The sequence below is a fragment of the Paramormyrops kingsleyae genome, chromosome 1, assembly GCF_048594095.1.
Source record: "Paramormyrops kingsleyae isolate MSU_618 chromosome 1, PKINGS_0.4, whole genome shotgun sequence".
In the NCBI taxonomy this organism is placed as follows: domain Eukaryota; kingdom Metazoa; phylum Chordata; class Actinopteri; order Osteoglossiformes; family Mormyridae; genus Paramormyrops; species Paramormyrops kingsleyae.
The window spans coordinates 35937597-36079226 of record NC_132797.1 but is presented as its reverse complement, the minus strand read 5'-3'; the positions used below and the strand labels follow the sequence as shown (position 1 = coordinate 36079226).

Here is a 141630-nt window from a genome sequence, read left to right as displayed (position 1 = left end):
TTTATGTAGTGTAACATAGTGTCTTAGAGTTAAACGGATATAAAATCTACACAACTAGGTTATCTGAAGACTAAATATTTATTAGAGGTTTTAAATATTGAAAGATATTAAATATTCTAAGAGTTCAACACACATACAAGCCGTAGCACATTCAGCTGTGACTTTCTTTGGTCATATTTCCTGTTCTTTACTCGCTGTTACTGATACCAAGTGATGATTTTATGACAGTGATTTACATATGTGCACTAAAGGTTGCATGCTTTTCCTGTTAAATAAAGACCATTTTGGAAAGTGGACGCTCAGTTTATTTTGCTTTTTTCTGTTTCTTGCGTCCCTGCCTCACATTATATCCTGTTGGTGCTGTGTGGATTCACTGACGACCTGTAAATGAAAGCAAAGCGGTTAGTTGGGTCTAAACCTGATGAGAGAGCAGGAGACAGAGAGACAATCAGGCAGAATAAATGGATAGCTGAATGCTTCAACAGAACAACGAACAAACCCACAGCCAGAGAATCAGCTTTTGAAAGGACCTGATGGTGCATGCCGTCCTCTGTTCCCCCGCCTTCATCCATCATGGCGTTGTCAGATCTAATAGCCTCTCTACAATCTACCTCAGATTAGGACTCAGAATAGAACAATAGAAGCCTTGTTTCCCCACAAGTCAGGCCTAAATGAGTTGAGAGAGTGCAGATAGCTGAAATGCCGGGTGCAGGCTGTCTGTTTACAGGCTCTAAGGAAGTATTCTGGGCACAAAACTGCTGATCTACCAAGTGGCACCGCCGAGAATAGCTCTGCAGTCATGGGCGCAGATTTTCTGGAGCACATGGGCGCTTCATTGAAGCAGACGTACATGTACTGTATCAGCTCTCCGGTAGGGTTAAGAACTCTTTAGAATTCACCGTGGGATTTGGTGTTACTCAAAAAGTCCACAAACGGTGGGGGAGTGGAACAGTAAGTACCGGAATAGGATGGGGTACACACGGGTTGAAGTTAACAGAACTTACACAACGACTCTACGGGCCCCCATCTTCTATCTGAAGCTAGCCTGAGTCAAAATAAACCAGCGAAGACCATAGTGAGTTTTACACAGTAGGCTACCACCATTATTTTCTCATGACTTTTTTTTTATCTCGCCAACTATCTGTACTGCTGCTGGTTTCCTACGTTGTGCACTGTGACATTTTCTGGAGCAGTTACCTCATCATTAACCCTTTTCTCTTTCTGCTGTACAGTTGGCTTAGAAGTGCCTGAGATAGTGGGTAATTTCCATGAAACATCACACTCTAAGTCTTTGCCTAAAAGTGATCCTTCTGGGTTTAACGATGTATTTTGAGCAGAAAGCTGCTGCCACATGTCTCCAAGCAGGATGAAAGTGAGAGTGCAGCAGTGTGGCGTCCAGACTGAGTAGAGGACTCACCTCGCCATCGCGGGTCTCGATGGTCTTTATCAGAACTGTTTTCTTGGAATGGAGCTCAGATGAGCGCTGCTCAGGACTGGTCTCTACAGGGACAGGTGTCCAAAAAGCAAAATATAAAGAAATGCAGAAATTACTATAGCTATTTAGCTTATAACATACTTGATGATCAAATGACTCCCAGCATAAAATAATGCCCGCATTTGCATGTCTGATTACTGTTTCATCATGACAGGACGGATTGCAAAACTCCCTTCCTCTCAGAATATATATGGTGTGTTCCTGTTTGTTGCAGTTAAACTCTCACCTAGATTTTTTTATTTTTTGCTTAGGTTTAACTATTCAATAAATAAATCCATGCAACCATATAAGTTAATTGAGGAGATGCAACATTTTTAATTATCCTAAACCAAACTTCAGTAAATTCCCCGTTTAGACAATTACGCCTAATGAGTTTATATTCTTTCTTGAACCATTAAACTATGAATGACTCAGGGAAGGACCCGGATGGATTAAACCTAACCGGGGTAAGTGGTGTGAGATGACAGTAAACCTTTGTTTTTGTTTTTTGCTGTTTAAAACGATTCATTCAGGCAACAGCTCAGCTTCCGTAATTAGGAGCTCAGCTGAAATCTGCAGACCTTGCGACTGACAGGACTGAGCGCCCCTGCTTTACGGAAGAAGCAGAAAGCCAATTAGGTAATAAGCTTTTAAATAGCGACCTCTGGTGGTGATATGATCCACACAGCAAAGAAAGATTTGACTTGATTAACGAAGGATGCACTGGGACACACGCAGAATTAAGGAGGCACCGCCAAACCTATTTGCTTGCCTAAGAGCCCGATTATGTGTATGGTAAATCTGCTTGATTAGATTTTTATATCATTAATGACCAAAATTGCATCCAAAATGTTTATAACCGATATTATCACTTATTGCTGCAACTATACTTTTTCATTTATTTTAAAGTGAAATATACTGTTCTGGGTGTTAAGTAACACTTTTCAGCAATTTGGAGGATACTGAGGCACATGGGAAAAGTGGCCGTAACGCTAGTGAACCCGTGCAATTCTAAAGTGTGTTGTGAAATTGTTAGTGGGCATGGCAATATTTCACAGGGCTGTGTACTGTAATCTCGTGCATTGGGTTTAGTGTCCACTCTGGATGGTTATGTCTGTGTCTTTCTAAAAGGCTTTCTTTCCTAAAGCTCCCTCACTGAATGAAATCGAATGTGAGATGGTGTATATATGCATGAGCAGCAGTAACACTTTTAGGATGAAGGTTCATTTCTGTAAGGGTTACATGGGCTCACCTCGGAAGCTCAGCGTGGAGTAGGCATGCATGGGGATAGCAATCCTGGAGATAACAGAAAAGCAAAGTGTGAAGCAACGTTACGATGGGCTGCCTCATCAACATACAGATGCGTCAAATGAATATAGGAAATAGCACATGTATCAGGTGGACAGGTAAAATAGTCATGTTTTTGCTATGATATTGAGGGCAATGTATTGGGGGCATCAGTAACTTGGGTTCAGCCCCCCCCCCCATTTCATATGTGGCAGTATAATTATTTGGCTTCTTTTCCCTCTAACCCCCCGTGAAGCTGCCCACGACCTGGCTGTGTCCGAATTCAGGGGCGGCATCCTTCTAAGGCTGCAGACTTGAATGCGTCACAGCGGTGTGACAAGGCTGTCCCATTTCGAAGGCTCCTTCAAATGCAGTCTAGTGATGCGTCCTTCTTTTGCCAAGTCATGAGGCTCCACCCGATGGGTCCTTCGCTGCCCAGCATACCCTAACACTCATTGCACAGAGGGTACGTGGGTGTGTCCCGGCTATGAGGTTGGAGCGGCGCTTCATGACTCAAGGGTAAGGGTGGGAACAGCTGGTGAGGCAAATAGGAAATTATCCGTAGGCCAGACCGTCCCACCTGACAATGCTTTCTGTTCGATTTTCGAAGAATGCAGCCTAAGAAGGGTTCGCCGTTATAGGCCGTGTCCTTTGAAGGATTGAGTCCCTGGAATTTGGACACTCATCCTAATCTCTGCACCCACAATTGTCCCTGATTTTTGCACCAGTGTGCAGAATGATTCATTTCCTCTTTCGTTATTCTCCATGTGTCAGCTTCGCTTTTGTTTTCACTTGTTATTGATATACTAACGCTGCCCCATCCATGTCACCACAAAAAAGGAAAAAAAAAACCATCCCTAATTAAACACCCATTCCTTCCTCCATCATCCATGTCATATGCTTCTGTACAGTATTGCATGTACATCCTCTAATAGGCAGCTTTTAAAGCAGCAGATTTGGTATGTTAGTGGCGTCCGTCCTCCTGTCTCACCTGCTCTCCTCTCCCTCCAGCAGCTTCCTGTAGGTGGCGATCTCCACATCCAGAGCCATCTTGACGTTAAGCAGGTCCTGGTACTCCCGCAGGTGCCTGGCCATCTCATCCTTCATGTTGGCGATCTCAGCCTCCAGCCTAGTGATCGTGTCCTGGTATCCGCCGGCCTCGCGGCCCATGCGGTCCTCCATCTCCCGCATCTGCCTCATCAGAGACTCATTCTGGTGGGGAGGAATCAGAGGCGGGAAGATTAGCGGACCGGGGATGGTGTGGGAAGGAGGGAAAGTAGCAACTAGTCGTTAAAAGTGAATGGGGGAGAGGGCAGACAGGAGAGGGCCAGGGTTAGGGTTTGGTGAGAGTGTGGAACCGGAGTGACTGGAGACTCATAGGAAACTTACGGTGCCCTTCAGAGAATCGATCTCACAGGTGTAGGACTGGATCTGGTGGCGGAACTCCATACTATCCTGTTTGGCCTGCCTCAGAGCGTCATTGTTCTTGCTGACGGCCTGGTTTAGATCCGAAACCTAAGGGGGGGGGGGGAGTGATTAATTGTTCCACTTGTGTGAGATGCAGATCCACTGTATTTGCATGCTTTCACTCTATCAATCATGCACACAGGCGAGAAACTTGTGTCGCATTGTTGCCGGTCACACATCTGCAGTGATAAGGCCCATTCCAAGCGAATACTAGCTCACGCTCTGACTTCACCACGTTTCTTTTGCACACTTTCTTTTTTGCGCGCAGCCATTTCCGTTCATCTCACACCTTGGACTTGTACCACTCCTCAGCTTCTGCGATGTTCTTGGCAGCGATGCCCTCATACTGGGCCCGGATGTCCCGGAGGGCTGCCGTCAGGTCTGGCTTGGACATGTCCATCTGGATCTGGACCTGCGTCTCCTGCATTTGGGCCTGCAGCTCACGAATTTCCTGCAGGGAGAGAGTTAGGTGTGAGCCTGCTGATTTCTACTTTCTACACACATCTTTTATTTATCAGGTTAGTGTCAGAGAAAAAGCGTCCCCCCCCCCTGAGGTGAGCACAGATGGAAGTGGGTTTATTCTATTTAAACTATCAGTGTAAGTGGAGCGTTCATCTACAGCAAGTAGAGCGTAACAGCGGCAAATGAGCATTTTGTCCATCATCCCACAACTCTGTGCTGCTCCCTCAGCATTTAATTATAGCCCTACATGTGTCTGGCGCTGTCTCACTGCTCCTTTAAACAGACAGTGAGCAAACAGCAAAAAAGAAAATAAATTGAAGCCTCGAGAAGTGTGAGAGACGAAAGGGATCTCGCCCTCATGCTTATTTTCTAACTAGGCTATTTGTGTGTGTATTTGTGTCTGTGTACTCCCAGATTGACAATGTTGGCAGAACCATGTAAACCAACATCATGTTCATTGAATTTTCTAACACATTCAGTTCAATAGAATCTGTGTACACCTTAAACATTTGGTACAACATTGACCTGTATCAACTGCAGAAGTTCTCAGATGATACGGAATTTGTGGGTGTATTACCTTCAGTAACAAGGTAATCAAATGGGCTGCTTCCATTTGTGTGTGTTTGTATGTATATTTATGCTCAAATTCATAACAGCACTGCTGTTTCACACCCCCACCATTATGGGGTTTAATTCCTGCCTCTACATAGCATAAGGATTTCCTCTCACAATCCAGAGCCATGCAATTCGGTCAGCTGGCTTCTCTGAATAAATGGATTGAAGATGGATATTTGGATTGATGGATGGATTTTCTTTAGACTGACAGGTAGATTGGCAGTTCAGAAAACATCTTAAGGAGCATATATAGGACAGACAGGGATCTAACCTCTTCATGGATCTTCTTGAGGAAGGTGATCTCCTCCTGCAGAGTCTCAATGCGCCTCTCCAGGTCCAGCCTGGCCAGTGTGGCGGCATCTACATCCTACCAGAGGTGAATGTGTAAGATTATCTTGATTATTAGAGCCCTGAATGCATTTTCTTTGTGTTATGTTTATTATAGTATAAGAACATGGAGAAATCACTAACTGAGGTGCTTGATAGTGTAAATGGTATTTATATAGATTCTATTATATTCTTATAGTTAAAAATCCTTATTGTGCCAACATCTTGGACCTTACCGCTCTAAAGGCAACTAGATTACTCTCTGCCTCCTCTTTCAGATGAATCTCCTCCTGCAACCTTCAGATCATTGGGAAGAAAATAAAGGCAGCTTCAGTCGATAAATATGACGTTTATGATTCCAGTCTGAACAAATCTGCATCGCATTCGGCTGTCCAGCGCTGCTCCTGTGTGCTGGTAAGGAGAACGTGGTTAGCATGGATAGCAGCATTACTTTCTCACCCCACCAGTCACACTCTGCCACTGGTGAATTGGAGTGATACTGTGGAGCCGTGTATCTCTCACCAGCACCCAAGAACCGATCAGGTGTCTACAGTCAGGAGGCGTTTATTCAGCAGACGGATCAGATTCCCTGACCATCTGGCCCATATTTCTCTATAGTGCAGTCATGCTAATTATAACCCCTGGTCACAGTGGACAGTATAAAGGTGTCTTCCTCTATACCTCGACTCTGGTCACCTTTGTGTGGCACCAGCTATCATCTGCTTCAGTGCGGGTCGAAGCCCATGTGGACTAGGTGAGCTTCACCGCCGGCGCCTACGGGGGCTCAGAAGATGCCTAGGTAATCGCCCATCTTGCCTGTGCCAAGATATACCACTGATCTGCTTTATATTACTCATGTTTTTAAATCTATCTCTTATAACAACAATAGTGTATGGAGCTTTTGCAATGAAACAGCCTGCAAATCTACTTCCCAGAAACACATCAGCATTTATAATCATTATATTCTGTCACTATAAAGTCTTCTGTTTCCCTTTCTTTGGTAGAGAATAAGAGAGCAAGGCAGAGAGAGTAAGATAAGCAATGCTGTTATTCCTCATCCTCACTTCGATTCACTTCAGCCGCTTCCTTTTATAGACTTCCACTATGGCCACTCAAGCGCAAACATTTTCCAGAGCCTGAAGAAGGAAGTATCTGGGGTTTGGGCCAGAGATGCAGCCAACTCCCAAATAGGAAGTGAGCCCTGAGTGCTGTCATGGTGATGATGATCAGTTGTGCAGCCATGGGTTTTTCATTGAAGTGGTAACAGCCTGATTTTAGAAACACATGAGGGTCAACACAGCTTTGGGAATATGCCCTTGAGTCATTGCTGTGTTAGTTTAGTTGGGACCTTGTTCAGGTGTGGAACATTTTGTCAAAGTTCACTGGTTTTGTGTTGCTTTGAGCTTTGTCATATGCAAGTACATTTTGGGGATGGTGTAGCTCTGTGGATTGGGACTTTGTGCCTATGATCAGAAGGTTGCTGGTTGAAATCAGAGAGTCATATCAGAAATCAGAGAGTGATGTCACCCTTGGGCCCTTAATTCCTATTGCTCCAGGGGCATTGGATGCTGGTCTATCCCCCAATCCTTCTTTCACGTGTATAAGTGTCTGTGTGCCTCTTGGAGGGCAAGATGAGATTGGGACAAACTACCGAATTTCCCCAGGAATTGTGCTATTCTATTAGGTAGTAGAGGAGAGAAACTACTGTGCTGCCAGACCTGAAAACTTCAAAAACACATCTAGTGATGCCATTAACTGAGGGACAAATGACATCCACAGTAAAATACCTGACATATAAGGTGAAGCACCATAGGGAACAGATACAGTATACTGCAATGTCCCCTGACACCTGCACATAAACACACGTACTGCACATACAGCATTAAAGACTTGCACATAAAGGCACGTACTACACATATAGCAATAATCACCTGCACATAAATGCATGTACTGCACATCCAGCAATAATCACCTGCACATCAATACACATACTGCACATACAGCGATAATCACCTGCACATAAATGCACATACTGTACTGCACATACAGTGATAAACAAAGGCACATGTGCAACTGTTACGCTCACAGGCAAGGTCATAGGGAGTATTTTTAGACAGAAAGAAAACCATAGCGGCGAATGATCATAGAAGATACAACGAAAATAGCTTTTTGCCATGGGAGCTGGTAATGGGTCATGCTGCATGAACAGTTGTAGCCAACAATAAGAGAGGTTTTGTTTCTCCCTACATTTATCATTCAAAGATCTACATACATTTATCTCTGAATGATGACTGACTGTATCCAGTTTTGTCTGCTTTACCACTGTCCATTGAATACATTTTGTAATTATTAAGCATTAAGCCTAAGTTTGTCTTTAATTATTCCTGAAAAAAAATCTAAAATCATAAAAAGTTTTGTGAGTAGTCCTGCATTAAACCTTGAGTATAATGAAATTAAGACACTTACCTACACTTCCTTTTCTTAGCTCATCACTTCCCTTTCTTCACCCTACATTCAGAAAGTTTAAGTAGGATCGTGGTGCTGTAGGCTACTTGGCCTCATTCACCATCTCATATTTAGTTTATATAACACCCTGCTCTGTGAGTGTATTACTCGTACATTGACCAACAATCTCAAATACACAGCAGCGCAGGATACTGTGAGAGCCCCAGGATGCTCTCACATACATGCAAGGGTCATGGCTGGTTTATGGTACAGCAGGAATGCATATCAGGTTATAATGGGATCTCACATTATGGCTCTGGAGCCTCTCACTGATATACTCTTGGTTTTGCAAAAGGTGACATGACTTTTGACAGTTGATGCTCATTGTCTTCTTCCACTTTTGAGTGTATCTTTCCTCCCACCTCTAGTGCACCCTCACTCCTGCTCCTCACCTGAGTTTGATTTTTTGAAGGTCATCTGCCAGGTTGTCCCTTTCCACTTCCACACGGGATCTCTGATTGGTCAGAGCCTCAATCTGCCTGCGCAACTCCCGCATCTCCTCCTCGTATATGTCGGCGATGCGTGTGGGCTCGCGGCTGCGCAGCCGATCGATCTCCACGACCAGGGCCTGGTTCTGCTGCTCCAGAAAGCGCACCTTCTCGATGTAGTTAGCAAAGCGGTCATTCAGGTGCTGGAGTTCAGCTTTCTCATTGGTGCGAGTAGCGAGGAAATCCTGGTTCATGGCGTCGGCGAGACTGAAGTCCAGGGTCTCCCCCAGACCGGCATAGCGTGAGGAAGGCAGCCCGAAGCTGGAAGAGGAGCGATAGCTGGAGTAGATGGGCGAGGAGGTCTTGCTCATCTCGTAGACACGGGATGACATATGGGAGGCACTGGAGGAGCCACGGCCGGGGAAGACGCTGCGCACTACGGATGGAGACATGCCGGAGCCGAAAGTGCGGCGGTAGGAGGAAGACGACTGAGAGGCGGAGGAATAGGATTTGCTCATGGTGGCGGCTTGCTGGCTGGTGGTCTAAGCTGGATGAATTGAGGAGGGTAACAGAGTGAGGAGCTGTAGCTCCAGCTCTGGCTATTTGTAGCAATCTCCCCTTCCTCCCTCCCCTTCAGGCTTCCTTAATCTCTTTGCTGACCTCCCCCTGCTTCAGTTCTCACCCACCCTGTTCCCTGTATCCCCACAGTCAGCTGTCATAGTCATGCTGGTTCATAACAGTCAAGAACTTACGGCTGCATGCCTGCCCCATCCATCATGAGGAACAGGATAAAGTTTGGCCTGGGAAATATATGAGGACAGTGAAGCAGGTCCAGTGACTTCATTGATGGTATTGGATATAGTGTATTGTATCAGTCAATGCATTCGCTTGTATTTGAGAAAGAGAGTCTGCTAAACTTTTCTTGAGAAAGTTGAAGGCCAACGACATTATAGTGTTATAAATGCTCTACTAGCCATCAAGAAAGCAGAGGATGGGAGAGGCACTGTGCTGTAAGGCATGGCTCACTGGTTAGGAAAAACTATATGTCTACATGAAATATATTACACAGACAGACACACAGACAGACAGACACACACACACACACAGACAGAGGTTTGTAATTATATATTTGTGGGGACTTTCCATTATTTTCTGTGGGGAAAACTCTAATCCCAACAAGACAATCTTAACCCCTACCCAGCCCTAACCTTAACCATAAGTAGCCAAACAAAATATGAGACTTTTGGCCTTTTTAGGTTTTTGATTGCATTCACGGGTCTTTGTTGGGACCTGAAAAATTGTCCCCACAATATTAAAATAGCTGTTTTTTTGAGGACATTTGGTCCCCACAATGTAATATAACCCTAATCAACACACACACACACACACACACACACACAAAATGCATTGCAGATGTAATTTGGCAAACGTAAGGTCTAATGTGTCTTGAAATAATACTTTCCCATTTTGTAAAACCTTGAAATTATATGAACAGATGAAAATAAATCAGACATACCGGCAGCTCAAATGAAATCAATGAAATCGAGATGAACAAACCAAGCTGCAGACAAAAAGCCACCTTTCTGTCACGTTTCTGGATACTGATCTGACATCACGGTATTGCAATGTGAGCATGAGGTGCCTGTAGGCCTGGGACCTGCTGTCATCCTTGCAACATCTACACAGCATTCCTCTCCATGGGGAGGTTTGAGTAACCTTCCTTAAAAAGGAAAGGTATCAGCAGAGGATAGCTGTGTGCACCCTGAAGCAGCGCGGTGCCCACGGAGGAGCGCGCATTAAGCTGTCCCGCCAGGATAAACAGAGAGCTGCTGATGATTATGTCATTCCAACCCGGGTATTACGCGGCATTTAAACAAACAGGAGAGGGGCTCCATAAATGAGACCTCTAGGCTTGTTAGGGGGCTACGAATCGCTGAAGGTCCAAGAATTTTAGGAATGACCGGTAACTATAGCTGAACTAAAGCAACCTCGTGACCTTAACCAGGATAAGCAATTATCCATCCATCCATCCATTTTCCAACTGTTCATTCAGAATCAATGTACATGAAGAAGGAAAAAAATACATAGAACTTGAGAAAAACTATAAATTGTTTGGAAGCCAAACACCATTAAAATAATGTATGACAATGAGAATGCATTTTAAGAAATGAATGTTTGTAACTTACAGGCTGTTGGGACTTTTTAGAATGACGATGCAACAAAAATCTACAGTAATCCACAGAATGGTTGTGTTACATCAGTGCTGCATTGTAATGGGATTGTTCTTCTATTTCGGGTCCTTTTCCCGGTAACCGTGTCCTGCTATCCAGTCCTCTGCACTGCTTTCCATGCACCTTGGGGCTCCTGGAGCCCCTCATCCAGCCAGGGGCCCCTGGAGCCCCTCATCCAGCCAGGGGCCCCTGGTTTCTCTTCTCAGATGCATTGATTGATAGAGATCAGTTTGGCAAAAAATTATATTAAGGTACATTTAGACATATTTTTGCAAACTTCACTGCTGCCTCCCTTCAACGTCCTCCAAGGTCTTCAGCTGTTGAACCATTTTAAAATATGTCATGCACCTTCAATGCAGCAACAGTCTAAGTAACTTTTTAACAGCTTGTATAACACACTTATACTCTGGTTAGTTTACTTCACATGGTCACAAATGGGTTACTGAAGTTCCCGCAACAGTATTCAGGAAGGCTGAAAAAAATATCAAACAATAAATGTGTAAGGCATAGACTTCAATAGATAGACTCTAAAGAAAGTTTTACCATTCACAGCTGCTGGTGTTACAGCTATATATAGACTTATAGACTAAAAACTGTCAGCACTTTGACTCTCTGGGACTTCTCAGGGAGAGACAGGGACTGACAAGGGATGTAAACACCGCCACCATCAGCAGCAGCCAAACCTTTTCCTTTCATTCTTTCTCATTCTCATCATCATCTTCCAGCCATGCCTTTTGTCACTATATAAGGCAGAGGGACAGAGATGGGAGTTCTGGTCACGCCATGGGTTCTGTGAAGGAAAGCAGATAAAAGCAGATTCTAATGAATGAGAGTGACTCTCATTTGCTTTGAGCAACAGGGCTCGAAGTAAAGCCTGTTTAGGAATTTCCTAGAGAAACCATGCTCTGCATGTTTAGCGTCTCACTGTTGTTTTGATCTAGAATTCAGATATTTAAACGTCATGAACTGCTAACATGAAAGCCTAGAAATGATTTGTGTTAGTTACAAAGTGATGTAATGATATCAAAAATCCCACAAACTATAAGTGTGCATATATAACTATAAATAGTCATGCCTTCAAGATATATAACTTGAAATAAGTATTTATATGACATAAAAAATAATAGGGCTGAGATACAGCTCTCTGCTGGAGGAAGGCAGCATATGGCTCATTACTTGATGGATAGCTATCGTTTTTGTGTGGAATGGACTCCGTGAGCTGGCACAGTAATATCTGCTTATCTCCCTGAGCCACAGCTGCGGAACGACAGTGATATTCTCCTATAATATTGTTTTCCAATCCGGTCCTTGGAAACCCCCATACAGTCCATGTATTGGCTGGGAGGGAGCAAGAATGTGGCCTGTCTGACAGAGAGCTGAGAGGGAGCAAAAACATGGGCCATCTGTGGGTCCCTGAGGACTGAACTGAGAATCACAAGACAAGACAAAGACCAGGAAAAAGAAAATCACAGAGATACCTGTCAGTAGAAACTGCATGCTTGTGTCTCTCACTCAATCCCATGGGAACGATAATCATGCCCTGACTCTGAAGAGAGACTCCTAAACTCATGAAATTAAAGTTAAGAGGAGCTCTTTTTGGATTTCTTGAGCCAATAGCTGAGCCAACAGACATTAAACCAGGCTGGAACAAGGTCATCCCTTTGAGTACCCCAGCATGCATGGGACAGGGAGACAAAGGGCAAACAGCCAGGCCTGTTTAACTCTTCAGCTGCTGCTTTGCTGACATGCTAGGACAGCAGATATTAGGGACATACCTTGTACACCGCAATTAAAGCACACATCCTTCATTGATCTCTGGTCTACCTCTGATATTAGTGAAGCCCACACTGTTGGAGTGATATTGACCATGTTATGCCAAGACTGTACTGTAAAATATACTTCTAATGTAAAATGAGATCAAAGTCTGCCGTGGTGATGAACGATTTTCCCTAGAGACACCGAGTAAAGCACAGAAGCAGACTGGCTATGGGCTTTCATCCTCGTGCCTCATAAGCAGATGTGGCAGCCCCCTATAGACCCTGACAATACCACCGGTCCAAGACTGGCAGATGGAAAGAAAGCAAAGAAATTCAATAAATTTTATCCAGTCTCTGTCATTACAGAGAGGTGAGTGCTTCTGTATTTACATATAAGAGCACTTTTATGAAGACATCGATGATACAAGTAATATCTTTGCATTTTAAAGAATCGGCATAAAATTATTCTTGTTTTTAGGAGATCTCAGTGAGAGGAAATTTATGCAACTTCTAACTTAATCTTTAAGCAATCTTGTTGCCATCTGGTTTGTTCATAAACTAAATATGAACCTTTCACATTTTCAACAGAGTGGTCTTTATTATTGGCTTGAATTAAGTATTCAAATGTTTTTGCAGTAAATAAGTCTGAAGTAATTTATAGTGTGTGTCACAATACATAAATGCATATATTTCGAAAAGGTCTGATCTCTGGAAAGTGGCAAACCAACAGTGAACAGTATGATTATGTGTTTGGGTGTATTTGAAGCAAAAATAGAAGAACAGAATGTCTAAAGTAGACTTGGACTATGTTCAAAATTCAAATGTCATAAAATCATATGTATATTATTCTATAATGTAGTGTGTGTGTATACGTGTATGTGTGTGTACGCATGTGCGCGTGTACCCAGTCCCGTAAGCAGAGATCCAAAAATAAATCTGCGGGTTCCCTTGATAGACTTCTGGGGGGGTTCAGACCAGTTATTTTACCACGTGGCTATGTGCCTGTCCGTCCCCTGTGATGAAATGGCAATCCCGTCCGAGATGTACCCTCCTGCCAGCAATCCCGGCCATGACATCCATAGCCTCTAATGAACTATTTTTAGGATTTGTTGAACCACCTCTCCAGCAGGGGGCGGAGAGCAAGAAATTTGGTAGCATATAGAGCCAGTATACTCTCTGCCGTTTTCCCCCTTGTTTTAATCTGTCGGCTAGTTCCGATTTTCTCTTTCTTTTTACCGGTTCAGTGTATGGTTCGATGTGCTTTCACTTTAATGCACGTAAGTGAGATTATAATATCATATATACTGTCATTTTCACATAGGATCGTATCGGTGCTCTCCGATGTATTTGTAGATAAATCGGGTTGTATTTCTGTCTGATAGACGAAATTGTTTAACATGATTAATTTCCAAATAGTGAACATTTAAAGCATTTACGATATGTTTTCAGATGACGAGTCAGTCGCTATAGCTGTACATTATAGCTAGGCTGCTAAACAGTAATTTCAGCTTAATTCGTTTATAGATATTTCTGCTCGTAAACGATAGCTATTTACAAATCCCACTTTTAATTACATTTAAGTTTATAACCCATCTGGCTCCGCATGCCATCTTTTTACCCTCAACAGTCGACAATTATGAAGACCTCTAAAGAAACAATACAAAATGCAGCCAAAGAGTTTCTTCACTTCGTGAATCGCGGAGTTTCGCCTTTTCATGGTACAGTGACCTGAAGCTGATCGCCAGTCGTTGCCAGTCAAAGGCGCCTACGGGGAGTTGCAGTTCCTTGCGAGGACAGCAGGGATATTTTGATTTATATAAGTATACTAAACTGGACACGTACGATATGCATTACAGCTAAATGTGATTTCAGTTTCATCTTATAAATGTTAGAGGTAAATGTGTAGTTTGTCATGGCTTGCTTTATTTCTTGTGTCTATGCATGCTGGTCCTTCTGTAACGATCGTGTGTAGTTCCTCATGTGGACTTTGATCCTGAGGTCTAACTTGACAGATACAAGCCGATTAGAGAGCTGACAAGATGGGCAAAGTTGAACTTCTTCACTTAATCTAACATGACCTAGTACTGCTAAGGAGTTTTTCTAATCACCTGTCATAGTAAGGAAGATCTGCATTTCATTTCACTTCGTATTACCCGTGCTCTGCTCTGATGTGCAGTGGTGGAGGAGTGCCGCTCTCGGCTTCTGGGCGCGGGCTTCACGGAGCTGAAGGAGGCTGATCACTGGGATATCAAGCCAGCCAGCAAGGTCTGTCTTCCTGTAACTCTCCCCAGAGCTCAATTACTATTGGTTCCATTGCTCAGATCAGTGTGAGATGCTTTCTGCTTTCTGCCTATATGCAGTACTTTGTCACCAGAAACTTCTCCACTGTCATCGCCTTTGCTGTGGGTGGCCTGTACCAGCCTGGCAATGGGTTCACTATGATTGGAGCGCACACTGACAGCCCTTGTCTGAGGGTGAGGACAGGAATGGAAACTTTTAATGGTTGGAAATTAAGGATGTGAGAGAAAGTCGTAATTACTGTGGAGTGGAGGCGCATTCGTCCGTGTATGTGTCTGTGTGCAGGTGAAACCACGCTCCAAGAAGACACGGCAGGGCTGCCTGCAGGTTGGCGTGGAATGCTATGGTGGAGGCATCTGGAATACGTGGTTTGACCGGGACCTGACCATCGCTGGTCGTGTCATGGTCAAGGTATGGCTGAGGATTGCGGTCCTTATGGGGCGTGTGTGTTGTCTTGGTGGGATTCAGCATGCACTGCATTTTTCACCATCTGCTGTGCGTCTGTGTGCATGTTTTTGCGTATCGCCTTGTTTTTCATGCCAGAATGGGGAGCGCCTGGTCCATCGGCTGGTGCACGTGCCTCGCCCGCTTCTCAGGATCCCCCATCTGGCTATACACCTTCAAAGGGACATTAACGACTCCTTCGGCCCTAACAAGGAGAATCACTTGTGAGTAAAGCAGTGGAAGCAGATTAGGCAGGTTTTCATTGTACTCTTTTTTTTTTAAATTTTTTAATTTTTTAAATACTTTTGGGGAAAAACAAAATGGGTCAAACTCTAATTGCCCATTTTTTTGCCCAGGAGAGTATGTATTGTTTTATTTCTTTACGTATCAGAAGTTTATTTTTTTATATCAGTGCTCTAACTTTACTGCTGGCTGTGCAGTTCTGATCCATCCCTGTACTTCCCACTGTGTCAGAGTGCCCATCTTGGCCACTGCCGTGCAGGAGGAGCTGGAGACGGGCTCTGCATCCCCTGGAGACGCGTGCGGCGCCTCCAGCACGGTAAGCAGCGGTTTTGCAAACTGCCATCTAACTATAGCAAAAATCAACACGGGCTTGCCAACCATGCATCAACTGTGGAAGCCGTGTACAAGCCGGCTGTGAGGCGCCATTTGCTATCAGTCAGGGGTAAAAGTAAGCAGACTGCGATCCCCTACAGTCTTCCATTTCCTATTCCTGCCATTGTCTTTCTCCTCCTTTCCTGATGTCAGGCGGAGAAGCACCACCCTGCACTGATCCAGCTCCTGTGTACAGAGCTGGGCGTGCAGCCAGAATCTCTGCTGGACTTTGAGCTCTGCTTAGCTGATACCCAGCCAGCGGTGAGTCCCAAGACATCTGTTGTTTTTTTTTCTGATTTCTCTGGGGCTTAAAGTATAAAACAGCTTAACACCTGAGGCATTCGATAGAGTATGTTACTTACTGTCGTTTATTACGATATACCTCCTCATCTTGCAAAAATGTATGTTGAAGTAATATTGCATGAATGTAGTAAATGGGAAAATTATATTAAATGAGTTTGTTAATTTTGCTCGTCTGTATGTTTTGTGCAGGTCCTGGGTGGCCTATATGAGGAGTTTATCTTTTCTCCCCGTCTGGATAACCTGCACAGCTGCTACTGTGCCTTACAGGTGATGTGCTCCTCTCCCGTTAACACAATACCCGCAAAACACCTGCCATTCTGATTATGTAATGCTTTGCAAAAGAACAGCATGGAAACTTGTGCCCTTCTCAGCAATTTATGTTTCCTTTATCGGTCTGCTGCAGGCCTTGATAGAATCCTGCCTGGAGGATTCTTTGGCCAAGGATCCCAACATCCGCATGGTGACCCTCTTTGACAATGAAGAGGTTAGTTTTCTCCCTAGCAAATTCAGAGATCACATCGCATAGGAGGCTCACCTTCCATGCCATTGGGTTTTGGTTTTGTAGCCATTATGAGTAGGGTTGCAAAATTCTGAGAACTTTCCTTTAATTGCCATATATTCCCAATAAAGCCCATGGAAAGTTTCCAACTTGGAATACAGTGGTACCTCAGAACTCGAAATTAATCTGTTCAGAACTCTGGACCAAATCCTAAAAAGTTCGAATTCTGGTCGAATTTCCCCAATAAGAAATAATGGAAAACCAATTCATTTGTTCCCAGCCTCAAAAAATTACACCGAAATATGTTTTTTTTTTTTTTTGTTTTTTTTAAGCATTTAAACGCAAAATGAACTGGACAAAACAAGAAAAGCATATACTGTACTAAACACATCTAAGCACATTTATCAAAACGGTAATTTTTAAAGTAAGAAAATAAATGTATCCAAACAATGTGTCCTGCCCTGATCGTCCGTTCCTTCCGTGTGCCACGCCCCCTCGTTAACCCCCGTGTGGAATCCCCGTGTGATCAGTTGTTTCTGGTTGTTGTCATTAGTCCTCTGTATTTTGCCCGCGTTTCAGTTTGTTTCCCCAGTCCGGTCATTGTATTGTCCGTCTGCGTTTTGCCTGCCTTACCTGTAATTTAACCCCGTATTCCCCGATACCCTGACATCTGCGCCTTTGTCTCCGTTCCATCCCTGCTGGCCATGAAAATATTATTATAATTAAATGTATTAATGGTTTATTATTAATATTAAAATAATTAATAAGAAATCTTTATTTTTAAATGTATTTTATTATATAATAATAATTACTGTTACTGTCTATCATTGTCTAAATGTATTTTTACTGTCTAAATATATGTATTCAGCTAGTGTAAACATGCACGGTGCTATCACAGCAAATGCGAGGCTGAGACTGAAGCTTTACCCTTTGTTTCCGCTGAGAGACGTGCCGCGTGACTCATTTCCCCGCGCGTACAAGTTATCTTAGGTCGGCATTCACGGTTCGACTTCTGAGATTCAGATAGAGTTCTAGGTAAAATTTTTGGTTCGACTTTTAAGAAATTCGAGTTCTAATGAGTTTGAGAACTGAGGTACCACTGTATTTTTAAAATTTCCCAGCATAACTTCCCATGGAATGGGAAGCTCCTGGAAATTTACCACCCCTATGCAACCCTAGTTATGAGAGGCTCCTCTTCCATCCCTGTACCCCAATCCTGCTTCCCAAAGGTGGGCTCAGAGAGTGCCCAGGGAGCCATGTCCAACCTGACGGAGATGGTCCTGCGACGCCTGGCCTCGACACCCCAGAACCTCACTGCTTTCCAGGAGGCTGTTCCTCGCTCCTTCCTGATCAGCGCTGACATGGCCCATGCCCTCCACCCCAACTACCAGTCAGTCTCTCCTTCCGTTACTGGCTGATCAGTGACCCATTTGATTTTAACATCATTCTAAGGATCCATTTGTATATGTAGACTATCCAGTTCTTGTGAAAACTCAAAGCATTTTAGTTGGAGCTCCTTAAGTATCTGTGTACTGCTAACTGTTAGATTGAGAAAACTAAGACTGAAATAGGAAAAGACTATTTTGGCATCAGGCACCACAGTGGCTAAGAACATTAATTGTTTATTGGATTGTTCCAGTAAAATAAAACTGTAAACATGTTCATTCAGTTTAGTAAAATGTGAAATATATATTCTGATAGATTAGTTATTACAACTTTCATGGAAAAAACCTTATTGATTGTATCTGGGTTAATGTAAAATTTCTCTTTGGTTTTAGCTTGAGATGTACGGACTGTTTCATGTATATTTCCTTTTTTAACTCCAGAGAAAAACACGAGGATAATCACAGACCAGCCTTCCATAAGGTATTTCATGTTCTTTGGGAATATGGAATATAACGGGCGTTTTGGGGAACATGTTTGTATCAAAGGCCTTTTGTTACCTGCCCTCGTCTGTTTTTTTTTTTGCATGAGTTCTGTTTTTATATTTTGGATGGTATTGTCCAGACATGTAGCCTCAATGTCTGAATGCCTTCCCTCATCCCCAAGGGGCCTGTTATCAAGTTCAACAGTAATCAGCGCTATGCTACGACAGCAGTGACGGCCTCGATATTGAGAGAGATAGCTGCACGGGTTGCCATCCCCTTACAGGTAAAGCAGTGTTTGGGATCCTCCGGCTGTGGTGTGAGGTAACTTGGCAGAGGCATGTGTAACGACTCTTGGAATCATCCTCTGCGCTGCAGGATGTGCTGGTTAGGAATGACAGCCCATGTGGTACCACCATCGGGCCCATCCTGGCAGCCCGACTTGGGATGCCTGTTCTGGACCTGGGGTGTCCCCAACTGGCCATGCACTCCATCAGAGAGATGTGCTGTACATCCGGGGTGCTACAGACCACCCAACTCTTTAAGGTATTCTATCGCTACCACAGTCACATACCTGTGTAGTAGTAGGTCCTGGATCATCTTCTTGGCTCGTGACCATACCATCCCTCACCTCTGACGCCTTGTTTTCCTAGGGCTTCTTTGAGCTCTACCCCACAGTCCGGAGCATGGTGACGGTGGATTAGTGGATGCTGATCCTCCAGTCCATTTGTTTGACCTTGATGAGGTAGTCATGGAAACACCCTACACTCTGGAATTCTTTGCACTGCCCTCAGCCTCGTAACCCCCTCTCTGCCAGCCTTTCGCTCATGATTTATTGAAGCAGAGTAAAATTCTTCATCTTTTAAACTGATTTTATATCGATTAAAGAGAATGGAAATCTTTTTGCGCTGTGTGTTTTTTCAACAAAAAGATGAGCTGAAATTCAAGCTAATGGAGCAGGAGTAACCAAAGATAATCAGTCAAGAAACTATGGTGTACACTCACCTAAAGGATTATTAGGAACACCATACTAATACGGTGTTTGACCCCCTTTCGCCTTCAGAACTGCCTTAATTCTACGTGGCATTGATTCAACAAGGTGCTGAAAGCATTCTTTAGAAATGTTGGCCCATATTGATAGGATAGCATCTTGCAGTTGATGGAGATTTGTGGGATGCACATCCAGGGCACGAAGCTCCCGTTCCACCACATCCCAAAGATGCTCTATTGGGTTGAGATCTGGTGACTGTGGGGGCCATTTTAGTACAGTGAACTCATTGTCATGTTCAAGAAACCAATTTGAAATGATTCGAGCTTTGTGACATGGTGCATTATCCTGCTGGAAGTAGCCATCAGAGGATGGGTACATGGTGGTCATAAAGGGATGGACATGGTCAGAAACCATGCTCAGGTAGGCCGTGGCATTTAAACGATGCCCAAATGGCACTAAGGGGCCTAAAGTGTGCCAAGAAAACATCCCCCACACCATTACGCCACCACCACCAGCCTGCACAGTGGTAACAAGGCATGATGGATCCATGTTCTCATTCTGTTTACGCCAAATTCTGACTCATTCTGACCATTTGAATGTCTCAACAGAAATCGAGACTCATCAGACCAGGCAACATTTTTCCAGTCTTCAACTGTCCAATTTTGGTGAGCTCGTGCAAATTGTAGCCTCTTTTTCCTATTTGTAGTGGAGATGAGTGGTACCCGGTGGGGTCTTCTGCTGTTGTAGGCCATCCGCCTCAAGGTTGTGCGTGTTGTGGCTTCACAAATGCTTTGCTGCATACCTCGGTTGTAACGAGTGGTTATTTCAGGCAAAGTTGCTCTTCTATCAGCTTGAATCAGTCGGCCCATTCTCCTCTGACCCCTAGCATCAACAAGGCATTTTCGCCCACAGGACTGCCGCATACTGGATGTTTTTCCATTTGCACACCATTCTTTGTAAACCCTAGAAATGGTTGTGCGTGAAAATCCCAGTAACTGAGCAGATTGTGAAATACTCAGACCGGCCCGTCTGGCACCAACAACCATGCCACGCTCAAAATTGCTTAAATCACCTTTCTTTCCCATTCTGACATTCAGTTTGGAGTTCAGGAGATTGTCTTGACCAGGACCACACCCCTAAATGCATTGAAGCAACTGCCATGTGATTGGTTGATTAGATAATTGCATTAATGAGAAATTGAACAGGTGTTCCTAATAATCCTTTAGGTGAGTGTATACAGTCAGCGGCCCGGGCATGTTACTGTACCACATCGAGTACTGAAAGAATCATCTGAACACAGGATTCCCAACCAAGAAAATTTCACAGACAGGAAAAACAGCCCGAGGGTACTGGCAGATCAATCAGCAATTTCCTAATTTTTCCTAACTGTTTCCATTTTTTCCACATGAAATCAGAACCAGGGCCAGTCAGTCCTATTGGTGACTTAAGCGGCTCAAAGGGCCTCCTGACTGCCAACCAATATCACTTTGCCTCAGACGGGGGGGCCACCGGCGGTGATGCTCGCCCTAGGACGCTAGGCAAGGACCAAAACTGAACATGAAGGACAGAGCCAGCATCAATGGAAAATGGTGGGGCAATTGAAATGCAGAGAGGGGGCGGTCACTTGACCCCAAAAAAATTATGCTCACTGGGCAGAGCTTTTCAATTGATTAACCTGTGCATCAATAACACTGCAGGCACAAATACTAACAGAACATTAAACCCCAGGAAACACGTACCATCCACACACCACCACATGATAGTAACTCTCTGAACTTGATTTCAACAGACAACAAATTTTACCGACATAAAGAAAGTGAGCGTTTTAAGCAATCACCAGGTCATGTCACCCATACAACGCTCTGGAGAAGCCTCGTTTAATAAACATATGCAACTAAAATCCTTTTTCGGATGTTCACTTTGTTAAGAAGTAGAAAAACGAATCTAGCTACCTTTTTTGAAATACCGCGGGAAAGTTGCCAACTCCACCACACATAACGCAACGCTCGCGCCCACCCAGACAACTAATCAGGTGGTTTGAAAACGCAAGCTTGAACGTAATTCTGGTTTTAGCAAATTATGCTAGGCTGAATTATATAGTAGTATTTTGAAAATAAAAATTAAATGAAAATAAAAACCATATATAATTGAAGGAGCTGGGTATATATCAGTCTGGGGGGGTGGGGGTGTCTGCGGACCCTGGGTTGCATGGGAACCTCTAGTCTAGACAACTAATGAAATTAAGAAATAATTAATATTCTGAACGCGAATGAATCAGTAAGGTGAACCGAAATGCACCACATAATTCCAGTACTTTCTACTTCTAACTTACCGATATTTATTCTATCCCTGCGTCACTGTCCCTTTCAGTCGTTTGGCTGAATGAGTATCTATAAAAACATCAGTAATATCCAATTACTATTACATGAAGTCTGATGAATTACAGACTAAGAGTATTCAAATGTTACTCAAAATTTTATTCTGCATCTGGTTCTCTACGTCAGCTGTCTCATGTATTCCCTTCAATGTCTGAAATCTTGGCTGCAAGGTCTTGCCAAGCTACGACTGCAAAAGACCAATTGCGTGTTTTCCCCAGGTTCAATCACCTGTGTTATGCAAATATGGAGTTATCATCCCTCTGCCTACATGCTTCTGCCTCAGTGAGCGTTCCCATCGCAATCGCAGTACGATATCTGACCCTCCCCACTCCATTCATTATCGCTTTCCTGTGGTGGTGACGTCATTGCGGGTCTCCGCCGAATAGGGATCAGCTACGAAAAAAGATGGAAAGCGATGCTGCTGGAGATCCCTGCTGCTGATCCGCAGCGCCGTACCCTCGCTTCCTTGCATGTCACCTTTCCGCTCCCCCCAGTTCTCATCCACACACACTAGTGTAGCGGATTCTTGCAGATTTTTCCTTGCCAGCACCAAGCTCAAGTAGCCTCTGACACCTGTTTACTAATATTAATGTTTGGACCGGAGTGAAAATCGGCATCAATAAAGGTGTGTCCCGTGGCACCTATCCTACAACGGAGGTAACATGAAGCGATCGCGGATATGGAGTGCTCTGTGTTTAATGACCATTTGGTACCAGCTTGGGATGTCTAGCAGATACGGTAAGACTTAATATCTTAAATCGATGTGCTCTTTCCATTTGCGTCCACCATGCCTTCATTTCCGTAACAGTTGCCACCTCCCTTATTACCGTCGTGCGGCTTCAAACCGATGCGCCTCTTAAAAATAGTAATCTACCTGTTAAGGAAAATGTTTTCTCTATTTTCATATTGGCGACGAGGTTCACGTGGAGCGCACTTTGCTTTTTTACATGTAAAAACATTACACGCTCATTTGTGCGGCTAGAACCTCTGGGAACATCTCTAACGCGCCGAAATTCTCCTGTCGAAAACAATCCGTGCTTTAAAAGGTTCATGCGCATCAATTTTACAGTTTTGGTTACCGCAGTGAAAGTAACCTACACGTTTTCACTAATAAATTTACATGAATCCAGAATTAATCTATATGTTACACTTGATGTGAAAATACGTTTGCGTCATCGATGTGACAGAGCGAGCAGTTGGGTGTCGGGCACAGTCCGTCATCAGAGATAAGACACATTACAATGAAAATTACAATGGTTATTATTATTGTTATTATTATTAGTCGTCTTCTATTTCTTCTTCTTCTTAATATAATTATTATTATAATAAACAGTGCGCACAAATGGAATAAATCTGAAATCCACAGTAAATTAGACTGATTTTTAGCATTTCCTATGCGCAGTAAAAAGAGCGTAATGTCCGTATTCCAGCAGCGACCTTCGTACTGCTCAACAACACTTGCTTTGTGGATATTGCTACAAACTTCATTGTGGTCATATCATTATGGAATAACACCATGGGACGCGTGAGAAAAATAGTAGAGCATTCATTTTAGTCTGGAGTGAAGGCGGCTCTATCATGACAGTGGAGCACTTTCCTAATCTCTATGTTTATATGCTATTATTATGATTTATGATGTGCAACAATATTTTATGCGATTCCTCATTATGATAGAAGAAATTACGATGACTATCAATGAGAATAAAACTGCGATCATAAAACTACCTGGTGCCTTAGGCTGTAAAACCACATAAGGTTACATTGCTGTTTGTAGCCTTGTAAATGTTGACAGACCTGGAGGCCGACGACAGAGTCGCATCTTAGCTCAGTTTACACACTATAGGCACCTGTCACAGGTTTTAATGCTCAGCGCAAAGTTGCAAGGAAACTGTTTCTCTTCAGTACCATGGAGAGCACCAGCCAAGCTACCATTTTATTTGTTAATAATTAATTAAACTCTTAGATAATGCCATATTATTATGTAGCTGGATGTATGATCAAACAATTCAGGGTAACTGTTGTTACCAGGGATATAATTCTCTTTTGGAGCTTGATTTGATAAATTCGTGCTAATTTAACCGCTGCACCATCCTGCTGCTGGTTTTGCATGTGGAGAGTAACTTCCCTGGAGATGAGATGAGTCACGTCTCCCGAAATGAAAATCAGAATCCCGGATGTCACCCAGAGTCCCTCTGAGGAAGTGTAATTCTGTATTGCTTGTGTGTTGAATGACATCAGAGATAAAGAGAGTGAACTACTTAAAAGCAGAAAGTCCTCAAACTTGGGCTGAGGTGAGAGGAGGTGATGTGAGGTGAGTCAGTGCTTTGGAGAATGTAGCGAACCATCAGCGACACTCGAAAAAAACACTCAGCAGAAGGCAGAAGGAGCAGTACCTGTATATCGTCAGCACCTGCATATGGGGCACTGAACAATGTACTGAAGAATGAAAATGGACCTTTTACTGTAGGCATGTTACAGTATTTATTTACATAAAGATAGATGTTTATGGCACTTACAAATATTCTTCCGAAATACAACAACAACAAACAAATTTATTTTTGTATAGCGCATTATCACAACATTACATCGTCCCAAAGCGCTTTACAGCATCCCCACCCAAAGCCCCCAGTGAGTAAGCCATAGGCGACAGTGGCAAGGAAAAACTCCCTAGAAGGAAGAAACCTTGGGAGGGACCAGACTCAAAGGGGGAGCCCATCCTCCAGGGGCCGGCAGGGAGAGTCAAATACAGTAAAATTTGAGACACAAACGGGGAGCAGGGGGGAGATGACAAGCCGGTGCCAATGCTCCCACCAATCGCCAGGCAGCCAGAAGGCAGGGAGCGGGTCATACAAGGAAGATGACACAGGCAGAATGGCGAGCTGGATGCACGGACGTCATTGGTAGAGGCGACGTCACATGTAGCAGGGTGTGCTGGACATCTTGATAGATTGAGGGCTCCAGGCAGCTCCCCCCAGGAGAAGTAGGGGAAATAAAATATGCAATTAGTCAAAGTAGGGGAGACTATAGGCAGTGCTAACAGTTAGATGAGTGCAATATGAAGTGCAATGTGCAAGCTCCGGCAGATATGGCTAAATACGGTGCTCACAGAAAGTGCCCATCTGACCTCTCTGGCACACTGCTACTCATACACTTCCTTAATGAGTGATTGTCATTTCATTGTATTATTAATGTTTTGCCTGGCAACAATTATATTGAAGTTTTAGAAAATGCATGTGTGGGGCCCCTCCATTTGTGTTGCCCTTGTGTGTGTGGGGCCCCTCCATATGTGTGGCCCCTCCATGTGTGTGGCCCATGTGTGTGTGGGGCCCCTCCATGTGTGGCCCCTGTGTGCGTGGGGCCCCTCCATGTGTGCGGTCCATGTGTGTGGGGCCCCTCCGTTTGTGCTGCCTCTGTGTGTGTGGGGCCCCTCCAAGTGTGTGGCCCCTGTGTATGTGTGGCCCCTGTATCCGCATGCGTGCTCTAACACGCCAGTGTTCCTGCGTGTGAGTGGGTTTCATTGGTATTTGTGGACGCGCTGTTGCTCCCCCGCTCTCCAGGGTGAGGGCCTGACTCATCACAGACGCTCTCTTTCCACGTCACACCTATGCGAGTGTCTGAGATGACGACAATGGGTCTGGAGGTGTAGGGGTAGGTTGATGGCAGAGTAGTGTGGGCAGTCACCGAGTGCACTCTTACTTAGCACGAGGCTGTTAAAATACTGATGGGCTCTTTTAGCAATGGGTCATGGCTGGAACCTTCTGGAACAATAACTTGAATGTTTAGTCTTTTTTTATTGGTAAATCATTTTTGCCAATGAGAATAGCATGGGAGAACAGGTTAGCCATGATTGTTATCTGGAGAACGCATGGTATAAGTCTTATTTTGTTTTTAACGTTCAATAGAAAAGGAAATAGACAGAATCATTTCTTTTACTGTGTGTAAAATCTTGAGTATTCTGCGTGAAATATAAGAACTAAGTAACTGTGGATTGAATATTTTGGTGATGTTATTGTCGTTCCTCTCCCGACGAGGTGACGTGACACAGTCACCCTGGCAGAGAGGGGGGACCACATGGCCGTGTCAGAGTGCCACAGGCACCAGGAAGCTCCCTCGCAGCACACAGAGTCTGCCCTGTGATGTGATTCCAGCTGACAAGCACACTCCTGCGCTTCTGGCATCATTCCAGAAGGGGGCGATCTCCGGAGGGTGCCTCCCTCATGTCCCTGTTTTACAAACAGTGGTAGCCAGAATCCTTCTCAGCGTCACTGTCAAGGGAACACAGACACACAGGAAGTGTCATCCCTGATAGCTGTAGGTCTGTTTGAGCCGCAGCACTTTTTTGTAGTTATCGCTGTATTCAGCTATCGCTGTTTCAGTTATCGCTGTATTCAGTTATCGCTGTTGCCTGTGGTTTGACTCAATTCTGCTTCTGGTATTTATTGGTGCTTCTGGTCTCTATCTTTGTATTGAAATCCCCCAGTGATTTGAGTTCAGCGTCTACCGTGTAAGGCCGAGGAGAATTCACAAAAACACGGATCTGGGGGAGATGTCGTCCTCTTTATATTTGTTCTTTGTTTCGTCAACAATAAATGTGTACGGGCTGCCGTATTACTGTGGGATTTAGCAGCTAGCATATGCAGTAACCAGGGATTGCCAACCTGTCCCTTACGTGGACAATTCTGCCCATTGTAAGACTGTTCATTGTCAAATGCTGGCAAAATGTTTTGATTGAGAAAAAAAACAACTATGTAGGTTACATGTTTAAATACCATGTCTGTGGTAAAATGTGGTAAGATGTGATCAAAATGTTAGTGAGAATTCAGCATGGGGTTGAGCCCTGGTAGTAACACTGAACCATTACTGATTTACTTATTACACTTTATACAGCTCTGGAAAAAATTAAGAGACCCCAGCACAATTTTTTCTTTCAGTCATTTCTCAATTTATGGGTGTGCATTTGTGAATAATACATATTTTTTGCAAAGTGCAGCCTAGTTCTTCTCTGTTCTCTTCTCATTAATGAAGGGCTTTTTCCTTGCTTTATGGGACCTCAGTCCTGCTTCTAGGAGCCTGATACAAACTATCCTAGTAGTGCACCTCTCACCTGCACTTAATATTTCCCATTTGTTTTGATGTCATCCACCGATTCATGAGAAACGGTGAGATCTCTGGCATTTTAAAGTCCTTTCCGCCCTTTACCTGACTGGTTTGTGGTCATTCCCAGTGTCTCCTGCTTCACCTTGTTCTTGTGTCCTGCTGTCTTAGAAATTTTGAACCTGGAAGCAACCTGCTGCTCAGTGTAGCCTTCTGCCAGCAGAACCTTGATTAAACCAGGATTTACAAATGCAGATCGTTTCAAAAATATGGAGTGGTTTCTTAATTTTTGCCGGAGCTGTGTGTGTGTATATATATATATTTATTTAGATATATATATATGTATTGAGCTTCGGTTGATGTCTATGTCATTGCTACCATATTTGTATTCACTTTGGACAAAAAGCACCTGTGGAATCAGCACGGAGGAGTCGACGTAAATGGATGTGTAATAGGGCGAGCCCGTGACGGCCTGTTCCTTGGCTAGCAGCATGCGATAGTGCATGCGATAGCGCAGCATGCGATAGCGCAGCATGCACAAGGCAGCAGAGCAGCTTCCGGGGCTGTTAGCATGTGGTGGCTCTACATCTGTATCTTATTATATTGAAGTAAGTTGTTCAGAAGCTTGGCTGCTCAGCCGGAAGCTGCCCTCGCCTGTCAGGATGCGGTACAGAGTGCAGTGACAGGGGTGTCAAGAGTAATCAGACCCTCAACGGTTCTGTTTGTCTCTCTGTGTCCTTCTGTTCCAGGCTGTCTGTTTGAGAAGAGGCTGTGCTCCAGGGATCAGATCTGCTCCGACGGTAAGCATCGGGATGCCCATGCTGCAGGTTTGCAGCATGGCTCAGATTGAGCTGAGATGGACCTGCCCTTCAGTCTCTTTCTCACACATGGGTTTAGTGCTCTCTCTCTCCTTTAACTGTGCTCAGATCTTAGATATTCTGTCATGGTCATGTAATGTTTTTTTTTTTGTTTTTTTGACTTTGCATCACGAGTGTAGCTTCCTGTCTGTGTATCAGCAGACCACAGAAACACCAACACAACAGCCGGCCCGGACGAGGCGAGTCTGCGCTGAATTATTTATGAAATTCTGCTGCAGCTGCTCTGTGTCTTTCCCGCTTCCCTGGTTGGTGGAGCTCTTGTTCATCCAGATTTTACGAGATATCGGTCTGTCAGTTTCACTCACTTTTCGGCGTCACTCTTTGTGTGACAGCGGATATGGTGCTTAAAAGAATGAACTTTCTCAACACAGTCAACGAAAAAGTAAACTAAATGTGGAACTGAGCTAACAAATAGAATAACATAATGAAGAAAAACCTCCAAATAAATCACAAGTAATTAAGCAGGTCAAGCAGGGTGCGGAGAGAACCGGCATGAAATGTTGGCTGTTTCTGGTATAACGGATATCTACGATATTTATGATTGCATTTCATTTGGCTGTACGAGTGTCAACACAGAACTTCTTTCTGTGGAATATTGCTATGCCTTTGGCTCAATCACAGCTTTTTAGTCCGCCGTCTCCCCAGCAACAATGACATCATCACGTCCACAACAGTACGGTCGCCTCCCCCGCAGCCACTCGGCTCTTAGAGGAGATGAGTCACTGGCATACGCTCACACTTGGGTTTAGCGCTCTCAATCACGCACGCACATACCTTCAAACGGATTCCCATAGAGATCTTTTTTTAACTCACAAATACAAGTACAGATATACACAGCTACTTTTACTTAAACATGAAAACACTTTAGTTAAATACAGGAGCAGTAAACTGTCCGAGTGGCTGTCTATCTGAGTGATAACCGTTATTTTTCAGTTTATAAACACTATCTGTCATCGTAGCCTGACCTCTCAGCCCCCTCCTGGAGAAGCATCTACTCCCCTTTTGCTCCCCTTTTACTCCCCTTTCTCTCCATGGCAGCAGCAGTGACTCACCTCCCTGGTATATCTGTTTTTAGCCCTTGGCGTGGGTGCTGGAGTTGGGCACAATTTACGGGCACTGGAAGCTGAGGCCTGCGTGTGTCTGGTGACTCTGCTGGTCAGGGACTGGCGTGCCGTTCCGGCTGCTGCCGGCTGCGTGGCGTGGCGACCGCTAACCGGCTGGGCGTTCGCTCTCTTCCAGATGGGCTCTTCGGGAAGTGCCAGAGTCCCAGGCAGGAGCGTGTGCAGTACCAGCTATCGGTGCCTGTGCTGCAGAGGCTGCAGGAGGTGCTGAAGCGGCTGATGTTGCAGGGTGAGTGGGCTGTGGTGCCCGCCATGCCCTCCAGCAGCAACTCTCTGCCACGTGTCGGAGAGCCTATGATTAATGGTGAGGGACACCGACTGAGGCCTTCAGGATTTTAATGTGGATCAAGGTCTCCATATAATCCCTAAATGTAATGCAGTCAAACATATTAGGCACTATCAAAACTAAATGCAGACTCAACTTGGGTGCCCATTAAAAATTCAGGTTACAATTTCATTTTTATTGGCCATAAATAAGCCACAGATATGGTAAACAGGTAAACATACAAGCATGGGCAATGAAATAAAAAGGTGTGCTAATGTGTAACCAGTCTGTTGAACACGGATCGGGTGGGGACTGTCTGCATTTGCTGTGTGTGCCGACTGACACCTGTGTCTGCCAATGGCTGTGCAGGCCTCTCCTGGCAGGATGACATCACCCAGTATGTCATTACCAAGGAGCTGGACCGTGTTCCCCAAAGCCACAGTCCTGCGGGGCCCTGGGACTCCCCTCGGCCACAGTAAGAGCTTGCCGCCTACCCCCCCACCCCTATGGACTTTGAGGCACTCAGTTCCTCTTTTTTTTTTCAACATTCAGAGGCTCACAGCACCTGGAGAAATATTCAGCCAAGACAGGATATCCCAGCTCCAAAGCCCACCCCAGTGTGGAGCAGCTGAGTCCGGCCATGGTGCAGCGTTACCTTGACTACGTGATTGTACCGGACCCGGCCCAGTCTTCTCTCCGCATGCAGGCCCCCCTCATGGACCCCTATACGTACCGCCAGGTGAATGCCTGCATGCTTACAGGCAGACACACTCTGCCAGGAGAACAGGAACCAGGCCAGGTACAAGCTGATTCTTCTGTCTCGTTCCCATACCTCTGTCTGCTACTCTCGGTATGCTGCAGTACGGCTATCAGGAAGAAGAGGAGCGCTCCCTGAACTCCTTGGGGGGAGCTGGATACCCACATCAGCCCTCTCAGTCACGGAGGGATGGCCGCCGCCAAGGGGACAGGGACTGGCAGCAGCTCCAGGAACTGGTCACTTATTACCTCACATCCGCACCGCCCTCCTCCCGCCACCAGGTGGCACCATCATTCTATGATGACCTAGACTTACCGCTGGACTATGCAGAGGACTACATTTCGCAGGAGGAGGTAGTCAGTCGGCAACAGCACAAGAAGACCCCACCGGATTACAACATTAGCTTTCTGTCCAAGCAGGATGGTGAGCATGAGTCACATGACGGCAAATTACACTTCTTGCCACTCTTGGTCTTAAAGTGTGTGACTACCATTTTGGAAATGACCCATTCTTTAATTCAAGGGTCTTTCTCAATAGAAATACTTCTCCTAGTATTTCCCAACAAGTTTACTTACTGTTTGTGCGTCACCTTACCCCTGTCCATGCAGACAGGAATTTACAGAGAGTCGCAGCCCTGCTGGAGAGGCATGGGATTGACCCAAGGGACCTGACTTTGCAGCAGCTAAACAGTCTTTCTGCAGCCCTGCAGTTTCTGCAAGCTGAGACACCAGGTATCAACCCAAACAGTACAGTTCACCAGACATGGGTTGCCCCACATAGTCAAACCCACAGGGTTGAGTCTATGGAATTAAACCTTCACAAACCACAAAGCCAATACACCTGCACAGTCCCACACAGGCAAGGACCCTGATGCCATCAGTGACTAGGTGCAGTCCATCCCTCATCACATTCTATTGCAATGTCCTACTGCTAATTAAATGTATTATATATTATTATCTTGTGGCTCAGTGTAGAAGCAGTTATACATGTGAGCTAATATTAATTTTCCCTGTTTTTAGATAAATATAAGAATGGTGTGGACGCAAAGAAGAAGGTGAGTCCAGCAGCACTGCTGTAATTCTGTGCAATAGCTCTGGCTGTGTGAACTGTGTCAGGGTTCTGACTGTGGGAGTTCTGACTGTGAACTGTGTCGGAGTTCTGACTGCATGAACTGTGCGGAACTCTGACTTTGTGAACTGTGTCAGAGCTCTGACTATGAACTGCGTCAGAGCACTGACTGTGAACCGTGTGGGAGTTCTGACTGTGTGAACTGTCGGGGCTCTGACTGCATGACCTGTGCGGAGTGATCTGTATCAGAGTGTTGACTGTGTGAACTATGCATGAGCTCTGTGCACAACAACCAAATGTGTCCTCTCCATTTCACTATAGGTGATATTGTGACATATCAGGGGGCAGTTAATTCAGAGCCCAGGGAGCAGTGCTTGGGGCATTAGTTTGCTCAGGGTACCTCAGTGGTACTTTGCTGGTTGGGGATTCAAACCAGCAGTATTTTGATTTTAAGTGCCCTTCCTCAATCATTAGGCCTCCACTGCCCACTGTGTAGGAGTCCCGAATGTGTGAACTGTGTCAGAGCTCCTATTGTGTGAACTGTGCAGGAGCTCTAACTGTGTGAACTGTGTCAGAGTGCTGACTGTGTGAACTGTGTGGGAGTTCTGACTGTGTGAACTGTGTCAGAGTGCTGACTGTGTGAACTGTGTGAGAGTTCTGATTGTGTGAACTGTATAGGAGTGCTGACTGGGTAAACTGTCGGAGCTCTAACTGCATGAGCTCTGACTTTGTGAACTGTGTCGAAGTGCTTGGTGTGTGAACTGTGTGAGAGCTCTGGCTGTGTCCCCTATGTTTCACTGCACTTTCCCTCCTTTCCATTACACTATTACTGCGATCACTTACCGTGATCAACTGTAACAGTCCTGGTTCATAAAAGGGATCTTTTTAATTATGGCCAAATTAACCACTATCATACAGATGCACACACCCACACAGTATCAGCAATTTAGAAATACAAATTAGCGTAACTGCAGCTTGGTTGTGGGAGGTAACCTGTGCAGTACAGGGAGAACATGCAAACTCTACACGCACGATGCAGAAGTATCAGACAGAAAAAACACCTAACTATATATGAATAGCAGTCCCTCTTGGAATGCGGTCATAAAAGTGCTGAACTGTGTATAATGGGATATTAATAATGCTTTATTTGAGTAACTTTCAGTTACTACTGAAGAACAAGTCAGGAATTAATATAGTTACTGCTTGTAATACATGAACCTTCACGATTTATTAATGATGAATGAACATGGGATCAGTACTTAACAAACACTTAGTTACTGGTTAATTACTGCATTATGTAAAGGTATACTACAACATGATTTGTGCCCCCTCAAGTAAATTGTTACTAGGATATTGGGCCATTCTTCAAGAAGAATGTTTTTTTGAAAGATGAAGGAGGAGGAAATTTGCTTAGTACTCTGCATTCCAGAACTTATCCTTATGGTTCAGTGTCTAGATTTTGTGGTTGAGATTATCAAAGAAGGCATTTACTGTAACAGCATTCTGGATCCCTCACCATGTTTAACAGTTGGTGTTCTCCAAATATTAACCCATCAGAGCAGGTCTGGGGCTTACTGGTCTGGGTTTGGCGCTTACTGGTCTGGCTCTGGTGCTTACTGGTCTGGGTTTGGTGCTTACTGGTCTGGGTCTGGTACTTATTGGTCTGGGTTTGGTGCTTCTTACACTAGGTTATGTATCTTTAGTCATAGACACAAGTGGCTTCCCAATAGCAACTTCAGCTGTCTGTCCCTATTGGTGAACTTTGTGCCTCTGTTCCTTTTTGCTGATGCAGTTTATCCATGTTTCCCTTGACTCAGTATATCATTTTGATTTTTTTTTTTTCTGAATGAATGGTGCCCTGATAATTTGGGTACTGACTCCGTGGCCTCTTCAGATGCCTGTTAGCTGTCCCATGTTGTTTTGAAACCCTCGCATATCAAAATGCTGATTGTTAGACTGTTTATAGCTGACACATATGGCTAGCGGACATTCAACCTTTGCTGCTTCATTTATAGTAGTGGTTAATCTTTTTTATTTGTTTTATTTTTTAAATTTTGTCCACTCCTTTTATGTGGAAAATGCAATGAGATAATTGTTGTTCTACTTAATAACCAAACAGTGGCTATGTGCAGATGATTTTCACCTTAATTCATTCAGAAATGAAATGACATGTGCAGGTGATGTCTGTGTCTCTCCCCTACCTTGCAGATGGAGCTGACGGAGGCTGCCATGACACACAAGAGCGAACAGGCCCACAAACCTGCCTCTTCTCCAACCTTAGCCCCTGCACAGCCACCCACTACCAGCCCCATGTTCACTGTGACCACTGCTGCAGGAGTCAGCCCCACAGCACAGGGAGCCAATGATAAGACAGAGGCAATGGAAACAACCTCCAAGGGATCCACTGTGCGGCCTACAGCGGCATCTGGCCCACCAATCAGAGAAGAGTATGGCTACATTGTGACCAATCAGAAGTACGTGCCATGTCCCCATTCAGTCCTCCTTCCTGTCTTCAGTCCAGCCCATGTCTCTGTGCCGCATCTGAAGTTTGGCCAAAGTGAGGCCCTAAATGAAAATGTGAGATAAGGACAAAGGGCGAACCTACTGACGCCCCTGTGTCATTTCTCTGTTAGCAGTTTCAGGGCACAACCCGTGTGTGTGTGTGTTGTGGGGGGGGGGGGGGGGGGATATTAGCAATAACACTCCATGGCTGCCTGTTTCCCCACAGCCCCTTGAGTTTATTTGATGGCGTGCGTCTACTGGAGACCTTGGCTGAGAGAGTTCACCTCACCACCAGCACCTTCATCAACATCAGGTAGGATGACCCCGCATGTTCCCCAAAGCATGTCCTGACATAAACACAGATGGCCTGATGTTTGAGCTGCCTGTTGCACAATTCCTGTAATAAACCACATGGTAGAGAGTCCCTGAATCAAATCCAAGAGCTTGAAGGCATCTCAAACGGCCATGCCCCACCCCGCAGCGACCGACTTGGACTTCTGTGCGCGCAGACATGTTTGCGTATGGGTGTATGAGCTGGCTGTTCTGTCTGTGCCTCACAGCGTGGTCGGCCCTGCCCTGACGTTCCGGATTCGGCAGAACAGTCAGAACCTGAGTGCGGAGGACGTGGCTGAGAAAGCCGGTGAGTAGCGGCTCTGCTTTTCACGTGCGGATAGAATCCTGGAAACGTGTTAAAAGCAGAAAAATACAGAGCAAGTGAGTTTCTTCCTACTGATTGTCCAAACACAGATATAAGGAGGCTTAGTAGATCTGTGGAAATCAGCTGAATTATCTGTACTTTTTTGCTTTCTTTTTCCTCACGACCATGCTCTCCATCTCGATGTTAACATCTATCTATGTGTTTGCGCAGTCGGTCCATCATGTGATTGTTATACAGTTATACTGGTTTTTAAGGCACAGCTGAAGGTGGGTGGCCACGCTTAGAGTGTTTGGTTCACATATCCAAGGCTGGCACTTCCAGTCTGATTCCAGCATCACAGGGCCTCCTTCCCACGGCTCCTGTGGATTTTGTCTCTAGCTTTTCCGGAATGAATGGCTACATCACCATCCCCGTCAGAAAATAAATGGGACTGAAGCTTAAATTCAGTCTTTCTCTAGCTGCATGTTCATCTTTCATCTTTGACTGCATCCTCACAGTTATCATCTTTACCTTTAAATACAGTGACGTATCAAAGAACCAACTAATTATCTGGCTGATTCCTACTGAGAATATCTGTTGTTTTCTATCTGTAGTGTATTTCAGAGGCTGGACAGCATTAAACATCAATCCCTTTCCCCCAGTAGATTCTCCTTTTAATAGTAGTTGGATGATGGTTTGAGTCCATTCTTGTCAAACCCTATGCTATTTCTATCAGTTTCTATAGAGAATAACAAAGCAGCCAAAATGCAATTCTTATTTTCCATTTAAAAACATTGGTTATTCTAGTAATCCATGGGAATCCTAAAGTGCAAGCAATACGTACTATTATGTAGTTACATTTCTGCAATTAGGTTGAAATTTACTTGAAATTGTAAGCGAGTGATTACTATTAGATTGGGAAAAAAAACAGACTTTGTGATCTATACCGGTAACAGCCTTTGATTTCCACATCTATGGTCCAGGTAATGTAGTCATGACCTTACAGTTGTTTTAGTGATTGTATCTCTGCATGCAGTGTAGGCGATGTTCCTATAAATATAAATGTGAGCCGTGTCACCATGTATTGCTGCTCCCTCCACATCTCACCCTGTTCCACACTGAATAGCATGTGCTCAGACACTCGTAACGCGTCGTGTCCTATTATCTGCTCACAGTGGCGGAGAAGACGTTCCTGGAGTCTGAGACAGGCCTGAAGATCATCCAGACGGGTGTAGGGGAGGTAGGGAGTGCTTGCTTTCCGCTGATTCCCGGTGTGCTTTCGGGGAGAAAGGGGCATGTGGATCAGACACTGCGCTTCTTGCCAGGCTGGCTGTGGGTAGAGGCGAGTGCTGACAGAGGACCGCTCTCTCAGCTGTAAGCTGCGAGGAAGCCAGATGAATGCAGTGAGCTGCAAAGCTACTAAGAATTAGTCGATTCTGTCTTTTATTGAGAACAACAGGCTCCTTGTGCAATGGCTGCACTCCTTCACTCTTTTCACTAAACTCTCCTCCTTGCAGCCTGTATACACATATAGCCTTTAGCAGTATCACCTCCTCACTCCCTCTCCTTTTCCCCAGTGCGTCTCTCTCTGTGTCCCCCGGCATTATCTTTCCTGTCATTCTCTAACTCTCCCTCTTTTTGTTGCTCCCAGCTCCCTCTCTCTTTGGGCTTCCCTTTGTGCGCTCTTGCCTTCTCGCAGTTAGCGTGGCCCTTTCAGTGCAGAATAATGTCTTTTGTTGCATCCTGCTGCTCATATTTTTTAATGATCCCAGTTTGCTCGCCCGCCCGCTCACTCTCTCTCTCTCCCTCTCGCCGGCGGTTGGCTCTGCTCGCCATGCTGCTGGCTGTTTTCTGTGTGCGCCTCTCAGTCCGCAGCTCCTGCCCGTCTGTGCCTGGAGCTGCGGACCTGGCTGCACCTGCCTCTATTCAAGCCCCTTTATTATGGAGGATACCCCCCCCCTCCCCGCCCGCCCTCGCTTTTTCTTCCCCACAGATTCAGCTCATTTATTTACATTTTCTTGTTACCGTGGCCCCCTTTTCCGTGGCCCACGCTGAAAAGGAGCTGCCTGTCCACGGCCCCCCGCTGCGATCGACCTGCAATCTTGTTAATTGCAATACTGGCTCACAGCGCATTGCGGATAGTTTGGGCACCATTGTCATTCTGCATAAGTGAACACATACGCGTGAAGAAACACACACGCGCGCACACCCATGCCACACACACACACACACACGCCACACCCACACACGCTACACGGCACGGTCATTTCGTACAGCAGCAGAGGAATGGTGGAATATCAATGGGACAAAACAAAGATTGAAAGATGGACTCAATGTGACTGTGAGCTGCATGTTGCTGTTTTAATTCTCTATAATAAAAAAATGACTTTCTATTTAGTGTAATATCTGTATAACAGCATGAATGTGTTTTTCTAAGAATTCATGTTTCTAAGTGCCAGTTTCATACAATATATGCTGCTGTATTTCTGACTTCCTTTGCAGATTCTCTTCAGACTTGTGTTCTTGTATGGTCCTGTCCAGCTTTCTGTATTGTTGAACGCAAGGTCTGTCACTAACCTTCTGCTCAGCTATACTGTCTTGATCTTCTGTGTCAGAGCAGCTTTTGCATTGTTCTTGGAATCAGTATTTGGAAATCAGTTGTTACTGTATACTCATAAAAAGCAAAACAGATGTAAAGAAATAAATTACTTTCCCTCATCACATCCTTCCAGCAAGGCCGCATATATGATCTCAATCTGAAAACCTTAGGTGTTGTTGTATTGTTCCTGGTGCCGTTCAGGGGCCCTGAACTTTAATCTTGCGGTTCTGGTGTCTAATATGCAGCGACACCTGTCACAGCATCACAGGAGGCTGACCTTGTGAGGGCGTGTGGCCTCCCACCAGCAGGGGACAAATATATTAGAAACACAAGTAATTTGGCTTCTTGCACAAATGAAACAATGGCCATTTACTGATGGTGCATTGCTTTTCATCATTTGTCTCTGTCAACCTGGAATCTGTAAAATGATGGATCATTGGACCATTAATGATGCTGAGTTAACCAAACATGTCAAGGGAAAGCTTTCTTTATGGATAATGCAAGCTGTAATGTTAACTGAATCCTTTTTATCTGGTTAGATAGATGTTAATAGGTCAAAATGGTAACAGGATTGTGGGTATGATTCCCACCCCTGGCTTCCCATGTGTGGAATGAGCATGTTCTCCCAATATCTCTGTGGGTTTTGTAGTGTCCTCTTGTAGTCCAAAGCATGCAGGCAGATAAATTGGTGTCCCTAAAATTGCCCATAGTGTGTGTGAGTGTGTTTGTGTGAGTGTCAGTGTGTGTGAGTGTGTGTGTGTTTGTGTGAGTGTGTGTCAGTGTGTGTGTGTGTGAGTGTGTGTCAGTGTGAGTGTGTGACAGTGTGTGTGAGCGGGTTTACCTATCCTTATGGGGACATAATGTCCCCATAACGTGATAAATATCCGTTTTTTTTCCCTTATGGGGACCGGTTTCTTATTTTATAAAACTCGGTGACTGCTATGAAAAAACTAAAAATGCAAAAACTCTTGTATTTTGTTAGGTTACTTATGGTTATGGTTAGGGCAGGGTAGGGGTTAATTAAGGTTGTCATAGTTAGCGTTAGCATTTTTCCCATTGAAATGAATGAGCGGTCCCCATAAGGATATGTTTACCCTACATGTGTGTGTGAGTGTGTGTGTCAGTGTGTTTGTGTCAGTGTAAGTGTGTGTTAGTGTGTGTGTGTCAGTGTGTGAGTGTGTCAGTGTGTGTGTGAGTGTGTGTGTGAGTGTGTGTGTGCCCTGTGATGGACTGACATTCCATGCCAGGTGTCCCAGGCTTTGTGCCCTGTGATCCTTGTACTAAGTGGTTAATGGAAGATGATGGCTATGTAGGGCCATTTTGAATCAGAATCAGGTTTATTGGCCAAGTGTGTGTGTGTGTGTTACAGATCCACTAGATTTTACTTTATCAGAGTACATGCCTTTTTGTGATCTGACTGTACATATTTATTGGTACTGCGTAATTATAATAGTACACTTATAGTATACTGAGGAGGTGAAAATAAAGTGCGTCAGGCTGCCAATTTATATGTTATTCTGGTCAACTACAGCAGGCAAAAACTCTTAGTGCTACAGTGATGTATACATATACAATTTATATAAGTCTACTTGGTTCTATCTTCCAGTGTTCAGGAGTTCTTAACTTCTATGCAGAAATGCCAAGGTTGTTGGCATTGTGTTTTTAAAAAGCTGTTTTAAAATGGGATTTCTGTCTTTATATTGTTAGGATGAAAGTTTGGATTCTGACACAGAAGAAGGTTTTGTTTCTCTGTCAAAGAGGTGCTCTAGTTAGTGACTCATTCTCCAATAAATACTCAAGGACAACATTTCTCTTAAACTGAGTCAAAAATGGACTCCCCCCCCCTCTTCCCTCCCCATTTCCATCTCTCCCGCTCTTTTTGTGCCATAAACAGCCCATCCTGAACCATCTCCCCCACAGCACCCCCACCAATCACCATCAGCAGCATGTAGCGCCGTAGCCACGGCAACGCCTTTTGATGTGACAAGTGGCGTTGGTGGCTGAATGGGGTAGCGCTTTGCGAGCAAGCAGGGCCTCCAAATTAGCCGAGGGACCGTGGCACAGAGCGCTCTATCTCCTGCTCTTCTTTCCCAGCTGCTTTAGGTAACCCGCTTTTATCCGCTTGTTAGTAAAACTTAACATTTGGTTTTATGAGAGCGTCTTTTCTCCATTTATCTTTCGCATCATTCTTCTTTATCGTACATTAATCAGATCTGCAGAAAGTGCGCAGTTTAGCCGTTTGTCTTTTGGACGTGTGTCGTTTTAGGGGAAGCGCATGATATTAGGTTAGGGTGCTGGAAACGCACAGCCGGCGTTTCCTCGCGGCGTCTCCATCGCTTCCTACCCGGTGAGCGGCGCTGGTCCGCGAGGTGCGCGTGGGTGAGTCACATTCCTGTGCTTGTGAACCTCTGGATAAGTACACTTTTAATACTTAATACCAGCTTATTTTAAAAGTACATTTTGAATGTTTTTACTAGAGTGCGGTGCAGTGTAGCGTAGGCCGACCTGACAGATACTGGGGTGTCCAAACGCTTCCCCGCAGTTCGTACTTTATTTCCGTCTGGTTGTAGGTTATCTAGGTTAACGTTCGTCATTTAAAAAAAAAAAATCAAGTAAAATAAATTTCATTCTTCCAACTTTTGATCGATTTTCATCGCGGGGGTACCGATTATAATATATGATGAATATGATATTGCAATAAGAATGCATTTTCTCTTACTTAACTGGATTTTTTTTAGTAATGTTGAAATACTGAATACTTTGCCTTGTTTAAATACAACATTTCATATCACATCATAATGTTCAAGGCACTAAGACCGGAGCAATTTAATTCATACTTAATTTGTACAGAAACCTTACTCAAAATGTTTAATTTTCCTTAAATCCATGTAACACGTCGTCGCGCTTAACTGACGTGTCTGAATATTGAGGTTGACGCGCTAAAATCATCCCCGTTATGAGAAGAGAAAAAGGTAACGAAGTGAGGCGGAATGTTATTTTTTTGGACCCACCATCCTTTCGAAGCCTAGTGTGATACTGCTTACTGTGCGTGGACAAAAATATTGGAAATGTAATCATAAAGTAATTGCATTATAGCCATTTTAAATGTTAAACAGACGCTACTGTATCAATAATAATAATAATAATAATAATAATAATAATAATTATTATTATTATTATTATTATTATTATTATTATTATTATTATTATTGTTATCCATCCGTATTCCAAGCACTTATAGTCAGAGGGATCTGGAGTCTGTCTTAGGCAGCATACGACATAAGGTAGAAGTACACTCGGTATGGGTTGCGAGTTTATTGCAGGGCACACGCACGCACACACATTGCTAGCAATGTAGACACACCAGGTATTCTGACTACATGGGAGAAAACTAGAGAACATGGAAGAATGAGTGTTATTTACTGAACCACTGTGCTATAATGTAATAATAATAATAATAATATAATTTATCCAAATAAAATGGGAAATAAAACTAATATGTAGACATTTTAAAGTAGAATATTTTCAATTGCCATAATGCATATTATGATAAAATTTAGTAAAATATATTCTGAATGGAAGTGCCTTAGATATATGATATGATGATGAACTGATAGCAACCAACCAGTTATCACTGCTTGTACAGGACGAAATTATCCTAATTAGCCCTTATTGTCACTTTCATTCAGTCCATTGAAACTGACCAGTGTCAGGTGTGTATGAGAGCTACATGTCCTGCTTTGTGCCTCTTGTCTGGAAGGGAGAAGACTTACCTGTCAACTTAATGAAGCTAGTTTTTCAGTTCCAGCTAAAACAAAGAGCTAATACACTACTGAAAATAGCAGATGTTACACAGTTGTCACAAAAATATATTCTGCATTCATATTCTTGTCATTAGTTTCCCCTGAACTACTTACTGTTACATCTGCTGTGGTTGTTAGCTGTTGCTGTTGACCAAAATGTATGGAGCTTCTATTGTTTTGGGTTTAAAAATTTATATCCATCGTGACATCATGCATGTCAGACACAAAGGCTCTTAGGTCTGCGGAAGGACGTAGGTCGTCAGGTTGCGATCGTGGGTGATGGTGTGTAGTTCATGGATGTGGGGTCACTCTTGTGGATCTCTCTGTCAGTGACATACATATGCTATTAAAACAATATATAAATAATATATTGAAGCCACAGTGCAGTAGTACTCAAATTTGTTTGGTAATATCACAAATAAAGTTATACGTAAAAAATCCATTTTGAAAACAGTTTCCCCCTACACTGAGTACACTTGAACAAATTAGAATGAGCTGTAAAATATTTATATTATTTCATAATTCTAGCAAAACCTGCTGTTTCCTAATACGAGTTTCAGCTGAGCTTCTAGTTTGTTCTGAAAGTGCGTTGCTTAGTTTTGTGAAATGTTGCTCATCAGTGGAGGAAGAACATATTTTTTGCCAAAAATAATGGCTTAGGGAAGACCATAGAAAGCAGCTTGTTAGGCACGTGATACAAATACATAATTGTCTTAATATTGTGATTGACACATTTTGCCGCATCGTGGCATTTAAATGCAATAAATCGACGTTATGGGGAAATGGCTGTGTCTTTGGGCCCGACCGCTGCCTTTCTTGCCTCATAGCAGCTGCTGAATGAGCTGGGCTGCCTGTCATCTCGCTATTTGCAAAATTGGGTCATTTATGTTCTGTGATTTTAAGGACATCTGCTGAACAAAAATCATTTTCAGAGTTTTTGTAAGATTTTTAAAATTATTTTCTCAGCTATTTCATGCTGTGTGTGGGTTACCTAAATGTCATTTAAGTTATTATGATAGAAAATGAGCAGTGTGTTATTTTAAAGAAGGCCGTCTTAATTATGTACCATAGTCTGTACTGCACAATTTTTTCTTCAATTTTTGAAATACATTTTTCAAGTAGTGTACCTCCATATTATTGACATTTGTAAAAGTCATATAGTGTAAAACATGAATATGGTATGGTATATGTATTGAAATGTCATGTCATCCAACTCTGAAAGCAAAATAAATTTTTATTATAAAGCTATCTCAACAAATTTATGTGCCAGTGTCACAGTGACTATTTGCAGAGCAAATACTCAGGCAGAACATAGGTGTACTGTGAAAACCTGCATGTTTCAAACTGGAAGATGCACTTAGTACAAATGAGTTGCTCTCGCATTCGTGATTGTGTTGTGAAGCTTGTGGTGTGTATGGTGTTGGAGTGTGCATTTGAGTGTACCTTATATGTATGTGTAGGTACTGCTACAGATTTCCAACATTGCTTTTAATTCCCTCTCCCACATTCTTCCCATGACACTCAGGTAGGATGGTTGCTATAGTTACTGGGGTCAGTGCTATCTGGGTGATCGTGGTGATGTAATGGCCTTGTGGCTCTTTTGTATACCGTCTGCGATGTTCCGTTGATATTCACCTGTATGGAAAATGGATGGATAGATTCTAGCTGCAGCACTGAGATGAATATGGGAATAGTTAGACAGCACTGGAAAATAAATGGGGCTTCCCTGTGTTAGAGACTGTTGGGTCCCAGTTGGGTGGGTGTTTTGTTTGATTACTTTTATATCACCTTTTAACAAACCAATAAGAAATTAATATAAGATGTTAAAAGTAAAGGAAGAGGGAGCCAGTGGTTCTTTATCATATACAGTAAGAATGAAGAGGAGATAAAATTACCAATTTCTCTAGACAGATGGGAGAGTGTGATGGGTAATATGGGAGATAACTTATGGATGATTGCGCTGGATCTCCTTTTATCTCAGCGCGACCTCTGACCCCTGAAGCCTGACCTCTTGCATTATGATGCAGATAGTGGTGGCCTGTTTGCTCTGACCTTCTTTATCCTCCTAAATTAAAGCTCACAGTCACAGATGTGCAGTGGCTCCAACACACGTCACACAGAGACAAACTCACGTGCACGCGTTCACACACACACACGCACGCACGTTTGTATTCATAACTTCGTGGGGACTGTCAATTCGTTTCTATCAGCAAAACCCTAATCCCAACAGTAATGACCTTAACCATAAGTAACCAAACAAAATAGAAGTATTTTGGCATTTTTAGTTATTTGATTGCATTCACAGACTTTTATGAAACTGAGTTTCCCCTTGTGGGGACTGAAAAAATGATCGCCACAACGTCAAAATAAGACGCTTTTATCACATTGTGGGGACATTTGGTTCACACAACATAATATATATAATAATATATATATAACCCACAGTCACATACGGACACATGCACGCTATTGTGGTTTTGGAGGTTTTATTTATTATTCATGCCGTGGTTGTTTATGTACGGCAAAATACTGATTATAAGGATGAATAATGGGTTACCAGAACGTTAATGTCTTTGTTTGGTGTATGCTTTGGAGTCGGCAGTGTGGGTGCCGTGGGTCTGCAGGTAAAACCCGAGAGCACTGAGGGCGACCTGGGGAGCTTGGTTTGCTGTAAATGTCCTAGGGCTCTCTTTTCTGAGGGGCATTATTATTATCATCATTATTATTGTTCATTTATGGTCAGAGCTCAGCCAGTACCTTGCTCGTCCCTTTCTGTGTCGGTCTCCCTCTCTCTCGGCTGGATATGCCTCTTACTTCCACACAGACAGGCAGTTAAAAGTCATTTTGCTGTTTAAAAGACTCCAGGCAAAGACATACATGTTACATTAGCTTAAAAAAGGCCAGCATGTCTTTCTGCTTCGGAAGGTCAGTAGTCCCGGCCTTAAATCGCCCGGCCTCTTTAGCCGGTTGCTGAGTGTGAGCGGGCAGGTAGCTGGGTGCTTTTCCCACAGCCGGAGCCCTTTATTCTCACATGACCCCCCTGCTCCCCTGCTGCCCTCCCATCACTACTGCCCCAGTGCTACCATCCCTGTGTTCTGGTGCCCGCGCTCTTTCACCTTCTCACCTCTCTGTCTCTACTTGCCCCCTCGTACCCTGGGCTTATATCTCACCCCCCCTCCACCCGCACACACTGTCCCCGCCCCTGGCTCTGTGTTTGTTAGCCAGCCTGGGTTAACCCCGGGGTGCCTTTGTGCCCCTGTCCAGACTAGGCTGCCTCGGAGCCTCTGTCCTGGCTGTTCTCGCCCAGCCTAAATGCCTGTCAGTCTCTTTTTTTTTGGGGCCCCCGCTGGGGGAGCAGGTGAAGTGCCCTTCCCCCGCTCCACGCTCCCCCCCGCCCCACGGTCCAGTTGAACGCTGCCCACCCCCACACATTCCAGGGGCCCACAGGGATTGGCAGATTGGGGGAGCACTGAGTTCTTAGAGGAGGGCTGCAAGTGACAAGGGGCAGGCCAGGACTGTAGGAGGTTAGGGGGCAGGTTTGGGAAAGCGCAGAGGGGGAGGGGAGCGGTGCGGAAGGGCGACAGATGGAGGAAAAGGCCAGCGGATGAAATTTCGAGAAAGAGAAGCGCTTACTTTACAGACGTGCCGTGAGAGAGAACGCTGCCCATGCAGCAGAATCCTGCCTATCTGTGGCTCTTGTACCCACTACCTGTTGTCACCCTGCTGCCATCCATTCGAGTCTCCTGCGGTTATGATGGCTTCCCCGAGCCCTAGGCTCTAGATGCAGACACACGCCTGAACACAGCTGCCACAGTGACATGTAGAAGCGTGTGTGGAGCACGAGAAGGGCAGGGGCAGAGCGAGGAGCGGCCTCGTTCTGCTCTCGTACTTGGGCATAAATGCAGCGCCCCTCTTCTCTTGCTGATGGACAGGGATTACGCGAAGCATTCTGCCGTCGTCATGGCAGCGGCAAGTCCCATTCTTCACTTTCCCGCTGAAACGCCCAAGACACCATGGCAACGTTAACGGACTTGGGGATGTGTGTGGGGGGGGGGGGGTTTGTTCCATCATTCTTCCCTCCCACCAACTCTTTGTCCTTTGCTCTCTCTCTCTCTCTCTCTCTCTCTCTCTCTCTCTCGCTCTCGCTCTCTGTCTGTCTCCCCCATTTTTGCCGTGTACTTGCTTGGCATGGTGTTAGGGACAAGGCTGATTGACAGTGCTTTACAAGGGGGGGGTGTCTTCCTCATTAACTCAGCGACTGGGGAATGGGAACTTCCATTAGCAGTTTACATGCCAGTAATTAACAAAGGCGGGCTGGGTGGAGGGGCTGTGACTTTCCTTAATTATTTGTAGGATACGAGAGTGGCACGTGCCGGTGTGCCTGTGCGTGTCATCCGGGTAATTAGTAGCTAACGATGGCAGCAAGGCCCGATTTGTTTACTCAAACAGGGGCAGAGACAAAAGAGAGAAAGGGGTACATGGGGGGGGGGAGGCTGTCTGCCAGCACATGCAAAGGGACCACACAGATGCCACTTATTGACTGGGGGTGAGCTTTTATCAGCCACTGGAGACTGGGATTGTGAGAAAAGCTCTGACCTCTGACCTACTCCAGGGTCATAGGTCATTTGGGGTAACCAGCAGCAAAAGCAAACACTTTATGTAAGTGTGGAAGGCCATTTACTACCAGGACCTCAATTCAGCTATTTCTTTCAAACACATTATTGCCACATATGTGGGCTGGGCTGGGAATAGTGCACCTTAATGCTGCAGCAAACAACTGCCTGCTTCCTAGAAAGACATGTCCCATAGATGCTCATGTTGCGCCGATACCTAATGTAACCCCCCCCCCCCTTCTGCAGAGGAGTGATGGACGTGGGGTACCCACGGCAACGCGAGTTCGGGAAAGTTCTCGCTGGGTGCTCCTCACCCTGGTGGGCGTGGCCTGTGTGGGCGGGATCCTGGTGGCTGCATTCACCATCGCCTGCCTGCGACAGCACGCCCGGCAGCTGGCGTCCGGGAAGCTGGGTCTGGGACCAGAGGGCGGCTCCGAATCCCACTATGAGTACCAGGTGAGGGAGAGAACGGCAGCTGGGGCTGCGGCCAGGCAAGCAAACGCCACGCAGCTGACATTTAAATGTGTTTCTGTTGGAACGACTACAGATATTTCAGCTTCTATTCAGATTCAAATTTTAATCTCAATGCTGTGTTTTTGATAAATAGCACAAATAACTGGATTGATTGTTGATACTAATTGGGCTGATTGCTGTGGGGGAATTGGTTGGTCTGGTAAGCAACCGTCTCAGTGGAATGGAGTTTGACGCTTGTGAAGCAGGAGTTGGCAGGCTGTTGTCAGGGTGCCTTCTCACTGCAGCGATAAAAGCACAGAGACATGCTCCTTCTCTGGTCCCCTTCAGGAACTGTGCCGTCAGCACATGGCAGCCAAGTCCCCGTTTGGGCGCCAGGATGCAGTCGCTGGAGTCAGTGGCGGGGGCGGCGGGGGCGGCGGGGGCGGCACAGACACCTCCAGAGTCAGCAGTGTGTCGTCTCAGTTTAGCGATGCCCCCCAGCCCAGTCCGAGCTCGCACAGCAGCACCCCCTCTTGGTGTGAGGAGCCGGCGCAGTCCAACATGGACATCTCAACTGGTCACATGATCCTGGTCAGTGTAAGATGTGCTCTGATATCAGAATGGCTGGTGCTTGATATATTCCATTGTATTGTTGAATGCAATTCTATGCAATAAAATTCTGTACACTTAAAAACCATATTTTTGCTGAATGAGGTACAGAGTTAACAAGGTCATTGTGTTTTGCACATGCACACACTGTGACTAGGCCTACATGGAGGACCACCTGAAGAACAAAGACCGTCTGCTCAGAGAGTGGGAGGCTCTGTGCTCATACCAGGCTGAGCCCAGCACCGTGTCCATCGCCCAGAACGAGAGCAACCTCAAGAAGAACCGTAACCCAGAGTTTGTTCCCTGTGGGTCCCTCTTACCTGCTCATTCCACCACATCGTCTTGTGGTCTTTACTACTATTGATGGCTTGATTCTCCATTTTTGTTATTAATTTCCTTCTTTCACCTTCTAATATCCTTTGTCATACTAGTATTTTTGGTAACACTTTACAGATACCTTCATGATGCATTATAATGCATTCAAATACGGTCATTTATGAAAACTTTATAAAACTTATGAAAAGGCATAGCCCATTATATCCATGTTTATTATGCATTATGGATGATCTATGAAGCTCTGATCTATAATGCATTATAGACACCTTCCTAATGTAGCACAAAGCATCTTTATTTCTTATACTGACCATTATAAGCATTATTTATAGCTGTGTTTATAGTACTTTGTAAATACATTATAATGCATTATGAAGGTATCTATAATGCATTTTGATGACTGTTTAAAGTGTCAGCGTATTGTATTGTTCTTGTGCTTCTTCATTATCTCTTCATCCTCCCTTCTGTTCCTCTCTGGTCACAGCATTTTCTGTGTGTGACGTGTTTGTGTTGCGTCCTGCCGCAGATGACCATGCGCGTGTGAAGCTGAAGGCTGAGATAAACCCTTCCAGGACGGACTACATCAATGCCAGCACCATTGTACGCACCCTCATTGCTTAGTTGGCTTCTGGAAGCACGATAAGTTACCCTCTGCCTCCCTCTCTGCTTTGTTTTTCCAAATGCCACGAGCTAATCTCTAGCTGCCACCTTTTGGAGGCTCCAGATGTACTCGGTCGATTGCTTTTCACGCGCAAAAATTCTGTGGCTGGCCCTCAGATTGAGCACGACCCCCGAATGCCTGCTTACATCGCCACCCAGGGCCCGCTGACACACACCATCCCTGACTTCTGGCAGGTCAGTCACATCGGTGTGTGTGAACTTCAGTGACACGTTGCTCAGTTACTGCCATTCTTGTGTGCATTGTCTTCCAAGAGGCACCTTGCAGGTTGTGTATGTCGATCAGTATTCTGCATAAACATGTTGTACTCTAGAGCTGTGCCTACATTCATCTATATTTCATAGGCTATATGAAAGTCAATAATTGTCATTGTTGACACACTACAGTACACAACAACAAAATGGGTCCTCTGCATTTAACCCATATGTGACATAGCAGTGAGCAGCTACTATTTAATGCCTGGAGAGCAGTGAATTGCTCAAGATACCTCAGTGGTACCTTTATGGTTGGGGACTTGAACCAGCAACCTTTTACTCACAAGCACCACTGCCCCATAACTGTGTTTAATTCCAGATAGTATATCTCACATTCTGTTACTCTGTTGTTGCAGCATGAGTACCTGAATATTTTTTGTTCTGTTCTTCTGTATATGGCGAGTGAGTAACAATGTGTGAACATTTAACACCGTCTGAATGTGTTGCGTACTGTTAAAAAATGGCAACAGAGCTGCAAGCACAGTTTGGCAATGCCAAGTGGTCATAAAAATAGCTTGAAGTAATGAGAAATGAGTGATGAGAAATGAGTTTTAATGTTTTTTTGTATTTATATTTTCATGTTTAATTTCCCTGTTCCTCCATGCTGTTCTAAAACTTCTTCTACAGAACTTTATAGCGAAGTTGCTTTGGTGGTTTTTCCCAACGCCAGCTGGTGCTGTTGCGGCGCAGTTTCCCGCAGTAACGGCCTGCCTAGGACACCTTTGCTTGACAGCCCATATGGTGATCATGTAGCGCTGTGCTGTGCCCTTCTGCTCATGGCGAGCGTGCCTGTTCTCCTGTAGATGGTCTGGGAGAGCGGCTGCGCGGTGATAGTGATGATGACTGCGCTTGTGGAGGACGGGGAGAAGCAGTGCGATCGCTACTGGCCGGACGAGGGCTCCTCTCTCTACCACATCTATGAGGTGAGCGTCTGGCTGACGTTCTGTTCTGGAAGCCTGGCCCACCCTAGGGGTGCGTAGGCTCACACCACCTGCTTGTTTGTGTGTGAGGGCGGCTTTATTCCCTCCCTCATTTTCACCTACGCCGTTTTCTGTTGTGACACGCAGGTGAATCTAGTCTCGGAGCATATTTGGTGTAACGATTTCCTGGTGCGCAGCTTCTACCTGAAGAATGTCCAGACACAGGAAACACGTACCCTCACGCAGTTCCACTTCCTGAGCTGGCCAGCTCAGGGCATCCCCACTTCAACACGCCCCCTGCTGGACTTCCGCAGGTACTGTCAGAAAAGCGCAAGCTTGCGGTTAAGCGCACGATAGTATTAATTCTGAATACAGAAACCAAATACCACACGTTTAGCCATCACAGGCATTCATAATGACATGGATCATTTCGAAATCATTAATTTCATTCACCTCTTGAATCCTAAGTCATCTTGCCCCTAGTTTCTGGCAGAAGGCCATGTGGTCCTACCCTCTCACCAAGATCTTCTGACCATGGCTGCATTTGAAATTCATAAGTCAGTCCCATTCTGTCCCCTTCTGTCGCTCTCTGTGCTGCTTTCAGATTCCTCTCTGTCTCTCTGCTCTCCCCGCCCAGCCTGCTTGTCCCCCCCCCCCCCCGCCTCCCTCTCAGCCCCCTGTCCCTCTGCGATGGAGGCCAGCGAGGTCCGTAAGTTTCCACATCTGTCAGTGTCATTTTTGTGATTTGCAGCTAGTAGTCTGGGTCCAGTTGCATAGTCACAAAAATGATCATTGGCAGGTGTGACTGCAGCAGGCGTGACGCTGGCTACACCATCCATCGCCTCCCCTTCCTCTCTCCTCCTCCTCTTTGTCCTTCCCTGTCACTCTTCTGCTCTCAAACCCCCTCCTGCCTTTGTGCAGATTGGATCAGAGCTGTAATCAGCCATATTTTCTGACCCCTCCAGACCTCAGCCGCATACCTCCATGTCCCTGACCACCTCTGCTCGAGTTAAATGTTGAGCATAGACTGAGAACTTCATTGTGTGACCCCCATTAATGATTTCTCAGCTGGGTAGTATGCCTCTGTTCATGTTTCTCTCTTTTCTTCCCTCTTTCCTCCCTTCATCCTTTGGCCTTCTCTATCTCCCTGTCCAGGAAGGTCAATAAGTGCTACAGGGGCCGGTCCTGTCCAATCATTGTGCACTGCAGGTAACTGACTCTCCACAGGGGGAGGGGGGGCACATTGTTTTTGTGATAAAAGCAAAACGAATCCCCATGTAGATATACTTTGTCTTTGTCTTAGAGTGGCAGCTAGATTTCAAATGCCCCTTTATTAATAACCTTTGAGATTATGAAGCAGGTGTTCTTTACCTGCAATATTCACTGTTTGCTTCAGCAATGGCACAGGCAGAACTGGCACCTACATCCTGATTGATATGGTTCTTAACCGCATGGCCAAAGGTGAGCACTCACAACCCATATTATACCATTTACCCTCATTGTGGACTTGTTTGGTGTAAAATTGGTATTCTGCACTCAAAAACCATTACAGATGTGAAAGCAGCATTGTTAAATTTCCATCCAAAGTGCTCAGATCTGTGCCTAACACTGTTTTGAGGCTGTATTTTTCAATGCAGCATTGTTTTATGGGCCATTAGGATAGTTATGAAATGGTATGTATTCACTGGACACAATGAGATGGATTCATTTAGAAGTGGGCATCTGTGACCTGTCATTAGACAGATAGAGTGTGTCCTGTGAAGTCCCAACTATGGTAACTGATCAGACTCTTTGTGAAAGTAACCTCATTAAGGTTTAGGAGATGCACTGTGCTGACAGACACTGCCAAACATGGTCATTGTTTATTAAAGAACGTTTGTGTTTGTGTGTGTGTCATCAGGAGTGAAGGAGATTGACATTGCTGCCACACTGGAACACATCCGTGACCAGAGACCAGGGATGGTGTGCACCAAGGTATAGTGTTTGGCCCTTGACATCTTCACTGTACCAGTGACTGGTAACCCAGTGCCACCATTACACACATGATCCAAATTCCCTGTTATCTTTACTGACTGGCTTATGCTCACTCTCAGAGCCTCAGCTGTGATCCACATTCCCCTACTTACCAGTTTAAAAGTCCATCCTGACTGAGCCTCTCTGTGTCTCTCCTCGCAGGACCAGTTTGAGTTTGCCCTGACTGCTGTGGCTGAGGAGGTCAACGCCATCCTCAAAGCACTCCCCCAGTGAGCTATGGCTGATGCCTCACTGTCTCCACTTTGCACTCTTCCTCATACCCTCCTCCTCTTCCTCTGCATCCATATATGCATGATCACAAGAGGTTGGATCTGAGTTCAGCAGGAGGGACACATCTCTGTTTCATCCTTAGATCAAAGGATAGATTAAGAATTCACGTTTTCCTTCTCCTCACTGGGACAGCACTCTGTATCTCCAGGTACCGCTGGTGATGATTATGCCTCAGGGCTCTTCATGCTGTAAACCATCCCTGTAGGCCCCATTGCCTTGAGCAACAAACCAGACCAAACCTGATAATATCATCCCTGATTTTAACCATGTCAGCTGACTATTGATCAATAACCAAGGTTTGTGAGGTCTCTTGGGATTCTCTATTATATACATTTTAATGCATTGCCTTCATTAGACTGATTTAACTTGGTTTTAAAATCTGTAGTTTTGCCTTTCCTAAACAGATAGCAGTCAGGATATGTATTTTATTAATATAAATATAAGACAGTCATAAAAACTTTTGAAAGCATGCAGCCATTAGTCACAGAGTGCTGACATTTATAATACTGAGAAGGTGGTATACATAACAGTTATCACTGGATCCTGTGTAATTTCCTGGAGCTGAATAGTATCCCAACACTTTGCAGTATTTCTGTTGTTAAATGTGTAATTTTGTGGGCAGCATGCTCTACAAAAAATTCTTCTATCTCACCACACAATTGTTAATATAGGAAATATCATTCACATTTCTTGGTACACATCAGTTCATAAATGATGAGGAACCTTGCTGTCCTCATACCCACTCTGCTGATCCAGACCTATATTCGACATTAGCTATATCATGAGAGACAGCTGATGTCTCTCTGGAAGCCCTTTTGATTTAGCAGAATTTCAGTGAATGAGTTTGTTCTTGCTATACCTTCTAAACGTATACTCCACTCTGATGGCCTTCTCTGAACATCATGACTCGGACCTGCTTTGATTGCACAGGGAAAGCTGCTCGCTAGCCCAGCTTTGGTGTCCTGCTTTGGATCTTTGGCCTTATCTTACTTTTTCCGCAAAGGTACCGCACTTTCTAAAACTGTAAAAACCTTTCAGGGATTGGTATGTTTTCTCTTGACGTAAAAAGCATATATAAAAACTAGATGTTTATTTTTCATGGGTCAGCTGGGGGAATTACCTAATTGAAGAAGTAGTTCAGCATTAATACAGCGGGCGTACAGTCTTGCTGCAGTGTCTGAGAGCAGATAGTCAGCATTTGTTTGTGTCTTCTTCCTGTGATATGTCCAGTGAGCTCATTTATAACCCTTGTCTTTTACTGTTAGCTCTCCTCAGTATTTTTGGAATAATTATATTTCGATATTACGTAGTCTATTTTTCATAAGTGCAATGCTTCACCGTGTAATGTTTAAACAAAAAAGATAACTGATAAAATTTGTCTTTGAAGACCTGTTATTGTGAGGACTGCAGTGTGTTAGTCTAGGTGGCTCCTCAAGCAACACTGATGGTCTGTGGGAAATGATAAATGCAGACAGGAAGTAACATTGGGAGCGGGAGCTACTGCGGCAGTGCAGACACTGCAATATCTGTAAAAAGTCACATGTTTCTCTCCTGTTTCTGTCCATCGACATGGATGCCTCATTCAGATTCAGCCTCTCCCATCAGAAATTCTGTCCGTTTAACTCAGAGCCATTCAGTGTCACTGTATATCTGTAGCAAACCAGAAGAAAAAAAACAAACCAAAAAAAAGCATTGATGTGAAAATATTTCTTTTGTAATTTTATGTGATGAATAAAATAGTTTGTGAAGTGATGCAACAGCAGAGGATGTTTGAGTGTGTACTTTTTTTCTGAACCTGCCGGCATTATTACAGACTCAGCCTTCAGGAACTAATTCAACTCATTATTAACAGGCATAAGGTCACAGTATGGCTGAGTGGATCAGTGAAGACTCAGACTCCTGCCGCTGATAAGGGTAACGCTGGGTAACGCTGCACTGGTCACATCCTACCTGTGCAAGCCTAGTAAAAAACCTTAGTAAAAAAAAAAAAAACCCAGATGTGCCTGTTTTAGCTTTTTTAAGTTATACTTTACTTGCAGATACAGGTACTTTAACAGCGTTCAGTTGTATTCAAAGTTAGAACAACAGTCTTTAGTCCTGCTGGGAAATATTTCCCCATGACCATTAACAAACGTTCTGTATCATTAAGTATCTTCCTATAGTACCGTACTGCCTCAACAGCTTAAATAGTTAAAATGAGATGAAGTTGCAGGTTTTGGTTAAGGATCTAGTTTCTGCCTCCATGTGCGCGCACACACACACACACACACACACACACACACACAAGAAAAACACATTTAGTAAGCACATGACATTTTCAACATTCCCCTTATTGTTTTCCAAATAAAACTTTGAAAAATGAGCTGGAGAACAATCTGAGTGGCAGGTGGCAAGCTCTCCAGGAGTTCTGCCTGTTGGGAGCAAATGGACATGAATGTCAGATCTACAGTAGATATGGATTAGTAGAGGTCCTTTGTCCCCCTCCTAGTGACTTATTTTGACCTGCCCCCAACATGTTTTCCAAAGTTGTCAATGGCCTGTTGTTTTTCTTCTCTACATTGTAGGTATGTGACCATTGTATAAAAATAGCATCAGATGCTTTCTCATCCATTTGTGTTAAATAATAATATTGCCATAATATTGAATATTGGCATAATAAAAATCTGTATAAAATTTGCTGTGTGGTTTAAAAACCATCTTTAAATGAAGATGGCTGTCTGTAAGCATGGAGCTACTATATTTTAACTGTGTTCTTTGTCTATATGTAGTCCTTATGCAGCTAATCATGCTAATATCACTGCAGATTCTTCATAGGTACATTGTAAACTATTAACAGTTTGACTTATGGTTTTAACTGTCTTGCTGTTAGGAGACAGGGGGCTCAGGGGCAGTGAAGGGGACATTTGGAAGGAATTCCCTATGTCATACTGAGTTTTACCTCTAGGGGGCATGTAGCCAGTAGCCAGTCAACCAGTGAAGGCCTGGAAGTCGGAGTCTGAAACAACAAAATAAAAGAAATCCCATAAAACAAAATTAGAACATAAGAAAAAAGCCTGATAGTTTATTATGGGAATTAGGGGACAAGCAAATAGATTAGATCAGCAAATAACCAGAAAATGACATGGCACTGCTCATTTGCCTAATTCTGGTTAGTATTGCATGACTGGGGGGTGGGGTGTCACACACAGTCATTACCCAGGACCCAAAACTGCACACCACTTCCCATCAACCTTAACACCACCTTCCATTTATCTCATGATTAAATCAAAGAGAGGGTTAGTCTTTCTATATTACTTAATTATTTATTGGTCTACTGCTTGTCATCGGGTGTTATTTCCAAAGTAAATCACGTATATTATAATCTGGTACATTTATAATACTGGGTATTTATGATACAATTTAAGTGCTTTATGAACAGCTGTTAAACCCTTAGAATATGAACCAACACGTGCCTAAGACATTAATCTGGAAGACCCTCTGCCACAAGACCCACTCCCTCACTCTGAGATGAAGCACATGATGTTTGACAGTGACAGACATTTTCCATATTGGCTCTTCTCACTTTCACATTGTTGAGTGTCTAAATTCAATTTTCAGGCAGTGAAGCATGAATTCTGACCGTGCAGAAAAGGAGCACATAAACTATCCGCTGCTGTTTTAGAACAAATGCACTGAGAAATATAAAAGAAAACATTTATATATATAGTGTTGTAAGTTTCCTATTAGGTAGACTATAGCACAAGAGCTAAGATGAAGATGGCAATATCCACACTTAATGTGCGAGCTGAAGCTGAAGCAATCCCATCACAGAGTTTCACCACAGTAAATTCCCAGCGATACTCTGCCACCTGCTCATCTCCCACCAAAAATACTTCACAACAACAACAACGAGTGGTAAAAAAAGGTTTAACACAACTGGAAGTTAAAGATAGATTTCTCTAAGCACTACATTAAAGAAGACATTTCAAAATTTCACTAAATATACATTTCAAAGTCCCATTGGCCTACTTAATATATCTCTAAAATATTTATATTTTTTAAAACAATTTTAAAAAAAGAACAACTACAAATTACATCCAAATTCATTATTTCCCCACTGTTAATCTTCTGAGGCTGGTGTGTTAAAACCTACCATAGAAACAGATATTTTACTGAAACTATAATCCTTTTCAGAGTGTAGGAGGACTGTGAGGTAGTCTTGCCTACATTATATAAAAAAGTTCATCTTAGAGCTGCTGACTCTCCTCCATCTTTATAAAAATCTCTTAGTTTCAACACAGAGCCAATATATCAACAGCAGGAACAGATTTGGGCACAGTAATGATATTATGAAGGAAAGACGTTACATGTGGCACCTTGTTGGCTGAGTGGAGTCTGACTGTCACACATCAGCTCACCACACAATTAGAGACCTTCTTTGCCATCTTGTGGATTGTATCCATAGACGGACACTTGCTCTCCTTCTCCACTGGGCTGTTGGGACTTGGCAAGTCAGAACCATCCCAGAACCCCCCATTAGTAGACTCACTGGCTACTGCTCTGTTTTCAGTTGCTCTTGGCTTGTCGCTAACTGTCTGCCCCAGTCTATTCTTGTCTGCAAACCCTTGATCTTTGACCCCGCCTCCACATTCCCTAGTCTTGACCCCAGCACCTGAGATCATATCTGCAGCTGCATTCCTCCTCTGCGCTTCCATCTCCGACAAACTATAGGCCAGGGCCATCTGCAGATCTTCGTCATCCTCCTCACTTTCCTCGGGATATCTAAAGAAGGGGGCCGAGCTATAGGACCGCTGAGGTGGGGCCGGCGGGTAGAAGCCGGGCTGCTCCTGGTGTGACTGCTGCTGCAGACGGGGCCGCTGGTGCTGCGATGACTGACTGGCTGAGTCTCTGAGGCTGAGCTCCAAGGCCAAGGCCATCTCATCCTCCACACCTACAAAGAGCAGACAGTCGCATGTAAAAGTGACCTATATGGAGCCCTGCATAAGGGCTATGTGGGATGTCGAGAAGACAAAAAGAATGACAGTATAAAAGCGTTACGGTGAAAAGATGAGCATAGTGATGGAGGAGAGTGCATACCATTGATCAGAACAGCTTTCAAGACCCCATCCTCCTCAATTTCTGTTCTCTCCTGGCCATTCTCTCTGATTCTGCCAAGGGAGCAAAAAACAACATCAAAGGTTGCATTACTAATGCTGTCAGCACTGGTGTTAGCTACTGCTGGCAAAGCCATGACAAAGCCTCACTTTCGGGTGGTGGTGCGTTTCCCGTTGACAACACGTGTGGAGGTAGAGACTGACTTGAAGCTGCCCCCCATGCTGTCCATCCCACTAAAGGAGGATGAAAAGGAGGTGAAACCTGCTGAAAGAGGAGACAAAACGTCATGATCTTGTGGGCCACAGGCATTTTATGTAAAGCTAAAAGAAGCTTAGAGTGCCCTGTGATTACTAAGACCTTCCAGGCTCAGGACCTGAACTATAGAGCTGTACTAGAATTTTATAGCTAACGGCAAAGATTTTACCCCATTCTGCAGTATTAGCAGCCATGACTCTGCATGAGGGAGTAAGCCCTCACCTCCGGCAGACGGGAAGGAGAAGAAACGACTAGGCCCAAACCGTGATGGGCCTGAATGTCCATGACTCCTGTCCTGCATGCCGCCAAAAGGGAAATCATCTGTAGATCAAGGGAGAAAAAAAGAGAGCAAATGTTGCAGATAGCAGGGCTCTCAAGTGTCACGCATTGAGAGTGACAGTCACTCTTTTCAGTCTTTTGTCACGCACTCCCGCCACACATTGTATTTCTCACGTGGAAAAATAATTTGTAGGCTAATATGCCGCAGAGCCCAATTTTTCCCCAGACCGCGGCACAGTAGCACCTCACTATAAAACAAGCGTGTCTCCGCTGGAGTCTAATGGTGCGTTCGTTTTTCTCTCGGAACTCGGAAATTCTGAGTTGAGTGACATTATGGTACGTTCGATTATTTCTCTCCAAGTCAGAACTCGGATGAAAACGTCACGAAACGTCAAGAAAAACGTCACTTCCCGTCGGAAACACGCATCTTTTATGAAGTCGGACAAGATTTGCCCCAAGAGCCTGTCACTTACCAGCCAATCAAAAAAAAAGAAAGGGCCTACACAATAGCCAATCAGAAAATAGTACTATTGTATCTGGGTAAAATACAACACAACAACCAATGAAAAGGCATCCTGTGGAATGTCACTTTGACATTCTTCAAAACTTGACAGCCCTGAGATAGCCTTCAACAGAAACCAAGATCCCTGAACTCAACAAATGAATGAATGAATAAATGAGGAAAATGGGTATTTCATCATAGCTTAGGGCCATAATTTCCTTGGGCAACAGCTTTTTAACAGACTTGGCACTTCTGCAATCCTTTCTATATGCAATATATGAACAACAGTTTTGGGACACATCTCTTAATCATCTCTTAATCGTTAATTCAAGTGTTCCATTCAGACCCATTGCCACAGGTGTATAAGATCAAGCACCTAGCCATGCAGTCAGGTTTACAAACATGTGTGAAACAATGGTTTGTTCTGAAGATCCTTTATCCTTTATTTTCTATTTGCATACAAGCACAGGTGCATTGGAATTCTTCTGTTCGCCTGCTCCATCCTTCTTTCCATGACCTAGAGGTCACAGTGTAGGATTAGCCAACATGTAGCACCCCTGTAGTGCCCTGTGATTACGAAGACCTTCCAGGCTCAGGACCTGAACTACAGAGCTGCGGGTTAAACACCTTGCTTAAGGGCCCATAGACATGTGACTGTTCTGCCGAGGCCAGGGCTTGAACCAGCAATCTTCCAATCACTGGCTTAGCCCGCTGAGCCACTCACCACTCACTTACCATCTAGCCAATAAGTCAGTTAATGAAATTCTATAGTAAACAGCAAGTGGTATTACTGTAAAGCGGACACGATTAGGAGCTGAGTACACTAAGTAAGGTCCATAAAGACATGGTTGGATGACTTTGATGTGGAAGAACTTGACTGACCCGCACAAATGGTCTTATGGATGAATGGGTAAAAATTCCCACAGATATTCCAAAATCTTGTGGAAAGCCTTCCCAGAAGAGTGGCAGCTGTTATAGCTGCAAAGGGGCGGGGGGGGGGCATTCAACTCCATATTGATGCCTATAGATTTAGATTGCAGTGTCATAGAAGTTTCTGCAGGTGTAATGGCCAGGTGTCCCAATACTTTTGTCCATACAGTATATCTCAGATGGTAAAGAACAGATACTCTGGGTGGTTGAATTTCAACAAATTACTCATAATACACAATTGGTGTTTAGTAAAAATCAATTCAGTAAAAATTTAGTAAAAATTTCTGTGCAACAGAATAAAATATGCTTCACAGGAACTTAACATGTAAGAAGAAATGAGAAGCCTTATATTTGTGTTTACATGGTTGAAAGCTTGAATTAGTGGAGAGGCCTCACAGACTCACCAAAGAAGCTAGCAAATGGATCCTCACCCCCGAAGAATTCTTGAAACACTTCGTCTGGGCTGCGGAATGTGAATGTGAAGCCTGGAAAATCATCCGGACTGGAAGAGCCGGCAGAGCCTTTGAGAAATAAATAAAAAGGAGGAATGGATATTGATAAGGAACAATACAGTAATTATGCAATTTAAATTTTTTTTAATTTAAATGATAAAAAAAAATTAGATCACAAAAACTACATAACAAATCAATTAAAGTGACACATATCAGAAGCAGCACCCTGTCACACCAGAAGGACTCCTGTAAAGCTACTGTGAGAGGTTACATTGGCCATACCCTCACCTGCATTGTGAATGCCCTCTTTGCCATACCGATCATAAGTCTCTCGTTTGTTTCCTGGAGGAGAAAGACAAATACATACAGTATGCAGTTCCCATTAAGTAACAAAAGTTACAAAGTTGAGGGTGAACAATCAGATTATCTCGGAAGTTTGAAAAGATTCCTGAGGCCCTACAATCAATATAATGATACTTACTGTCTGAGAGCACTTCATACGCCTCAGCTATTTCCTTGAACTTCCTCTCTGCTTCCTCTTTGTTGTCTGGATTCTTGTCTGGGTGCCACCGCAGGGCCTGCTTCCTGTAACTTAAGAGTGCACAGAAATACTGGAGATGAAGGACACAATTCAGACCCAAAGCCAGGTCATTATCAAACTAGACAAACTAGGCAGAGAATGATCCCAACGTGGGTAGTTCCATCTAGCTAAGGTGACATTACAATATCAGCAGTCCTTATTGCGACAACCCCAGAACAACAGTGCACCCTGGTGGACCTTACTGACAACACAGTCATAATAGCTCTGATCAACAACATCACAGTACTGCTCAAGGAACTTATGTTATGCTCTATGAATCACAAGCCTATTAGCAAGGATATGAGTCCAGGGAACTGAGCAGAAACACTACACAGATTGGCAAGCAGTGTCTCAGGTAGTAATGCTATTCAAACACAAGTCAACTGAAAATCCTGGGTTTTTAAGTGCTGAATTTCCATTCAGGTTGAATAATAAAGTTATGTTACATCGCAATAAATAAGTGACAAATCAACTGATAACCTATTCACTGGTCTACTAAGATGACATAAAATAGATACAATGTAAGTAACTTTTGGAAAACATTAGCTAGATAACCGACAAGCCTTTAGGACCAGAGGTAGGAGGCCTGTCTTATGATTTTCTGCCCTCGGATATACAATTTACCAAAAAGGCTTTTGGCTACTTACGCCTTTTTGATGTCCTCAGAAGAGGCATTTCGTGATACTCCCAAGATGTCATAATAATCCACCATTTCTTCCCTCACCTTTCTGAGCCTGCAGGAAGCACAGATCTCAATTGGAAACAGCAGTCTACTGACACCCAATTAGAATTTACCCTGCACATTGCTGGCTTCAAATTGTTTCTGATTGGTACTGCAACCAATGCTATCATTTCAGTCAAATTAAGAATTTATCCTGAATTAATTTTTGGGGCAAAAAAATTTTGAGGACTACTTTACCTCAAAAAAACAACAACAATGCAATATAACAGCATGCTTATAAGGGGAGATATACACAGAGTGGACAAAATAATGGAGACATTATTTATCTTCTTTTTTTGCTTAAGAATTGAACATTTTTCATAAAAGCACTAATAAATTATTGTTTCTTTTCTAACATTGAAGAGAGAATTGTAATTACAGACAACTACAAAAGTGAGGTTGGATGCCAATCAGCGGCATGTAACGGCAATTAAAGATCAAATCAAAGGGTGTGATGTTCATAGTTTTCAAAGCAACATGAGGCAACTAACAGAGTTCAGAAGAGGTTCCATTATTGTCTGCCCTGTATAAACCATAATATAGATATTTTTAATTTAAGGCATTAACATAAATTCCAAACCTATTCCTATCTACAGTACAGTTAGATGCTAGGAAACATGCTAAAACCACTGGCTACCAGTGGCCTGTATCCTCCGGACTGTAATAATGTAGTAATGACTGGCTATATGGTTTTCAACAAATTGAAAAGGTTTCGAATTGTATTTTTTGGGCAAAATAATGTCAATAATGAATATTAAGCATCTTAGTAACGGATGGGTTATCAAAAAGTAAACGTTAGTTTCACATGCTAAGCTTCTCACTCTGATAACGGGGCGAGCCAAGTAGTCAGGCCAGTTAGATTAGGTAACTGTATATGGTCTCTAGTATTTCTCAGCAAGCCTGACCATGTCTACTCGTATCTAAGGAACCCTGACCCACTTGGTTGATGATTACGCTGTGAGTTGTAGGTTTAGTTCATACCTCTATATCACATAAGACCATAAGTAAAGTACATCAAGGGGGTAAATCCAGCCTGTTTATCATTTTTGGTGAGAAAAGCGAGGATTCCGCTGAGGGGGAATGTGTTCCTTATTATACTGCATACAAATTATTGTGTACTAATTATTTTATGCTCATTTAATAAGGAAATAGAGAAACTATCTAAATATTGAGTTATGCAGATCAGCATTCTGCACAGATTTCTTTCTATAGTACAAACTCCAGTGAATGTGAAGTGCCTATATGCTGTGCATGGTGCACCGTTGCTCTTGATACTAGTTAAATGTATTTTTTACAGAACTTAGAAGTTTCACTGAACTGCTGTTTGAGTTCCTGAAATAACTGTGTACATCTTATATGTTTTAAAATAGTCAATTCATTAATAGCCTAGGTTTTTATAATAGTACATGCAGTACTGGGACCCTACTGTCTGAAAAATCTTTATCATCATCCAAATTCCATACACTTATCCTGGACAGAGTCAGCTGGGTGGGGAAAATTTGGGATATGAACCTGCAACAGGAAACCCACAAAACCTAAAGGAACATGTTAACTGTACCCACCACTACAGAGGTAGGATTCAAACACTCATCCTTGGAGACGAAACAGCAGCGATACCCACTTAGCCACCATACTAGCGCCTGACCCTTATTTCCATAAATAGTAAACTGTTGACAATGTCAACGAGTGATATTTACAAAAAAGACGTCACTTTAAATCCGTGTCTTATAGTATGTCTAAGTAATTTATGTATGAGGAAGAAAAAAAATTACATATAAACCACTGGCAAATCATTGATAATTTATTATGAAAACAAAATTAGCACGCACACTGTCTCTTGGCCATGGTGGGATACATTTGTTAAATAGTCATTAGTGTCTGACTCTTACTCCAGATCCAATTATTCAAGATTAGGTGTAAAGTTGATAAAAAAAAAATATTTAGTTCCCCTGCATTTCAAAATGAAGTCTCAAATTCAGTATTCATTTATATCTACTTTTGAACCCTTCGCAGGTCATAGTTGTCTTGTGCTACTCATTGTCTCATTGACAAAATTCGGTGAGTAGTAGCTTCACAAGGCGTTACTTTGCTTTAATGTGATTCAGGTGCATGTTTTTAAGTGTTACCTCCTATTGAACTGAGATGAGGCTTATTTAATATAAAATACCAGACACAGAAATTGTACATTTTAGCTAAAAAATGTAATTAAATTTTGAAGGGAACAAAAAAAAAACATTTCTGTTGAATATATTTATTAGTGCCGCACATGAAGGTCTTAACTTCATAAACATATCGCACCCACAATTTGTAAACAAACCGTCTTGTTCTAATAGACGAAAAACATCGAGGCAACCAAGTAACTGAATAGTCAGATATATCGATTGAAAATGTACGTTATTTCGGTTACAGTTACAGTCAACAAACGATTCCAGCAAAGACAACACCAAATCATAGATACAGACATTCAAGTAACCAAAACAAAAATAAGTATTACGTAACACGACGGCAACGAATGCACGGTTTGGACAACTTATTTAGTTTCAGGCGACAACCGACAGATTCGCTATTTTCGTTACACAAATGTATATCTTACCTTTTAAGAAGAAGAGTTAGCTATCAAATGCGTGTACACTTACGCGTGCTTTAAATAGGAACACTCTTTGGAGAAGCGCGTGGAATCGCCGTTAAACCCCGGCCGCAAATCGATATTCGTTAAAGTCTGAAATATCTGACTGCACTGCCGCCAGCCACACGCAGCTAGTAGCTAATTGTACGTGTTTTTTCGTTGTCTATTCATAACTTCAACGACGTTTATATTTTGGTGGAGTCTCTCCCCCCTCCGCATGCGGACTGTATGCCCTTTCCTAGGATACGCTTTGAGCAATACGTCACGATCAGCTGAGCCGAACCATCTAGAAAAAAATAGAACATCTAGAATGTCCACCTAAACGGGCTCCAGTGTTATTTATCCAGCTCAATGGAGTCGGATGGCAGCTTGTCCATTTTCGTGACATGAAGGACAGAGACGCTGTCGGACATTACGCTATTCGTGCTACGGATATACAGTACAGATATTATACCGTATTCGAGTGAGTAGGCAGCGTCTGTGAGGTCTATGAGTATCATAACTGTAAGGAACGCTTACTGTGTAAAGTAATATCTTTGGTAGTTACAGTAGGCTATATCCCCCAATTTAATATAATATTGTGTTCATGCTATATTTTATTAATTTATTTTTTACAAAAAGGAAAAATGCAAGTCGGATCACATAAAACGATTTTATTAGGAAGACCACGATTAAAAACGACACTACAAGAAGTAGGCCTAATATGACTGCAATATACATTTTCGATGACGCAATCATTCCTTCTTTTTTAATGAATGAAAACGGCCTCAGTGTCACCAAATGCATTTTGTCGGCGGTGTTTTGCAGCAGCGCAAAAATATTGTAAGAATGCGGTGGTGACACATTAAGCAACTTCCCAGTTAACATTGGTTTTCCTTGTTGAATGGTAGGCCTATATTTATATAAATAAATAAATAAATAGATTAAAACATATATTTTTAAGTTTTAACCATTTTGGATCTCAAGTGTGTGTTTCGGGTATGCTACTGATAACTGTATGACTGTTTTCTGTATTTTTCTTATTTCCTTTTGCTTTTACTGCGCGGAACTGGCAGCACTCCTAGTTTCGTTCTGAATTTGGTATACAATGACAATAAAGCTTCTATTCTATTCTATTTAAAAACAAAAATATTTTAATTATTCAGTTGTGTGACATTACTTTCCACAAATGAGTAACAGGATAATTTACATGTAGTTTATTTGATTTGTGAGCAAATGTTAATATGGCAATAAATAAAGCCTAAATATGAGTTTAAATCTTTATTTTCCCTGACGTGTTTCTCTGACTATTGTTATAGACAGACCTTTACCAATTTGAATTTAAATATTTTTGAGTAAATTTTTAAGCAAAACCATTAATAGTCACTAAATAATAAGCCATTAATCAAAACTAAGGGAATAACAGATGTGAAATGTGAATAGTTTATTTATTAGGTATATGATTCCATATATACAGTATATATATATATATATATATATATATATATATATATATAAAGAACTTGATAAATGAGTATAGAAGGTTTTTCATTTTTCATCAATCTGCTGTTGAACAGACCTCTGCAATAAGTTTAAAGCCTATTTATATTTAAAATGCAGAGAACCGAAAAAAAATTGTCTCCTGTAATGCAGAGACACAGCAAAAATTATATATATGCGTAATGTTTACAATGTTACCATTGTTGATCTTTAATTATTTGTTAGTATTCTTCTCCTTCTTCATCTTCGTCCCCCACGCTGTCGGTGCCGACCTCTTCATAGTCCTTCTCCAGGGCTGCCATGTCTTCACGGGCTTCAGAAAACTCTCCCTCCTCCATACCCTCTCCCACATACCAGTGGACAAAGGCTCTCTTGGCGTACATCAGGTCAAACTTGTGGTCCAGGCGAGCCCAGGCCTCAGCGATGGCGGTGGTGTTGCTCAGCATGCACACAGCCCTCTGAACCTTGGCCAGGTCTCCTTCAGGAACCACAGTGGGTGGCTGGTAGTTGATACCCACTTTAAAGCCAGTAGGACACCAGTCCACAAACTGAATACTTCTTTTGGTCTTGATGGCTGCAATGGCTGCATTGACATCTTTGGGAACCACGTCTCCACGGTACAGCAGACAGCAGGCCATGTACTTGCCGTGACGGGGGTCACACTTCACCATCTGATTGGCTGGCTCAAAGCAGGCATTGGTGATATCTGCAACAGAAAGCTGCTCGTGGTAAGCCTTCTCAGCAGAGATCACTGGGGCATAGGTAGTCAGAGGAAAGTGGATACGGGGATAAGGCACCAAATTGGTCTGGAACTCTGTCAGGTCCACATTCAGGGCTCCATCAAAGCGCAGTGAGGCTGTAATGGAGGAGACAATCTGGCCAATAAGCCTGTTGAGGTTGGTGTATGTTGGGCGCTCGATGTCCAGATTTCTGCGGCAGATATCATAGATGGCTTCATTGTCCACCATGAAGGCACAGTTAGAGTGCTCCAAGGTGTCGTGGGTGGTCAGGATGGAGTTGTAGGGCTCAACCACAGCCGTGGACACTTGTGGAGCTGGATAGACAGCAAACTCCAGCTTGGATTTCTTTCCATAGTCAACTGAGAGGCGTTCCATCAGGAGGGAGGTGAAGCCAGAGCCAGTACCCCCACCAAAACTGTGGAAGATGAGGAAACCTTGGAGGCCGGTGCACTGGTCAGCCTGAGGGAGACAGGGAGAAGGTTTCATGTAAAGTGATAAAATGTTATATAGCAAAATGTCTGTTAAAAAATTACAGTGAAATCCCAATGAAGTCCATACCAGCTTGCGTGTCCTGTCCAGCACCAGGTCGATGATCTCCTTGCCGATGGTGTAGTGCCCGCGGGCATAGTTGTTGGCAGCATCTTCTTTGCCAGTGATGAGCTGCTCAGGATGAAACAGCTGCCGATAAGTACCTGTGCGTACCTCATCTATGAAAAATGGAATATTTAGTTATATGTACAGCTGCAACAGAAAATAAACAGTTTATTCTTACAACATCTGATTATAGTAATATGACCGATCTTACCTATGACAGTAGGTTCCAGGTCCACATAAACAGCCCGAGGGACATGTTTTCCAGCCCTTGTTTCACAGAAAAAGGTGTTAAAGGAGTCTTCTCCATCTCGTACTGTCTTGTCACTAGGCATTTGTCCATTAGGTTCAATGCCATGTTCAAGGCAGTACAATTCCCAGCATGAATTGCCCATCTGGACACCTGCTTGGCCAACATGGATAGAAATACATTCACGCTGGAAAATAGAAAGGAAAATATTGGTATTTTTGGAGCTGGCTGAAATATCGCAGAAACTCCCAGACGACGCATAAACCAAAAATAATGCTGAAAATAAGTTGAATCACATAAAACCATAATGTGTATGTGTGTGTATATACACTCTTAAAAATACATAATATTTGTTAGGGTGAGTTCATGCTATGTCTTTGATATTTAAAGTCTTGGTTCTTATCTCGGCAACCAGCTTCACTTTTGGGTTACAGTAGCTGGAATCTCTTGCTTTTCCCAGTAACCTTTTAACTTTTCAGTGCCGTTAATTTTGCATTTTTAAGAATGACTCTCAAACATACTGCTATAGCCAGTGCCTGCAGTACTAACTTTGTACATATCGAGGCACAGTTTAGATGTTTTGTATATTGTATGAAAAGGTCTCGTTAGGAAATGGCAATAAATAAAATAAATAGACTTTGTTATGTTATCCTTCTAGCTAGCAGATTGTTATGGGTCGATCTTAGCGGTGCCTATTATTTGCTGGGTTTTCCGCCCCTAATACACCCTGAATGTGAAGCGGTTACTCTACTTACTTTTGGTACTGGAGACTTACATATACCTTTTTGACTAGAAATGGATAGTTGGGCTATACAGTGTTATTTTTGTGATTGATTACTTTATTATATTTATTCTGGCAACAGATTTTACATTTTGCACGTTAAGAAAGATTTCTGTTCATTTTTGTGAAACCAGTTACCGCGAATACAACAAAGAAGCAAAGTTGTGTAAATTATAGGCTACCGCCCGTGGATGTATTCCTGTAGTGTAATGGCAGAGCTTATGTTTGAGCAACGTGACCATTATATTTTCCTGTTCTTAGTATACTCAAGCAACACTGCTGCAACGCTAAATGTAGATAGTTTGCCGTGTTAATTGAACAGTACTGATACAAATATCTAATTTAATGCTTATAGTAGCTGATAAATGGAAAAAAAAAATATTGGATTGGTATTGGTATTGGCAAATACTCAAAATTATAATATTGGAATCGGATAAGGAAACATGATATAGAACCATCTGTAGTTCTCGCCTGGTTTTGCCCTTGCTACCTGTGTATATATGTGCCTGCCTTTGTCCTGTTCCTGTTGGTAATCGTAGGTGTTGCATGTGTTACCTGATTGTGTATGTGCTTCCAGTTGGATGTTCCTGGTTTACTACCCTGTTAAAAGTCTGTGTTGCCTCAGCATTTCCCTGTGTTCAGTTTAGTTCTTGTTAATTCTTGTTTAGCCTTCCTGCCTATTATTTAGACCCTTCGCAGTCCCCTTTGTTTCTGGTTCTGTTGAGTTCAGTCCTCTGACAGTCTATGTCAAAGGTTCATTCTGTTATTGCCAACTACTCTTATGACGACCCACCCTCGTCTTATTGCACAATGACTTACAATGGCCGAGTGTAAAGGGCTTTAGCACATACCTAAAAATCTAATTTATGTTGCATGCATACTACTGTCTGTTTGGTTTTGTGTCATTTTATGAAGACTATTAAAATGCATGTCATATTGTAGTACTGGCCTTTTTTGTGCAATTTTTTGACACATTTCTTTCCCAAATTAAGAAATAATAGAAGAAAAACCTGGCACTGATAATATAATTTTATTAGGCCTAAATGCACATGCATTAGTTTTAAAGGCCTTGTTATAATCCCTATAATCAAATGTTATCATAAATTTCAATAAAAAAAATTCTACTTGCATAGTACAAAATATTCAGTGAGCACCATAATATTTTTATTGTATAATTATAATATGTAAATTCACTCACCATTTTATAATTGCAGTTCGCTGCTCAGTCAGCCAAGGTTGAGGTGTTGGATGAGTCTTTAGTGCTCTCGTTACACACAGCACTTTTCAAGGAGAAGGGGGCCGGCAATCATCACATCCGGGAAGTTTTCTTGCAGACTGTTGCTGTATATAAATTTTGGTAACGGTTGTTCACAGTTCACAAATAAAACAAAATCTAAAAATTAAATGAATCTAGAATACTTTTGAATATGTGGTGACATTCTTTATGTCATTTCCTGATATTGATTGATTGAATTAATACATTTATTTATTCATTTATTGATAGAATGGTTATTTATTTATTTTTTGTATGAAATGTGGTAAAATAATTAGAATCATACCAGTGTTCTACTGTATTCATACAATAATAAAGCTGATCACTTATAAGTACATTTTCATTTTGCAAGTTACTGGAATAGAGCTATTTGGAGAAGGTACGTCTAATGTGTTTTATTGTTACTTTGTCACTTTCCCAAACATTATATCAATACCAAGATATACATTATATCTTGTGGTTACGTGTCCTATTAAATCCAATAGGTATTAAGATGTTTATTAAATTGAGTTTATGTGTCATTCTCAGTTATGTAGGTGACAATGACTTTTTATTTTTGTTACTTTTGGCGGGATTACTCTCTGATTCTACGGGCTGAACAGTTTCTCGGCTGCACGGCTGCACGTTCACATTTCATACACGCGGCTGGTGTTAGATAGGCAGCAGCCCAAGACGGGAGGTCTTGCAGATAACAAGCGGCCCTCAAACGGCTGTTTTCAGTAGCTGTTTATGTGAACTCGCGTTGCTTGCAGTTTTTAGGCAGAGCGGCATTTAGCCCCACCCTTACTTTCCAACTGTAAACAGAGTTTAACAATCGCAATCTTTTTAAAAGAGTTTTTGTTTTAATGAAAGCCATTGTTTGGCAAGAATATTAAATATAGTTGTAGGCTACTTACATCACATTACCTAACTGGATTTGTAAATATAAGTGTAAAAAATAAGGAAAAGTTCGAGTATCGGTTTAGCTCTTATAATTATGGATATTTTAGGATGCCACATTCAGAGCTGAGTGGTAACTGCTTCCTAAGTTTTGATTTGCAGTTGCTGACTGAATTTTTGAAACGTATTATCTGTCTTTTTTGTTTATTTGTTTTGGTAACACCACACTATCTTAATGGTATGTTTTTCTGTATCAACTGCATTTTTGTCCAATATTAGCAAAGTTTCTTAGGATATACATTTTATTTATACTGCACTTTACATTATCGAAAATCTCAAAGTGCTTACAGAATCAAAAAGCAAAAGAAACAAAAAGGACTGGATAAAAAGGATAAAAACATGTATTCATAAAGCTCATTGTATTCACGCATATTTTGGATGGTACACAAGCTCAGAGGGCACAATATGCTCACACATCCAGGAAAGGGTGTTCAGTTCCCTCCTCTGTGTATGTTTTGTATGACTTCCCTATGCTTTGTTCGGGTTTCCTTCCGCAGACCACAGCTATACACCCATGTCATCCATAGGATGCTTGTGTGTCTGTGTTTGTGCCCTGAAATGCAGTGGGGTCCCATCTCAAGTCTGCCCCTGCCTTGGATAGATGAACCCCCAAGTTTCACTCTAATACATGTTTATAAACAAACAAACAAACATATAAAAATGACCAATAAACAGTTTGACTTAACTTTATTTAGCATTTTTAAAAAGACATTTAGCTTTGGTGATTAATATCTTTGAGCTTAAAATAAATATGACAATATGATGTTTTATTGGCATTTACAGCAGTATTTTCTTTCTCATTGTAAATATAAGGAATGTTAGTGTTAGGTGAATGTAGGAATTGCTGATTTAAAATTCTGTCCTGGAACAGGAAATCAGAGAATGCTTCAGGTGTGGGGGGCTCGGATAATTTGTTTCCTGTCATTACTCTTCTCCTTCTTCATCTTCATCCCCCACGCTGTCGGTGCCGACCTCTTCATAGTCCTTCTCCAGGGCTGCCATGTCTTCACGGGCTTCAGAAAACTCTCCCTCCTCCATACCCTCTCCCACATACCAGTGGACAAAGGCTCTCTTGGCGTACATCAGGTCAAACTTGTGGTCCAGGCGAGCCCAGGCCTCAGCGATGGCGGTGGTGTTGCTCAGCATGCAAACAGCCCTCTGAACCTTGGCCAGGTCTCCTCCAGGAACCACAGTGGGTGGCTGGTAGTTGATACCCACTTTAAAGCCAGTAGGACACCAGTCCACAAACTGGATGGTGCGCTTGGTCTTGATAGTGGCAATGGCTGAGTTGACATCTTTGGGAACCACGTCTCCACGGTACAGCAGACAGCAGGCCATGTACTTGCCGTGACGGGGGTCACACTTCACCATCTGATTGGCTGGCTCAAAGCAGGCATTGGTGATATCTGCAACAGAAAGCTGCTCGTGGTAAGCCTTCTCAGCAGAGATCACTGGGGCATAGGTAGCCAGAGGAAAGTGGATACGGGGATAAGGCACCAAATTGGTCTGGAACTCTGTCAGGTCCACATTCAAGGCTCCATCAAAGCGCAGTGAGGCTGTAATGGAGGAGACAATCTGGCCAATAAGCCTGTTGAGGTTGGTGTATGTTGGGCGCTCGATGTCCAGATTTCTGCGGCAGATATCATAGATGGCTTCATTGTCCACCATGAAGGCACAGTCAGAGTGCTCCAGGGTGGTGTGGGTGGTCAGGATGGAGTTGTAGGGCTCAACCACAGCTGTGGACACTTGAGGAGCTGGATAGACAGCAAACTCCAGCTTGGATTTCTTTCCATAGTCAACTGAGAGGCGTTCCATCAGGAGGGAGGTGAAGCCAGAGCCAGTACCCCCACCAAAACTGTGGAAGATGAGGAAACCTTGGAGGCCGGTGCACTGGTCAGCCTGAGGGAGACAGGGAGAAGGTTTCATGTAAAGTGATAAAATGTTATATAGCAAAATGTCTGTTAAGAAATTACAGTGAAATCCCAATGAAGTCCATACCAGCTTGCGTGTCCTGTCCAGCACCAGGTCGATGATCTCCTTGCCGATGGTGTAGTGCCCGCGGGCATAGTTGTTGGCAGCATCTTCTTTGCCTGTGATGAGCTGCTCAGGATGAAACAGCTGCCGATAAGTACCTGTGCGTACCTCATCTGGAAAGAAGCATAGCATCAGTTCATGCTATTGAGCAAAGTGAAACAGGGAAAAAGTTTTGTACAAATTAAACCTGGTAAGTATTATTTTTATGTATTTATAAACAGAGTTGGGTTATTCAGGTCCAGAGATTTTGTTTCAACCAACCAGGGTCACAGTCACAGTCACAGAGTACTCAACTGGTTGGTTGAAACAAAATCCTGGTCTGGACTTTTACTCTCTGTACCTGAATTACCCAACTCTGTTTATAAAAACAGAGATAAAATTTTATTCAGAATAAACTATGTGGTACAGGGCCCTTCGTTCAATTTATATTTGAGTGTTTGTGTTGTTAGACTGGTTTATGTGCCATAGGCTAAAGGTTTCATAGTGAATGTCCATGAATGATCTTAAATTAGACAATCCTGTAGATTTTCTGAGGAGAGATTATGTTTTTATTTTGTAATCCAATGTACCCTCTTTCTTACCAATGACAGTAGGTTCCAGGTCCACAAATACAGCACGGGGGACATGTTTCCCAGCTCCTGTTTCACTAAAAAAAGTGTTGAAGGAGTCGTCTCCTCCCCCGATGGTCTTGTCACTGGGCATTTGTCCATCGGGTTGGATACCATGTTCCAGGCAGTACAGTTCCCAGCATGCATTGCCCATCTGGGCACCAGCTTGGCCAACGTGCATGGAAATGCATTCACGCTGAAAACAAGGAAGAATGCCATTTAATTCACAGAAGTTTTTACTGTTTAGCAGTTTTTATCAAAAGTGATGTACAACAGAGAAATCAGGGACAGTCAGTCCCTGGAGCAACTGCGGTTAAGGGCCTCGTTCAGGGGCCCAATGCTGAAATCATTCAGCTGACCATGGGGACTCAACCAGTGCCCTTCTGATCGTGGGCAAGATTGTAGCTTGCAGAGCCAGAGACTGAAATATATTAATATCAAGGTAAAACAAATATCGCCTCTTCTAACCATAGTACTTAAAGTTACAGGATAGAAATAATAATTTATGTTTGATAATATATGCACCCTGAATGAAAAGAAGCACGTACATGGCAGGGTGGCTGAGCTATCTGCTAGGAGGCTAAAGCTAAATGCTCCCTTGTTCGCCAGTGGAATGTGCTGAGCTTGCACAGGATGAAAAGTAGCATAAATTACTTCAAAACAATGAAGTAATAAATGTAGAGAAAGTAATAACAAACGGAAGTGCACTGAGCGGAAGCGCGCAGTGAATGATGTCATACATGGTCCTGAGGAGGACTTTTAGGAAGCTTTGATTTAAGCATATCTCCAGAAAGGTCATTAGTAAAAGTATTTTCTAAACAAACAACTTGCTATTCTACTTCTACCCGCACCAGTTCTAATTAATACATCTGATTATTAATTCTAGGTGTCCTATCTTAATTTAGTCTGAATAAATGTAATTATGCTACATTCATATGAGTATTTGGCCCAGTTAGGCTTTACCTCATGAAAACTGAAAGAGTACAGCAACGAACAACAAACATGGAAGCCATCCATCTCCAGCTCTTCTCTTGACAGGGCTACTGGGCAGCCTGAGCCTGTACCAGGCAGCACCGGGCACAAGGCATAGGCACACCCTATACAGGATGCCAGTCCATCACAGGACACACACTCCCTCACTATGGCTATTTCCAGTGTCCAGTTAGCCTCACTGCATCTCTTTGAACTGTGGAAGGACAGCGGAGTACCTGAGGGAACCCCACACAACATGTACTGCACACGTATACAGAGTGAGGCAGGAAATCCAGATGAGCCATATTCCTTCCTAATGTAGATATGGATGCTTCAACCTGCTCAGTTGTGTGTTGCAGAGGATATTTCCTTCATTGACTAAGTTCTGTAGATCTGCCCCACGCAGCCACAGAGATGTAAGCAGCATAGCGGGATATTGAGAAACAACATGTGCTAGGGCGAGATGTGCCTGTGGAGGGCAGCACTGCACCACTGCATCTCATCCAGTGTTTCTCAAACCAGTACTCGGGGACCCCCTGACAGTCCACATTTTTGCTCTCTCCCCAGTTCCCTGGGAGTTGGGCGGGAGCAGAAATGTGGAACGTTTGGGGTCCCCGAGGACTGGTTTGAGGAACACTGGTCAAATTGACTCTGATCTCTGATTACACCTCTCAGAGCAGACAGGCTTTTCAATCCCAGTGATTAGTTCCTGCCCCAGAAGCCACATATTGACTCATTATCTTCCAAAGACATAATTTAGTAGCAAGTTGTGTATTAACTAAATGGCTTTTTCACTGCCTGGAGATTTCCCTGGCACCTAGCCCACAGGCTCCAGAGGTTCTCGATCACGCTGGAGTCCGACCCTCCCCCATCTAGGCAATTTAAGTATACCGTAACAGGGTTCCACAAGTCATACTGCCTCTAGCTACCGTCAGGTAGTTGTATAAACTAGCTAAAATATTGGTTCATTGCTCTACGCATGGATATTTAAAAACTAACCAATTGAATTGAAATTAATGTGAATGTAAGAGAAATCTACACAGCAAAACAATGTTTTAACTCACGTTTAAAAGGCTATTTTGTTATTATCATAACTAAATTGATAAAAGCGACAAACAGACACATTTCAAATGCGCATCAAATGTCAGCACTCACCATTTTAGTGGATATTCCTTCAAACCGATGCTGAGGATTCGGGATGTGAAGGCAGGAATGCGGGAGGAGGGGCTGAGGCTGCACTTTTATAGTGGGAGGGATGACGGGGCAGGAAGCTGATTTGCCGATGGCTGGAGCAGTGGTGTTGTGGGCTGTCCTCAGTGTAACCAACCCCCTGTGCTTCCTGTGTCAAAGATGTTAGGCTCCGAGAGCCTGCACACATTGCCTTGGGAACACATAAATATAGCCAACAATTATATGCACATGCACACTTTATAATTTAATACCCTCTCACAGCATGACAACACAAGTTAGACGTTACATTTCTCTGTATGAATAGGTGCAAACGAAACGATTGGATCGGTTCCTGCATTTCAAGGATCCTGCCCTGTGGGGGTTGAGGGAAACAATAGTGTGAGTTTACACCACCTGTGAGGAAAACAAAGGCTGGATATTACAGACAAGCCAAAAGGAATCAAAGAGTAACAATGCCTCAGTGTAAAGCTTCAATCACATTGTTTCTACAGTGTAACTTCGTATATCCTGTTTATATGTTTCTTGAGACAAAATGACGTACATATTGTATTAATATCCATTGGTATAAGGATCTAAAATATCATTTTTAGGTGAGCAGATTTTTTGTGGTGAGAATACATATATTTTTGTTGAACTATATTTCCATGAGAATACTGTATGTGCTCCTCTTCTAATAAACATAAATAAAGGTCTGCAAGTTCAACAAGGCCTACTGATCCCCAAAATCACCATCAGACTCTGGCTGTACTAGGGCCAGTTTTTTCATTGGTCAGGTTTAGGTCGGGTTCAGGCTTAGTTTGTGTTTATAGCGCTAAGGGGGACTCTGTAATTGCAGCGGTGCCTGCAGAAAGTTTGGACGGGGTGTCCATCAGGGAAGAGCGTACGTTTGGTAACAGCACTGATAGGGACCAATCAGCCCCAACCCCCTGTAAAAACACACAGAACTCCCACAAAATGGGTCGGGACACGTTCCCACCACCCATCCTTAAATCTACGCCATTGCCATAAGTGGCCAATTATGTTTATAAGGGTGTCTGCATAGCACAGTGTCTCTTCTGTGGTTCTGCTTAGAAATTAAAATAAGCCATATTTCTTTTTTATTATTTCGATTATCATCTTTACGTGGGGTGGTGAAAGAGGTGGCCTTATATTTACACCTCTGTGTAAAAGGCGTTAGCAAAGTGGACATGGAAATAAAAACAAAATTGATAAGTTTGAGCTTTTGACCCTCCAGAATAGTTCAGGGAAATCAGGGGAAGCAGAAGGAAATTTTACTATAAAAATGCTTGAATTATTATTCTTTAAAGTTGACAAAGATTTAGAGCAGGGGTTCACAATGTCCAGACTGCGGTCTGGACACAGACTGATTCACATGTTAATCCAGAACCAGCTGATAAATCACCTTATGAATCAATATGGTTAATGTGAAAAGGCTTGATGTGGTTTGAAGTTCAAAAATCCAGTGTAGAACAGCCAAATTTCAAGAATTTTCTAATGTCATTTTTCTCATCTCAACAAGAAGTGTGTGCATCCTGATTTGCTCAAATTAATAGTAGCTTTTTTATTTTCCCTATGCCTATAGACCTACATGTTATGAGGAGGGACTAGATGCTAATTATTTAGTTTTGCTTTTAAAATCACATGTGTGTATGACAGCATGACTGTGTGTTTATTGTGTGCCTGTGTGAATTTGCAGATTGGGTCGAGTTGGGCCTAAATATCAGTTCAGGAGGACAGCTGAGGCTCTGAGGTGATTTGTGGTGAAAGCACAGTGAATGACTCAAACAGAACTCGCTGCTGCTTCCCTCCAACATTCCAGATCTCTTTACGGACAGTCCTGTGATGTCACTGTTTACATTGCCGCAGTTCAGCTTTTGGTTGCTGTTGTTTACCTACAGTCGGGGGTCTAGGGAGGTAATTGGATAGCGGAAATGTGGCAGGAAATGTGGCCTTTCCTAATTGTTCCAAAATTGACCACTGTGCTTATATTTTTTTACAGACTTTGCTCTATGCAGAGCATTAACCTCTAAATCCCTGAAAAAAAATAAAGTGCTCAAAAATAATGGCTCCAAATGTTATTTGTCAAGAGAAGAGCTGATTTAATTAGATTATGAGAAATTACTAGATGTTTGGAGAATCACATTATATTCATGTTTGTAAGTGAAAAGAGCTGTTTCACACAGGGCTGGAGAGAATGGACACTTTATTTGGGGTATCGGTTTATCAAACAGAGAGGTACAAAAAAAGACACTCCTTTAATCTTTAGTATAATGCAAATATGCTGGGGAAAAACATGCAAATTAAAATTTTAAAAATGCAAATGCAGAATTAAACAAAAAACTGGTAAAGAACATGTTGTTGAACACTCCAGAATTGTATTATTATTATTACTATTATTATTATTATTATTATTATTATTATTATTATTATCTAATTACATTTGGTTTAGTTTAAAATGCTGTACTCAAAAATTCCACATTAAAAAATGAATATTGCCAATGTTAATAAAATATTAAATGCTAGTAATATTATCAAATCAAACTTCCATATACATTTTATACTTTAATATTCCTCTCCCTCCTCTTCCCCTTCGTCCCCCACGCTGTCGGTGCCGACCTCTTCATAGTCCTTCTCCAGGGCTGCCATGTCTTCACGGGCTTCAGAAAACTCTCCCTCCTCCATACCCTCTCCCACATACCAGTGGACAAAGGCTCTCTTGGCGTACATCAGGTCAAACTTGTGGTCCAGGCGAGCCCAGGCCTCAGCGATGGCGGTGGTGTTGCTCAGCATGCACACAGCCCTCTGAACCTTGGCCAGGTCTCCTCCAGGAACCACAGTGGGTGGCTGGTAGTTGATACCCACTTTAAAGCCAGTAGGACACCAGTCCACAAACTGGATGGTGCGCTTGGTCTTGATAGTGGCAATGGCTGAGTTGACATCTTTGGGAACCACGTCTCCACGGTACAGCAGACAGCAGGCCATGTACTTGCCGTGACGGGGGTCACACTTCACCATCTGATTGGCTGGCTCAAAGCAGGCATTGGTGATCTCAGCCACTGACAGCTGCTCGTGGTAAGCCTTCTCAGCAGAGATCACTGGGGCATAGGTAGCCAGAGGAAAGTGGATACGGGGATAAGGCACCAAATTGGTCTGGAACTCTGTCAGGTCCACATTCAGGGCTCCATCAAAGCGCAGTGAGGCTGTAATGGAGGAGACAATCTGGCCAATAAGCCTGTTGAGGTTGGTGTATGTTGGGCGCTCGATGTCCAGATTTCTGCGGCAGATATCATAGATGGCTTCATTGTCCACCATGAAGGCACAGTCAGAGTGCTCCAGGGTGGTGTGGGTGGTCAGGATGGAGTTGTAGGGCTCAACCACAGCTGTGGACACTTGTGGAGCTGGATAGACAGCAAACTCCAGCTTGGATTTCTTTCCATAGTCAACTGAGAGGCGTTCCATCAGGAGGGAGGTGAAGCCAGAGCCAGTACCCCCACCAAAACTGTGGAAGATGAGGAAACCTTGGAGGCCGGTGCACTGGTCAGCCTGAGGGAGACAGGGAGAAGGTTTCATGTAAAGTGATAAAATGTTATATAGCAAAATGTCTGTTAAGAAATTACAGTGAAATCCCAATGAAGTCCATACCAGCTTGCGTGTCCTGTCCAGCACCAGGTCGATGATCTCCTTGCCGATGGTGTAGTGCCCGCGGGCATAGTTGTTGGCAGCATCTTCTTTGCCTGTGATGAGCTGCTCAGGATGAAACAGCTGCCGATAAGTACCTGTGCGTACCTCATCTGGAAAGAAGCATAGCATCAGTTCTTGCTATTGAGCAAAGTGAAACAGGGAAAATTATGTCAGTTTTGTACAAATTAAACCTGATAAGTACGTATTTATAAACAGAGTTGGGTAATTCAGCTCCAGAGAGTAAAAGTCCAGACTAGGATTTTGTTTCAACCAACCACTTTTACTCTCTGTACCTGAATTACCCAACTCTGTTTATAAAAATAGAGATAAAATTTTATTCAGAATAAACTATGTGGTACAGGGCCCTTCGTTCAATTTATATTTGAGTGTTTGTGTTGTTAGACTGGTTTATGTGCCATAGGCTAAAGGTTTCATAGTGAATGTCCATGAATGATCTTAAATTAGACAATCCTGTAGATCTTCTGAGGAGAGATTATGTTTTTATTTTGTAATCCAATGTACCCTCTTTCTTACCAATGACAGTAGGTTCTAGGTCCACAAATACAGCACGGGGGACATGTTTCCCGGCTCCCGTTTCACTAAAAAATGTGTTGAAGGAGTCGTCTCCTCCCCCGATGGTCTTGTCACTGGGCATTTGTCCATCGGGTTGGATACCATGCTCCAGGCAGTACAGTTCCCAGCATGCATTTCCAATCTGGGCTCCAGCCTGGCCTACGTGGACAGAGATGCACTCGCGCTAGAATGGGAGACAAAAGAAATCAACAAAAGTAGGACAACAGTCATTGTAGCCAGATAACCACATTACAAACTGTATTCTTATGCTCAATAAAACTGCGCCAAGAATGCATGTCTCTAAATCCAGCTTGAAACTGAATTTTATATTTAGTCAAATATTAATCAGGTCTTGATATGAAGTAGATGTTGGTGTTTATAAGATAAAAGTAATATTGGCATTTTAAAAATAATTTTCTCATTCTCTATCATTAAGGCCAGTGGTTTCTGGTCCAGGGCAAGCCTATGAGGATGAATTTTCCATGACACACCATTTTTTCCCTACTCAAAGTACCGATGTTTGCATCCTCATAAATATAGAGTATATTGCATCAGAATGCTAGGCTAAATGAAATCGTGTTTAACAAAACCAGACGTTTTATTAGGCTAGTTACAGTAACAAGACTGATTTAAGTGATATAACACTATAACACCTATACAGACCAGTTAATCTATGCCAAGTGTTTTTAAATCCTGTTTGAAAAATAAATATTAATTCAGCTGCTTAATTAAATTAAATTTTTAATTTTCAGAATTGCGATTGATTGCATATACAATCATATTTGCGATATCACCTAAAAATTATTTAATTGTATATATTTAGTATTTAAAGTATATTTTTAGAAGCTTGACAAGTATTGAAAATGCACTTAATAACTGGAAAGATCCTCATTTTATGGTATTAGCCTTCAATAAAATAAATATATAAAATGATATATTTTTTAATCTTTTGAGCTGTCTGGAATTTATTTTTAAATGAAATGAACCAAGTAACAAAGTTTCATTGTCTTTAGAGATCCCCACAGAATGCTTTGATTTTAGCTGTAAATTCTGGATGCCTGTGCCATGTCCAACCAAAACTCTCAGGAGAATTACAGCCTGGAAGAAATACTATAGGTTTCTATTGACCATCGTTGCTCATACTATTTTCCTATTTGGGTATCAAAATACTACATGTGTTAACACAATCAAATAAATAATAAGAGGTTACGACTTTAAAAATAATGTGGTAACTTTGACAAGCATAATGAAAACATTTTACAATGTTTCATTTATTTCATGAAATAGTTTGATAAGGCATTCCGTGTTAGAACAAAATTCCTTGGCACCCAGCCCTGATTCTGTAACCCCAATATAACCTATAGCCTTCTATTCATCCATTTACTTCACATCATTTACAGTTGGTTCCCTATATACATTCTCGTAAATGTTACGCTCCTATGATCATTTAACCTGAAAAGTTTCTGGAATATATCCTCACCATGTTACAGGTCTTCAAGCTGATGTCTGAGGTTTCAGTTTGGTTTGCAGTTCAGGGAACAGCTCTACGGACCAATTTTATATCTGTGGGTTTGCTAAGCAACAGCCGCCTTTGTTGTCAGTAACCAGGGGAGACAAACAAGCCAATATCCTTTTAGTGCTTTCAACTGATAAAAAAATAAATAAATAAAAAAGACAATTGAGATGAATTAAATGATACCCAGCATGACAAATAGCTTACCAATAAACACTGTAAAAAAACTAGAAAAACTATGACTATTAAAAACCTGTATAAAAAGTGTATACCTTACTAACCTTTACATGAAAGTATAAAGTTAAAGCTATAATATCTTTAAACCATCCTTTTCCCAGTCTTTTCCCTTACCGGGATCTGGATTTGAGTTTTTTTTTCTTTTCATTTTTGTTGTTGTTATAATTAATTTTAGTATAATAGAAACTAAATAGTTTCTAGACTTATTCTAAGTATAAAAGATTTTATAAGCTAGAACCTTACTGAATTATGAAGAGAGAGGTTATGTGTTGTTTGTGCTGTCCATCATTACTGTCTATGATATAAATTTAAGGATTCTCTCTCACCCTCATTAAATCTCCCCACACTCAGATGTCCTGACTGGTGTTATGTTGTACAGCCCCTGATACGGAAACCCCCCCCTTCCCCAATCTAATCCCCTATTCCATTCCCCATCACAGTGTGATTCTGTATGCCAACCCCATTAGAGTGATTTTCACATTCAATTTCTTGTATTCTAACAAATCTAAAACCTTTTTTTGCATATGGCTGAGCATGATTGATGTATTAATTGAATGAGTAACCTGTTTTTTATGCCTGAAGGTGAAGTTGCATGAATACACAAGGAACCTGATCCTATCCTGTGTGAGAACCTGAACAGGTTTCTGTTGGAGCTCATTGTGATGGAAACACAATGGCACTGTGGATTGCAATAGAACCTGGCTGTCTCACCATTGTCATGTGGGTGAGATACTCACATCAACTGTCTCTTGAAATTACACTGGTGTAAAGTTTCACTTTTTTTCATGCTATTTGTGTGTTCAGCTGCCAGTGTTTGTACTCCTAGGTGGGATTCTTGACAAGCTGAAATCACATGAGGGTCCAGACAGCATGTTGCTGCACCCTGTTTTTCACAGAAGCACATTCTGAAGTAGACTTAGGTTAGCTGTGCCCTTTGGGCAGAGAAACTCTAAAATATGGGTGTGTTGCAAATAAATGCCCCTGCAAATTCTGCCACAGACTTAAATGCACTTAAGTGCATTTTTCACTGCGTGCTCTGGAGGGCTATATTAAAGTCACGCACCTCTACACGACCAAACACACTATTGCAGTAATTAGAAATCCGAACGCAACAAAACTAACCAAAACAAAATCTTTTTCACATGTATCATATATTTAGAAACAAATGTTACAACCCACAATTCACAAATATTTCATATAAATATATAATAAATATAGAAAGCAATAGTATATAGAAATATACTACATACAAAGTATTTTATGTTTTTAAAAAATTTTTTATTAATGTGTCCTGTCCGGCAGCTTTCGCAAGCAGAATAATGGTCTGAATGCACTGCTGTGTCAGACGTATTTGCTTTACCATGAGGGGCTCTAGAAAATTTACTTCCTAATAAATATATGTGTGGTATCTTTTGATATACATCAAGATTGTAAGATTCACATTAATTTTTTTAAAAAACGAACCAACCTATTTGATGGTATCAGCTAAAGAGCCCTTATTTGCTGTGTCTTAAAATCCTTAGTCAGGAGCAGCTGAAGCAGATGGGATTTTGAGATTATTTTGTTTACCTTCATCTCCAAGATCATTTGCAAGTTATTTTCTTCTGTCGAACTGGGTGTATGGGGAAATTTTCAAAAAAGTCTTAAACAAAATCTATTCTGTTTTTAGTGATTTTTTCTTACTTCAATTGCTATGCTGGTACCTACAATTTTCTGTGCAGTCATGCAGGGTGAGTTTTCCAAGAGCAAGCAATCATCGTGTCCATGGCAACCATACAATCAATCAACCCCCATTTCTGCCAAAACACTTCGCAGCATTATGCATGCCAATAAACTTCTGAATACTGCACCTATGAACAGAGAAGAATAATTACCCTATTGGTAAGACACCTTTGGACTCTTTTTTAAAGGAAATGAAATATATATCCCTTCTGTCACTGCACTGATGAATATCTTGGCAATGATGTTACATTGAATGTAATTTTTAGACAATGCATTATTTGTGGAGACAAAATAGCATTGATCTTGCATCATATATTTCCCTCAGACTGCATGACCTACTGAACATCATACCAGAAACATTGCTCTTCTTTCTGGCCCTTCTCTGAAACTGTCACGTTCAGCAAATGGATTTTCTGTAGTGCAGGTAGATGGTAGATGGGGGTAGATGGGGGACTTGCTGGATTTCCGGAGGTGTTGCAGTTAAGGGTGTGGCTGGTGTCTCATATTTGTTTAGTGGTGAAAACAACCCTCTCAGAGTGAGACTTCACACTCACAGTGTGGGAGAGGAAGACAGAAAGGTGAAAAAAGCTGAATTCTGTGAAGATGTTTACCAGATACAATAGTACGACTGTACATCAATCATCATAATGAAATACCTCAGAAATTACTCTGCAAATTTTGGAAATCTTCCAGTGATTTTCATTGAGTAACCAGAGTAAGACAATTACAGTTCGCACACATTTTTTTTGTATGAAAATGGCAAAGATTAAGTCAAATCTAATGTTTAATTTCTTAATAAAAGAATTGAATTAAAAAAGCATGTCAATTACAAAAAAAAAATGTTTCTACATCTTAATCTGTCATACACATAACACTTCACACTTAAAATCCATAATGAAATTTAAAATGTTTATGGAGTTTGATATTCAGGGAGAATCCATTTGCTCTCGTTCTCCCTGGTCATCCACCTGCTCTGTTGCAGCTACTTCATAGTTCTTCTCCAGAGATACCATGCTGAGAGACCAGAGGCCTCTCCCTCCTCCATGGCCTCTCCCACAATCCAGGAAGGCAGCTAATCTTATAATGATGCACCTCAGCCTTAACACCTATAATTGTTGAAGACTGTGGCTGCATTGTTTGCAAAGGAACATGGTAATACTATGCAGTGATGTTTCTTGATTCTACGTATGACCTTCCCTGTTTCACTAAAAAAAGGCTTTATATTCCCTCATGGTCTTTTCCCTGAGTATCTACCCATTTAAATGAGATGAATTACATTTTAACTCTGTTATACTTTCCTGTTTAATCAATAAAACAATTAACGCAAAAGTTAAAATTCAGATGGTTGCAAAAACTTACCAAAGAACGCCTGTTAAACCATTTTATTTATTTGCATATTATCCTATACAAAAGGTAATTTGCGACTTTCTTCCGCATTTAGAATACCAGTGGACACCTAGGCAACTAATCCTGTTGTTGGAAACAGAATTAAGTGTTTTTATTAACAACACTGCCCTTGCAAAAAGGCATGTTCCACCCTAAACTTAATCCACCCTTCACGCTTCACTGGCATGTTGCCTTGTGGCCACAAAAGTTAGTGTTTAATTCTAACCCCAGGAACCAGCATGTTTTGCACATGGGGGAACAATCCATATCAAATCACCTGTTAAAACATGAAAAGTCACCTAAGCCTGAGAGTTTTATATAGCACAGTGGTTCTGCTTTTTGTCTTCAGGTTACGTCGTATTTTTGAATGCAAGACTTGCTTCCTCTCTGTTACTTGCATCCAAATCTCTTTCTACAACCTGTCTGCTTCCACCTCCTGTTATCTGGGTTTGGTTCAGTCCTGCTACTAAAGATGTTATTTTGCCACTTTGTTAGTCCCTCCGGGAAAGTCCCTTTTTTAAAAAAAAAAATCCTTTTTTTAACCTATTGACCCAAGCTCTGGTTACTCGACTGAAACAGATAAATCTGAAACTTCACTTTGTATAACCATACAAGAATCTGACGATAATGACAATAATGATATCGTATATAAAAAATTAAGTTTCAAATATATTACTTCTAAGTTGTTTTTTAAACTCATGGAGACTGTATTATATAACATTTAACTTTTGATTGACTAGGCTTAGTCAAAAGATTATTCTACACGCTATTAGTACCTTTCATAGGCTATGTAATTGAGATCTGATTGCGTTTTTTAATGTTGCCTTGCTATAACTTCACATTGCACCTTAATGTGTACATGTATATTTTCACTGGTCACTGGAGCTGGACTAGAATTCATTAATGGAGTCTGTATACTGTGTTCCACCCCATTTTTATGAGTCACACTGCCACCTTGTGGCCATTTTCAGTAGAGGCAACCCCAGTGGTCTGGAGCTTGGAGGGCACAGCACAGCTCGCTTAAACTGCTACGTGTAAACTGTAATGGATAAGCAACTACACTGCAGCAGCATCTCACGGCCGCATACAGACAGGCACTGACAGATCGCTGCACGTGAATACTGCCAGGAATAAAGAGCAGGAACCATGTCCTGTTGTTATGCAAACATCCTCCTGACCCTAAGGGGAACGCAGCTTCTGTGAGTGTTTGCTGCACAATGACAGTGCTGACTGACACCAGCCAGGTGGCACAATCACTCACACTTGTTAGCACATATTTTGTTTGCCCCTGTGAGTATTTCAGGTCACGGCTGTGTGCCACACTGAGTGCTTCTACCTAATGACCCTCGTTCCATGGCAGAACTTCCTTGTTTTTGAAAGAAAAGCATGTTTTTTGTTTATCAAAATAACATCAAATTGATCAAAAATACAATGTAGACATTGTTAATGTCGTAAATGATTATCATAACTGGTAAAAGGGATCTTGAAGTAGGAAGACTATTTCTCCATTTTGCAGCACCATGCCACACCCTGTGGACGGCACTTAATTGGAGCCAGTTTCGTCCTACAGCAGGACAATAACCCAAACACAGCTACCAACTGTGCAAGAACTATTTAGGGAAGAAGCAGTCAGCTGGAATTCTGTGTATAATGGGAGTAGCCAGCACAGTCACTGGATCTAGGAGCAGCTTGACCAAATTCCAAATAGTACATAAGAAGTGCCCGTCAAGCCAATCCAACCTGTGGGAGATGCTTCAGGAAGGTGAATTCTCATCAGATTACCGCAACAAACTGACAGCTAGAATGACCAAGGTCTATAAGGCTGCAATTTCTGTAAAAGGAGGATTTCTTGATGAAAACAAAGTTTGAAGAACACAATTATTACTTCAATTAAAAATCTTTATTTATAACGTTGTCAATTTCGGAACGCCATATTACTCAAAACAAATAAATAAATAATCAATAAAGAAACAAACAAATAAAGATTTCAATACTTAATTAAATGTGTCCTTCACTTTTTAAATAAATAAATATTTCAATAATTAATTAAATGTGACCTTTTATTTTTAAAATATAATTTTATATTTTTACTTAAATAATTAGAATTATATTTCACAAATAAAGTTCAACTTTTCACATTGATGTATTTCTGAATAATCGCTTTTTATTTTGTAATACCCACTTTTCATAATAATGGTGTGCTCTGTCAATCACTTTGGAGTGTAATTGAGCTTGTGAATGGAACATCAAACACATGGAATGCTGTCCAAGTCCAAGACCAAGTCCAAGACCAAGACACACTAAGGCGAGGTCGAGACCAAGACCAAGACCGAAAACAGACTAGGGCTAGAATCGACATCACATTACCCAGATCAACTGTGGAGAAAAAAGGTATTGCTGTAAAGTGTCATTACTCAAATTTATGTTATCTTTTCAATTATATTGTCCATATGTCCATATGTCTATCATTTAAAATCTCCCAGATTTGTCATAGTTACGAGGCGTGATGGAAAATAATATTCTCAGCAATCCTCTCCTATAACCATTTTATCAGACCTCGTCAAGGGAAAGAGATGGGATGTACCAGAAAGATGTTCATATTAAGTCTCTTATACCAGGGACAGAGGCCTCAGGTAAGCTATGAATACAGCTATGTAATGATCCTTTGCTTTGAATTGAACAGAATGAGCCTCCAGATTGACTTGCACATCCAAGACCGTGCTTTCTAATCAATGTAAAATACCTAATTTATTTGAATTCTAACTATGCTATAGACTTCGCGGACATTTTCGGACATTTCTTTGCCGACTTCGCTATGATGCGATGTGTATGATGTGTGTGGACTGTGAAGCACTGGCAGTGTCCGTGGAGAAAATTTATAAAATGTAACGTTTTTAAAATAGATGCATCTGACTGGTTGCATTTGAATTGAAGCGCGTAATAAATAATGATACTGTTCTGTGAGGATGTGCTGTTTTCTCTTTTTTTCCCCATCCCATCGAGACCGCTATGTCCGAGACCAAGACAAGACCGAGACCAAATAGAGTCGAGACCAAGACAAGACCGAGACTACAAAAAATTGGTCTAGAGACCGGTCTTGAGAACTACAGCACTAGCGTACTGCAAAGTATAGCCTTGTTAGAGCATATGTAAACAGCTCCGTACATTTCAGAGCAAGTAACAGGCAATATTACTGACCCTTTTGACCTTCCATATATTACAGTCATAAGCTGATGTGCTAATGACTAAACACTTACAATACGGTATGTCATGCTTATATCTTTACTACGGCATTTAACAAATGGCAGAACGCATGTCAGCAAATCTTTTTCCCTACCATGCCAAAAAAAAGTTTGCATCTGCTGGGAAGTTGGTCTAATATCGGACACATTGTCAAAGTGCGCATCATTAATGCTGCGAGCAAATTCAGGAAAAATAAATTGTGTAAGAAGTGATTTATCAAAGATGTTTTGGAATTTGCACAGATCATATATTGAATTTACACTCTGATGAAGCTTCTTTCTTTATGTCAAAGCTGCTCCGTGTCCCGTCCCGCATTCCTGCCCCCTCCTTCCTTCCCCAGTGAGCCACACCTGTTACTAATTTGTCTTAGCATTGCCCTTGTGTGACTCACTCCAGCTGCCCCTCATCTGCTCCCTCGTTAGTGATGCTGCTACCTGCTTGTGCTCCAGAGTTTGTCCCATGCTTTCTCCCCTATCTGTTCCTTGTCTCCCCGTTTTGACCCCTCATGGTCCTTTTGAGTTCTCCCCGTTTGTGTTTTGCTGAATACCAATAAAGCCCATTTTGATTGTCCTGACGCTTGCTTTTGCCACTTTCCATGCCTCCACGTAACACTCCATGCTTTATTAATATTTGTGAAAGTGCTGGTAAAAATGACATGAAGGTGAAATTAAAGTGTGTAGGTAAGACTGTGCGTTCAATAGTGACGATAATGGATGTGTTAATAGAAATGTATAACAATAGTATACTTGTTTATAGTATATAGTATTATATATAGTTTTATATTGGGCTCTCTGGGGGCTTGAACTCCTGGTCAGGTATTAGGCCTATCATATATCATCCAATAAAACACATTACAGACTGCACCCTTTGTCCTTGAATAGCCAAGTAATATTAGCCTAGGTATATCTTAGTAGTGAAAGACCTTTTTAACAGGTACATTTGTACCGTGTTGACGTGGTATAAAAACGCACATCTACATGGGTTTTTAAACATGCATTTAAAAACCCATGTGGCGACTAACAGAGAAGAAAAATACGGATTATATTCGTATAATAATCGTGCTGGCGGATTGATCGGTCAAATTTAAAAAGAAGGAAATTTTTTCCATACACTTGTTTAATTGTGTTCTCTCCACATCTGTTTACAATTTGTCTGTCACTCTAGTGAGACAGTATCAAACAAGGGAGATGTAAGTCTAAGTCTGTTAGTCTTGGCAGTGAGCAGCCGGTATAGGTTCCAGTGGTAACAGATAGCTGGGTAGTGGAATTATCTATTACAGCTGCGACAGGCCATCCTGAAAACTGTCTCTAAAAATGCAAATAACAATCATGTTGCTGTCATTTACATGATCATATTATATCCTTAAATGCAGCTTCATGGGGTTCCTTGTGTATGCGGACCCAGACGGCTGCCTACTCCAGCCTTATGGTAAGTCCACCCCTGGTGAAAAGTTGAACTTCATTGTGAAATATAATTCAAATTATTTAAGTAATCATATAAAAAAATATTATTAAAAAATAAAAGGACACATTTAATTAATTAGCAAAATATTTATTTATTTTAAAACAAAAGGACACATTTAATTAATTATCAAAATATGAATTTATTAAATTTATTTATTTATAGATATATTTATTACATTTTGAGTAATACGGCGTTCCATATAAAAAGGGTGTTTCCTATTTTAAATGCATTGTTTCTATACACACACACACACACACACACACACACACATGAGATAAAATTCAGGGTACAACAAAGCACTGCACCAGTCTCTATTTCATCAGCATTCAAGATTCTTTAATGAGTGTATAGAGGTGCAGTGTATAAAGGTGCAGTGTATAGAGGTGCAGTGTATAAAGGCACAGTGTATAGAGGTGCAGTGTATAAAGGCGCAGTGTATAGAGGTGCAGTGTATAAAGGTGCAGTGTATGTGGTAACAGCACAAATAATAAAAGCAAAATTCATTGTGTTCAGTTGATTCCGAACAGCTATACATTTTGATAGCCCTACATTGTTTAATTTTGTTTAAACTACATCTCATGCATTATGATTAACAAACAAAACCAAGTGCTAATATAAAATTTACACTGGAAAAATATTACACATATAAAATTAATCACAAAATAAACTATAGAAATAAAAACAAATTATATTTAAAACAAGTTAATGCGTTTTACATTAAAATAAAATCTCTGCGAACTGGGTTCTGCCACTTTCTTCTACGCTTGTTGTAACTCCTTCGTGCCCTCACGCAGGTTCCCCCGGCTATAGGTTTAAGACGCGCGTTAGCTAAGCGTGAGTGGTAGCTGCGGCTTCGTCCCTCCTCTGCTTACTGTCACCAACACGCAGCATACAAATGTGCGGCTCCGTCAGCGCTATTTACTCACGGAGTCCGCATTAGAGGTGCACTGTGAGGACCGCTGGCAGATCGTGCCTAGTTGTGTTTTTACAATTCGACCGAACCGAATCGTCAAAATGGTGAGTTTTTATCCTGTTTTAAATGCAGTGTTTCTGACGACTCTGCCCAAGTGTAAACATAATTAAATATAATAATAATAATAATAATAATAATAATAATCTCTGCCACGATAATTTCAAATGTATATCAAAGCTTAGCTCTTCATTTACAACACCTGATTCTGTATCTTGTACCAGGCAAGGATGACTAGCATGCATATATATATATATATATATATATATATATATATATATATATATATATATATATATATATATATTTATATGCGCCATATGTTTGGACTAGAGCTGCACGATGTATTTTTAGATGCAAAGCAGTATACAGCTTGTGGACGTCAAGCACTCCTGTGGAAATCAGCAGAGCAACTTTTCTCCAGTCAGTCTTATTCTCGAATACATTTTGCTGCATTATTACTATTCTATAGTGAAATGTATGACAGGAATGTTCTTTCACTTTATTTGTTATACGGTGCAAATAATGAATTTTCCTCATTTGCTACATTGTATAACTATGTCACTGTTTCGTAGAGGCACACGATTGATTTTCATTTAACAAACAATCGAGTTTTTATAGCATTTAAAGAAAGTCTGGATTGCACAATTTGCATACATGTTATCAGAAAGATGAACTGATGAAATGTGCCCTAAAGTTATCTCAAGGGTGACTTTACTTGTTCCTCACAAAAGTAGATGCAACCCATTGTTGTGTTCCGTAAAATTTACAGTGGAAAAACATAAACCTGAATTTTTACATAAGAGAAGGCCGACGAGCGCTTGATACGTGACGTGGAATAAAAAGTAGCTTTAACGCTGGTTATGTCTGTTGGTTCTGCCATCTAAATGATGGTTTTATCATTGTCATTTTTATTTTAATATGGCTACAGCGTCACTGTCCTCATTTATTTATGGTGAAGGTCAAAGTCATGTGCATCTATATATGCCAGGGTTTATTTAGGGGGAAACACATTTGTAATATTTGCATATAGTGCTTTCAGAGTTCCCCTGGGGGAGGAACAAAGTTGACTCACTAGCACTGAACCTCGAAGTTCCTTTACACACGACACGTCTCAGAAAAATAAAGGTCTTGAATCTAGTATTCAGATTTTAGAAATATAACTCAAAATTCTGTTACAAATTCTAATGAAATATTAAATCGAAATATTCAAATGTGCATATTCAGTAACAGCACAAAATTGGCTCTAACGCTTGGCATCTAGGTCATAGGCTGCTCTTAGTATGAAAACCATACAGGGGGTGTCGAGGCAAAGGGAACAAAGGACCCCCCTCCCTCTGGATTACAGCCCAGTAGTCTGTCAGGGATGATGACTACAAATGTACTATAGCATTGATGCCCAGTACCCTGCCCAGAGGCATGGGAGAGGGTGTGATAATGAGCGGGGGGTGTGGGTGGGGGTAATATAACATAACAATGTAAATGCAAGAGTTTCCAAATGAAACAGTGGGGCCACACGCCCCCCCCATGCTCCAGCCCTACACCCCAGATCCAGTGTAATGCATCATTTTCATTGCATATTACATGCTTCACTTTCTCAGTATTATTGTTCAAATATTTCTGATTGTGGTACAAGTCAAAGTTAAATCATTTTGCTGACTTAGTTTAGAATTCCATACAACTCCCAATGACTATACACCATCATTTTAACTACTTTTAAATTTGCTGATCGTACTTTTAATATTTACACGCATCATGAAAAAAAGTGGCAACTTTCATTTCTGGTAAATAAATGATTTACTGTTTGGTGTCCGTGTACTATACTTGCTTTTGTAATAACTTGTGAGGTCAGAGGAGGACTTTCCCAGTGACAGCATTAGCACTGCTATGTGTTCTGCAGTGAGATGTGCCGTGTCCAGCTGGAGGTGTATTTTAGACTCATGTTTGCAGTGTGGGTGGGTCCCGTGGTGCTCAGGCTCTGGAAGTTTCTCGCCCGGTGAGGTGAACACCCATAAATAGCGGCTGCTGACAGACACATTCTGCCCAAAGCGCTCACTTACATCTGCTTGTGTTTGCCCCACCCTGCTAGGCTGCCAAGGGAAGGGCTGGGTGAAAATAGTACTCAGGCACCCCAGAGTAAGCGATTGATAAAAGGAAAACAACCCCCCCCTCTTGCCCCCCCCCCTTGTAAGGTCATGGTGTTCTGTTGTAGCTGAATTGGGGCACCTCTGCTGGGGAGAGACTTGGGGAGGCTGCTGTGTTCAGCCCTGACCTCTGCAGGAGGCTGCTGTGTTCAGCCCTGACCGCTGCCGGAGGCTGCTGTGTTCAGCCCTGACCTCTGCCGGAGGCTGCTGTGTTCAGCCCTGACCTCTGCCGGAGGCTGCTGTGTTCAGCCCTGACCGCTGCAGGAGGCTGCTGTGTTCAGCCCTGTCCTCTGCAGGAGGCTGCTGTGTTCAGCCCTGACCGCTGCAGGAGGCTGCTGTGTTCAGCCCTGTCCTCTGCCGGAGGCTGCTGTGTTCAGCCCTGACCTCTGCCGGAGGCTGCTGTGTTCAGCCCTGACCGCTGCAGGAGGCTGCTGTGTTCAGCCCTGACCTCTGCAGGAGGCTGCTGTGTTCAGCCCTGACCTCTGCAGGAGGCTGCTGTGTTCAGCCCTGACCTCTGCAGGAGGCTGCTGTGTTCAGCCCTGACCTCTGCCGGAGGCTGCTGTGTTCAGCCCTGACCTCTGCAGGAGGCTGCTGTGTTCAGCCCTGACCTCTGCCGGAGGCTGCTGTGTTCAGCCCTGACCTCTGCAGGAGGCTGCTGTGTTCAGCCCTGTCCTCTGCCGGAGGCTGCTGTGTTCAGCCCTGACCTCTGCCGGAGGCTGCTGTGTTCAGCCCTGACCTCTGCCGGAGGCTGCTGTGTTCAGCCCTGACCGCTGCAGGAGGCTGCTGTGTTCAGCCCTGACCTCTGCCGGAGGCTGCTGTGTTCAGCCCTGACCTCTGCAGGAGGCTGCTGTGTTCAGCCCTGACCTCTGCAGGAGGCTGCTGTGTTCAGCCCTGACCTCTGCCGGAGGCTGCTGTGTTCAGCCCTGTCCTCTGCAGGAGGCTGCTGTGTTCAGCCCTGACCTCTGCCGGAGGCTGCTGTGTTCAGCCCTGACCTCTGCCGGAGGCTGCTGTGTTCAGCCCTGACCGCTGCAGGAGGCTGCTGTGTTCAGCCCTGACCTCTGCCGGAGGCTGCTGTGTTCAGCCCTGACCGCTGCAGGAGGCTGCTGTGTTCAGCCCTGACCTCTGCAGGAGGCTGCTGTGTTCAGCCCTGACCGCTGCAGGAGGCTGCTGTGTTCAGCCCTGTCCTCTGCAGGAGGCTGCTGTGTTCAGCCCTGACCTCTGCCGGAGGCTGCTGTGTTCAGCCCTGACCTCTGCAGGAGGCTGCTGTGTTCAGCCCTGTCCTCTGCAGGAGGCTGCTGTGTTCAGCCCTGACCTCTGCCGGAGGCTGCTGTGTTCAGCCCTGACCTCTGCAGGAGGCTGCTGTGTTCAGCCCTGACCTCTGCAGGAGGCTGCTGTGTTCAGCCCTGACCTCTGCAGGAGGCTGCTGTGTTCAGCCCTGACCTCTGCAGGAGGCTGCTGTGTTCAGCCCTGACCTCTGCAGGAGGCTGCTGTGTTCAGCCCTGACCTCTGCCGGAGGCTGCTGTGTTCAGCCCTGTCCTCTGCAGGAGGCTGCCCTTCCAGCTTCCACATTCCTGCTGCAACCCAAACACTGATCCCGTCCTCTTAGCCGCTCCGTATCTGCCCTTCAGATTTCCAGTTATCATTATTTGCACTCAAAAGCTAATATGGCTTGTTAACGGGGCTAAACTTTCTAGCATTACAGTTTTAACTGAATAGAAATAATATAAATGTCCTACTTTTTATAGTTGTGTGCTTAGCTGATGCTCTCAGACAGGCTGTCGGCTTGTCTTTCTGACTCCAAGTCTGTTGTCCAAACCCCACATTAATACACTAAATAGCATGCCGGAATAGTGCTTCCGGAAGGATGAGTGTGTCCGAAACCCATATGCCTGTCAAGTACACTGATAGATGAGAAGCACCAGATGCATTTTATAGCCACCCAGAACTTGAAGTGTGCAAACTGCTCTGCCAGTGGTATGAAATTCTGTGACTTTGGTATGTGCAAACTGCTCTGCCAGTGGTATGAAATTCTGTGACTTTGGTATGTGCAAACTGCTCTGCCAGTGGTATGAAATGCTGTGACTTTGGTATGTGCAAACTGCTCTGCCAGTGGTATGAAATGCTGTGACTTTGGTAGGACAGACAGCTTTTAACAACAAAGTGTAGATGACTGCAACTGGAAGCTTGTGATCATGAGATTGAGACTATATATCTACAGTATGTACAATATTTGTGGAACAGTGCAAAACGGCAAAAGCAAAAGATAAAAAAGTGCAAATGACCTAATGAATTATCAGTGGGTCCATGGGTCCTATGGCAGATTTGTGTGGGAGATGTCTTTCAAGCAACAGTATAGAAATCAAGAGATTCCCCATAATATTTGAGCATTATGCACAATCTGTGTTGATTGGAACAATCGTTTCATATGTTTTTCTTTGCCTTAATGAATTGTCTGAATGCCTCTGATTTTACCCCTTTTTAATTGTTCGTTTCCTTCCTTGTTCTGAATTCTGTGGTTATTTGATACGCCTACTTGTACTGTAGTTTTAAAATTCCTAGTAAAATTTTAGAGGCATGTGGGAGTATTGAGTTGTTGTTGAAATGTTTTTTTTCCATTTACACTGCATATGAAACATAAGTGTGATGATGAACGTCGTTACAGACAGAATGTCAGATGCTGCCTGTTTTCATGTACTTTATTTTTTCAACACCTCTTGGTTTCTTAACTGCGTGGTGCTTAATGGCATAAGCTGCATGGAATAGCAGCTACCTCACTCAAAATCACAAGTGATGTTCTACTTACTCATTAGAAAAAGGAAAAGAATGTGAAAGAAAAGTGAGAACTTCAGTGTTCAGAAATTCCAAGTAGCATTAATTTAATGACATTGTAATGTGACACTATCAAGTCCATATCTCTATGAAGTGGGTTGTTTTCTGTAATATTTTTGAGTTAATTTAGTTCAATTATTGTAGTATAAAATTGTATCCATATTATTTACAGGGATGAATAACTGTAACTTTACTGACATGTTGTCCGAAAAGTCCCACACTCACTGGTATGCTATACTGTGTTCAACATTGGGAATAGTATGTTTTCATGAGGGCTTGGTGATATAGCAAAATTTCATTCACATTCACAATTTCATTCACGGTCGATATTGATTATTTTGATGATATAATTCCATTCATTATTTCTTTACTCCAAGGCTGCATTTTTGCTTAACATTTCAGGAGGAATCTTATCAAACAGATCCAGAACATGAAAAAAAGATGAGAAATTGCAGAGACTAACTCACTAACTCACTATGATGGGACCTATTGCAGGGCACAGACACACAGATATAGACAGACAGAGACACAGACACAAACATGCAGATCAGGTATCTATATGTCTTTGTGGGGACTCTCCATTCATTTCTATGGGCATAACCCTAATTCTAACTATGACAACCCTAACCCCTACCCAGCCCTAACCTTAACCATATTTAACAAAACAAAATTCAATTATGTATATTCGATTGTATTCACAGGTATAAAAAAATAAGTTTAACAGTCTTCCATGACTCACATATCTTAACAAAACAGCAGCGTATTGCATGCACTGCAAACTCAATCAACCTTGCTGTGCATTTGTTTTGCATAGGTTGTCAGATCTTAAATGATTACCATATGATTGAGTGTAGTACTCAGTTCAGAAACCAGCTATAATCCTCCCCTCAGCATGCAGCTCTCCAAGTCTGAAATGGGTAGGGCTATCTCATATTCAGCAGCTGCGTGGAAATAAAAATGCTTTAATTCCATTATTTCAAGATTAGATGATAACACTTTATCACTTCCGTGTTGTTAGTTTCAATAAATGTACGCATGTCCGTGTTCTCAGTAGTGGTGGCGATGTCCCAGTTTGAAATTGTGTCTTCCTCTGAGAATATTAGTGTGCAGTGTTCAAATACCATGTTACTGTATTTAGTTCCACCCTTAGGGGATAACTGGCATTATAAGTTCAGAATGCCCTACCTTGGAAAATGGGCCATGTGTTTGGTTAAACTTGCAAAAGAATATAAAAGAGCTTTACACTGTGTATGGCTAGATTTAAATATTTAAAGTATTGTATGGCTATATTTACATGTATATAGGGCAAGTATGTATGGCAGTTACTGCATTATTTATTCACAAAAGTCAGTCAGTTCTCCAGTTACTCAACAGAATTGGTTGCATTTTCTCATGACCTTTGTTGATTTCTTTTGTCTCCCATTCCAGCGCGAGTGCATCTCTGTCCATGTTGGGCAAGCTGGTGTCCAAATGGGAAACACGTGCTGGGAGCTGTACTGTCTGGAACATGGCATCCAGCCAGACGGGCAGATGCCCATCCAGAAGCCCGTGGGGGGGCACGATGACTCCTTCACCACCTTCTTCAGTGAGACTGGAGCTGGCAAGTACGTCCCTCGGGCCATTTTTGTGGACTTAGAACCCACTGTTATTGGTAAGTATTGCGAACATCCCTTACAAATACTACTGGTAGCATCAAACAGCAATAGCCTAACGAGCCCATTCTAAAGCAATGAGGAGCCGGAAAGCGGGTTTGGGGCGTAATCTCCAGTTAACAGCATGAACTTGATCACTTTCTGTTCCAGAAACTGAGATTAAACTGAACATCAGTCAATTACTGTGGCAACTAAAGCTTGGAACCTACACAACAGTGGTTTGGCTCACAGAAATTCGGGTTTGACGGGCGGGGCTGCCATTGACATAGAAGCAGGAATTATTCTCCGATTAGACATTCTGTCATTCCCTGGCAAATACCTCCGTGAACAATAACTTTTCTCATCCCAGTCCGTGATTAATTGAATAATGCATGCCTGGGATCAGTAAGGTTTGATTTCACTTGATAAAATTTGTTTTATCTAATTTATTTGAACAACCGTTTTCAGCCTGTCATTTCAAACATCACACCTCATGGATTTGCACTCTTTACAAACTTTATTATTGCTCTCCACTTTCTTCCGACTGGAAACCTCTTATATAACATAGCAGATGACGAACACACTGGCAAAGCAACCGCAAGTCGGACTTTCCACAAAGTATGAGCTACATTCACATTTATTCAGGGCGTCTCGCAAAGCCAAGAGCGCTTAGCAGTCAGAAGGCTACTGCGTATTTTTGTCGTTTTTCCCAGAAACAAATCCTGGACAATAATTAGACCTAAAGGATAGTTTCACCAAATTACAGGCTTGCCATTTATTATAGGAATGTTTACTGGTGATGGCATTGAACGTTTCAGCTTTAGCTGAGAGCCCCGTCCTGCTGAGCTGCACACTGAGCCAGAGAAAGAACTTGGAGATGGAAAAGATCTCAGGAACATCAGTGCAAATAACCATTTTTGTTAGTAATCACTCACCACCACCACCACAATAAATGAAATAAAGACAAATTCACCACAGTTTCATTTATGTGCCTCCCTTTGCCTACACATAAAAATGAGACACACAAACTTTTTGGTCATTTTACAAGAATCATCCATCTTGACATCCACAAAATTCACTTTAACTAGTATTACCGCACTAGTTTAATATTCTCCATCTAGAGAACACTTTATTTGCTTCTCCTGATGGACCATGTAACATTACTCAAAAGGCAACTAGGAAGAACACATCTAGTTAATCCTGAGTGTATAAATATCATACTTTCACTTATGAATGGGACATTAGGAATAAGTTAATACTGAGTTCAGCTCAGTTGTCAAGGTCAGGGGACCCTCACCCTCTTCAGGTGGGTCTCTGACCCACACTGTTAAAGGACAAGCAAGTGTATGTAATCAGATGTGCCTATTGACATGCATGAACTTATATCTCAGCAGTCCTCCATGTATGTCCCCTCACTGAGTAGTTTGATTGGCTCCTCATGTTCTATTAGGCAAAATCTGGGAAATATTCAATCACATATAAAAGCATGAGGCTGTATTATGGCAGAAGGATCCACTTGACCAATAATGCCATTGCTCACTGGGAAGAGAACAGTCAATCAAAGTCATTTAAAAGTGAGTGTCGATTATGTTAAACGTACTGGGGGTCAGACATCATCAATGCCTCCACCCCGTTCCATCCATCCATAATAAATATTAAGCATCAGCCAAAGTCTCCAGTTAGACAAATGTTGGGATTAATTACAAATACACAGTAATATTCCTGTCATTTTGAATTATGTTTTTATATTTCATTCTATATTGCTGCCAAGTTCTTTAGGTTCCAATTGAATTGCAACTATATAAAAAAATTCCCATATATACACAGCTCAATGTACACAAAGTAAACCATTTATATTCCATATTCTATCAATTATACTGTATTAGACAATGTTGTTGACCACATTAGTCTGATGAATTTAAAATAAAATTAGAATGATCTACTTACGCGTTGACTAGTTGTGCATTTTTGCAACACTGTCTCACTGTCTCCTTTGCTCTGGCTGCCCTGTTACTTTTTCTTTACAATAAATTCATACCTGGTATAAGCAGATGTTAATATTTCCATTCCCAACTAACATTAATATTTCCATTCCCAACTAACAAACTCAATCCCTAAAGTTGTAATCAGTGTTTCTGGAACCCAGTACCTATGTTTGCATTGCTTCAAGCTCATTCAAGTTGGAGTTCAGGTTGAATCCCAAACCTACATTCTGGAATACCCACCAGGTCCTGATTAACAGCACTTCGGCAATTAATTCCTAGCAAACATTCACATTTATGTATTTAGCTGACACGTTTATCCAAAGTGACATTCAGTTGAGAGATCAGGATCAGCCAATCAGCAATTGGGGTTAATGGCCTTGCTCAAGGACCCAATGGGGAAATTATTCTGTCAGCTGTAGGATTGGAACCTGAACCAGCAACCTTCGGATCACAGACACAGAGACCTAGCTTGCAGAGACACACACTGAAAGACATTAATTTCAAAGTTATTTAAATATTTATTCTTCTAATTGTAGCAAGGTATTTAGTATTGCACTAATATTGCAATAAATTTAATATAAAACAATTTAAATGTAAGGATGTACGAACAGATAAAACAGAAAGATGTCTTGGATGAAAGTGTCAGTCAGCAGAGTAACCATTCATGAAAATTTCCCTTATATTCTCATTTTTATACTCTCTGCAGATGAGGTTCGCACAGGGCCCTACCGGCAGCTATTCCACCCAGAACAGCTCATCTCTGGCAAGGAGGACGCTGCCAACAACTATGCCCGTGGGCACTACACCATCGGCAAGGAGATCATTGATTCAGTTCTTGACCGGATCCGCAAGCTGGTATGAAATTTTGAGCTTTTGGGGGGGCAGGAGGTTTGGGGGTCATATTTGCCACAAAATGTTTTCTGCCCTCTGCATAAAGGGCCTCTGACATGTCAGGAGCTTGTAGGTTCCTTATTGTTAGTTGCAACAGGATGCAAAGCACCGCTGTATTTTTGTTACCTACTTTGTTCCTCTGTAGGCTGACCAGTGCACCGGCCTCCAAGGTTTCCTGGTGTTCCACAGTTTTGGTGGGGGTACTGGCTCTGGGTTCACCTCCCTCCTGATGGAACGCCTCTCAGTTGATTTTGGTAAAAAGTCCAAGCTTGAATTTGCAATATATCCAGCTCCTCAAGTGTCCACAGCTGTGGTTGAGCCCTACAACTCCATCCTGACCACCCACACCACCCTGGAGCACTCTGACTGTGCCTTCATGGTGGACAACGAAGCCATCTATGATATCTGCCGCAGGAATTTGGACATTGAACGCCCATCCTATACCAACCTTAACAGGCTGATTAGCCAGATTGTCTCCTCCATTACAGCCTCACTGCGCTTTGATGGAGCCCTGAATGTGGACCTGACAGAGTTCCAGACCAATTTGGTGCCTTATCCCCGTATCCACTTTCCTCTGGCTACCTATGCCCCAGTGATCTCTGCTGAGAAGGCTTACCACGAGCAGCTGTCAGTGGCTGAGATCACCAATGCCTGCTTTGAGCCAGCCAATCAGATGGTGAAGTGTGACCCCCGTCACGGCAAGTACATGGCTTGCTGTCTGCTGTACCGTGGAGACGTGGTTCCCAAAGATGTCAATGTAGCCATTGCAGCCATCAAGACCAAAAGAAGTATTCAGTTTGTGGACTGGTGTCCTACTGGCTTTAAAGTGGGTATCAACTACCAGCCACCCACTGTGGTTCCTGGAGGAGACCTGGCCAAGGTTCAGAGGGCTGTGTGCATGCTGAGCAACACCACCGCCATCGCTGAGGCCTGGGCTCGCCTGGACCACAAGTTTGACCTGATGTACGCCAAGAGAGCCTTTGTCCACTGGTATGTGGGAGAGGGTATGGAGGAGGGAGAGTTTTCTGAAGCCCGTGAAGACATGGCAGCCCTGGAGAAAGACTATGAAGAGGTTGGCATTGACTCTTTTGAAGAAGATGAGGAAGGGGAAGAGTATTAAAAATGGACAAAAAAATCTGTGCTTTTAATTGAAATATATACATATATGCCATGCTTTGGTGAAAAACATATATTAAAATATTAATTTCCAGAGTGGCCTTTGTCTGAATTACTTGCATCATTTGTTTGTGAAGACTAATATATTTACAAATGCAAATAAAAATAACAAAAGAATATAAAAAAAAATCCAGCTCCTTTAATTGCTTTTTTCCTGGACATGGTTAAAATGAGACTGGAGCTTTTATCAGAAGCAGAAGGCATAACATGGGATATTCTGTACAAGAGGCCAGTTTATCACATAGTATATAATGTCATAATATAGAGACAGCAGTTGATCAAACCAAAAGTTTATGAAGTGCTGGAGCGGAACGTTATACGTGAAGGAAACCGACACAGACTCACGAGGTACACACAGAAATCCAGGGGCTGGGAGGCCAAAGTGCACTAAGCCACTGTATAGCTTAAAACCAAGGAGCCCCTCTACAAACATAATACCGGGAGTTTTGAACAATAGTGTAATTACATTTTTCTTGTAAAATTAGTAGTACTCACGTCTAAATGTGTTACACTATGACACATAATGTTCAGTAAGCAGAATCCCTGAATATGGCGGAAGTGATAAACGTTATTACAAACAGCACTTACAAATTATATAGCTACAGACTTCTAGGATGTGAAACTAAAACTTTCCGGTTTTACAAAAAATGTACTCAAAAACGTATAAATTGCAGGTGCAAAAATACGATAATATCTGTTTAAAAAAATAACATCGCGACTGACAGATGGACAGATGAATGACAATATTCCTGAAATACATCCTACGCAGCAGGTAGGTTTGTGGACCTGCGATGACAGCAGCGGCGGACAGTCAGCACTGCGGTAGGTGACATGAGGGGAGGAGCCGTACTGCGTCACAACGTGTACACGGAACTCCGGCGAGGATGAGGAAGAGCGAAGGAAGGGCCCGATGGCCGCCCAGCGATCCAGTGTCCGCGATCGCCGATTTCACCGCTAAGGTACATTCCGACAGTTAATATCAAGCCCTTTATCTGCTAGATAAATTGCAATTATTTGTAATTTCAGGTGCACCGATTCCGTTTCATTTAGCTTGTAGGTTTACTGCGCCGTGACCTATTTCGGTCTTGACGTTATACGCCACGTTATATTTATCGTTTTGCTGTTAAGCACGTATGTTAAAGTGATCCGTGATCGCCACGTTTACATGCTGATAGTTTGGTCGTTGATCTTCGCAGAATACATAATGGGGCTTAAGTTGTGAATCCCATTCATTTTGTCTTGGCCGGCTTTCTGGACACCAAACGCAACATTATTTGCTTAAAACGCTGGTCGTCGTGTAAATAATTTGGAAAGCTGTACTAGGAAAGCACTGAATTAATTATAAACCCGTACGTTACTGTACACCAAGTACATTGTTCCGCTGAAATGTTGTTAGATAAGCCGGTATGGGTGCCTTAATTTTGGTCGCAGTTGATCAGTAGTTTGTGTATTTCTGTATAACAAACAGAAAAAATGTGTCAGTATTTAATCATTTTTTCTTGTTGCCATGTGAATGCGAACTGTAGTGGCGTGCTTGCGGTTTGGATTTAACAGAATGATCCGTGTGGATGGAGACACTTTCTGCAACAGGCAGGCCTTTTAACACTTGTACGAATTGTAATACGGATATACCTGATATGCATCTGAATTAAGTAATCGATTTTATTACTTTGTATTTATCTTTGAAGCCCGGTCTATTTTTTACCTTAATGTGGAATGTAACTTATAACTGATATTTGTAACAAAGAGTGCAGATTCCCTAAACAAAGTTATCCCCTTTTCACTTTCTCTTTTCATATTCATTTGTTCCTCTCATGTATTCCTGGCTTCACCCATCCCTCCATCTCCCTGGCCAATCCAGTGTGACCCAGCCATGTGCCAGTGACCATGGGTCAGCACCTCTGTATCTGCGCCCGCAATACTATCACCATAGAAGACAAGAGATACTTCTTTATACAGAAACTAGAGGAAGGGTAAGAAGGCATCGGCTAGTTGGTCTGCCAGCTGCAGGAGGCCTGAATTCCGTTGAGAGCACCGCCTGTTCTGCTTCTTATCAGATTTTGGTGTAATAAAAATATCACATTGAATAGGAACTTCTATATTGTTCTTTTGAAGAACTTTAAGGCCAGTTGGTTCTGTAGAACATCACATGATGTCGCGGGAATCAAGTAGACTGACGCGAAAACTTCTAAATCTTTTTGAAGGGGGTTCAGTTATGTGGACCTGGTGGAGGGAGTGCATGATGGACGTTTCTACGCCCTGAAGAGGATCCTCTGCCATGACAGAGAGGGCCGCCAGGAAGCCCAGACGGAGGTGGAGATGCACCGGCTCTTTAATCACCCCAATGTCCTCTCGCTAGCTGGTCACACCTTCGTAGATCGCGGGGGCAAGAGTGAGGCCTGGCTGTTACTGCCTTATATCAGGGTGAGTCGTCCAGCCTCCTTCCAGCGATGAATGTTCGTGTCCCGGTCCGCTCCAGCAGTAATTAAATATTACCTGTCAGCCTCATCAATAAGCAAAGTATCACCCAGTCTGCTGCAACATCCAATAAATGTGACCCAGCAGTGCTAATGAGTAACCATAAAGTCAGCGTGGCAGGAATGAGGATGAAGTGGCTTAATGGACTGAAAGATCAACGCAGTACCCGCTGCACTGCAACCTTATTTACGGTGAACATTATGCAAATGAGCCCAGGGATTCAGCAGTGGAGCTATGCTAAGGCAGGTGCATGTTCATGCAGTTTGTTTTGGACCCTGAAATGAATTTAAACTTCTTTCATGCACTTTGCATGTTTCTCTCAATTACGTGGCTTTCAGCGTGATGTTCAATTCAGTATGTTCTACACGGTTAATGTTTAGTGTCAACCATAGAAAATCTACTTTGGCAAACTATGATTGAGTGATGGTGCTAATCACACCTGATCTTGTACATTTGTATGCTTGTTTTTAAATTGATATGACAGAGGTTAGGGTTGTCCAGCATGAGAAGAGATGTATTAGTTATTCGCATTGTAGAGCTCTGCCTTTCATCAGTGTGTTTTTGTTGACAGCTACCTGCATAACTTGAATAATCGCTCTTTGTGAAATGCCCCCCAGCTCGCTCGGGATGGTTGTTGAGGCTTTTGCTTGTTCTCCTGCCTGTGCCCCTCACAGAAAGGCAGCTTGTGGTCTGTGTTGGAGAAGCTGAGGGATAAAGGTGCCTCCATGCCTGAGGGGCAAATTCTGCACATTTTCCAGGGAATGTGTGCTGGCCTCAAAGCCCTTCACGACAAAGGCTATGCCCACAGGTACTGTTACTCCTCTGGAGAGACTAAGGGTGCTTTTCCACTGCACCAGGTACCAATCTTTTGGTGCTTCGAGAAAGTGCAGAAAGTACAGTACTCCAAGGTGTTGGTTTTCCACTGGTGTAAAAACTGGTACCGGCACTGAATAACCTGACAGCATGAGGCTGGATGATGTGCGGTATTAATATGCACATACGATTCTTACATTATAGCGCGGGAGTTAAAGTTTCAATAAAATATTTTTACTGTTACTCTGCCATAGGAAACAATTTAGGAAACTTTACAATTTTAATTATTATTCCTTTTATAGATTCTTATGTTTAAAAATCAGTTTAAAGTTTACTTCCGCTGCTTTTGCATGAGCACTACATGCGTTCTCTGAGACAATTGTAATAATTTTCATCCTTGCCAGTTAAATCACTTGAAGACGGAGTTGTGAGAAATTTATTCACTCTTTTTTTTGTTTTTATAAATTCCTCAATATTTATTACAACAAAATCACATCGCTAGATTTATAACTAAATCACATCGCTGGGACAACATGCTATATGCGTGCTGTATTAGTATATTAAACAAAATACATTCATTTCTTGTCATGCCATCTGGATATTTTTGTTGTATGTTCTTAGGACCAAATAGCATTTTTTTTGTTATGTCATTTATCATTATTTTCTGAGTTTGCTGCTGTTTTCAGGGTGGCATTTGTATTGTGTTATTTGCACAACCGATCCCCAAAGAAAGTGTTTCAAGTCCCATCCCAAAGTACCAATGAAGTACCCCAGCTGGTTTGCCACTTTTGGTACTGGAACTTTTGGTACTGGTTCTCGACCGGAAGTCAGTGGAAAAGCAAAAGTACCGATAGTACCGTACTTGGTGTGGTGCAGAAGTGCCCTAACTGAAAACCTCGAGGACCATTGTCAATGTTTATCAGCCCTGGTCCAGTAGAGTTCCTTTCCAGTTGGGATTACACACTGCCCCTAATAAAAGAGTACTGAGAAACACACTGTCCATCCCCTTTCTATCCATTAGGGACATAAAGCCAACCAATATCCTCCTGGACGAGGACGAGACGCCGATCCTGATGGACCTAGGCTCCATGAACAAGGCTCGTATTGAGGTCCGAGGATCCCGAGAGGCCATGACCATTCAGGTATCACGGTGATGTGGAGGCACTTGTGTATGTCTGGCTTCCAGGAAAGCCTTGTGCAGAAAGCCAATGTGCACATCTGTTGCTCAGAGGATCTTTCCTTTTGTCTTTTTCAGGATTGGGCTTCCCAGAGATGCACCATTTCCTACAGGGCACCAGAGCTCTTCAATGTGGAGAGCTACTGCATCATCGATGAGCGCACGGACATCTGGGTAGGAGACTCCCACTCTTCAATCCTCAGTCTGACACGTCCAGATGTGTAAAGCAAAGTACCAGTACTTTGTTGTTGTACTTAAGGGTGATTCTGCCAAATCGGTGCCATTTGCATGTTATAAATCTTCAAAATTAAATTTAATTTTTTCATCTTTTTCAACACTGAATCTAATAATACATATATGTAATCATTCAGAATGTGCACTGGTCAATCTCAGACAAATTTATAAAGTTCTTTCAAGGTTTTAAAGTGGGAGTTGTAATGATTTTCAAATGCAACCAACTAGTTCTTTTTTGTTCCCCTCAGTGTGTGTTTTTTATATATTTGTAGATTTTAAAAAAATCACCGTATATGGATGCAAGTTGTACTTCTCTCATTATATGAGTAACAGGACTGAAAGTAACAGGACTGAATTTTAGCATAAATTTAGCAAACTCGTGAACCATAGCCACATACTCTGAGACTTTCTACACAACACCATCAAAAAAAAATACTATTTGTGAAAAGCACGCAGCACACCTGAGTATAGGGCTGTACAATTCTGGGTAAAATGTGAATCACGTTATTTTTTCACTCAGAATTGACATATGCACGATATATCGGTTAACCGATATGGCCGGTTGATATTTAAACTCTCAATATCAATAAAGTTAACAGCATCAAAAGCTAAAGAGACAACTACTAAAATAATGCAGAGAGAGCATTGGCGATCAGCCATTTTCCATACTAGAGAATGAGGGATTTCATTAGCTCATTTACCACTTAGAAGTGGTCAAAGAGTACCGGCCCGTGACATGTTTATAATTCATTATTAAATCTGGACCGCAGATCGATTTTTCGTCACTGTGCAAATCTGCGCCAGCAAGCTCAGCAAGTTTTTGCCATTTATAGATGTGTCTGATGTGCATGTGACTAGTGAAGCAGGTGTCCCTAAAATGCAGCTGCCCACTGTCTCTCTGTCCACTGTGCAGTCGCTGGGCTGTGTCCTCTACTCCATGATGATGTTGGAGGGTCCTTATGACCTGGTGTTCCAGAAAGGTGACAGCGTGGCGCTGGCTGTGCAGAACCCTATTGTCATCCCTCAGCCTTGCAAGTGAGTAACACTGTGCCTGTTTGGCTCACCTCTGTCACAGAGACAACTCGCTCATCTGTCTTTGGTCACTCACCCCATATGATTTGTTTACAAGGTACTCACAAGGCCTTCAGACGCTGCTCAGCTCCATCATGGTGCCCAACCCTCAGGAACGACCAGACATCAACTGGGTCCTTGAGCAGATCCAGAACCTAAACAAACCAGAGCGACCTGATGAAGCCACTGCTGTGGTATGATGCTCCTGAGGAGGAACCTAAGTGTGGTTCCTCTCTTTTTTTTTGGACTCTTCATAAGGAATGAGCTGGACGTCACCCTGAACAAACACACCTCTGTGTTGGCAAATCAAGCATGTGTATATGCACATAATACCCTCAGCCTTATTCATAACACCACACCTATACAGACAGACAGTTGGGAATAATGTTGTCCATCATTAAATAAAAACACATCATTTTAGTCCATGTAGCAGCAGCTATGACATGCTGAATGGAATAATACAGTGGATTATTTTTCTAAGGAAAATGTTCGTGTTCCTTGTGATTTGTACTTGTGTTGATCCAGTTTGTATGCAGGTTTACCTAATATAGTAACCTGAGTTTGTAACTCTATAAAAATTGAAAATTCTGCTGCCTAATGAAAGAACGGTTCTTGTATTATTGGTTCTAATTAGGTTAAATGTGTCTGCATGTGTAAGTAAATTACCTGTGGTTGTGTAACACAAATTTCAGAAATTGAATGAGTTGTCTGACTAGTCCTAGGCAGTTATATTATGACATTAAAATACTACAAAGATTTTGACCATTTCAGGCTGATGAACCCCCTGTAAATAGTACAGGCAAATCTTCCAAGCTGTTAATCAGAAATGGTGTAAATTCCCAAAGGGCAGTAGTTTACATTCAAGAAAAATGTACTTTCAGGGAGATTTAGGGTAGTGCTTCCCAAGCCAGTCATCAGGGACCCCCAGACAATCCACGTTTATGCTCCCTCCCAGCTCCCTGCCAGACAATCCATGTTTATGCTCCCTCCCAGCTTCCTCCCAGACAGTCCACGTTTATGCTCCCTCCCAGCTCCTTGCCAGACAGTCCACGTTTATGCTCCCTCCCAGCTCCCTCCCAGACAGTCCACGTTTATGCTCCCTCCCAGACAGTCCACGTTTATGCTCCCTCCCAGCTCCCTGCCAGACAGTCCACGTTTATGCTCCCTCCCTGAGGACTGGGTTGGGAAATGCTGATTTAGATTTTTTTTTTTTTCCCCTGGTAGATTTGTTTTTAAATGTAGTTCTATAAACTGAGGGCTAGGTTTGATCCTTATAAAGATTCGTTTTGCTCTTTGGGTTCCATCGCCGGTGTGTGAGGTCCTTCATGACTTATTCAGAGCTTTTTTTTCTTTCTTTTACTAAGCAAACCAATTTTGATCCCTGCAGGATTCTACCCAGAGTCTATGTATGTGTTTTTTTTTGTCAAGGAGAACTGCTTTAGTGTTAAACTCTGACATATATCTTTAGATACTGTTTTTATTTTAATCATATATTCTTTAAATTGAATTTATGACTTCAGGTAGTGTAACACAAAGAAATGTTCTTCTGTGTGAAAGTGATTATACTGGTCTTTTGCTGTTACAGAGTTGCATTTTCAAGTAATTTAAAATAATTTATTGTACCCATTACTGCCGATTACCTTTGTAACTACAGAAGGGTTACCTACCAATGTACCAAAATACCTCTAAACAGGTTTGCATATCCACCAGGCATTCATGCGTTGTTTCCTGTACATAGATATTTATAATAAAATTAATATCTAAAATATGAAACCATCCATCCATTCATTAACTACCGCTTGTCCGTGGTTCGGGTCACGGGGGTAGCAGCTTCAGGAGAGATACCCAGACCTCCCTCTCCCCAGCTACCTCTACCAGCTCCTCGGGGAGGACGCCGAGGTGTTCCCAGGCCAGCCGAGAGATGTAATCCCTCCAACGTGTCCTGGGTCTGCCCCGGGGCCTCCTCCCTGTAGGACATGCACGGAAAACCTCTCCGTCCGGGTAGCCGCCCAGGAGGCATCCGCACCAGATGTCCAAACCATCTCAACTGGCTCCTTTCGACGTGGAGAAGCAGCGGTTCTACTCTGAGACCCTCCCGGATATCCAAACTTCTCACCCTATCCCTAAGGGAGAGCCCAGATACCCTGCGGAGAAACCTCATTTTGGCCGCCTGTATTTGCGATCTCATTCTTTCGGTCATTTCCCATAGCTCATGACCATAGGTGAGGGTAGGGACAAAGATGGACTAATAGATCGAGAGCTTTGCTTTCCGGCTCAGTTCTTTCTTAGCCATGACGAACCGGTTAAGTGCCTGCAAAACTGTAGACGCCGCTCCAATTCGTCTGTCCAGCTCCCAATCTTGCCTACCCTCACTTGTGAACAAGACCCCAAGATACTTGAGAACTCCTCCGCTTGAGGCAGTACCTCTTCCCTGACCTGAAGAGGGCAATCCACCCGTTTCCGGCTGAGAACCATGGTCTCGGATTTGGAGGTGCTAATCCTCATCCCCGCCGCTTCGCACTCAGCTGCGAACCACCCCAGAGCACACTGGAGATCCCCAGCAGATGAAGCCAACAGGACGACATCGTCTGCAAAAAGCAGCGAGGCAATCCTGAGACCACCAAACTGGACACCCTCAACACCCTGGCTGCGCCTAGAAATCCTGTCCATAAATATTATAAACGGGACCGATGACAAAGGGCAGCCCTAGCGGAGCCCAACCTGCACTGGGAACACGTCCGACTTATTACCGGCAATGCGGATCAAGCTTCTGCTCCGTTCATACAGGGACCAAATCGGCCACAACAGTGGACCCCGGACCCCATACTCCCAAAGCACCCCCCACAGAGCACCTCGAGGAACCCAATTGTAAGCCTTTTCCAAATCCACAAAACACATGTAGACTGGATAGGCAAACTCCCAGGCCCCCTCCAGTACTCTTGCAAGGGTATAAAGCTGGTCCAGTGTTCCACGGCCAGGACGAAAACCGCATTGTTCCTCCTGAATCCGAGATTCGACTATCGATCTCACCCTCCTCTCCAGCACCCCAGAATAGACTCTCCCAGGAAGGCTGAGAAGTGTGATCTCCCTGTAGTTGGAACACAACTTCTTAATTAAGGGGACCACCACCCCGGTCTGCCAATCCAGCGGTCTCTGTACAGAAGGCGTGTCAGCCACGACAGCCCAACAACATCCAGAGCCTTCAGGTACTCCGGGTGGATCTCGTCCACCCCGGGGTCTCGGCCACCACGTAGCTCTTTAACCACCCTGGCCACCACAGCCCCAGTGATGGACAAGACCCCCCCAGCACCCTCAGGCTCTGTGCCCTCAGATGTCTCAAAGGCAGTGAGCGTAGATGTGTCTAAGGCAGGGTTGAGGAACTCCTCAAAGTATTCCTTCCACCTCCGGGTGATGTCCCCAGGTGAGGTCAACAGCACCCCCTCCCCACTATAAATAGTAGGAACCAGGAGCTGCTTCCCCCTCCTGATATTCCAGATGGTTTGCCAGAACCTTTTTGAGGCCAACTGAAAGTAACTTTCCATTGCCTCACCGATCTCCTCCCACGCCCGGGTTTTTGCTTCTGCGACCGCCCGAGCCACGTTCCACCTGGCCTGCCGGTACCCGTCAGCTGCCTCCAGAAACCCCCGGGCTAATAATTCCCAGTAAGCCTCTTTCTTCAGCTTGACAGCCCCCCTCACCTCTGGTGTCCACCATCGGGTATGGGGCTACCGCCACGATTAGCACCGACCACCCTGCAGCCACAGCTCCGTGCAGCCGCTTCCACAATGGAGGTCCGGAACAGGTCCATTCAGACTCAATGTCCCCGACCTCCCCTGGTACTGTATGCAGTTGGAATTCTGCCGGAGGTGCGAGTTAAAGCTCCGGCGAACAGGAGCCTCTGCCAGACGTTCCCAGCAGACCCTCACTATGCGCTTGGACCTACCAGGTCTGACCGGCTTCCTCCCCCACCACCTGAGCCAACTCACCCCCAGGTGGTGATCAGTTGACAGCTCTGCCCCTCTCTTTACCCGAGTTTCCAAGACAGAAGGCAGCAGATCAGATGATACGATTATGAAATCGATCATCGACCTGTAGCCCCGGGCATGTTCGTACCATGTCCACTTATGGACACCCTTATGCTCGAACATGGTGTTCGTTATGGACAAACCATGCATTGCACAGAAGTCCAATAACAGAACACCACTCGGGTTCAGATCAGGGAAGCCGTTCCTCCCAATGACCCCCCTCCAGGTCACACTGTCATTGCCCACATGAGCGTTGAAGTCCCCTAGCAAAACGATGGAATCTCCTCGTGGCGCGCTAACCAGCATACCACTAAGGGAATCCAAGAAGGCTGGGTACTCTGAACCGTCATTCGGCACATAAGCGCAGATGACAGTCAGAGACCTATCCCCGACCCGAAGGCGCAGGGAGACAGCCCTCTCGTTCACCGGGGTAAACTCTGTTGTTAATACACTGAGCTGTGGGGCCACCAGTAGCCCCACCCCAGCCCGGCGTCGCTCACCTGCTGCAACTCCAGAAGAAAAGAGCGTCCAGCCCCTCTCCAGGAGATTGGTTCCAGAACCCAAGCTATGCGTTGAGGTGAGCCCGACTATATCTAGTCGATATCTCTCAACCTCACGCACAGGCTCAGGCTCCTTCCCCACCAGAGAGGTGACATTCCATGTCCCGAAAGCCAGTTTTGTCAGCTGGGGATCGGACCAGCAGGGACTCCCTTGGCCGCCACCCGATCCACAATGCACCGAACCCCTGACATTCCCCCTTGCAGGTGGTGGGCCCACCTGGGGACAGTCCCGCGTGCCTCTTTTGGGCTATGCCTGGCCAGGCCCCATGGGCCAAGGCCTGGCCACCAGGCGCTTGCCAACGGGCCCCTCCCCCAGGCCTGGCTCCAGGGTGGGGCCCCGGTGACCCTAGTCCGGGTGAGGGAAAATATGAAACATTTGTAAAAATGTTTTTGATAAAAAAAATGTAATATTTGTTTGACCAAGGGAAACGGTACATAAGATATATTTTATTGATCCCATATAGCTTAAAGTGCACTGATGTAGAAACTTTGGCAAAAACTGATATTACACTTATAACAAAAACTGATAATATTACAGATACCAATCATCAACTAATGCCTGAGCTCCACAAATCCCGTAGAGACTGTCACATGACAAGCAACCGGATGATTAGAGACATCAATGCAATCTTTAATTTGGGATATTTGGACAGAATTAGGGAGAGATCATACAAATACTTACATTTATAATCAAGATCTGTTGAGCTTGGTAACATCTGATGACTTAAATCTTCATCTTAGAAGTAGAAATACTGTATATCTAGATAGTGGCTGAAATCCTTTAAAGGTGTCTCAATACCGTGGACATTTCCTGTGGGAACAAATCATTCGTTAAAAACCCATAAACTAGACAGGTCACAGTTTATTGAATGATCACCCAAATTGTTTACCGAAACGGTGACCGACCTTATTGTGTCCTGGGGTTCATATACAGGCATACTGCATCACTGTGCAGTCACAGCTTCAACAAACTTCGATATACCCCACCCAGTGTCTGGAGATAAGCCAATGAGAAGCGGCAGTTCTACATTTATATTGTGATAATGGTAAATTAATTCAAAGTTTGTGCTAAGAGATGTGAAAAACAAAAAAACAGAACAGAGGAGATACAGTGGTGTGAAAAACTAATTGCCCCCTTCCTGATTTCTTATTCTTTTGCATGTGTGTCACACAAAATGTTTCTGATCATCAAAAACCGTTACCTATTAGTCAAAGATAACACAAGTAAACACAAAATGCAGTTCTTAAATGAAGGTTTTTATTATTCAGGGAGAAAAAATATCCAAACCTACATGGCCCTGTATATAAATGTAAAAAAAAAATGTATTAGGTAATGATATATCCATCCACCCAGTTCCTGCAACTGCTTACCTTATTCAGGGTTATGAGGGTCCACAGTCTATGGTACAAGGCAGGGAACAACCCAGGATGGGGTACCAACCCATTGCAAGTCATACCTATGGACAATTTGGTAACACCAATTCACTTCAGCATGTTTTTGACTGTTGGGGGGAGAGCAGGTACTCAGGTGCAACACGAGGAGAACATGCAAACACACATGGAGCCATGGCCGAGACTCGAACCCTGTTCCCAGTGGTGTGAGAAAACAGAGCCAACCACTGCACCACTCCATAATGATGCATGTGCAAAAATAAATAAATAAACAAACAGAGAGCACCATACTTTTACCATTGCAGAGACAGGATGCATCCTGGCATGTTACGGCTGGGGGTGGCTTCTTAGTACACAGTCTGCCATCCATCCATCCACCCATCTTTTGTATCCACTTGACAAATTTTGCAATGTTGTCCAACATCAGTTCTGAAGGTGGTTTTGTTGCCTCACATGTCCAGGGTTGGTGGTCCAGACCTTGCTGTGTGTGTGTGTATGTAGGTATGTATTAGGTTTATATTACATTCTAGGGATCAAATGTCTCTCCAATGTAATAAAAACCAGTTATTTTCATGTTGTGGGGACCATTTTTCAGGTCCCCACAAAGATCTGTGAATGCAATCAAAAAAGTGAAAATGCCAAAAGTCTCATATTTTCTTGCAAGTTACTTATGGTTAGGGTTAGGGCTGGGTAGGGGTTACGGTCGTGTTGGGATTAGAGTTTTCCTAATAAGAAATGAATGGAGAGTCTCCACAAAGATATAATTACAAACCTGTATGTGTGTGTGTGTATGTGTGTGTGTATGGGTGGAGTTTGCATGTTCTTCTCGTGTTGCATGAATTTCCTCTTAGTATTATGGATTCATACCACAATCCAATGGCATGTACTTATGCTATCTGGTATTTCAAATTTGCCCAAAGTGTATGGTTGTGTGTTTGTGTGAGTGTGTGCATTCATGTGCGATGGACTGGCACCCCATCCTGATGCTGTATGCTGCGTGCGATTCAGATCTGGATAATCAGTTAGAATATGGATGGATAGTAATAGGTAGCTTCTATACTTGAAATGTATTCACCGTGCCACTAGAGGGAGCCAACTTCCGTAAAAAGACGGTTACTCTAACAGTGGCGTGGTGAAGACCGATAATCACCGTTATGTTACCTTTCACTCCATAAAGTGTTACAAAGAGTAAAGATGGACGGGAGTCAGCAGAGCCTTCATATAAGAGTAATGAGATTTGTTAATGTGATAAACTGGTCAATGTAGAATTTGTGAGGAAACTGAAATCAAGATCATTTTAATACCAGCAAAATTTCAATATCACTCCAGAATTATTAAAGTCCTCATGCGATTCAAGTAATTGTGTCTCACAAAATCTGTTTTTTTAATCAGGGTAGGTTATTATACACTTTATTATTATTATGAGATTATTAGGAGTGCACTTGAAGCATTTTCTAACATGCATTTTATAAATGTGAAATAAGTGCTGCAGCAAAGACACACCACACACTTGCTGATGCAAATGAATAATGACCCAACAAACCCACCTGTATCCAATTAATTTAATCTGTGATAATGCAGTGGGCATCACTGTCTGAGCACAGCGCCTATGAAAGTCTATGTATGTTTTTGCGCCAACCCAGCACACGAATGTATGCATTCATAATATGGTTGATCTGGATATTGAAGTGATGTAGAGTCATGTTTTGGGGCAGTAACATGTGAATGAAGATAAACAGAGTGAAAATAGAATGGGCCTCCTGCAACTGAGCTTGAGACCATGAGTAACTAGAGTGGGTAGAGTAACTGGATGGAGTACCCAGATGGCTGCTGTACCTTCTACTGAGCAGTGTGTGCTGGTATCTGGGGTATACTGTATGTACTAATGGCCTTGAAATATGTGTAAACTGTTATTCCAGCCGATCAAACTGAACCCTCACAGTAACGTACCAAATAATTTTGCAACTCGTCAACCTCTACCTGCTACAGTATCCAGAACCAGAACCAGAACTGGCCACAGTTACAGGATCCAAGGAAAGCACTGGACACTAGTATTGCTGGGGTTGGGTAGTGATTTTGCACTGAGGAGTAGGTATCTGACCAGCATGGTGGTGCAGTGGTTTGCACTATTGTCTCCAACCTAGGAGACCAGGGTTTGAGTTTCAGTCATGTGTGCATGTTGTCATGGAGTTTCCTCTGGGTACTCTGGTTTTCCCCCACAGTCCAAAAACATGCAGAGACTAATTGCACTTGCCAAATTTCCCATAGGTGTGCATGTGTGAGTGAATGGTGTGTGAGTGTGAGTGTGTGAGTGTGCCCTGTGATGGGTTCTCACCCCATCCTGGGCTGTTCCCTGCCTTGTGCCTGTAGCCTCAGGGATAAGCTCTGTACCCCCTGTGACCCTGAATAGGACAAGCCAGTACTGAAAATGGATGGACTAGATATCTTCGGCAGCCGCCCCTCTTCTGCTGAAGGTAAGTGCCACACAACCACAAACTATGAAACAATTATCAGAGACTCTATAGGTCCTTGAATTTATGGTGGCCAAGGTCGATGAGACTAAATGACATTGTAGCTCACTTTTTGTCCTAATCAATCTCCATGGTGACCCCAACCTCACTACGTAACCGGGGCAGGAGAACCCATAAACTCCCATATTCATGTGTGTCCACAACGGAGGTATAAATTACACTTTAATTAATGTTTCCTCTGACTGCGCCCCAGTCCTCACCCCAGCCAGTCACCTTCATTGGATGAGAGAACGGTATACATAGCTGTTGACAGTTTGTGACACACCCTTCTAGTGGTGAAGAAGCTTTGGTTCCTCTATCATATCTTGCATGCATAGTGATGTCATGTACCACCCCCCCCACCCCCCACATTGCGAGGACGGTGCCAAGGAGATTTGTGGCTGATTTGCTATTTCACAGTTTGGGTCGTTCCCATCTTGTTTGTTTGCTTTGTGCTCTCCTGTTGTCCTGTGTCACTCTCAAGCATTGCCCTCAGATTGTAAACTGCTGCCATACTTTATTGATTGGGTGATTCGTTAATTCTTTAATTAGCCAGGAATTATGGGTTAGCCTTGAATGACCCCTGTGTTTCCAGGTTGGCATGTATGATTAAATCATACCTGCCGTGCAGCATGGCCCAGGCTGGTTTCCACTCGTCTCATTGCCTCCTGATGGTTCAGGTGTGGTGCTCTTTGCCCTAAGGGCATAAATCAGATGCTACCCCAGGCCTTCAGGGCAGCATGGCCCAGGCTGGTTTCTACCCGTCTCATTGCCTCCCGATGGTTCAGGTGTGGTGCTCTTTGCCCTAAGGGCATAAATCAGATGCTACCCCAGGCATTCAGGGCAGCATGGCCCAGGCTGGTTTCTACCCGTCTCATTGCCTCCCGATGGTTCAGGTGTGGTGCTCTTTGCCCTAAGGGCATAAATCAGGTGCTACCCCAGGCATTCAGGGCAGCATGGCCCAGGCTGGTTTCTACCCGTCTCATTGCCTCCCGATGGTTCAGGTGTGGTGCTCTTTGCCCTAAGGGCATAAATCAGGTGCTACCCCAGGCCTTCAGGGCAGCATGGACACTCAGTGAGCAGCACCGCTGATGCCATTTATCAGAATTGTGGGTTTGTTTTTGGCCCCAGTTCTGTAGGGGCTTCAATTGCATGTCAACAGAAATGCTTTTTAAGCAAACTGGTGACTTTAAAATTAAACTGACTGCCCTGCAATGGCCTGGCATTAGGGAGATCCTTTCCATCTGCTCTACGCTTCCCAAGAATACTGCAACGCTAAGTGGATGAGGAGATATGGATAAGGGATGGATTTATGGATTTCAAATGCGAAAAAATTTATTTTATGCCTCTGGATTACAATATCGAAGTGGGTAATTAGATTTTATAAATGTATATGCGGAAGCAAGGGTTGATTTACCAAATAAGTACAGTCAAGGGCATTGTAACGTAACAGATGGAATGCTGCATTCTGCAGAATGTCTGGCAGGTGCCGGGTATTTCTGTTCGCTGAGCGCAGTTCCTTATCCAAGTTATTTCATAACAAATTCAATACGGTGCACTCCGTCGACAACAGAGTTACTGAATTATGAACTTGTGCAAGGTTGAAGTCTTAAAAGACACTTTCTGCCTGTTCATTAACTGTCAGCATCTAGGTTAAATGCATAATTAGTAAATTAGGCGGTATTGCTGTAATCATGAAAGGTATTGCTTTAATTACTGGAGCCATTCCAAAGCAATGCTCTCATGACTTGGATCAGTTGCACCTTGTAATTTAATTAAGTCCACAAATGCGGCATGAAAATGTTGCCCTAAGGGGCAATTAGACCACCAAGACTGAGAGATCCCAAAGGGGTATATTCAATGGCAGGAGAAGCCCTATGTCTGTTAGCTGATTGCATTGATTATATTGATTTGCAACAGCTTTTGGGTAATTTCATCTTCAAAGGTGAGCACTTGATCTCTGTATAAACACATTTGCCCTCAGGTCGTATATTTATTTATATAATTTGCCAAGTGATTAAATGAAAGTGTATTACCAGATATAAACAATAAGTCTTTTTTGGGGTTGATCAATAATTTTTTATTTTCTTCAGGGTCATTGAAGGTGATGTGTTATTGATATTTTTAAATGCATTTTTTTTTTTCAGTGACTGGCTGCAAAAAATGCTGATGAATGCAGGAAAATGCCATAAATTGGTAAACAGGAATGGAGGCAAATGCGTAAAACTTCTGCCTTTCCGGGAGGTCAGGAACGTTCTGCGTTTGCGTGAGGGTCAGGAACGTTCCGCGTTTGCGTGAGGGTCAGTACAGAAGTGCTTCTCCACTTTCAGCTTTGCATATTTCTTTTTTATTGCATAAATAAGGCATTTCCTCACCATAATGAAAGGAATAATCTTCCAAACTGAAAGGTGCATAAAAATGATCATATTTTACGAGTGTTTATTCTGGTCACGGTTGCGGGGGGTCTAATGCGCAGGCAGCATAGGACACAGGGCTGGGTTACATGCTAGGTGCAAAGTCACACTGGCACATAAACTATGGGCAATTTTTGTGACACCAAGTAGCCGAGCTGCATGCCTATGGACTACAGGAGGGAGCCTGCACAACTCGGGGGGGGGGGGGGGGGGGCAGGAAAATTACACTCAGACAGAACAGAGGTGGGATTTGAACCCATAACCCTGGAGGTGCGAGATAACAGTACTAACCAGGACTATAAGCATTTACCAACAAGTAAGTTTAAACACTTGTCTTGCCAATTAAGTCAAACCGAGTGCATTTAACAGTGATTAGAGAGGATCAGCATGCAGGGGGGGGGGCACATTTTGGCATCTGAATTGGATTGATGCTTCTTCCGCTCCTTGCTTCGCCCCGCTTAGGTATGAAGCCCAGACCCCCCGCTGGCTGTCCCAGATCACCGGCACCTCCTCCAGCAGCGTGTGCCTAGTGTCTTCCTAATTGGTGAATCAGAGCTTCATTAAAGCCGATTAAAGGCCGAGGATGATGAGATTATCCAGTAGGAGAGCTGCAAAGAGCAGGCAGAAAGGCTGAGACGGTGGGAATTAGTTGATGAAAGCAGGCAGCATGTTGGCAGTGTGAGCTGCCGGGGGTGATTAATACACGCGTGTGGGTGGTGGAGTGTTTGTGTACCATGTCAGAGTGCTGTCAGAGAGTGAGTGAAATGTCTTCCCCAATTTGTACCCATTATCATGTTAATAGGCATGGAGGGTGCAGGGAGGGGGGTGTTCTCAGACACTAGTGCTGCAATGCCACCATCTGTGCATTCTACCAAGGTGACGAGGATTCAGACACACGCGCAGGCTCCCACGCACACACACCCGCACCCCAGCCCCTCCCAACAGGCCCTGCTTACCGTAAGCCTGTTTAATTTTCCTGAAATAGGACGCTGACAGCACCTTCATGTTGATTAAATGAGAGGACGTGCAATGGCCGTCGAATGTGCCAGCCGTCATTCATCAGCGCTACGCTATGCCCAGCATCCAGCTCTGTCTTGTATACTTCACATATTAGACAAAATAAATGTTTGTAATGCCAAAGTCCACGAACAGTTTTCTACGGTAAGTTTTTCCTTTCTTCCATATTAAATTTATTCCAGCCATCATTCATGCATGCAGCCCACACACTACAGAAGGACGCTGTATGCTTTTCTATGCCGAGTGGTTTTCTTTGTACTTCCTATGCTATTTCATGTCAGCGATGAGCAAAATATATATATGCATGTATAGTTGGCGCTGTCTATATTAAGTCCTACGACCTATTTATACCAATCATATTTAATTTGTTTAAAATCTCAGTATCATAAGAATGATCGGCATTCTCTTTCAACGGAATGTACTCGAGGGCACGGTTGTGCTGCTCACAGTCAGGAGCGAGGGGCCGCTGATGCCCCCCCCCCCCCCCCCCAAAGCATGAGAGCATGAGATGCTGGTCCTTCATGGCTTTGCAGGTAGGCAATCCCACGTGGTGCACATAGACGACTATAGGCTTTTCTCACAGGGGGTGCTAAGTGAGAGAGCTCAACCAGTCCTTCATCCAGATAAATACATTTGTAATAGAAATAGTAAATAAATTTACAGTAAATTTTTTACGCATTGATATGACTAACACAAGCCACATTTTCAAATATGACTTTAGGATACGATTTAATTTTATTGAACATAATACGTTCAAATAGCATTTTAATCCGATAGTAAAATCACCTATGTGCACACGTGCAGAATGGAACTGAACTGCATTATTTAAAAGGGGAACCAGAACATGACACAAAGTTAGTCAGGAGCAGAGTGAAACTTTGTGACCGAGTAACAGCTGCTATTTGTGTGTGTTATTACAGGTGTGGATGTGGGCTGGAGTCCTTTCCCTGTCACTCAGAACCTCTCATTGGCTTTATGCTCCTGTGCCGTTGCCTTATGATCATGCATATGTTAAAGAACCAAGGGAGACTTAAAGTAATAACTGAGAGCTGTTTTTTATTTCACCTCTGTTGATTGTTATGGGTCCCACAGCCACCTGACCCTGCTCAATTATATGGATGGGACAGCGTGAAAAGGCTCTGTGCGAGCTGGACAATAAACACAGAGAGAGGAGGGAAAAATTGCCTAGCCAGAGAATGCATATTACTTAATAAAGAAGAATTGAGTCTCTCGCATGAGTGATGTCACTTCCCCCCATCTGTCATGTCGCACTGCCAATAAACGCAAAGCCATTACATTAATGAAGCGTTGACGTGACCCTCTCAGGGTGGCTAAAGACTGAAAATTTAGACCATATTCTGACATTTTTAGCAGCTAGTTTTCCTTCGTTCTCGACTGATTTTAAGAAACGTAATAAAAGCCCAAAGTTAGCTCATATGGGAAGAATTGAATGCACGGTTGTGTTTAGCTTGGGCGAAGATCCTCAGCCTGCTGTGAACCTGCTCTGACCTTGAGCGCCGTGCTTCCATTACCCTGTAGGTGTCTGATGCTGTGGTGTCGGACGCATAGCTTGAAGCCGCAATCTCACTGGTGTATGCAAAGGTTAGGGAAAGTGCCGAGGGGAACAATCAGTCTGTTACTTCTGTTCTTGTGTTTGAAGCAGCCTTAAGTCTGTTCCGATTTTGCCTGTTAATCATCTGTGAGGTGTAAATGAAAAGCTTCATCTGCTTTGGTTAAAACATTCACACATTTGGCTTTTTTGTAAAAAAAAAAATAGAATGTTCTGCATGAAAAGAGGATGACAGAAGCAGCTGTATTTCTCTTCCGCACTGTGAGTGTTTGGTGGCAGCCCCATCATCGATGGCTGCGCCCTGCCAGTCCGAGGCCTTGGAGATGTTTGATCCGGACCAGTTCTCATAGGTCAGGCATTGAAAGCTGCCACAGTCCTTCATATTTTCGGAGCTGTGGCCCTGGTGAGTAAATACGCTCTAGAGTCCTTAGACAGACCGGCACGGATTGATGAGAACCTGGGCTTTGATACTGTCACATTGACATATATTTTACTAGCAGGTGGTTACTGTACCCATCAAGTCATTGAGCAACGGCAAGCTGAATCGTGACACTGCATCAACACAGATGAGGACAAACGCAGTAATACTCCCAGAGGGGCTCTCGGCTGCGGCCGTCACACACATACGTGCGTGAATACAGGTGCCGCCTCACACATCCCTCATCCTCTCACCCACAAAGACTTTCATTCAGTCAATTACCTGACTGAAGGCAAACATGCGCTTGACTTGAAAAGAGCAGCTCAGCCGCAGAAACCGCAGGATTAGCGCTAATCACTCCTAAATGTGAAGCCAACAAAGGAAGGGAAATCAAAGAGCTTCAGAAAGCTCTGGCTCCAGCTCGCTGAGTTTGGCTCGGTGAGGTTTCAAAGCAGAAAGCTACAGGTACGCGGAGCTCTTGGAGATCAGCTCCGGGCCGGTCTGGAAGCCTGTGGAGATGTGACAGTGCTGCATGTGTATGGAGGGCCTCCAAACATCTCCAAATCACATGCCATGATCTGAGGAATCGTGGGGGGGGGGGGGGTGTAAGGTGTGGGGGGCATGTAGAGAATGGGAGCACGGGGCAGCCAGGAGGCCGGCCTTACGAGGAGCTGTCAGCAACACCGGTGTGTTTAGCCGACCCAATTAGGGCAAGTGGCTGTTCCCCGCTCCACATTACAGCCCACTGCCAGGGGTTAAGTGTCCTGATAAATGGGATCTGCCACAAAGCACACGCTGTTAGCCGTCAGCATCCCTGCCCCCCCCCGCCCCCCCATCCCCTCCTTTCCCCTTGTCCCTGTAGGGTCAGCCTGTGAGAAAAGGCTAATTGAAAGATGCCCAAACAAGCACTTGTTATCTGCTTGATTGGGCAGGGACCAGCATGACATCTGTTAACTGGGGAAATCGCTGTACATCCTCTGTACAGTGGCCTTGCCCTATTGTCTTGCGCTCGCCCTCTTGGTCCGGGATGAGGTGTGACGGGCTACTTTTTACACTAACCGCTTCTCCCCCTGGTGTACAGTTTTGGGAACGCACATCCAAAACCAAGGAGCACACACATGCCAACCTGGACTGATGCCACTTTTCATGTGCAGTGTGGCATGTTCAGGAGAGTTTCTCGCTGAGAGTAATCAAGGCAAGAAGGGAGAGTGTGCATAGAGATTTCTTTTGTGTAAATCACCATTGTGAGCCTCTGTGCACTAAGGAAAAGAAATTGCTAAAATCTGCCCCCTGCTGGGTGACCTTCGTGGGGACGACTTCTGTGTGGGATGGAGCGATTGTGCTCATTTCCTAATAAATCATCTGTCTTAATCAAGGCAGAGCCCTCCCCCATTAATAACCCGGCATGGGCGGCCTGACGGCAAGCCACAATGCACCTAATGGAACTATTTATTTCCATAATGCTGCATTGTCACAGCTGCTGTTGGGCCAATGGCAGAGGCGGGGAGGAGGGGTGGTTTGCGGTTTTGAAGGAGAGGTGGCGGGGGGGGGGGGGAGTTTCTAATTAGCGAATGAAATTTCATGTTCAGCTCGGGACAGAAGATAAATTGACCATTGACAGTTCTACCCTTTCAGCTTGTCAGAACCCTTGACAGAACGGGCAATTAAAGGATTACTAATTTCTCAGTAAGCCCTCCATGGGCCCATGCCCTCCTGCCGAGGGGGGGGGGGGGCGGCATTTCCAAAGTAAACTGCCAAGGAGCCTGGTGTTAGTGGTGGCACCTGGGGGGCATTGTGGTGATGGAAGTGGGGGGGGACAGATAGCTCAGTGTGCTGCTCCAGGCCAGAGTCGCTGCAGGGAGCTCAGTCAGTGCCGGACCCCCATCATCCATACTTTGGGTGGAGCAGCAGCTTGATGGATGAGTGGCAGCCAAGATGGAGAACTAGCAAGGTTACTCCTATGCCCTTGGGGCTGCATTAAGACCCAGGGATCAATGGCTAAAGGGTCATTCTTAGGCACTTGCTTGCCACGTAACAATCAGCATATAGACTCAACTCCCTTTTTATGATTAAAAAATCCCTTTTTATGCGATGAAAAACATCGCGTTCTTAACTATTGACTTCATTTACCAGGTAACACATTAACAAATGTAGAGATCTGCAGCAGGACAACCCTGAGACTGCGAATGACATAACATCCAGATATCTCACCTATCTTTACCGCTGACCTATCATAACAAGTCTCAGTAGTTCGTATATTTTTGCAACCAGATATGTGTCCAAACTCCACCATTCTTATATTAAATCTGTTAAACTATGTACTAGGCACTTAAATAAAACCGGGCCACAGTTTACCCTTATTGTACAGGCTCTGATACTAGCTGAATGTAATACTTAGTTAGCCGACCAGCAGTACTTTAAGAAGTGGAGTTGCATTGTGGGAGTGTGTGTGTGCTTTGGGGGTCGCCAGAGGTTGCCGTAATGCCCACACATTCTCCTGTCACAGTTTGGGGATGCGTTTAGAGGACATGTGGCATGGGCGTGGCGGAGATCATATATCATTTTGTGTATTTCTTTTCATTGGGGCCTGTGCTGGGGGGCTTTCCTGATTAAACGGGCCTGTCAGGCTCAGAGGCGGAGCAGCTTATATCCGAGTCTATTAGCCACCAGGAACAGGAGGCAGCGCTGCACAGGCATGGGCTAATTGAACTGCCGTGTTTAATGACTTCTTCAAAGGGGGAGAGAAGCACAGACAGACATGATCATGAGCCACAAACTGGGAGCGTGATTCCCCTCCCAGTAAAGGCTTATAGGTACTGTATGCTTAACGATCATGCGCTGCTATTTTTAAACCTTCCCATTTTAGGTATCATCAGGGTGACTCTTCTCTATTGTATTTGTGTTTTCTTTTAATATAATTGTGCTGGTTATGTTTTTCTTCAAAATTCTTCTATATACAAAAAGTTTAAATTTACCTTAGAATCTTTATCCTGGCAGCAAATGGTACGGGGCAGGGGGGCGCCCTGGATGAGGTGCCCATCCCTCACAGGGCACCCCCCACTATGGGCAATTCAGAGAAACTACTTAACTGAACTTCACATGTTAGGACTGCAGGTAGAAACTCACACAACGTGAAGAGGACATGCATTCCATACCCACAGAGCAGGGAGGGATTCAAACCCTCATGTGGTGGCTTAGAATTTAGAGATCAGTGGTCACAGCACAGCACATAGTGCACAACAATGAAATGTGTCTTCTGTATTTAACCCATATGTGACATCGTGACATAGCAAGGGGCAGCTAATTCAGCGCCCGGGGAGCAGTGCATGGGGTCAGTACCTTGCTCAGGGTACCTCAGTGGTGCCTTGCTGGTCAGGGATTCGAACCAGCAATATTTCAATTAGAAGTGCGCTTCCCTAACCATTAACCCTACTGGTAGGTGGCAAAAGAGCCACTTACTATGTATTTATAAGTAACTGAAACAATAGTTATATAGTAAATTTCATATCAATTGTGTTCTGCTATATGCTCTGCTGAATAGTGCTGCTTCATAATCAAAGAAGTCGTCATATTTTGGCTTCAGTTTCACTGCATATTTAGTGACATATAAAATTGGCACTAATTATTTTGTCACTACGTTTTGTCACCATTGCTCAGCTGAATAAACAGTATATCACACCCCGTAAAAAAGCATTGATTTTAGAACATCTATGGAACTTGACTGATTGATCAATTGACTGATCTCTTTAACTGTCAGCAAGAGTCGTGAATAATGGTCTTTTTGTGTGGAGGCATGTGAGTATGTGACAAGTCTTTGATTAGACAATAATAGTTTCATGAACAGGTCAATTGTATTGAACAGCTTGAATTCACTGAGATCAGCCAAAGTGCTGTATTGTTCTTCATGCATGGTCTGGCATGATTGTTATAAATGTATTATTCACAAAATTTCCACATTGTTATATTTATTTGGTATTGAGGATCGGTGCACCCTGTGGCAGAGAAGTCGCGTTGAGGATGGATCGGTAGATGAAGATCGGTGAGAAATTCTGGTAAAGGAACCAAAGTGACTGTTCCCTCCTTAATAAAGATACACTCATTCAAAAATACACAAAAGAACAGGAGAGAATACTAAACTGCAAACAGTATGCATTACTTTAAATGAGAGGTTTAAAATTAATTCCACATATCATCATTTACAGTGACCTCCTGTATTACTGCATTTGCAGTGTGGGTCTGGACCCCATGTGAATGGGCAGCTGAGCTGATGGGTGTTAGACTGTGACGTGCACCACCCACGAAGCCTGCTGTGGTGAGGAAGCCGGCCATGTGAAAGACTGAACTCGCTCTGCATTGTTCCCTTGCAGCAGATGTGTGACAGCGCTACACTTTCCATTACCCACTTAACTCATGTGTGTCTGTTAAATTTTTATTTCGGCCTTGTTCAGGGTGGCAGGAGCGAGGCAGCGGCCCGCCTCCCGCGCGACGCTCTGCCTTCCAGCCCCAGCTATTGTCCTGGTGCCTCACTCTCACGACCATGGGCGGTCAAGCCACTTAGGGGTCAGAAGGCCCCCAGTCACCCCCTGCTTCATTAGGAAGTTTTCAATACTCCCGTCCTATTCAGAGGAACATGAGTACCAAACAAATGGGATGAGATGGGAAGAATAGGCTGGGTCGACTTCATCTGCCTCTCTTTGCAGGCTTTTTGTTGCTAGGCTCAGAGAACACGCCCCGCAGAGAATTTCAGGGGTGAAACAAGAGATGGCTGGTGCATTTTAAGCTTATCTACTCTGAGTTGTCCGAAATGGGATACCTGCTTATTACACTGTCCCATAGATATAAAATAAGTTTGCAGTAGATCAAATGTCATGTAGCCATTAAAAATGATTATCCTGATTGTAATTGTTCATTTGCTGTTGCTCAGTTTTCTGAACGGAGTTTGAGACCTTTCAGAGTCGACCTTTCATTAACACAGGGTCTGACACAAGCTCCTTAAGTTCAATAAAATGTTGTTCTTAGTGGACACAAAATCCCCCTTTCAGACAAAAATGTAAGATAAACTGTGATTTGCTAAAGGTTTGCATTAATGGTGGGATTTTATTAGTGTATATAATGAATTAAATAAAAGTAAACAGAATAAATAATGTGAGTAAGTCATTTGGGCATTGAACAGAGGTGGAGGTCAATGTGCAGGACATCAGGCTATAATTTGAGCGGAGACAGGACAGTCATACTGATCAATGCGGTGATTTAATATTGAGGTGATGACGCCCCCCGCCCACCCCCCCCCCGGCACTCTTACAGGTCCTGGCACAGACAGCAGCAGAAGGGCACATTTGCGTCTGAATGGACGCCGCCTCTATGGCCTCTTTACTGTCCCTGAGTGAGATGGATCTTGCTGCCCTTAGACCTAAAGGGCAAGATCTCAACACTCCTGTGCACGATCAGGCAGGCATCTGCGCTTGGGAAAACCTTAAGCCCAAATTAATGCATCACATTCAGATTTTACATTACAAACTAACACCTCCTATAATGGTATAGAAGTTTGGGTGGGGTGGCTGTAATTAGTTTCTGGGCCTATTGAAATGATTAGATATAGTAATGTGACTTGGTCTTGGGCTTGTTTTGTTGCTCATCCCTTGTTTTGTCTTTTAATAAATATATGTCTTTATTTGCTGCAGTGTATGTTGGCCAATTCTACTTTGCCTTTTGTCATTTTATTCATCAAAAGGTTGCGTTTGGTGTTTGAGCATATCATTTTATAATTGTTTCATATTGGTTCATTGATTACATTTTTTTGACTATCATTGATGTTACTACAGGTTTGTGTTAAAGTTTTTAATAATTAAATTTCTCTTAATTAATTATTTCTCTGTCAATGGGGGCTGGAGTGGGAGGCACAGGAGGGACAGAATGTAGAACTGTAACGTGGGTCCAGACAAGCTATGTTAGTTATTCTGTAGAATTTCATTTTGAACCCGGTTGTTGAGGTACTGTCCTGGACAGAATGACCTGTTGTTAAGTAATATACGGCATTACAAACAGTCCACCATTAAAAAAGGAGAATAACGAAAGATAACGAAAGATAACGTTAAATCCCTTGTGAATAGTTTCTATCATCAAACCTGCTGCATGATTAGATTTAAATTACTTGCTAACTTATTCCCCCTCTACAGTACTTTCCACATCAAAGCTGGCAGAATTGTCTGTGTTGAAAGACTAGGAGGAACTAACAAGCCATTAGTTGTAAATATATAATAAAAAGGCATTTAAGTCTGTGAGAATATGCACATTATTCAGGTAAATTACCGATTTATCAGATGCCAGCAATCAGGAACACATCTCTTACACGCTGTAATGTCAATCCTCCAGTAGGATGGGAGAATGGCTGGCAGGCTCTTCCTTCAGTGAGAATTTTATGACGGGGTGAGATTGTCTGAAGTATAGAGATGGGAGATAGCCGGGAAAAAGTAATTATGCCTTGTTGTGTGTGACAAATCTTCTGTACCTGCTATCAGTATAATCCCACACAATGGGCCGCTTGTTCAGGACCGTAAAAGCTGAGCAGTTAAACGAACAGCCTCATTAACCAGCCATAAAACCCGCGCTGCCTCAGATTGTCTAAAAGGGGCTTTTGTTACCTGAAAAAAACAAACAGGTGTGTGCTGGTTTCAGGCTGAGGGGCGGTAAGAACATTGGCGAAAACCCCAGAGCTGCATAACACCATTCATTAAGGTTTTATATTTTTCTGGATTCAAATGAATGCTTGAATTCAGGAGTGTGATTTTGGGCCCCATCAAAGTACATCACGATGGGCCCCCAACCCAGAGCAATCCAATTATGTTCCAATTTTTTTGGGCCCCTGTCACTCAGAGGTCCTTGGAATTGTCCTAACTCCCCCCGCCTGAAATCCCAGGTTAAATGCCTTACTATCCTAAAAACATCACTACAAAAAACATACTTGGGGTTGAGGTTGACCAAAAGCCAATCTAAGCTGCTACCTTTAGCTGGATTATAGCTGAAAATCAATAAATTGTTCACCTGGGGTAATGTAGCCATTTCCTGGATCACCTTTTACCCTGAATGATCTGAGGAGCCCAGACATGTTATGAAGAATTCTCCACAGTCAGTCCACAGCAGGGGCGACCCGTGTGCGACCGGGAGCGGGTACCGTCAGTGTGCTTATTGCCAGCACCTCCATGACGCTCAATGACAATCATGAAAGTTTCAATATTAGTTAATGAATGACGTGAGATAAAAAGAGTGTAATAAATTACCTTTATCTCCTTAATGAGCTGACATTAATTTAGGTCCCAAGGTCTGGCTAGTAACGGTGTGATTTATCTGCACACTCTAACTGTGTGGGAATTAGTCTAATTAACAGAGAGGTGGACTGAAAATTTTACTTAATAAAACAGCCATTGAGTCCCAAGACATTTATCACAGAACTGAAAGTTGGCTCGGTGCAAGAGTCCAGACCCACTCTTAGTCTATCTTCAGTCTCTGAGTAAAATGCCCTTTCACACGACAATGAGTGTTTTTCCTTGATCTTACCAGCCAGTGGGAGTGGATGAGTAAAACCGATTTTAACCAATGAGATAGCTCAAAAACCTGACAGCGAGGCTACTTTTGAGTACAAATACAGACAGCGAAACATCAAAAATCCATGGTCCGATTAGTCTAACCTGATGACTGAATGGGGTCAGAGGAGAAGATGGGCGTGTGAACGCATTGTGGCCGGCCTTTGATGTTTGCAGCCTGCTCACTCTGGGGAAACACAAAGGCCCTTTTTCCAGGACAGTTTTGGGCCGCTTATCAGCCGTGAGCAAACTCTGCACCACCTGGGAGTAAATAAACTGCTGACTATGACAAGGATTAGTGGAAAAACAAGCGCAGGCAGAGGCTGCCATTTATTACCAGGATCAACTTTACACTGTGATAATGATTGAAAAATATGCCTGTAATTGATAATGAGCCCTTTAATGTTCTGTAAACTCAGCAGGCACTAAAGTTTATTGCTGAGGAATTAATTGATAAACCCTGACTCTGTGATGCAGTTTCGGACAGCGCGGTAAGACAACCAGCGTCAAACTGTGTTAGAGCGCCTGAATAAGCCACTGATCCAGCAGACCGCAGGCCACAGGCCTGGCTCTGTTATATACAGACACAGAAAACGATCAGGCGTGTCCACCTAGTGCATCCAGCAGCCCAGCTCCTCTTCCGGTGTCTGGATGATTGACAGGGGTGGCTTAAGTGCTACACAGGACTGAAAAGCACTTCCACAGCTAGGCTTTGCCTCCGCTGTCAAATGCTGCTGTAATTTTGTCCCATTCGTACTGAACGTAGCTTTTGTTGTCCATTTTCAGTCTGCTAGAGGGACGTGCACCTTTGACATGCTCTTGCACTATTCCTGAATCACATGACATGGGTTGTCTGTGCATCCCTCAGCTATAGTTCTCCAGTTGCTGTGACCTAACTACTTTTTTCCTGATTACATGTTTTTCATATAGATTAATAGTATTTCTTAAAAATGGGGGAGTGGGGTGGTTAGCACTGTTGTTTCATACCTCTGGGAACATGGTTTGAGTCTCCGCCCTGGCTCCGTGTGTGTGGAGTTTGCATCTTCTCCCTGTGTCATCGTGGGGTTTCCTCCAGGTACTCAGGTTTCCCCCCACAGTCCCAAAATATGCTAAGGTGAATTGGGGTTACCTAAATTGTCTGTGTGGGAATGGTGTGTAGGCCCAGTGATGGGTTGGGGTTCTGTCCTGGGTAATTTCCTGCCTTGTGTCCATGGATTCTGGGATGGGCTTTGGACCCCCCTGCAAACCTGAGTAGGACATATGGGTACAGAAAATGGATGACTGGATGGGTGGGCATATTTACTTAGAGGTTTGATTGGTAAGAACACACAGGTGGGTAATAACTGCCCTGGAATGGACTGGCAGCCCTTCCGGGATGTGCAATGCCTTATGTGCCCCGATGTGCCCCGATAGGCTCCGGAACCCCCCAGCCCTGCTCAGGATAAGAAGCCGATGAAAGATCTGCCACTGCATGTTAGCTAATAAGTAGCACTGTTGTGTTTGATGTGGAGCAAACTGGCCATGAACTGAGCAAATTTTCCCTCTGCATTTGCCTGCAGGGCTGAACAGCTTCTGCCACAGTCACCTGAGAGGGCATGATATAAATCTTTAAAACTAATTTGTTTAGACTATTAGTCTCTTCAATCATCAATTCACTTCCAGCTATCATGTGGGATATTATATATTGTTTTCCGAAGGCAGACATACCCATTGTTTACATTAGGAGACACCCACGCCACTAAATTGGCCGAATCGGTTTAATTTGTACATTTCTGTCAAATGTTTTAGCTGCCGAATTTACCGCCGGCAGGTTATTTAAATCACTTTCAAATAATAAAACCAAAGGGACAAAGCGAGGCAGTTTAACACTTGGCTACAGGCGTTGATTTCCCTGGAGCAAATTAGCCTTATGTCAAGGGGAGCGACAGGCGGCAATCTTCCTGTCGGGGAATGAGGCAGAGAGGGGCGTGTGCGGAGTCACTGTTCCAATCATCTCGGGTCAGGCGCAACAACTACAATCAGGTTTCCCGGAGTTAAATCAGCGCTAGGCCACTCGCAATAAAGTGATTTATTTGTTTCCCTATTTCGTTTCAGCAACATTTCAACGATCCGGATATGCCCAATTTATTAACGTTTCCTTCGCGCACAGAGAGGTGTGAAATTATATTTATATTTTCTTATTGCTTTTCAGTTTCAAGTCGCTTGTACTTCGTTATATTAATTCTTCTCGTTTGACTAAAATTGTCCAGTATGGCCAATATATTCAGATTCCCTTTACTTTTCATGATCAGCGGTTGCCGGAGTTGTAGTGAAAGTCGCATCCCTATAGTCCATGTACACTATGCTGCTGCAAACGAATACATGTAGACTAACTAAGACGTTCTCGTGTCTAAGCCTATTTCATGGGCAATTATTATATGAATCATTTGTTAATAGTGACCCTCAAATGGCAGAATTTTACTGACCAATTTTTATCTCCCAATATCACTTCTAATATAGCGTATACTCAGCCAGCTGCTACAATGTTTCACTCAGATTAAAAAAAAATGAACGATTAAGACTGGAATGGTGTTTATTTGACTCTTCTTAGGGTTCCTAGGATCTATTATTGTTATTCTACTATATAATTATATAACGTGTTAAAAATATCTAATAAATCATAGCACACTGTTGTCTTGCATTAAATTTTGAAATATAAAACCAGTTTTTTGGAATAAAATTTTAAAGATTCAAATTGTTAAAATGACTCGTATTATTGCAAACAAATTGTGTGAAATGGAACACTTTCCCCTATTTTATTACAGTTATATCAATTTTCCCGAGCTCAATAATAAACAAACGGGCACGTCAAAGAAATATATACATAACTTTAAATTAGATTAGATTTTTTTTTTAATATTTTTGTCTAAAAGTATTCAATACAGTAGAAAATTCTAAATAACTAAAAAGACACACGAATCTGAGCGAAATAATTCCATTGAAAAGTTCTGTTATCCGTTTGATAATTTTTCAACTTTCAGTGAAAGTTCTCCTCTTTTCCCGAAGGACCGTCACCCCTTTTGTAGTTAATCCCGAGTAATCATGCAATCCTTTCTTCCTCATCACAACATATATTCATACACCATTTTTAAAGACAGGCCTGCCTCATTAATCTGAACAATTCGGTGCTTTATACTCTTCAGTAATCCGCATAAAGCTTAATAAGAAGCCAATACATTTTCCTGTTCAGCTTCAAGACGAAACTACTTAGACAGTACCTTATACTCATGAGAGCGCTTTATGACAAAGTTTCAAAAAGACACATTCTTATACTCCATATAGAGATTTTAATTTGTGCTACAACTATTGTATACTAGTCACATCACTACATTTAGACTACGAAAACACGATTTATTTAAAAATGTATGTGGTCATAGAAAATGTAAAAAATTATTTTATCTTAAGTTTAAGTTTCCCCTTCCACTTAATAACATAGTGACGTAATTTATGGATTAATTGCAATACGCATAAGACGCGAAATTCTCTGATAATTACCTCACAAACATATACATTTTATACACGTATACACATATATTGCCTGCCTGTGTGTCATATTAGTTACATTTAATATTAACTAGCAACTTTCGTTTGAATTTAAAACAAACTGAAGAGGAATATATTGGTAGGTTTATAATAAATGTGCGTTACATATCAATTAACACTTGTCCTGATAAAGATTACATTTAAATTAATATTTTTCAGGTTTTATTTAATTCGAAACTACGGAAAATGCTGTAGCCATTGCCCGCGAGCATAACGGTACTTTGGGATGCCAGTGCGCGAAGGTTTTTGCTAAGTCCGCGTTTCTAGCATTGGATAGACCCACTGGTTAGTTGTAGACGCCATAAAAAGCGAAGAACTGAGCCATACGCATGAAGACACCGGGATGTGCAACACGATGCTAAATCACATCTCTTACTAATGCACTCTTTTACGGTTTATGTATAATTCTACCTCGTAAAATTTAATTACTTGGGCATTTTAGTCTGGATTTTTAACATCAGCAAGTCGTTAAAATTGCACTAATTAAAATATAAATCATAATATTAGTATAACCTTCTCATATGTATGCCGCTAATAACGAGGGAGTTAGCGGAGGCTGAAATTGTTCCGGATTCAGTTCATTTTTGTTCAGGCAAATTAATTAAATGATCTACAATTGAGAATCGTTAAATCGCCTATATAATTACTTATTTTACAAGTAAAACTGTAATTTTTGCAAGAGCATTGAATAACACTTATAAAAAGAAGTAGGCTAGGCCTATTTCAAATATACTATAATGAAATGTAAAATATGCTCAATAACACTGATTTTAATTTCCGTGATGAAACGATTTTTGTTATAAAATGAAATTTAATGGAGAACATATGAGAAGATAACGGACTTTGTAGCCTGTAGAGTAATCAGGTATAAAGAGGAAATGCACTCAGTAGGCATGTATCTACGAAGACAAACGCTTGCATAATAAAGTAGCATCATTTTAATATAGGCATATTCATATAAAGAAATTTGAGGAGGAAATTATTCATTTGTTGACTTTGCTCGCAGCAATTTCCATTGTCAGTTAACCACAAGGTATTACTATCCACTAGGCCTGTATTATAAATGTCACACTCTCGGTACATGTATATTGAATATTGTTTTTCTGTTGTCAAACTAGTTGGACTCGTTTAAGCCTTGGGGCACAACAAAAAGCTGAGTGTGCTTGAAGAGGTGGTAAACGAGAGTGTAATTAGTTAATTAGAGAGCTGCATTTGCGGCTGACCTTTCCTGGCTGCACTCTGAGCCAATCAGAAAGCAGGAAATGGGAGGGCTGCGGGTGGGCCAGACAGAAGAATTGGGGCTGGAGTACTAAGTAAAGATACCATAAAACTGAAGAACAGAAACAGAAGACAAAACATGCGAGACAACCGAAGAAGAAAGAGGAACGTGCAGGGTTAATAAAGAACAAGCAAAAATTAGCAAAGGCCAACAAAAATCTATTTTAGTGCTTGGTCACCTGAATATCTGATTAATTCTAAATGAGTAGTCTTAAACTTTATAGATTACAGAATAATAACCGCGAACCGGGATTCTTGCTGCGCCGGATTCAAAGTAACAGCACGTCAGTGCAAAGGAACTGAGGTTATCGCAGAGCCTATAGCGGGAAGATCTGTGTGTTATGCAGGTAGCCGCTGTTGTGCACTACAGCGCACTAAAGGGGAACTGATTTCAAATTATGTTCTACTGTTTCGTTTTTTAGTGTCGCTGTATTTCGGAGAATGTCCTACCAAAAGTTAGAATAGCCCACGCGAAATATCCGCGTATACTGCAGGTGTCACGACGGGTTGTAAGGAGAGGGAAGTTAACAGAGCATAAAAATTGTGTCGGTCGAGATATCTGCACGGTGCTGTTGTCCTGAAAGCAACTGTCATGGAGAAATCCAAAAACTTCCGAATCGATGCCTTACTGGCTGACGAACCTAATCGAGGCAACCGGGAGCTCTCACCGGGATTAAGCAGTGACAGTCCCACTGGCAGCCCCGTATCCTGCCGGCGTGCGGAGACTCCTTCTCCCCGCGGAACCCCCGGAGCGCTCCAGCTTCAAACCGGAATTATACCCAAACCGGGTTTGTTGAACATCCCTCACCCAGGACTTGCCTCACTTCCTCAGGGTACAATTCCTGGAATGTATCCAGCGCCCATGTACCCCATCTCTGCTTTGGGAGGTCAGCACCCTGCCTTCACCTATTCTGGCTTCACGCAGCTGACTCAGCCATACCCGGAGCATCTCAAAGCGGCGGCCATGGCTGGATCTTTTCCTTTGGAGCACTGGATTCGGGCCGGGATTATGGTACCACGCCTTCCGGACTACAGCTGTGAGTGAAACACGTCGTGGACGTATTGTTCATAGTATTTCGCAATCATATCTAATATATAGATTTACCCAATAACTAAAAGATAAGACCTTGAATTATTAAACACTTTAACTTTTTTTTGTCCGTAGGCTGCACATATAAGACATATTTTAAGAATGTTTTTCGGGTTGGACCCCATTATTAATGAAATTATATAAGGTGAAAAAAGCAATAATCCTTAATTTTGTTTCTCCATCTGAAAGAACATTACGGTTATGCATAATTTAACAAAATTTGGGTTTTTAAGTTAATACTTGCTGCGTAAATTGCTTTACAGAATGCAAAACAATGACAACAAAGTTTAAAAAAAAAATTCTTATTGATTTATTTCTGTTAATTCGTTTAATAAGAATTACTTCATTTGAGTGTTCAAATTAAGTGTTCAGGCGCAGTGAACTATTTAGACGAAATCATGAAGATTAGTATTATTACAGTTTTTTTAATTTGTGCAAATCTTTGTGCAATTTGACACATTGTATGGAAAAAGTAAGAATAGGCCTATAAGTGATTCTCTTTCATTCGCCTAGTGTGATTTTCATAAAAGTTACTTAAAATAGTTAGTTTACCTGAATGCAAGGAGTATTAAACTGTTTTATAATCTCCTATTAGAACAAACCGATAGCATGAAGGTACTTATTGCTTCAGATTGTCTATCCCGTGGTGACACGCATTCAACCGACCAACCGCAATTAATCTATAAGTATTTCATGACATCGAAACAAAACAAAGAGCTCTGTGTATAAAACCTTAAAAAATCTAAAAGGTAGAAAAAGTAGAGGCTACACTCCTAGATAATAATGGAAGGCAACATTAACAGTGGAGGGAAGGCAAAGACAAATCCTCTGTAACTCAGTAGGCTACTCGCGCGCTGAAATACGCTTATTAGGGTTAATTTTTCACCAGGCAGGCACACTGTTTACGGCGTCGTTGGATTATTTATTAAATTGAGGTCCTGTGAAGTCAGCGATAAGAAAGGGCATGATTGAAATATTTCGGCTTACAGTTCTGTTTTAGAGACAGTATAGGCTATACAGGAACTGGGATTCAGGGACTGCAAATTCACACAACCAGTCCTGAACATAAAGCAAAAAACAAACAAACAAAAAATCACACAAATACTTTTAATGCTATTTCTTATTTAGCGTGAACACTAAATATTACCGCCCTAATGACATTTAGTATTTGGTCTTCACACAAAATAATACATTTATTATACATAATAAATGATAAATTTACCTGCAACCAAGAAACCACCATTATTTCCAAAAACCTAATTTTTTTCATTATTCACGTAGATGCATAGGCCTATTTCATCCTCGGGCGTTTAATAATTACACGGTATCAAAGTATGACTTATTTGTTCAAAACGTTAGCAAAAAGGCACATTCAACACAGGATGGGGAAAAAAACGATTTCGAAGCAATGTGCTTTATTCAAAATGTCCACCCACGCTTTTATTCGCTATAAGACGCGATTAAACAAGTAACTGTAATTATATCTGTTTTCTATTGTTCTGTTGCTATGAAGACTGACTCAGTTAAAATAGCTTTTGTGTTAGGGGAACCTATAAACAAACACTTTAAACATTCTGTAGTTCATCAATAAAGTTTCTAAGGCGTCCATCGAATTTTCATTAACTTAATGGCGTCGTCGTACGTTTTATAGCCTTGCTGCTATCTTCATGTCCTCTCGACGACAATAAACTGGAATAAATCATAATTGACCATGAAATACAAAACTATTTGTCCTTATCTTTGGGTTGAAGGTGTTACATTTTGATGCCCCGTGCTTCCATTTAGTTTGGCGAAAATGGATCAACTGTGCCCTGTCAGGTTGTGTAATTGTCCTACTGCTTTCTGTCATGATCTGTAAGCCTATTCGTTTTTCTTCTTTTTTTTTTTAAACAGCCGCTCCGCAGTCGGGTCTGATGGGGAAATGCCGACGTCCGCGTACTGCATTCACAAGCCAACAGCTGCTGGAATTGGAAAACCAGTTCAAACTCAATAAGTACTTATCTCGGCCGAAGCGCTTCGAGGTGGCCACCGCTTTGATGCTGACCGAGACGCAGGTGAGATCAAGAATCAGACGTAGATAACAGAGCGCAGGTATCAAAGGCCCTGTCAGTCTGGGGCTTATGGGTAAATTTTGTGGCGATTAATGAGGACCAAACCTTTGCAAAATAAATATGTGTGAAAGAGCATAACGCGGTTTTTAAAGAAAATACGATTACTATATAATATTGCCATGGCTATGGACATTCTGACTGTTCTGTGTGTCACTGGCCCGCAGGTGAAGATCTGGTTCCAGAACCGGCGAATGAAATGGAAGCGAAGTCGCAAGGCCAAGGAGCAGGCAGCCCAGGGGGATGGCGAGCGGCTGCGGGGCGGCAAGCCGGGCGACAAGGCGGGCGAAGGCCGGAGGCCTGGGGCCGGCCTGCAGCACAAGGGAGACCTGGATGAGGAAGAGGAGGACGAGGACGAGGAGGACGAGGAAGCACAGCGGGAGTTCGCTGTGGGCATGGCAGGTGGCGTGGGCCTGCAGCACCCCTCTGACTTCCTGCGGGACACGGCTGAGCTGGGATACAGCCCCCACAGCGCCTACTCTGAGGAGGAACTGGAGGAAAGCGGGCCGGACAGGAAGATCCGCGCAGCACTTTGAGCCGTCCTGTGTAGCATAGAGGAGCTCTTCCTTTTTAATGAACTAGCAGCCAATGTGCTGACAGCGTGCAACTTTTTTTGTTGGTTGGATCTTGCTGGTTGTTCTCTTGTCAGGTTTTGATGTGGGGGGGGGGGGGGGGTAGGGGGGGGGAATCAGTGGCAAAGACTTAACACCCCATCAACCCTGCCCTTGGCAACCAGACAGTGAGGAACCTATCAGATTATGACCCATTTGAAAGCCCTACGCGTTTGACTGTTTCATCATCAATTAAATAATTCCCGCAATCATTAAACATTAAAAAAGTGACAACATGCAGAATATCACTGAATGTAGTATCCAGGCAAAACTTTAACTTCACTTTAAAATGATACGGTAATCCATCCATCCATCCATTATCGTAACCGCTTAATCCCCACTGGGGTTGCGGGGGGCCTGGACCTTATCCTGGGAACAACGGGCGCAGGCGGCAACCAACCCTGGGCGGGCGCCAACGCACTGCAGTGATAAGGTAATCATTTTGGAAATTAAGGTGTGCACTTTATTTTCCAAAAAAAAGCAGTCATCTGCAGACTTTCGTTTTATCCTTTATCTACCAAATTAAATCATTTTGCTGTAATTTTAAATGTGTAATTTTAATATAAGCCAAACATGTTAATAAGTGTGGATATGACAATGTTTCCACCATGATCTTGGTTTAAGGTGAGGACGTCTTAAGATATGGACTGAGATTGTTGTGTGATCTTAATACAGGCAGAGGGAACCCTGAGCCAAATGCTGACCATTGATGAGACACTGATCTGAACCAAATATGCACATAACGCATATTTCATGGAAGCCATTAGCATAATTTCTGCACTTGAGTCACACCGAAGACATGCATCACACATCTGAATGGGGGTACAGAGCGCCACCTAATGTCCTAGTAATTTAGGTCAGTTCCCTTCAATGTCTTTTATGGGACAGCCTTCTTACTACTTGAACTAAGATCTAATAGCCACATTGTAAAGTTGATAGGGCAACAATAGCAGTTAGTGTTCAATAATTTAAAACATCCACCTGTAAAAGGCAGAGGACAGGAAAGGTACTTGGAAAAACTTCTGGGAACCGAAGACCATTGGGCTGCTGAGCCCCCTAAGCACGCTGATCGTATGCAGTGTGGATAGAAACTTCAGAGTGTGAATCCAGTTAGTAGTAGCGTGGTGGGCAGTGAAACAATACAGATATGCAAATATGTATAAACATATACATGCACTTGCACTGCAATAACTTAGCAAAGTGGAAATTATATTTGATGAAGAGACTTCTTTGCTTCTACCTGTGTAATAAATTTTGTGAATCTGATCTTTTTCGATTGGGCCATAACCCTCAAAGGAACTGTCAATATGCATTGTTTACATTGCATACATTTCTCCATAGCATGCTTATATGTGTGTATATATAATATCATTATTTTGCAGTGTATATGTATATATATATATATATATGTACACACTGTGTGACATATTCTGATCCCTGGCTTGTATTTACCAGACTCTATGTGATTTTAAACTCTGGTGCTTATGTGTGATGGATGAGGGAGGTAAGTTTTCAGAGTGCAGCACTTTGACACTGGCCGTTCGCCTGACGGAGGAGACAGGAGTCAGAACTGTTTTGTTTGAATCATTTGATACTTTAGTCCCCTTGGCTGGTTTGCCTGTTTCACCACAACCTGAGTGGAACTCTGGAGAAGCCGAGAAACGGTGTCATTGACTGTGGTTACACTTTCTTTCCCACTTATTCTCGTTCTTGTTACTGTTGCTATGAATGTTATTTAAGCATTTTAAATCGTATCTAATTTATTTACAATGAGAGAAAAAAGCTACATGTATTTATCTGTAATGAGTCTGTTGATGTTTAAAAAATAGTTTTAAAAATGAATAAAGAATTTACTCATACTTGGGTGTATTTGAGTGTGCTCAGAAGAATTGATGCTGTGATCTCACTGGCTGGTCACTATATTGATCAGCCCCTTGGCTGTAAACCTACGCTTGAGTGGAATCATATCTCAGACCATCAGTAAATCTTAATTTACAGCTTCCCTCATACTTATGGGCCGATTTTGGGATGTAATCAATCATTTCAAAAATATTCTTAAGAGCTGTCAGAGGAGGACCGAAAAGATAATTAGATCTTATCAGAATTTTAAAATATTAATCCTATTAAAAGATCACAGTTACATTATAATTGCAGTAATATCTATTACACAACACAAACATTGTTCAGTTGCCTGATTATTTTCTTGATTATTTTAAGATGTTTGGCAAATTATAAAATCAATTCCCCATGTCTTTGTTCAATCACAACTGAATGAGATCAATGAGAAAGACAGAATTATTGACATCAATAACTGATAACTTAAGTGAGTGAAGACCTGATATGCACCACATTAGACAATGGATTCCACACCTTGCACACTGGTGCTGTTACTGGGTGGGATTAACTCTGCATGTCATTCCATCACCAGCTCGCTCATCACTTTACTGATCAGAGTAGCTATTTTTCAAGGCCTGCTGTCAAAGTATTGAACAGAACTGATCTTAAAATAGCTTATTCCAATTTATAGTGTGCTAGTGTAGTCTGAGAGTAAGGTTTAAGTCCCTGCTATGGGTCCATGTGCAGGCTCTCCCCCCGCTGTCGTAGGGTATCCTTCAGGTGCTCCGCATTCCCCCCCACAGTCCAAAAACATGCTGAGGTGAGTTGGAGCTGCTATATTGTCCATTGCAGTGAATGGTGTGTGTGCAAAGTCTGAGTTATTCCCTGATTTACACCTGCAGGCTCTCAACCCCTCTGTGACCATGGCTAGGATTAGCAGGTACAGAGAATGGATGGGTGGATGGATGGATGGATGGGACGGTATCATGATTTGGAGTTTCATCATTCACTCGGTGGTTTACAGGGTATGAGCTGTGAGTAATCGGGGCCGCCATGCAGCTGCAGCTGGGTACCAGCTATGAGTTGTGCATAGAAGGAGTTGCCATATGGTGCTGTTGACGCCCCTGTGATCATGCTGTTGCAAAGCTCAAAAACATGTATTTAGCTGGATTGCCTGCTCTGAATTGCCCATAGTGTGTGACTGCCTCTTAGCATGTCCGTGTTTGCCCATGTGTTGGAATCCCATCCATCGTGTTCCTTTGCCAGGCAATGAACTGGCATCCCATCCATCATGTTCCATTGCCCTTGTGTCCAATGTGTTGGTCCAGGCTCCCCACAACCCTGTACTGGAAAACTAGCTGGAAAATGGATGGATGGATGGATGGACTGATGGATAATCTTCAAAAGGACATAAGAACATAAGAAATTTACAAAGGAGAGGGGGCCCATCAAGCTCATTTGGGGAGAACTTAACTAGTAGCTCAGAGTTGTTAAAATCATATCTAGCTCAGATTTAAAGGAACCCAGGGTTTTAACTTCCGCTACACTAACAGGATGACTATTCCATACTCTAACTACATGCTATGTAAAGAAGTGCTTCCTCAAATTTGTTTTAAAATGTTCTCCCACTAATTTCCACTTATGGCCACGAATTCTAGTATTTAAACTAATATTGAAATAGCCATTTGGCTGAACAGCATCCAGACCCGTTAGCATCTTATAGACCTGTATCATATCCCCCCTTAGTCTCCTTTGCTCAAGGCTAAACAGATTCAGCTCAGCTAACCTCTCCTCATAAGATTCTTCTAAGACCAGGAATCATTCTCGTAGCCCTCTGTTGCACCTTTTCTAAGGCAGCAATGTCCTTCTCAAGGTATGGTGATCAAACCTGCACACAATATTCTAGGTGGGGTCTTACCAAGGAATTATATAAATGTAACATCACCTCCCTTGACCTCCACATACCTAGAGATATAACCCAACATTCTATTGGCCTTTTTTATTGCTTCCCCACACTGGCGAGAGTGAGACATGGAAGCATCAACATACACACCGAGATCTTTCTCGTAATCAGCTACCTTTATTTCAGTGGAACCCATAAAATATCTGTACTTTATATTTCTGCTCCCTGCATGGATTACATTTATCTGTGTTAAATTTCATCTGCCAAGTATCAGCCCAGTCGCTAATTAAATCCAGATCCCGTTGTAGCCTCTCTGCTGCTAGATCAGTATCTGCTACACCACCCACCTTGGTGTCGTCTGCAAATTTAACCAGTTTACTGTATGTATTGGTGTCAATATCATTAATGTAAATTAGGAACAATAGTGGTCCTAAAATTGAACCCTGCGGTACCCCACTATGAATGGAGGCCCACTGTGACATTGTGCCTCTAATAACTACTCGCTGCTTCCTGTCAGTTAACCAGTTTTTGATCCAAGCTGCCCCAGTTCCTACAATCCCTGCAGCTTTGAGCTTTAGCAAGAGCCATTTGTGGGGGACAACATCAAAGGCCTTCTGGAAATCTAAGTAGATCACAATGTAGGCCTTTTTGTGATCAATTTCACTTGTAGCTTCCTCAAAGAACTCAAGTAGATTCGTTAAACAGGATCTACCTCTCCTAAATCCATGTTGGCTATCTCTCAGAATGTTATTTGCATCCAGGCAATCTACCATTTGCACTTGGATTATAGCTTCCATTATTTTTCCAGTAATTATAGTTAAACTGATTGGCCTATAGTTTGCTGGATTACTTCTATCCCCTTTTTTGAATATTTAGAATTTAGAATTTGGTGATCAGTGGTCATTGTCAACACACCACAGCGCGCAACAATGAAATGTGTCCTCTGCATTTAACCCATATGTGACTTTTTGTGACATAGCAGGGGGCAGCTAATTCAGCACCCGGGGAGCAGTGCTTGGGGGTGGTACCTTGCTCAGGGTACCTCAGTGGTGCTTTGCTGGTCGGGGATTCGAACCTGCAATCTTTATGGGTGTTATATTAGCATGCTTCCAATCTGAAGGTACCACACCCGCAGATAATGATTTCTGGAATATTAAAGTTAAAGGTTGGCTAATAATATCCCTCATCTCTTTTAAAACTATAGGTCAGATGCCATCAGGGCCCTGCGATTTATTTATTTTGAGTTTAGCTAGGCTTAGTATCACATCAACCTCAGTTATACATATATTGGTCATAGACAATGCTGTATTCGTACTAAATGGTGGTAAGTTACTTGTGTTCTCTACTGTGAACACCAGTGAAAAATAATCATTAATCTCATTTACTATATCAATTTCATTTTCAATTATAAGGCAAATTAGTGATTTCAGCTTTTAGATCTCTTTTGGAGTTAAAATATTGGAAGAAACTCTTATTGTCATCCTTAGCCTCCAATGCAATTTTTCTTTCTACATCCCTCTTGGACAGTCTAATGTTATTTTGTAACTCCACCTGTAGACTTAGATACTGCTGCTTAATTTTGAAATCATTACTTATTTTCCAATTGTGGAACAGAGCCCTTTTCCTCCAGACTTTATTCTTAATTTCCTTAGTAAACCACCTTGGTTGTCGTTTCCTAGATTTAGTTTTGCTGGAAACAGGTATGAAGTCCTCTTGCACTTCAGAACCATTGTCATCCCTCTTATCAAAGGTGGTAACATACACTAATAAACCAATTTACAATGTACTTTATAAGAAAAATTACGTCCCCATCAGATTCTACTAAACTTAACATGAATACTGTTTCCTGCTACATCAAGGTTTGTATTTTGGTTATGTATACTTAGCAAAAGACAGAATTTCTACTAACATTTGCTGAACGGAGAGTTGTCTGTAGTTAGGAGGACCTAGAAGAGAGCAGCAGTAAATCCTTGTATGGAGCAGACAAAGGGCTGCCCGCAAAAGAGATGACAAACTAATTTACTGGCAGAGATCTTTCAGTAAATTGACCTGTCCAATATAAGACATTTTGTAGGCATAGGCTCAACGTCAAATTCCAAGAATGGAGGAAGTTCAGTGCATGCTAAGAGGAATTTTGGTTTATGTGACAGCCCTCATTTTTCCGAGATGTCTGCTCACGCTGAATCAAGATGCGAGAACAAAGTGGCCAGATAATGAATCGCATGAGACAGAAACATTGGCCAGTTTTCAGGGCCTTTAAATGGAAGTGTCCCCACACATTTTCCCATTCTTCACAGCTTAGTTTTCTCTTCTTCTTAACCCACCCTGACAATAGTGCTGATTAAAAAGAAGACACAAATCCACAGAGCATGATAAACACGCAGCAGCCCGCTGTTTATTGCCTAGGCTCTCAAATATGAATTACTCAGGCAGGTTTACTGATAGTCAAATAATTAAGTTAATGAATGGGAGTAAAATAATGAGCCCCTGATGCTGATGTCACCCGGCCCATTTAATTTGCGAAAAACCAAATGATCAGTGAGACCAAATGGGGAACTTTACTGGGAGGCAGTGTGAGGGCAGTGATTAAATATGAGAACAGTAGAGACACAGCATAACTCCTCCTTGGGGCGGGCAAGAACATGTTTATATAGTGATTAAATGTATTTTTAACTGGCACATTTGAAGTTGTGCTGCCTCGTTAAGGCACTGCAAGGTCTGCCTTCTCGTTGGCAGCCGGGACGACACCCAGACAAGGTGCTACTTCCGGCATGAGAATTAATGCTAGATACAGTGGTGGTCTTAATTTAAAAGAGAAACTGCATTATAACCTTTCAGATGTTGCGCTGCTTGATTGGATGCTTTGTTACAAAGGACGATAAAAAAACAAAGCAGCATCTTCAAAGTAACATTGTTACAGCAGGATGGAATCCCAGCATAAACAGCAGGTACCACAGTGGTTTAGGGTACTGTGTTAAGGAAACAATATTGTAATTAGATGCAGCTTCACTTCACTGGAGAGGCCCCACTGCATATACTTAAGCAAGGTACTTAACATAAATGTCTTCTGTGAAATATGTCCTGCTGTATAAATGGGTGAAATGTAACACTTATTGCATGCTAAATAAATGACTGAATGATGTATTCAGCAAAATGTCTCTGGAAGGAAATCCTGCAGACTGTCCTTTACGCTGGATGATTCTGAGAACAAACTTGAGCCCAAAAGGATAAAACAAGACTATGGTGGGTGAGGATGACAGCAGTAGATTGGGCAGAGCAGTAGAAGCACCTGTGAGTCGAAAAAATCTTCGTGCGTATGGTAATTGCATAGCTGTTAGTGCAGATTTACACCAAACAAGAGAAGGTGAACTGGAGGACGAAGAGAG

General features: G+C 42.9%; 10 protein-coding genes across 17 annotated transcripts in view; 5 read left to right on the top strand and 5 right to left on the bottom strand.

Moving 5' to 3' along the window:
- The window catches only part of LOC111840742 (desmin), a 9843-nt gene extending 668 nt beyond the window's left edge, over positions 1 to 9175 (bottom strand). The window contains exons 1-10 of one of the 2 annotated variants that reach the window (XM_023805901.2): positions 8530 to 9175; positions 5869 to 5929; positions 5577 to 5672; positions 4518 to 4679; positions 4151 to 4276; positions 3753 to 3973; positions 2727 to 2770; positions 1418 to 1500; positions 1005 to 1045; positions 1 to 381 (exon numbers count right to left, since the gene is read on the bottom strand). The exon at positions 1 to 381 is cut by the window's left edge and continues 668 nt beyond it. In XM_023805901.2, the coding sequence (XP_023661669.1) occupies positions 1031 to 1045; positions 1418 to 1500; positions 2727 to 2770; positions 3753 to 3973; positions 4151 to 4276; positions 4518 to 4679; positions 5577 to 5672; positions 5869 to 5929; positions 8530 to 9083 (1362 nt within the window). In that variant the 5' untranslated portion in view covers positions 9084 to 9175 and the 3' untranslated portion in view covers positions 1 to 381; positions 1005 to 1030. The remainder of the gene's footprint in view (positions 382 to 1004; positions 1046 to 1417; positions 1501 to 2726; positions 2771 to 3752; positions 3974 to 4150; positions 4277 to 4517; positions 4680 to 5576; positions 5673 to 5868; positions 5930 to 8529) is intronic. The other variant, XM_023805900.2, reaches the window with a different exon arrangement.
- Positions 9176 to 13677: 4502 nt separating this feature from the next.
- On the top strand, positions 13678 to 19479 carry dnpep (aspartyl aminopeptidase). The gene is made up of 15 exons (XM_023805899.1): positions 13678 to 13830; positions 14181 to 14271; positions 14730 to 14818; positions 14914 to 15027; positions 15137 to 15262; positions 15395 to 15519; positions 15770 to 15854; positions 16064 to 16171; positions 16403 to 16480; positions 16617 to 16697; positions 17942 to 18102; positions 18539 to 18578; positions 18762 to 18863; positions 18956 to 19123; positions 19231 to 19479. Exons 1-15 carry the CDS (start codon positions 13801 to 13803, stop codon positions 19279 to 19281), a joined length of 1449 nt encoding a protein of 482 aa, XP_023661667.1. The 5' UTR covers positions 13678 to 13800; the 3' UTR covers positions 19282 to 19479.
- Positions 19480 to 22312: 2833 nt separating this feature from the next.
- LOC111840672 (protein tyrosine phosphatase receptor type N) lies at positions 22313 to 52597 on the top strand. The gene is made up of 23 exons (XM_023805736.2): positions 22313 to 22684; positions 27790 to 27840; positions 29158 to 29268; positions 29674 to 29779; positions 29857 to 30043; positions 30166 to 30484; positions 30670 to 30792; positions 31081 to 31115; positions 33338 to 33603; positions 33858 to 33944; positions 34192 to 34271; positions 35444 to 35508; positions 45530 to 45739; positions 46085 to 46327; positions 46503 to 46650; positions 47205 to 47278; positions 47456 to 47533; positions 48415 to 48534; positions 48679 to 48845; positions 49687 to 49740; positions 49928 to 49992; positions 50432 to 50505; positions 50707 to 52597. The coding sequence occupies exons 1-23, from the start codon at positions 22609 to 22611 to the stop codon at positions 50776 to 50778; spliced, it is 2811 nt and encodes a 936-aa protein (XP_023661504.2). The 5' UTR covers positions 22313 to 22608; the 3' UTR covers positions 50779 to 52597.
- A 244-nt stretch (positions 52598 to 52841) lies between these two features.
- On the bottom strand, positions 52842 to 64089 carry LOC111840673 (dnaJ homolog subfamily B member 6). 4 transcript variants are annotated; one of them, XM_023805741.2, is made up of 11 exons: positions 62242 to 62818; positions 59575 to 59661; positions 58829 to 58938; positions 58636 to 58689; positions 58300 to 58416; positions 56407 to 56505; positions 56079 to 56193; positions 55912 to 55982; positions 55487 to 55765; positions 53774 to 53830; positions 52842 to 53246 (listed from the first exon to the last, which is right to left on the bottom strand). In XM_023805741.2, the coding sequence occupies exons 2-10, from the start codon at positions 59637 to 59639 to the stop codon at positions 53802 to 53804; spliced, it is 939 nt and encodes a 312-aa protein (XP_023661509.1). In that variant the 5' UTR covers positions 59640 to 59661; positions 62242 to 62818; the 3' UTR covers positions 52842 to 53246; positions 53774 to 53801. The 4 variants fall into 4 exon arrangements, with proteins under 4 accessions (XP_023661509.1, XP_023661507.1, XP_023661505.1 ...); XM_023805739.2 differs by lacking the exons at positions 52842 to 53246; positions 53774 to 53830; positions 62242 to 62818 and adding an exon at positions 63952 to 64089 and having other exon boundaries at positions 53869 to 55765; XM_023805737.2 differs by lacking the exons at positions 52842 to 53246; positions 53774 to 53830 and having other exon boundaries at positions 53869 to 55765.
- Positions 62913 to 67470, bottom strand: LOC140592156 (tubulin alpha chain-like). 2 transcript variants are annotated; one of them, XM_072714876.1, is made up of 4 exons: positions 67314 to 67470; positions 65299 to 65521; positions 65052 to 65200; positions 62913 to 64952 (listed from the first exon to the last, which is right to left on the bottom strand). In XM_072714876.1, exons 1-4 carry the CDS (start codon positions 67314 to 67316, stop codon positions 63975 to 63977), a joined length of 1353 nt encoding a protein of 450 aa, XP_072570977.1. In that variant the 5' UTR covers positions 67317 to 67470; the 3' UTR covers positions 62913 to 63974. The 2 variants fall into 2 exon arrangements, with proteins under 2 accessions (XP_072570977.1, XP_072570975.1); XM_072714874.1 differs by having other exon boundaries at positions 62913 to 65200.
- A 1527-nt stretch (positions 67471 to 68997) lies between these two features.
- Positions 68998 to 73154, bottom strand: LOC111840768 (tubulin alpha chain). Of its 2 annotated transcripts, XM_072714865.1 has the most exons (4): positions 73097 to 73154; positions 70943 to 71165; positions 70326 to 70474; positions 68998 to 70226 (listed from the first exon to the last, which is right to left on the bottom strand). In XM_072714865.1, exons 1-4 carry the CDS (start codon positions 73097 to 73099, stop codon positions 69252 to 69254), a joined length of 1350 nt encoding a protein of 449 aa, XP_072570966.1. In that variant the 5' UTR covers positions 73100 to 73154; the 3' UTR covers positions 68998 to 69251. The 2 variants fall into 2 exon arrangements, with proteins under 2 accessions (XP_072570966.1, XP_072570965.1); XM_072714864.1 differs by having other exon boundaries at positions 68998 to 70474.
- A 2415-nt stretch (positions 73155 to 75569) lies between these two features.
- Positions 75570 to 78970, bottom strand: LOC140592155 (tubulin alpha-1A chain-like). Of its 2 annotated transcripts, XM_072714861.1 has the most exons (4): positions 78867 to 78969; positions 77348 to 77570; positions 76775 to 76923; positions 75574 to 76675 (listed from the first exon to the last, which is right to left on the bottom strand). In XM_072714861.1, the coding sequence occupies exons 1-4, from the start codon at positions 78867 to 78869 to the stop codon at positions 75695 to 75697; spliced, it is 1356 nt and encodes a 451-aa protein (XP_072570962.1). In that variant the 5' UTR covers positions 78870 to 78969; the 3' UTR covers positions 75574 to 75694. The 2 variants fall into 2 exon arrangements, with proteins under 2 accessions (XP_072570960.1, XP_072570962.1); XM_072714859.1 differs by having other exon boundaries at positions 75570 to 76923; positions 78867 to 78970.
- Positions 78971 to 87807: 8837 nt separating this feature from the next.
- On the top strand, positions 87808 to 98611 carry LOC111840725 (tubulin alpha-4A chain). The gene is made up of 4 exons (XM_023805874.2): positions 87808 to 87968; positions 94323 to 94545; positions 97217 to 97365; positions 97547 to 98611. Exons 1-4 carry the CDS (start codon positions 87966 to 87968, stop codon positions 98519 to 98521), a joined length of 1350 nt encoding a protein of 449 aa, XP_023661642.2. The 5' UTR covers positions 87808 to 87965; the 3' UTR covers positions 98522 to 98611.
- Positions 98612 to 99371: 760 nt separating this feature from the next.
- On the top strand, positions 99372 to 106123 carry stk16 (serine/threonine kinase 16). Its single transcript, XM_023805875.2, has 8 exons — positions 99372 to 99536; positions 100439 to 100550; positions 100782 to 101001; positions 101730 to 101863; positions 102890 to 103010; positions 103124 to 103219; positions 104193 to 104314; positions 104409 to 106123. The coding sequence occupies exons 2-8, from the start codon at positions 100465 to 100467 to the stop codon at positions 104548 to 104550; spliced, it is 921 nt and encodes a 306-aa protein (XP_023661643.2). The 5' UTR covers positions 99372 to 99536; positions 100439 to 100464; the 3' UTR covers positions 104551 to 106123.
- A 24650-nt stretch (positions 106124 to 130773) lies between these two features.
- LOC111840809 (motor neuron and pancreas homeobox protein 1-like) lies at positions 130774 to 134537 on the top strand. Its single transcript, XM_023806078.2, has 3 exons — positions 130774 to 131733; positions 133680 to 133840; positions 134062 to 134537. The coding sequence occupies exons 1-3, from the start codon at positions 131289 to 131291 to the stop codon at positions 134428 to 134430; spliced, it is 975 nt and encodes a 324-aa protein (XP_023661846.1). The 5' UTR covers positions 130774 to 131288; the 3' UTR covers positions 134431 to 134537.
- The last annotated feature ends 7093 nt before the right edge of the window (positions 134538 to 141630 follow it).

What these genes read in the sequence shown, in the direction of transcription:
- dnpep (XM_023805899.1), top strand. Translation starts at nt 13,801, where the DNA reads ATGGTTCGATGTGCTTTCACTTTAATGCAC. An exon ending in GCTGCTACTGTGCCTTACAG is followed by an intron (nt 16,481 to 16,616) that starts GTGATGTGCTCC and finishes GGTCTGCTGCAG; the next exon opens with GCCTTGATAGAATCCTGCCT. An exon ending in CCCTCTTTGACAATGAAGAG is followed by an intron (nt 16,698 to 17,941) that starts GTTAGTTTTCTC and finishes TGCTTCCCAAAG; the next exon opens with GTGGGCTCAGAGAGTGCCCA.
- LOC111840672 (XM_023805736.2), top strand. Translation starts at nt 22,609, where the DNA reads ATGAAGCGATCGCGGATATGGAGTGCTCTGTGTTTAATGACCATTTGG. An exon ending in ACCCCTATACGTACCGCCAG is followed by an intron (nt 30,044 to 30,165) that starts GTGAATGCCTGC and finishes GGTATGCTGCAG; the next exon opens with TACGGCTATCAGGAAGAAGA. An exon ending in TAACCCAGAGTTTGTTCCCT is followed by an intron (nt 46,651 to 47,204) that starts GTGGGTCCCTCT and finishes GTCCTGCCGCAG; the next exon opens with ATGACCATGCGCGTGTGAAG.
- LOC111840673 (XM_023805739.2), bottom strand. Translation starts at nt 59,639, where the DNA reads ATGGTGGATTATTATGACATCTTGGGAGTATCACGAAATGCCTCTTCT. An exon ending in GTATGAAGTGCTCTCAGACA is followed by an intron (nt 58,690 to 58,828) that starts GTAAGTATCATT and finishes TTTCTCCTCCAG; the next exon opens with GAAACAAACGAGAGACTTAT. An exon ending in CTCCTTCCCGTCTGCCGGAG is followed by an intron (nt 56,194 to 56,406) that starts GTGAGGGCTTAC and finishes CTCCTCTTTCAG; the next exon opens with CAGGTTTCACCTCCTTTTCA.
- LOC140592156 (XM_072714874.1), bottom strand. An exon ending in CCTGGAACCTACTGTCATAG is followed by an intron (nt 65,201 to 65,298) that starts GTAAGATCGGTC and finishes CATTTTTCATAG; the next exon opens with ATGAGGTACGCACAGGTACT.
- LOC111840768 (XM_072714864.1), bottom strand. An exon ending in CCTGGAACCTACTGTCATTG is followed by an intron (nt 70,475 to 70,942) that starts GTAAGAAAGAGG and finishes GCTTCTTTCCAG; the next exon opens with ATGAGGTACGCACAGGTACT.
- LOC140592155 (XM_072714859.1), bottom strand. An exon ending in CCTAGAACCTACTGTCATTG is followed by an intron (nt 76,924 to 77,347) that starts GTAAGAAAGAGG and finishes GCTTCTTTCCAG; the next exon opens with ATGAGGTACGCACAGGTACT.
- LOC111840725 (XM_023805874.2), top strand. An exon ending in CTTAGAACCCACTGTTATTG is followed by an intron (nt 94,546 to 97,216) that starts GTAAGTATTGCG and finishes TACTCTCTGCAG; the next exon opens with ATGAGGTTCGCACAGGGCCC. An exon ending in TTGACCGGATCCGCAAGCTG is followed by an intron (nt 97,366 to 97,546) that starts GTATGAAATTTT and finishes GTTCCTCTGTAG; the next exon opens with GCTGACCAGTGCACCGGCCT.
- stk16 (XM_023805875.2), top strand. Translation starts at nt 100,465, where the DNA reads ATGGGTCAGCACCTCTGTATCTGCGCCCGCAATACTATCACCATAGAA. An exon ending in TGTTACTGCCTTATATCAGG is followed by an intron (nt 101,002 to 101,729) that starts GTGAGTCGTCCA and finishes TGCCCCTCACAG; the next exon opens with AAAGGCAGCTTGTGGTCTGT. An exon ending in GAGAGGCCATGACCATTCAG is followed by an intron (nt 103,011 to 103,123) that starts GTATCACGGTGA and finishes TGTCTTTTTCAG; the next exon opens with GATTGGGCTTCCCAGAGATG.
- LOC111840809 (XM_023806078.2), top strand. Translation starts at nt 131,289, where the DNA reads ATGGAGAAATCCAAAAACTTCCGAATCGATGCCTTACTGGCTGACGAA. An exon ending in ACGCCTTCCGGACTACAGCT is followed by an intron (nt 131,734 to 133,679) that starts GTGAGTGAAACA and finishes TTTTTTAAACAG; the next exon opens with CCGCTCCGCAGTCGGGTCTG. An exon ending in TGATGCTGACCGAGACGCAG is followed by an intron (nt 133,841 to 134,061) that starts GTGAGATCAAGA and finishes ACTGGCCCGCAG; the next exon opens with GTGAAGATCTGGTTCCAGAA.